The 139354-nt window shown below is 44.4% G+C and overlaps 15 protein-coding genes, 1 long non-coding RNA gene, 1 other non-coding gene and 4 pseudogenes across 24 annotated transcripts in view; 8 read left to right on the forward strand and 13 right to left on the reverse strand.

Annotated features, from left to right (window-relative positions):
* The first annotated feature begins 10478 nt into the window (after positions 1 to 10478).
* LOC100821014 lies at positions 10479 to 18695 on the forward strand (annotated as a pseudogene).
* On the reverse strand, positions 12732 to 14597 carry LOC100821316 (ATP-dependent DNA helicase PIF1-like). The gene has a single exon (XM_010238184.1). It carries the CDS (start codon positions 14595 to 14597, stop codon positions 12732 to 12734), a length of 1866 nt encoding a protein of 621 aa, XP_010236486.1.
* Positions 18696 to 28662: 9967 nt separating the features above from the next.
* On the reverse strand, positions 28663 to 35431 carry LOC100821934. The gene is made up of 6 exons (XM_010238186.2): positions 35401 to 35431; positions 35237 to 35308; positions 34882 to 35093; positions 30980 to 31269; positions 29711 to 29949; positions 28663 to 29220 (listed from the first exon to the last, which is right to left on the reverse strand). The coding sequence occupies exons 4-6, from the start codon at positions 31245 to 31247 to the stop codon at positions 28663 to 28665; spliced, it is 1065 nt and encodes a 354-aa protein (XP_010236488.2). The 5' UTR covers positions 31248 to 31269; positions 34882 to 35093; positions 35237 to 35308; positions 35401 to 35431.
* A 586-nt stretch (positions 35432 to 36017) lies between these two features.
* LOC100823279 (ATPase 2, plasma membrane-type) lies at positions 36018 to 40255 on the reverse strand. Its single transcript, XM_003573544.4, has 8 exons — positions 40089 to 40255; positions 37748 to 39646; positions 37617 to 37649; positions 37437 to 37518; positions 37186 to 37346; positions 36915 to 37088; positions 36647 to 36829; positions 36018 to 36546 (listed from the first exon to the last, which is right to left on the reverse strand). Exons 1-8 carry the CDS (start codon positions 40137 to 40139, stop codon positions 36268 to 36270), a joined length of 2862 nt encoding a protein of 953 aa, XP_003573592.1. The 5' UTR covers positions 40140 to 40255; the 3' UTR covers positions 36018 to 36267.
* A 3383-nt stretch (positions 40256 to 43638) lies between these two features.
* LOC100822241 (WUSCHEL-related homeobox 10) lies at positions 43639 to 45175 on the reverse strand. The gene is made up of 3 exons (XM_003571525.4): positions 44566 to 45175; positions 44287 to 44465; positions 43639 to 44190 (listed from the first exon to the last, which is right to left on the reverse strand). Exons 1-3 carry the CDS (start codon positions 45095 to 45097, stop codon positions 44173 to 44175), a joined length of 729 nt encoding a protein of 242 aa, XP_003571573.1. The 5' UTR covers positions 45098 to 45175; the 3' UTR covers positions 43639 to 44172.
* Positions 45176 to 56374: 11199 nt separating this feature from the next.
* LOC100822552 (B3 domain-containing protein Os06g0112300) lies at positions 56375 to 58916 on the reverse strand. Of its 2 annotated transcripts, none has more exons than XM_010236204.3 (5): positions 58419 to 58916; positions 57973 to 58024; positions 57804 to 57898; positions 57184 to 57408; positions 56375 to 57090 (listed from the first exon to the last, which is right to left on the reverse strand). In XM_010236204.3, exons 1-5 carry the CDS (start codon positions 58752 to 58754, stop codon positions 56788 to 56790), a joined length of 1011 nt encoding a protein of 336 aa, XP_010234506.1. In that variant the 5' UTR covers positions 58755 to 58916; the 3' UTR covers positions 56375 to 56787. The 2 variants fall into 2 exon arrangements, with proteins under 2 accessions (XP_010234506.1, XP_010234507.1); XM_010236205.3 differs by having other exon boundaries at positions 57804 to 57844; positions 58419 to 58914.
* Positions 58917 to 62078: 3162 nt separating this feature from the next.
* Positions 62079 to 65048, forward strand: LOC112271853 (annotated as a pseudogene).
* On the reverse strand, positions 64820 to 69005 carry LOC100823896 (ACT domain-containing protein DS12, chloroplastic). 4 transcript variants are annotated; one of them, XM_010236208.3, is made up of 10 exons: positions 68672 to 69004; positions 67355 to 67409; positions 67161 to 67286; positions 66948 to 67042; positions 66700 to 66784; positions 66542 to 66598; positions 65997 to 66052; positions 65413 to 65518; positions 65272 to 65340; positions 64820 to 65190 (listed from the first exon to the last, which is right to left on the reverse strand). In XM_010236208.3, exons 1-10 carry the CDS (start codon positions 68800 to 68802, stop codon positions 65128 to 65130), a joined length of 843 nt encoding a protein of 280 aa, XP_010234510.1. In that variant the 5' UTR covers positions 68803 to 69004; the 3' UTR covers positions 64820 to 65127. The 4 variants fall into 4 exon arrangements, with proteins under 4 accessions (XP_010234510.1, XP_010234509.1, XP_010234508.1 ...); XM_010236207.3 differs by having other exon boundaries at positions 67161 to 67289; positions 68672 to 69003; XM_010236206.3 differs by having other exon boundaries at positions 64829 to 65190; positions 66539 to 66598; positions 67161 to 67289; positions 68672 to 69005.
* A 217-nt stretch (positions 69006 to 69222) lies between these two features.
* On the forward strand, positions 69223 to 74408 carry LOC112271852. 2 transcript variants are annotated; one of them, XM_024462051.1, is made up of 2 exons: positions 69223 to 69367; positions 70116 to 74408. In XM_024462051.1, the coding sequence occupies exon 2, from the start codon at positions 71777 to 71779 to the stop codon at positions 73343 to 73345; it is 1569 nt and encodes a 522-aa protein (XP_024317819.1). In that variant the 5' UTR covers positions 69223 to 69367; positions 70116 to 71776; the 3' UTR covers positions 73346 to 74408. The 2 variants fall into 2 exon arrangements, with proteins under 2 accessions (XP_024317819.1, XP_024317820.1); XM_024462052.1 differs by having other exon boundaries at positions 70149 to 74408.
* LOC104584074 lies at positions 73532 to 77910 on the forward strand. Its single transcript, XM_010238188.1, has 3 exons — positions 73532 to 73991; positions 74382 to 76918; positions 77623 to 77910. Exons 1-3 carry the CDS (start codon positions 73532 to 73534, stop codon positions 77908 to 77910), a joined length of 3285 nt encoding a protein of 1094 aa, XP_010236490.1.
* A 1050-nt stretch (positions 77911 to 78960) lies between these two features.
* Positions 78961 to 85905, reverse strand: LOC100824205 (afadin- and alpha-actinin-binding protein). 2 transcript variants are annotated; one of them, XM_003573547.4, is made up of 15 exons: positions 85737 to 85905; positions 85569 to 85624; positions 85332 to 85449; positions 84134 to 84231; positions 81805 to 81901; positions 81641 to 81730; positions 81438 to 81500; positions 81265 to 81342; positions 81110 to 81175; positions 80954 to 81031; positions 80399 to 80509; positions 80094 to 80171; positions 79862 to 79981; positions 79651 to 79694; positions 78961 to 79573 (listed from the first exon to the last, which is right to left on the reverse strand). In XM_003573547.4, exons 1-15 carry the CDS (start codon positions 85764 to 85766, stop codon positions 79525 to 79527), a joined length of 1176 nt encoding a protein of 391 aa, XP_003573595.1. In that variant the 5' UTR covers positions 85767 to 85905; the 3' UTR covers positions 78961 to 79524. The 2 variants fall into 2 exon arrangements, with proteins under 2 accessions (XP_003573595.1, XP_010234511.1); XM_010236209.3 differs by having other exon boundaries at positions 78961 to 79576.
* Positions 85906 to 87325: 1420 nt separating this feature from the next.
* LOC100824512 (4'-phosphopantetheinyl transferase HetI) lies at positions 87326 to 92036 on the forward strand. Of its 2 annotated transcripts, XM_003573548.4 has the most exons (9): positions 87326 to 87651; positions 87798 to 88011; positions 89175 to 89350; positions 90170 to 90234; positions 90323 to 90424; positions 90533 to 90688; positions 91041 to 91139; positions 91408 to 91525; positions 91614 to 92036. In XM_003573548.4, the coding sequence occupies exons 2-9, from the start codon at positions 87887 to 87889 to the stop codon at positions 91718 to 91720; spliced, it is 948 nt and encodes a 315-aa protein (XP_003573596.1). In that variant the 5' UTR covers positions 87326 to 87651; positions 87798 to 87886; the 3' UTR covers positions 91721 to 92036. The 2 variants fall into 2 exon arrangements, with proteins under 2 accessions (XP_003573596.1, XP_014755579.1); XM_014900093.2 differs by lacking the exon at positions 87798 to 88011 and having other exon boundaries at positions 87341 to 87651.
* Positions 92037 to 97026: 4990 nt separating this feature from the next.
* On the forward strand, positions 97027 to 102941 carry LOC100824818 (NADPH--cytochrome P450 reductase). The gene is made up of 16 exons (XM_010236211.3): positions 97027 to 97571; positions 98432 to 98491; positions 98601 to 98677; positions 98907 to 99085; positions 99168 to 99237; positions 99340 to 99531; positions 99636 to 99728; positions 100078 to 100306; positions 100390 to 100473; positions 100580 to 100731; positions 100824 to 100920; positions 101681 to 101818; positions 101907 to 101984; positions 102076 to 102198; positions 102299 to 102412; positions 102531 to 102941. The coding sequence occupies exons 1-16, from the start codon at positions 97236 to 97238 to the stop codon at positions 102609 to 102611; spliced, it is 2103 nt and encodes a 700-aa protein (XP_010234513.1). The 5' UTR covers positions 97027 to 97235; the 3' UTR covers positions 102612 to 102941.
* A 1231-nt stretch (positions 102942 to 104172) lies between these two features.
* LOC100823479 lies at positions 104173 to 105262 on the reverse strand (annotated as a pseudogene).
* Positions 105263 to 108853: 3591 nt separating this feature from the next.
* On the reverse strand, positions 108854 to 115161 carry LOC100824091 ((DL)-glycerol-3-phosphatase 1, mitochondrial). Its single transcript, XM_003571529.1, has 6 exons — positions 115083 to 115161; positions 114474 to 114698; positions 109543 to 109603; positions 109234 to 109381; positions 109053 to 109129; positions 108854 to 108980 (listed from the first exon to the last, which is right to left on the reverse strand). Exons 1-6 carry the CDS (start codon positions 115159 to 115161, stop codon positions 108854 to 108856), a joined length of 717 nt encoding a protein of 238 aa, XP_003571577.1.
* Positions 110166 to 110246, forward strand: TRNAL-CAA. Its single transcript has one exon. It is a non-coding gene; the product is annotated as a tRNA-Leu (tRNA).
* Positions 115162 to 116652: 1491 nt separating the features above from the next.
* LOC100825118 ((DL)-glycerol-3-phosphatase 2) lies at positions 116653 to 119188 on the reverse strand. The gene is made up of 6 exons (XM_003573550.4): positions 118957 to 119188; positions 118573 to 118797; positions 117641 to 117701; positions 117373 to 117520; positions 117192 to 117268; positions 116653 to 117105 (listed from the first exon to the last, which is right to left on the reverse strand). Exons 1-6 carry the CDS (start codon positions 119165 to 119167, stop codon positions 116979 to 116981), a joined length of 849 nt encoding a protein of 282 aa, XP_003573598.1. The 5' UTR covers positions 119168 to 119188; the 3' UTR covers positions 116653 to 116978.
* Positions 119189 to 122465: 3277 nt separating this feature from the next.
* LOC104583582 lies at positions 122466 to 123694 on the forward strand. The gene has a single exon (XM_010236212.3). The coding sequence runs from the start codon at positions 122738 to 122740 to the stop codon at positions 123260 to 123262; it is 525 nt and encodes a 174-aa protein (XP_010234514.1). The 5' UTR covers positions 122466 to 122737; the 3' UTR covers positions 123263 to 123694.
* A 1934-nt stretch (positions 123695 to 125628) lies between these two features.
* LOC100824399 lies at positions 125629 to 130422 on the reverse strand (annotated as a pseudogene).
* A 305-nt stretch (positions 130423 to 130727) lies between these two features.
* LOC104583583 lies at positions 130728 to 133842 on the reverse strand. The gene is made up of 2 exons (XR_731415.3): positions 132155 to 133842; positions 130728 to 131605 (listed from the first exon to the last, which is right to left on the reverse strand). It is a non-coding gene; the product is annotated as an uncharacterized LOC104583583 (long non-coding RNA).
* Positions 133843 to 138017: 4175 nt separating this feature from the next.
* Positions 138018 to 139354, reverse strand: part of LOC100825733 — a 2366-nt gene continuing 1029 nt past the window's right edge. Inside the window, exon 1 of the mRNA XM_003573552.4 lies at positions 138018 to 139354. This exon is cut by the window's right edge and continues 1029 nt beyond it. Within this exon, the coding sequence (XP_003573600.1) occupies positions 138311 to 139354 (1044 nt within the window). The 3' untranslated portion in view covers positions 138018 to 138310.

Genomic DNA, 139354 nt, shown 5'->3' on the forward strand with positions numbered 1-139354 from the left:
CAGCAAGGACGGTGCGGATCGTGGCAGATTTGATGACCGGGCTGAAGGTCTCGTCGAAGTCGACGCCCGGCCACTGAGAGAAGCCGCGAAGAACCCATCGCGCTTTGTAGCGGTCGAGGCTGCCATCCGGCCGAAGTTTGTGCCTGAACAGCCACTTGCCAGAAACGATGTTTGCACCTGCCGATCGAGGCACCAAAGTCCAGGTGCGGTTCGCCATTAGCGCGTGGTACTCGTCCTGCATTGCGGTTTGCCAACTGGGATCTTGCAAAGCTGCACGCACAGAGGTTGGGAGGGGGGAGATGGAAGGAGTGGTGGAGGTAGTCAGGCTGTATTTGGGGTTGGGCATGAAAATGCCCGATTGGGCGCGGGTGCGCATTGTGTGCGTGGGGAGCGGGGCTGGTGTGGGTGCGACAGGAGCGGCGGCGAGATCAGGAGAAGCTGGTGCGGCAGGTGAGGCATCAGGGGGTGTGATGGGGAAGTGGTTGGGATTGGCAGGGGCGAGATCAGGGGCGGAGGGCGGGGAAGTGGGTTGTTGGGATCGTTGGGGCGAGTCTTAGCGGCGCGGCAGGAAATGTCTGCCGCGGCAGGGGCACGGCAGGAAATGTCTGCCGCAGCAGGGGCGCGGTAGGACGGGTCTGCTGCGGCAGGAGCGCGGTAGGACGAGGCTGCCGCGGCAGGGGGTTGGAGGCCACGCCTGGGAAGCGGAGATGGGGGTGGGGGGGAGGTGGTGTGGCTTGGGATGCAGCAAAAGGGAAGATCTGCTCATCGAAGTGGACATGGCGGGACACGATGATGCGATGGGTGGAGTTGTCGTAGCACTGGTAACCCTTATGATCGGGTGAATACCCGAGGAAAGTGCACGCAGTGGAGCGCGGGGCAAGTTTGTGCGGCGTAGTGGGGAGAGTGTTAGGATAGCAGAGGCAACCAAACACGCGTAGGGGAGTGTAGTCAGGGGGCACGCCGTAGAAAAGCTTGAACGGTGTGATGAGTTGGCGAGGGCGACAGGGACGATGGTTGAGCAGAAAAGTGGTCATGGCCAGAGCCTCAGCCCAGAACCGCAGAGGCATGGAAGCATGAAAGAGCAAGGTGCGGGTGATGTCATTGAGAGTGCGAAGAGTGCGTTCGGCGCACCCGTTCTGTGGGGACGTGTAGGGGCACAACATGCAAAGTTGGATGCCGTGAGTGGCAAAGAATTCCCGGCTAGAGAGATTGTCGAACTCGCGGCCATTGTCGGACTTTATGGTGAGGAGGGGGAGGTGGAACTGTGTTTGCAGGAAGACGTGGAAACGTTTGATCGCGGGAAAGACATCGGACTTGCGGCGAAGGGGTACAGTCCAAGAGAAGTGGCTATAGTCATCGAGCAGCAACAAGTAATACTGAAAACCAGAAACACTAGATACAGGGGACGTCCAAACATCACAATGAACTAAACTGAAAGGAACAAATGACACATGCAAGTAATGCTGAAAACCAGAAACACTAGATACAGAGGACGTCCAAACATCACAATGGTTTTACAAACTGAAAGGTAAACGAGTGTTTTTGCCTATGCGACATGCGTGACAAGTATGAGAGGTGGTGGCGGGTTGGCGAGGCGCGACATGCCGAAGAACACCAGAGAGTGACTCGCCCCCAGGGTGACCCAAGCGTTGGTGCTAGAAATCGGCGTGCGCCATGGCGGTGTGAAGGCTGAGGTGTGACTTGGGGCGGAGCGGGTACAGATCATCATCGGAATCGTCACATCGGAGCAGAACCTCCTGGGTGTGCCGATCCTTGACAGAAAAACCACAATCATCAAACTCGACGTTCACAGGATTCTGACGAGCGAGACATTTAACAGAGATTAGGTTTTTGATGAGGGAGGGAGAAACAAGAATGTTGTGTAGAGTGAGGGGGGAGGTAGACGTTGGAATGGAGAGGCTACCAGTGTGCGAAACAGTAAGCGAGGAACCGTTGCCAACGACAATGCGAGAACTCGTAGAGGGGCGGAGAGTGGAGAGCATACCAGGATCCAAGGTCATGTGAGCAGTGGCGCCGGTGTCCATGTACCAGTCGCCCGTCGGCGGTGTCGCAGACTGCATCAAGAGGGCGTTGAGGGCCTGGCTAAGACCCTGCTGATCCCAAGCAGGTGCAGAAGGAGCAGGGATAGGAGGCAGGGCAGTAGGGTACGCGGGCGGCGCTGGAACATGTGTCGAGGAGCCAGCGAACGCGGGCGGCGCCAGGGGCCGGGGCCCAAGGATCCTCGATCCAGGAGCATGAGGACGCCGCGGCACGGGCCAGGCGTGCACCAGGCCGGTCCAGGGGTTGGTGTTGGGCATAGGTAGAGGAGGTGCCGACGTGCCCGAGCGGTTGGAGCCTTGTGCCGGCGTGGATCCGCCCTGCGGCTGCTTGCCCTTCCCTTTGCCCTTGTTCTTGCCACCGCGGTTGTTGGAGGTGGAGCCGGAGCCGGTGTTGATGTTGGTGGCCGCCGCGTGGAGGGCGGTGTTGTGGAGACCCGGGCGGTAGACTTGCGAGTCTCCTCCAGGGAGAGAAACGCATGGCACTCGAGGAAGGAGGGGAAGGGTGTCCGGCCGGCGAGGATCGGGATGTAGATGTGGAAGCGCTCGTCGAGGCCGCAGAACATCTGCATCACCAGCTGCCGATCTGTGAGGGGCTCGCCGAGATCGCGAAGTTGGTCGGCATACTCCTTGAGGCAGCCGAAGTACGTGAGCACCGGCGAGTCACCCTGTTCGAGGATGCGGAGGGCGTTGCCGATTTAGATCGCCTGCATCTCCATGTTGTCGAGGAAGAGGCCGCACACGGCTTGCCAGATGGTGGACGTGGTTGGTGCGGGGGTGATGATGAGGCCGAGAATTTCCGGCGACACACGGAAATAGATCCAGGAGACGATGAGGGCGTCGTCCTGGAGCCACACGGGGTCGTGGGGCTGAGCGTTGCCGGTGAGGTGATCGGCGAGCCCGGTCTGCTGCAGGAGCAGTTTGAACATGACGCGCCAGGGGGTGTAGTTGGGCGGCTGGAGTTGAAGAACCAGCGGCACGCGCTCGCCAATTACCACGGCGTCATGGCGGTTGGGAGCAGGCGCACCCAGGGCGCCCGCAGCGGTGGCCGCACCGGCGCTGGTGGAGGAAGAGAGAAGGCCGGCAGCAGGGGAGTGAAGGCCGGGGGAGCTGAGGACGTGGGCGCCGGCGGCGTCGAACGCGACGGCGAGGCCGCGGCCGCGACCGGCAGGGGAGGGAGTCGGAGTCATAGCGAGGTGGAGCAGTGGAAGTGGGATCGTGGACAGTTAGAACCCAACGACTCATACCATGTAGAGAGTTAGAGAGACAGAAGATTAGGAGAATGCACCATGAGGTGCTGCCATAATCAGGTTCTCATATATAGAGTACAAGTTACATCGTACAAGTGGAGCAACATGGGGAGGTGGAGGCAACCGCTAGAGTGACACTACTCAACGCAGCGAAAGAAGCGGCGGATCTCATCGTGCTCCGGGAGCGACTTGCTTGCCCAGTCGTCAGGGAGCCCGTCGTTGCACGGGTGTGCGTTCGAATGGGGGCTTGTCCGCAGGCACAGCCGCCCATCGGCACGGCCCGCCAGCGGGTTCTCGCTAGCCAGATTCGCCCACCTGTGTATGGTCACGGAGGGGCTAACCTCAATTTGCAAGCGCTCACCGTGGCGCTGTACAGGTATAAGGACTCCGACGATACACCGTCGAACTTCTCTTTCAAGTCATATACATCCCACGGCGTGCTGCCATTGCAGCCCTGCGCAGTCGCGGAGTCCGCACGAAGCGGAACTAAAGCAAAGCCTAATACACATATTGTTTTGCTCCAATACCCCATGACAGTCAGGATTTGTTTTGTAACTCCTAGATGAGTACAACATTTCAGAAACATAACTCTTGAGTTACATAATTAAGACTTAGGATAGTACATCAACGACACATAATTTATAATGGTCTCTGCATGTTGTGGGCACACCATCTCATCCAGTTCTTACCTTTAGCCCATGCGTTTTATTTTCATGAGTTTCAATTATTTTTTATCTGTCTGGAATGAGCAAGTAAAACTTGCATGCAAATAAAAAATGTGTCCTCATGCTATTTTGGGAGGCCAGCAAAATAGCATTGCCTGGTGTTAGAATTTGTGAGATATACCTGCGTAGAACTATGGGTTTTGTGCGGAACTCATACATTCTGATCTTTGTGAGATGAATGGTGTGTTGACAAAAGGTGGAAAGAGATATTTCATGACGTTAATCGATGATGCTATTAGATTCTGCTATGTTTATTTGTTGCGAACTAAAGATGATGCTTTAGACTACTTTAAAATCTATAAGGCTGAAGTTGAAAATCAATTGTAGAGAAAGATCAAACGTTTTAGGTCGGATCGTGGTGGCGAGTATTTTTCCAATGTATTTGATGAGTTTTGTGCGAAACATGGTATTATTCATGAGAGGACGTCTTCCTATTCTCCCCAATCAAACGGGGTCGCCGAGACGAAAAACCGCACGCTGACTGACTTGGTGAATTCCATGTTAGCCACTGCCGGTTTGTCTAAGGCATGGTGGGGGGAAGCGCTACTGACTTCATGTCATGTCCTGAATAAAGTTCCAAACAAAAATAAAAAGAAAACTACCTACGAGAAGTGGATTGAAAGAAAGCCATCATTTTCTTACTTGCGCACTTGGGGATGTTTGGCGAAGGTCAACGTTCCAATTCCCAAGAAACGCAAGCTCGGACCGAAGACAGTGGATTGTATCTTTCTAGGCTATGCTCAGCGGAGCGTAGGCTATAAATTCTTAGTAGTTAAATCCGAGGTACCTGATATGCATGTTGATACTATTATGAAACCTCGTGATGCAACATTTTTTGAGAATATTTTTCCTATGAAAGATATGCATAGCATTTTGTAGAATTTCTTCTGAAATATTACCTGAGTCTAGCATACCTGAATCTAATACATCTGATAATGAATCTGAACATCCTGAGAATGATGTTGAGAAGCATGACAATGAAGCTCCGTCAAGGAGCAAGAGACGAAGGATTGCAAAATCCTTCGGTGATGACTTCATTGTGTACCTTGTGGAGGATACTCCCAAAACCATTGCAGAGGCATATGCATCTTTGGATGCAGATGACTGGAAAGAAGCTGTCCATAGTGAGATGAACTCTATTCTTTCTAATGGTATAGATCATTGGCGTGCACTAGAAAGGATGTTGCGCTATCTAAAAGGTACGATAAGTTATGGAATACATTATTCAGGGCATCCAACTGTGCTTGAGGGATATTGTGATTCGAACTGGATTTCTGAAGCAGATGATCTCTACGCCACAATCGGGTATGCCTTCATACTTGGTGGTGGTGTAGTATCATGGAGATCTTGCAAACAGACCATATTGACGAGGTCAACTATGGAAATAGAGCTTGCTGCTTTAGATACAACCACCTTTGAGACAGAGTGGCTAAGAGATCTTTTGATGGACTTGTCGGTGGTTAAAAAACCAGTGCCGGCTATTCTGATGAACTGTGATAATCAAACGGTTATTACTAAAGTAAACAGTTCAAAGGATAACGCGAAGTCATCAAAACACGTGAGGAGACGTGTGCAGTCTGTTAGGAAATTGAAAAATTTCGGAGTGATAACTGTTATATATATTCAAACAGAGAAAAACCTGGCAGATCCCTTTACCAAGGGACTATCATGTAATATGATAGAGAGTGCATCGAGTGAGATGGGGTTGAAACCCATGAATGTTGTGCCATAGTGATAACCCAACCTATGTGATCGGAGATCTCATGAAGTAGGATCTGGGAAAAACGAATCTATCGGTATAACAGAGGAGAGTATGTTATAACCCTCTCTATGAGAAGATGTGTGACTCTCAAATTACTGTAAGGCAGGTTGGCGACATGGCTTAATGTGTTCATTGCGCCTATGAGTAGCGAAAGATGCTGTCCTACAGAGTATTCTTCAAAGAACACGCTTATATGAGTCCAACTGTCTAACGTCGCAGTCTATGAGATTTGGGCAATCTTTAGTAACTCATGAAGAGACCATGGAGTATGACGCATATGTTTCACCCGCGGGGTAGACTACTGATAGGCCAGTATTAGTTGACTTTGAGTGAAATCTATTTCACGCCAGCTTGCAATTCAAAGCTCGGTCCATTGTGAGTGTGGATGGATGTAACTTAAAGTTCTATGCAGAAGTTCAATTTAACAGTCTCTGCTGAAACACTAGTATATAAATAAGTACCGAGAACAGGTAAATCTATAAATGGGTATTTGAGATCTGGTGGGGGATTGTTAGAATTTGTGTTGTGGGCCTGATCAGCCCAAACCCAATTTTAATAAATTTTGAAAAATCTCAAAGGCCCATTCATGAAGTGGGATGAGGGGAGTTGGAAGAGAATAGTCCCACCTTGCTAGTTTAGAGTGAGTGAGACCAACTTATAACGGATGTTGTTTCTCACCTACTGAGCAAGTGAGCAAGGGAAATCCCCACGCGCGCTCCTCCTCCTCCGCTCGCCTCGTCATGACGCGCGCGCGTGCCGTGTTTGGTGGATCGATTTCGAGTTCGAGTTCGAGTCGTGCTGTGCCGTGCCGGGCTATATATACAGCCGCCCGTCCCTCCGATCGGTACGCAACACAACCGCGCTAGGGTTTCGCCTGTCTCTCGCTTTTGCGCCGTCGTCGTAGTCTACTCCATCCCGAGTGCCGGCGTGCACCAGCGATCGGGAGAGCAGGTCTCCGGAACCTTTCGCCTTTGCGATCCTGTACGGGAGAGGGCGAATAAGGTTTTTGGGAAGCGCTCTGCGCGACTGCTCGCTTCCCTGCAACCACGGGTCGTCTGCCTTCTCGATCCGGCGGGTGCGCGCCGCGCCGCCGTCTTGTTCGTCAACAACTTCGTCAAGCGAACGTAACGGCAATGATTTCCTCTCCACCGCAACAGTACGTACATTGTGATTTGATCTGTTGTTTAGTTATGATCTGCGAGTTCATATTGCTGTTCGTTGGGCTGTTTAATACTTCTAGTATTTTCGAGATGCATCTGTTAGTTGCTACTGTCGTCATGATCTATATTTTGGAATTATTCATTGAATTGTTATTCTCGAAATTGCTTAATTTTCCAACACCTAGGACTTCTCCATCCCACATGTTTTATATGTGAATAAGAAGTTCTTCTATGCCAATTTTTTTCACTTCTCAGGATATAACAGATAGAAATTCTACAATGCATTTTAGAGAGGGATCCGAATCAACCTGCACGCAGTAACTACAGGAGAAGAAAGTAACTGGTCGGGTTTCCCTTTTTCCGTGATGTTTACCGCCTCAATAAATTACCACCTGACACCTATAAACTGTACTACTAGTTATGATTCTCACTTCCTTACAAATAAGAAGAAAATGAACCATGTGCAGAGCTACAAAATAAATTTCAGAAAATAGCTTATAAGAACGGTATTTTTTTACTTTTAAACAGTGTTAGACTGACATCCCAAATGATCACTAGCCTAATAGGTCCATCATCAGTTTTGTCAGAACTACCATCCATCAATTCCTTCAAAAGAATTCAAACGCTTCAAATAGTTACACAATCTGAACTCTGTAGAAAGAGCAAAAATACTCATAAGGCCGATCGCAGTTCGGGGAGATAGGAGACCTTTTCGATCGACGGTCCTTCTCATCTGGGCATTTCCTTCAATTTCCATAGACAAAAGCCGGAGGTGTCCAACCGCCCGTCAGGGGCGGCGAGAGCGACGATGCGGAAGGCGGGCGAGGAAGGCGCCGAAGCCCATCTTCTTTTCCCGCGTGCCGTTCCGCAAGAAGCGGCGGAGCGCATCGTTCTGCAGTAGCGGCAGGGCGTTCGAATGGGAGGAAGTACGACGTTGCAGCCGCCCGCCGGTAGCAAGTTTCGCCGGCCCGTTTACGGTCGCGGAGGGGCTAACCTCAAGTTGCTGGCGCCCACGGTGCCACTATACAGGTACAAGGATTTCGACGATATACAGCCGAAGTTCTCTATCAACTAATATGCATCCCACGGCGTGCCGCCATTGCGGCCCTTTTCTGCGCTGTCGCGGAGTCAGCGTAAAGCGGAACTGAAGCAAAGTCTAATGTACATATTGTTTTGCTCCAATACCCCATGACAGTCAGGATTTGTTTCTGTAACTCCAAGATGAGTAGAACATATTTCGGAAGACATGACTCTGAGAGTAACATAATTAGTACTACTAAGATCGTACATGGACACACTATTTATAATGGCCGCTGGCCCGCTGCATACATTTTGGGCACACCATCTCATCCAGTTCTTACCTTGACCTTTAGCTCGTGCGTTTTATTTTCATGAGTTTCTTTTTATCTGTCTGGAATAAGCAAGTAGAACTTGCGTGCAAATCGGAATGTGTCCTCATGCTAATTTTGACAGGCCAGCCAAATAGCGTTGCTACATTACCACGGACTTCTCATCCCACATGTTTTGCATGCATGTGAATAAAAAATTCTTCTCTGCCATAATTTTTCCTTCTCAATATAACAGATAGAAATTCTATACTATGCATTTTAGAGGGATCCGAATCAACATGCATGCAGTAACAACAGGAGAAGCAGTCATCGCCTCGCCTCACTGGTCGGGTTTCCCTTTTCTGTGATGTTTACCGCCTCAAGAAATTACCACCTAGGCACCTATAAACTGCACTTGTTATGATTCTCGCTTCCTTACAAATAAGAAGAAAATGAACTATGTGCAGAACTACAAAATAAATTTGACAAAATAGCTTGTAAGAACAGTTTTTTACTTTTAAACAGAGTGCTGGACTCACATGATCCCAAAAGTTCACTAGCCTAATGGGTCCATCAACAGTTTTGTCAGAACTATCATCCATCAATTCCTTCAAAAGAATTCAAACGCTTCAACTAGTGACACAATCTGAACTCTGTAAAAGAGCAAAAAATACTCATCTCCTGTTGTTATTAGGATAGTCAGAATGTTACAGATTTTATGTTGACTATTTTACATGACAGATAATCAAAAGAATTCAGACGCTTCAATTAGCTGGCCATGGTTATAGCTACGAAGTTCCGCCCACCCGTTTATGGTCTCGGAGGGGCAGACCTTTCAAGTTGCAGGCGCCCATGGTTCCATTGTATGGGTACAAGGACTCCGACGATATACCGCCCAACTTCTCTGATGCAGTCATATGCATCCCACGGTGTGCCGCCATTGCAGCTGTTGTTTGAGCTGTCGCAGAGTCAGCATAAAGTGGAATCAAAGCAGAGTCTATGTGCATATTTTTTTGCTCCAATATCCTGCACTAGTGGAAATGCCCATGCGTTGCCACGGCCCACGCACATTGTCGTCACACTTTGAAAGGTAATCATGTGCATCATGCCGCTGAATTTTGATGATGGTTGAGTAGGGCACTGTAGCCATTGTTGCCTAAAGCGTCAATCAGATGATTTGATTTGAAATTGTATATTTGAAACGCTTATAATTGAAATAAAATTATTTTAGTTAGAAATCGATCGACATATTAGCCATCAGATTTTCATCCAATTGTAGTAAGTGAGAGATGAGAGAATAGGGATGGCCCTCAAATCTTAATTCAACGGTTTTCAAACATCGACTGATATTTAAGACTAATTTCTTAAAAAACAAGTGACTTAAAAATAGCGACATCCATAAATTATTAATTAATTTATGATGTTACATCTACATTTGTAGATTCTTTCTAAAGTACTCTCTCCGATTTTATATTGTTGTCAAAATATTACATGTATCTAAACATTTTTTAAGAATAGATACGTCCATATTTAAACAAATTTGAGTCAAGAATTTTGGATCAGGACGAGTAACAGGGAGTAATATGCATCAGTCACAAATAGCATCACATTACACTCTTGACTTTTCTGATATTCCCAGTGCCTCTTCGTTCTTCTCCGTACTCCGGTTGCTCCTCTGCCCCAGCCCAAGTCCGCCTAGGGCCTGGCCAGTGCTGCCCCATCGCTCCTGGCCGGAGCCGGCCCTCCTGCCCCTGCCCGACGCCGCTGCCCGCTACCCCATCGTCAGCGCCGCCTCCGCGCGTCCCCATACTCCCCCAGGTTCCATCCGCGCCGCCTGCAGCCTGCGCTGTTACCCTGTGCCGCCTGGCACTGCCGTGCCCGCAGCGAATGGTGCTCTGCCGCGGCGTCGCCACGGTGGCTGCTGCTTCACGGCCGCGCGTGCCGCGCCGCGGGCTGCCCTGTGCCCGCTGCTTTGCTCTTCCCCAATTTCTATATCCAGGTATTTTTCTTTCTTTCTTCAAATCTTTAGTTTGCAATTTGGGGATCGGAAAATTGAAGTAGTGAAGTATTCAAGTATGTCTGCCTGAACATATGATGATTGTACTTTCCTTGATGCAACAGATGAAGGCCGTGTAGTGCTGATAGGATTGTCAAAAGCAGAAATGCAAGAAGCACGAATGAGGTTACAGCAGAAATTTTTCAGATTTTGTAACATTTTGTTATGAAGTACTCCTCCGCTCCTAATTTTTTGTCGAAATATTACATGTATTCAGACGTTTTTAAAAATAAATACGTTTTTTTTAAACAAATTTGAGACAAGAATTTAGAAACGGAGGCTAGTAATTTGCTTCAAACTTTATGAAAGAAAATGCTACTGAAAACATCATTGAAAAGGCACCCTATACCAAACTTTCTGGAATCCGGACGTGGCGGCGGCGCCCCGTTCTCCGCTCCGGCGCCCCTCGCACGCCGCCCACCCACCCCGACAGCTCCTCCCATCTCCCGTCCTTCGACTACTCCGCCGCGCTCGAGCACGCCGTGCGGTACTCGCACCCGCTCTCCGCCGTCCAGGGTGAGAAGAAGGAGGCGATCCTCTCGCAGGCCCGGTTCCTCCTCCGCTGCGCCTCCAAGTGGTCGCTCACCACCGGCAGGCACCCGCTCCCGCTTGTCGCCGGCCTGACTGCCCTCGCCGCAGAGGTGAACGTAGTCACCGGTGTGTCCATGGAAGACATTGCCCAGGACATCTTCGCGGTTCAGCACACCAGCCGCCGCCGATACAAGGAGCTCGTTGACGCGCTTGTTCCCCTGGAAGGCATTGTGCAGACCTACTCGTCGGTCGTCAACGACGAGTCCAAGTACCTCCAGATTGTTCCCCTGGATGATTTGGATTTCAACAATTTCGGGCAACAGGGGAAGGAATCAGAAGGTTTGAAGATCTCAGAGGAATGCCTGTCAGATATGTACCAGAATGTCTTAAAGAAGCTGTCTGAGGTAAAGGAACTTGGTAAGCTTGGTAAAGGTGCTAACAAGAGGAAGCGGTGGGGGAGAGGTCTGGAGCTGGATCCATGGATGGATTCGCAGGATGATGGCTGGATCAAGGATGTGCCTCTTGAGGAGGCAGCGGATATTGACATTGGCTATGATGCACCTCCTCCAGCGTTTACTGCTAACATAGAGCTGCAGAAGCGGAGGAGAGGACGGATTGAAGCTGCAAAGTGTCTGAATAGATGCAATAAGGAAGGCTCCTGCTGTCCGTACTGCATATGCAAACGGTTCACCCGCTGTTCTAGTAAATGAAGATGTCTGTCCACCGCAAAAGATTATTAGGAAGAAGAAAGGGCAAAAGAGAATAGATGGCAGGAATCATGAGATTCAGGGCGACCGTCCGGCTGAGACGTCAAATGCTCTGAACTGTCGGAAGAGACAGAAAACAGGCCCCTCTGATGGTATTGACTGGGAAGACTGTGTTATCGAGCTCCTGTTATTACATGGTGCAAATGAGGCAGAGATTGAACAAGGCCAGTACAGAAGATTATTGGAGTTGCATGTCTTCAGTTCAGTAAGTGGAGACAGATGAAAACTTGGCGGCATAGTGTCTTCAGTCTTTAGCGTTTGATCATGGACTTGCTTCGGAACATTGGTTCTCACTATTCTAAATCGTGCACATTTTTGTGATAGAGAAATTTCGTGCTTGTGCGCTCTTTGAAGGTCAGTCAAGCTGATCATGGGAAGAACATATTATGAGAGAAATTATAAGAAGCGGTAGGATTTTTTTTCTCCTGCTAAAAAAGGTTGAAAAATACAACATAGGAAAGATACAGTCCCCAGCAATTCTTACTGCATAGTTGACTGGGGATGTGTCACTTTGTGTACATTGCTATACAGATCGTGAATGACGTACTCTGTTAAACTTGTATTTGTTTTTTCTCCACTACTATGAAGTATGAACGAATCATGATGAACTCACGGGGTGAAAATGTGGCTCTCTAGAAAATGTACTCCTCTTCTGAAATATGTGCTTCAGTGGCATATAATTGGAAAATGGTTTAGGCTATACTTTTCTGTGCTTCTGACTTCAGTCTCATAGGTATTTTGGAATCTTAGATTTCTCATAGTGGTATCATGTCAATTTTCTCTTGTATATTATATTTATAGGAGGACACATTTTTTTTTCAGATCACAACATGAACTTTTTGCATCCAATGTCTGATGGGTGTAGCAGCAACAAGTATACTGTCAGGTAAGAGATGTTGCCCCTTCATGTTTTGGTTATGGCTAAGAAATGATATATGGAAGAATGTCACAAACAAATTTACTTAGAAGAAAAATAAGTATAAATCTTGTTGACTTTAAATCTATTTTAAAACATGAGAAATGTTATCTGGTACATGTCTTAAATACTTTATAACAAACTTACACAACTTAATTGCAAGAGGCTATCAAGGGCCATCATGCATTGAGGACTTCTTTGTACACAATGTTCTTCGTGGTGGACACCAAGGATGTCTTTTGTTTCTTTGTTTTCCTTGGCTTTGACTTTTTTGCATTCTCATCATTCTTCACGGCTAGGATTTTTATGTTCCTTCTCGCTGTTGCCCTCGACAAGGCCACATACAACTGGCCGTGGGAGAACACCAGTTCCGGTAGGTACACGCCGACAATTGGGATCGTTTGGCCTTGTGCCTTGTTGATCGTCATTGCGAAACTCAGCCTAATCGGGAACTGCTTCCTCTTGAAACGGAATGGGAACATGTCATCGTCGGATGGGCATAGCGGAATCCGAGGAAGGAACACCCTCTTCCCAGCTTGCTGTCCAAGCACGATCTCGGCATCAATTGCATTCTTCTGGAATCCACGTACTATGAGCCTCGTGTCGTTAAACAATCCGTTAGCTGGGTCAATATTCCCTAGGAGTATAACGGGGCAGTTGATCTTCAATTTGAGAACGTGCGGAGGCAGCCCGTTCGGGGTAAGCGTGTTCAAGAACTCGGGAGGGTAGTAATCGTGTGGATCATCCTCCACACTGTCGAAGCTATGGTAGATCATTTCCTCTCCATTGAAACGCTCTATCATTCGCATGTTTATATTGTTGACGTTGTCGTTCTTCGTCGTGAGGATAGCTCTAGAAGTAATATAGTTTGGGTCGGCCACGCTGGTGTTCAAAGCTGGGAACACATGGTCGATCAACCTCTCTATGTCACTCTCCTTGTCAGTAGACGGCACACACACGTCTTCTGGAAGCCGTATGTTTCCTTCTTCATCGGCCTCCTCCGTGCCATTGCCAACACACAATAAGAAGTCGGCAAACCACGGGCCGCTATGCGCCCTCATGTTCGTCACGAGCTTGAGATGGCGCATCCTCTCCCATAGGTACGAACTGTGTAGACTCGCGTCGATTATTTGATCCCGTGTTCCCTTCCTCACAACCGGAAGCACCTGCCTGAAGTCTCCGCCGAACACGACAGTCTTCCCCCCGAACGGACGGTCTCGTCGGCCCATTATGTTGCGCATGCTATTGTCTAGTGCCTCGATCGCCTGACGCTTGGTCATTGTGGCCTCATCCCATATTCTAAGCGAAGCCATCCTCAGTAGCTTGGCCGTCCCACTCTGTTTTGTGAAGCTACATGACACGCCATCTACTATGTTAAGGGGTATCTTGAACCTCGAGCGGGCGGTCCTGCCTCTTGGCATGATTGAAGCAGCGATACCCGCTGTTGCCGTAGCCACTGCTATCTTCTCCTCACCTCTGAGCTTAGCGAACAAGGCCCTGTACAGGAATGTCTTCCCGGTGCCTCCTGGCCCGTCGACAAAAAACACTCCTCCGGTACCACTGTCAACAGCCGCAAGTATCTCATCGTATGCAGACCTCTGCTCAGGGTTAAGGGATGACGCCAGAGAAGTGTCCTCAATGTCTACCGCGATACTAGACTCCTCGATGATCTCCCTAGCCTCGCCGCCAGTGTCGTCGTATGTTTCGTCCATTTTCGGAAGAGGGAATGACGTTATTTCTTTGCCCATGGACTGCAACATTCTTCTGATGTCAAGCAACACCTTCTGCTCCACCGTGATTGGGCAAGTGATGGACCGTCTATAGTCGTCTGACATTCCCTCGAGGTGCCTATCCCAGAGACCGCGCGGATCTCCGGGCTCGCAGAATACCAATATTGTTGCAAAGAGCCTTCGAAGCGATGATGGCATCGCGAATTGCTCCGCCTCCGTTAGGCACTCGTCGAGTGCGTTGTCGGCCTCGATAAGACCCCTCTTTTCAGCAGCCTCCCGTAATGTTTCACATAGGACGCTGTCAACCGTTTGCATGTCTTCGAATGAAGTACAGCCTGTAACATGGTTAAGCAACACCCTTAGATAATATCTATCTCCCTCCGCAGGATGGGCTGACACGATTCGGCCTACTTGGGGCTGTTTTGTCCTTTTCTTCCAATACTTATCTCCCGCCTGCCATGTAAACCATTATGAAAAATCCTTGTATAATATGGTTCTTGCACACTCGTGTGTTTTGTTGGCCTCAAAATACTCCGTGAGCATTGATTTTGATGCCTTCTCCCGCGCGGCTACATCTCTAAGGTCCTCCTTCGCGTTGAACGATACCATATGCATACCCGGAAGATGAAGCGGAAGCTGTAGGACTGACGGCGAGTTATCGTAGAGGTTGAAGCCAAAGATCCTCCACAAAGCTTCTGGTGGAGTAACCCACCTCGCGTCAATATATCTCTTGATCTCGTCGATGTTGCCATCGCTGCCAGGCTGTTCAAAATTCATCGATGTTCGATCTCCTCCCTTGTAGATGTACTTGTAAATATACTTGATTGCCTTGATGCTGGAGCACACCTCTACATTAATGTGGCAGTTGAACATATGGAGGAGGTAAGGGTTGTACGGCACGACCCATCTGTTATCAAGCGTCTGACCTCGGACATGAGCGCTGCGACCGTTGTCCCGTCGATGATACACAGGATAAGAGTCCTTCCCCTGAATGGTGGTACTATTGAACGGTCATGCATACGTTGTTTGGCTTAAGAACACCACACGGGCCGTGCATCATGTGCTTGACGACCATGGTGTAAAGTTCCGGGTACTTATGCTTGTCCAGGAGCTCGGCCGAGATTAGGCGGTCATATTGCTCCGGCACCGTGAGCTTGTATTTAGAATCCATGATAAGCAGGAAGTGGGCATGTGGGAGGCCTCTCTTCTGGAACTCGACCACGTAAACATATGCTGTGACAACGTCGAGGATGTGTTGTTTCAAAAGCATGTCTTTCATTGCTTCAAGCTTAGCTCTGAATACCCGTACGATGAGGTCCGGTCGGTCCTAAGGAGTCTGGCCGGGGAACAGTTCGTTGACTATCTCCTCCCAATTGGGGTTGCAGGTCATCGTTAGAAAGATGTCTGGCTTTCCGTACTTCTGCACCAAGGCCATTGCGTCCATGTGCCTCCTCTTCATACATCTGTCCCCTCCTTGGAATGACCATGGGAGCACCGTCCTTTTACCAACCTCACTCGCTCGAGTCTCTCCGGCCGCGATGCTATCAACGACGCCTTTGTATAGGTCAGCTCGTATCTATGGCTGGTGTTCTCGGAACCAGTTCAACCTGGTGCCCTCGATCTTTATATACATGTCGACTACGTACTGCTGGAACAGGCGTGCTCCGTGTAGTATCGGGTTGAATATCGCAGGGCGTGTCTGTAACCTGTAGCAGTAGTAGTCCCTGACAGATACGCACATACGGTTTCCTGTCTCTTCTGAAAAACAATGTGGGAGGAGAGTTAGAAATGTATCATCGTGGTATACAATTGAAATGCTAAATCATGTTATAAAGACCAACCTGAATCGTCGTCGTCTCTTGACCGTTGTGCTAAATTCCAATTCACGCCTCGTTTGGGGATGTTGGGATGCCACCCAAGCTGCCCCTTTGGGAAGAAGAGGGGGTATGAGAGCGGGTTGTAGCAGCCATGTGTAGCTTGTATGCCGTACCTCTCGTCGTTGTCTCCGTATAGAGTGATGCTGCGTTCAAACCTCCTCGCCAGGTCGGTGCCCTCCACCCAGATAGCGGCCACCTCTGATGCAATCAGAGTGTTGTATGTCCGTTGATCCAGCTTCTTGTCGGTGTTCAAATCGATTCGGTACTCCGCGAGGTTGCCCACACGTGCGCCTAGACTCCTAAACGTCGTGGAGTAGGGGTTACCTCTCATGATGTTTGCCACCTTTTTGACGACATCTTGGTCCAGGTTCTTGGTAGCCTCATTGCGATGGCTTAGATTAGGATTGTCGTCATAGAAGTAGAGCTGTAGATGTTCGGGTTTCGAACCAGCCCCGAAAGAATGCACATTATGATACATCGTTCCGTGCGCCCGAAACGTGTACACTCTAGACTTCATGTTTGTGTAGTTGTTGTCAAGGCTGACGCCGAGGGTTGTGAAGGAGAAGTGACCGTTGAAGAACCTAATGCTGTCTCAAAAATGACGTGAGTCCACATTAGCGCTAGACCAGAGCCTCATAAGCTCCGGGATGGGCTCTGGATCTGGGTCTGCCGGCTCTATCTGCCCATTCCGACAGCAGAATCCTTTGCTCTCATACTCAAACTTCTTGGCCCCGCAGTGATCGCAGTTCACAGCGTGCTTCAGGATATGGGTGTTTTCTGGGATATTTGAGTAGACGAAGTCGAATGGGTCGATGGTATCGCCTGCAGGAGCTGCATCCGTTGGTTCGTCAATGTCCATATCCGCGGAACCTGTAGGTATTGAGATAGTTTCTTATAAGAGGACACATTATCTTATAATATAAATCGATGAGATTTGAAGGCTGGGAGCGTACATTTACCAGCAAACATGTAGTACTCATCGTCCATTAAGTCATGGACCGAGCCGTCCTTGTCCATGATATCCGCGAGGAAGGTTTCCTTGTCACCTGCAATTTGACGGAGCTTAACAAAAGGAAAGATCTGGGCATAAGAAGTGGGTCACTAATTTATCATTATCATTACCGTCCGTTCTGATGGTGAATGATGGGCTTGCTGGTGATGAATCACCTGGTCCCTGGCAAGGGATGTTTGTGTGCTTGATACGAGGTTGACTGCAGCTGGATCAGGACAGGGCATTGCGATGGACTGGGTGCATGGGGTCTTCCTTTTGGTTGCAAATTTTTCATTACGTCGTGCTAGCTGTGCCTGTCTCTCCCCGGATGGTATTGCCTGCCTGTGTGCTCTTCGCTGGGAATTTATTCCTTGCCTATCTTGAACTGAAACATTTTGTCTGGTAGCCCTCTGTTGAGCATTCCTCTCTTCAGGCGTCTTATTTTTTCTGGAGTTTGTCTTACGGACATTAATCTCCTCCCTCTGCTCGGGTGTAATGCTGGCATAAGCGGCTCTCTTACGGGCATTAATCTCCTCCCTCTTCTCGGGTGTAAGTCTGGCTCTTTTACAGGCATTTGTTGCCTCCCTCTGCTGCGGTTTAATGCTGGCTCTTCTACGGGCATTAATCTCCTCCCTCTTCTCGGGTTTTATGATATCTCGTCGAGCATTTGTTGCCTCCCTCTCCTGCGGTTTAATGCTGGCTCTTCTACGGGCATTAATCTCCTCCCTCTTCTCGGGTGTAATGCTGGCTTTTTTACGGGCATAAGCGGCTCTCCTACGGGCATTAATCTCCTCCCTCTTCTCGGGTTTTATGATATCTCGTCGAGCTTTATCACGTTCTCGTCTTACTCGATTTTTTCTCTTCTCTCATGTTGTGAGCTATATCATACTGTGAACCATGTGCTGGGCTCGTAACATCAATTTGAACGGGCATGTCCTGATCATCGTCACTTGAGTTTGTGTAGCTGCAGCTCATAGATTTCGTTGGTTCTTGTACACACTGACCTGTTGGGCAACATTGCATCAGCGATATGGAAATTAGATTGCGTTCTAATTTTCTTTTGGCATTGGTTAGTAATTTTCGTATAATGAATTCACTGTCCTAATTATATTATGTTGTAATGCAGAGGTGGTGGTGACTTGCTAAGGCAACTCTACGGTGGGGAACAGAGAAGAGAGAAGCTTGTAGGAGAGGAGATAAATAACATACCTGATGACTTTTCTCTTGCCGATGCTGAAGAATTGTTTGCCGCCATGGATGGTTGTGTATTGGAGTTGAAAGTGTTGGATTGTGGTGTACCTCTACCCTTCACGGTTGGATTTAAAGGCTATTTTGTATTTTGGAATTTAGAAATATTTTGTAGTATTTGGACTCATGTAGGATTCGGACTCCTATTTTGTATTTTGGAATTTAGAAATATTTTGTCTGCATGCTATTTTCAGTTGTCAAGGTCAGTCGTACTATTTTTATTGTGCCTATGTATATCTTTTTTGTCAAAAAAAATTCTTGCAATTTTTTGAATTATAATGTCCGATCAATTGATAATGTCCTCTCCCCTTCCAGCGTTTTATATAGATAAATAAAGCTTGATGCAAGTCAGTTTACACGAGGCATCAGGCCAAGATCTATGACCTGGATGTAATGATTTCATATCATCTTACATCTGATTTTTTTTATGCCCCCTCCCGTGCTATTCTGCCACCAGAAGCTTTGGCATCCAATATCAAATAAAATGCAGTTGTGTTGTGCCTCTTGAAGATGATGCGAATAATCTCTCATATATGTATAACCAACCTTCATTCTGAGCCTGCTGCGAATGGGGCATTTGAAGGTACATGGTATATTACAAGGGCAGAAGCATTTTGCGCTCTATTCATTAGAAAACATGATCTTGCCTTATATGATCATTTGGTAGTGCTTTACAAAGCCTTTTCTTTTACACAAATGATCAAGTGAAAGGGACACAACACCAGAAGGCACACCCCACACGTTTACACAAGATGAAGTGGTATAACATGGAAGCTCATAAAGTGCCACCCAACTTAGAGCACACGATGCAGTAGTCATCCATGACTGATAGTCAGTCCGAGCATAAGGAATCGCCTGCAAATACCTGACTGCATTCCGCACCTGAGTATTTATGAATGGCTTCGCTCATTCAGTTACATGGATCTTGAATAGTCATTGTCTCGGTAAGACTCGGCAGAAATCTTAAGCTTCAAATCAACCATAGAAAGGCTTAAAACAAGCGGCGTCGATTTGGAACAATCTCTGGGCTATTGTTTTTCATCATGGCAACAAACTCTTGGTAGTTTATTTTCCCATCCTAAATTGTAAAACAGGAAATGACATAGTGAGTAATCCAGTTGTGCTTCAAAAAGAAAAATGTTTTCTGGATAGCTAAAGCTTGCAAAAAATGAATAACTTTGTCGGTGAGCATAAACAAGTGACATCTTGATAACAAAGCAAGAAACTGACAGGTTGAAAACCATGACTGAACAAGGCGCGCATAAAAAACATTATACCTCTGCATGCGAAGCATCAAACCGTGCCGCAAGGATGTACATGTACTGTGTCATCAGCGATACCACATCGCTTCAGCCTTCAGGGACTCTGTTATCTGAAACCCAAAATCACATAAACTGTCACCGCAAACAATGCCGTCATGTAATGCAAGACCAAGAACAAGCTAGAGTAATTCCCCAAAAATAACAGCTAGAGGGAGTAACCCACTTGCCTGGAGCCGGAGTAGTTGTAGACAAGCTCCGAGTGCAGGGTCCTCGTGGTCAGCGCCTCCCTCGACTTGGCGAGAACCGGGAACACAACCGGCACCTGATAGATATACACCGGCTAATTTGAAAACACAGAAGCATAAAAAATGTATGATCTTGCACGCGGTACAGTACAGAACCTCAATGGCTTTATCCATCGGCGTTTCTAGCATAGAAGTGCACACCTCCAAAGAAGAGATGCATTGGCTCAGCAGGGAACGAACATCTTCTAACTCCAGTGCCCGCCAACGTTCCTTCGCCTAGCTGATTGCTGGATACTACAGATCAAAAGGCAGAATCAAGAAGCCCAATATGTGTCCATTCTAAAAGTGTTTGCATCCATGACCATAAACCAGAAGGCATGTCCAGGAAAGAAACAGGGAAGGCTCCTGGAAAATTCTGATTACAGAAGGCATAAATATACACATGAACTAACACTACCAGTCAGGTCAGGGTCTTTACAAGAACTCAGTTGACTCAGTTCTCGCTTGAAACATCTTCAGTCAAACAATTATCCAGCAAATTTTCTTGTATCTGCTTGAATGACATGTAACCAACCTAAATATATATGCAGAAAAGGAGACCTAGGACAGTCGTCAGATGCACAACAGTAAAACAAAACTGCCTACCTAATCATTAGACATCACTGAGGTTAAATCATAAATATAGAAAATGGAAATGAGAACGCTTAGACAAAAATTGCGGAGCAGAGAGAAATATGCAACTTTCTTTTGTTCCTAGCAGTACTCATTAGGATTCTCGTGTCATGCCATGCCAGTAAGGTAAGTGTGCAGCGACAGGAAGAAGAAACTGTTATGAACAAAAATATTACAGTCGGCTAAACACATGTGGGTTCTGAAAGCAAAGACAAACTAAACATTGAGATTTAGATCCAGCTTGTTTATTGGTCTTTGTTGCGTTTTGATCCTCAGGTTTTCATATTCATGTGTTGGATTTTCCTGATACAATTGATGAAATCCAGTACACCAGCAGGCATGTTGTCTTCACATTCATTTTCCTTGAATGTTAGCAGCTTTCCCAAAATTTGTTTCCTTAGCTCGTATCCATCCTGTACATCGTATATGAATAAGATCAGCATGTCATTTGTAAAAAGGATAACGATTGAATGCTTATGATATTCACCTTTAAAAATGGCAAATTCATTTTTTCGTCATCCCATGTGGACATGAAGAGGGTAATAAGAAAACCAGACAATTCCCTATAACATAAGATAAAAATTAGTAACCAATGGCAATATATATATTTGTGTGTATCGTACATATTGAGTAAAAATGATACCTGTTCTGAACTGGAATATTATTTATGATCTGTTGATGCCATAGGAAAATATTTTCATTCCATGTAGACCCAGGGCATGCCTGTGACATGGCTTTGGGTAAGTGTTTAGCAATCCATAAAAGCCTGGGCACATATTTTGCGTATGGGTTGCGTTGATAGATGGGGTCAATAGGAGTAGGGTCCAAAATGTAAACAGTTCTAGTATCTTTGGCTAGTACGAATAGAATAAATCCACTGTTAGATTGTATTGGAATATGAATTTGAAATAAGGCTGATATTAGATGTATATTAGAAAAAAAAATTGTGTTGACATGTATATGGGAGTGGCCTTACCGTTTTGCAAGATGAAACATTATATTTGATACCAGGCCAGCTACGAACGGAATATGCTAGTTGTTCCACATCTAACTTTTTCCGGTAGTTTGGATGTCGTCCAAAATCAATAATCATCTAGGATTGAAGCGTTTAGAAAGGTATCAACAAATATTTAGTATGTATATAGACACAAAAAAATACAGTTAATGTAAGAAATTACCCAAAATCTTGTGTCAAGACAATGTTTCGATATCAATCCTTTTCTTTTTTTCACTGTGTGGATATCGTCAAACATGATCTTTCGTACGACCAAATTGAAGCAATCACGCTCCATGGGCAACTTTTCATTTAGCATTCCTTGCAGCCTTTTGAGAGTCAAGCTAATTGGATATGGGTCAGAGCTTTGTAACCAGACTTTCCTGCAAATCATTATCACAAAGAATTTAAGATAATGTATATTATCAATCATATTCAATTACTAAAGTATAATTACATGCAATAAATGGCTTACTCTAAAGTTTCTGCAGAACTGATTGATTTGATGTAGTTACAAAGTCCACCCTCTAACTCATGTATACTCATGTTAGAAACAACAGATATCAGTGATTGGTATCTTTTTTCAATAGATAATAGGTTCAACGGATTTGGGTGATTTTCGTCATCTAGGCCTTCCAACATCATAACATCATATGGATCTCCCTCACTATAATCACTTTCTTCAATCATTGCAGTCGATTGTGCCGTGTTTGTTTTCCAACATAATAGTATGGCAGCTAACTTATATTTAAAGTAAACAATATTTTCCTGTAAAGCATATACATATATTAGCATTTACTCCTATAACAATTAAAATGGCACCCGCATACCCGCATACATATTATGTTTATCAAACAGAAGATATATTTACTTACCTGTGTAATGGGATGTGTTAGTGTAGGTCCGGTCCAATATTCCATGAATTTAAGCATAAATAGACCACAAGATGAACTGCATGTTTTGAACAAAATTGAGTACTCCACATGAATCGCAACATTTCTTATATATGGTTATTTATAAAACAACATGTGCTATATATACCTGTCTTTCTGAATTGGATTATGCAGTTGTTCTTTAATCGTCCATTTAGTAACATCAAGGTCTTTCCAATTATGATTACTCAAGTTTTCTTGAGTTTTAAGAATGTCCAAATGATATTGTAGTCCTTGCAGCTGTAAAATTATTAGGGGTAAAATAACACACGCAAGCGGAAAGATCAAGTTATAACATTTCTTTCCAAAAAATAGTTATAAGCAACTAACCGTATTAGTGAGGTCAACTCGGTTGTGCTCCCAACATAATGAGTCGAGTACTTGTATCTCAGACTTCTCAACATTGACACAAGCTAAATACCAATGCGTGTGCGTGATGTTTATTGGAAGATGAATCTACAATCGATATAATGAGTTAATTTTAGAGATGTAATAATAAGTAAATAATAGAACTTACAATCATTGGTATGGATGTTACCATGTCATGCTTGAGATAGTCTCTGACAATCTTTGTCATAAAGGTTGTTTCATGTATTCCAGTTTCACCATCCCGTTTTAACAGTCCGGTTAAAAAGGTATTTTCAAAATATACTTTATGATCATTCTTATTTTGCTCATGTACTTCCTTTATACAATATATATACGCGCTGATTACCTAAAAATATTTGAAATTATTGATTGTTAATGAATATTAAAATAATCATAAACATTTTTCTTGTTAGTAAAGGTACTTAAATCATCATTTAGCCATTTGGCACTATCTAGCAGGCAAATCAAATCACACTGTTTGACATATACTTGATCTATCTTCACCAATATTTCTTCTTCTGAAGAGTCTTCGATTACTAAATGAGCACACAGATCCAGTTCGGTCAATGCGTAATCTACAAAAAGACGTATGCAACAGATTTGTGTTATATCCTGATTTAGATATAATGAAAAGCTTAAGTACAGAAGATGAGTGAAATTTTTACCTTGCGGGAGATAGTCATATGTCCCGTCATTTGTATGTTAAGGTACGTCTGGTTGCTTATCATCATCTGCTGAAATGGTTTGCTTGTCATCATCCTCTGAAGTTTTTTCTTCATTAATTAAATCAGAAACCGGCGATAACGTCGACTTGGTTTCAGAACATTCAGAAACCAAGGATGATGCTGAGATGGAAGGTGATGGCAGTAAATCATCCAAAACACCTGACCAAGAACATTTTGTTTTTTTCAAAGGTCGGTTATCAAAATCCTCAAAAGTGGCTGTTTCAACATTGTGATCCATGTTCTGCAAGCACAAGAAAAAAATAGCTTGAAGTAAACAACATACAGAATAAATTAGCATCAAGAAATATTCACAAGCAACGGAAATTATATTAATTAACAACATACATTGGCACTTTAAGGTCTTATGACTGTGTGTTGGTTACAGCAGGTTTTTTATCTTCTTTAGGCCAATGCCTGTGACATGGCTTTGGGTAAGTGTTCAGCAATCCATAAAAGCCTGGGCACATATTTTGCGAACCGAGAGGGTTAATCAGATCCTTGAAGACATGTTGAGAGCCTGCGCTCTAGATTATTGATCCAGTTGGGATGACAACCTGCCGTATGCAGAATTTTCTTACAACAACAGCTTCCAAGCCAGCATAGGAATGTCACCGTTTGAAGCTTTGTATGGAAGGAAATGCAGAACACCATTGTTATGGGATGGTGTAGGAGATCGTAGTCTATTCAGCCCGGACATGATAAAGGATGACGAAGAAAAGGTTAGACTCATCCGAGACCGGCTGAAAGTAGCTCAGTCAAGGCAGAAAAGCTACGCGGATGCCAAATGTAGGGAAGTTACCTATGAGGCTGAAGATAGAGCGTATCTCAGAGTTTCGCCGATACGCGGGGTGAAGAGATTTGGTATAAAAGGAAAGTTAGCACCCCGATTTATTGGACCTTTCAAGATCTTGTCACGACAAGGAGAGGTAGCCTACAAGTTGGATTTACCGGAAGCACTGTCCAATGTCCACAATGTCTTCCATGTATCGCAACTGAAGAAGTGTCATCCTGAGATGGACGACACACCCCTGAGGGATACAATTCCACTCGAGGAAGTCCAGCTACAAAGTGACCTCACCTATGAGGAGAAACCGATCAGAATCTTGGATACAGCTGAGAGACAAACCCGATCCAAGACCATCAGGTTTTGCAAAGTTCAGTGGGACCATCACACTAAAGAGGAAGCCACTTGGGAACGCGAAGATGATCTTTGAGAAGACCACCCACACCTCTTTGCTAACCACGACGAATCTCGAGGACGAGATTCATCTTAAGGGGGTTAGGTCTGTAACATCCCAAAAATTTCAACTTTTACATGTGCATTGCATCCATAAGCATCATGCCACAATTGCATATTTGAATTCAAATTTGAATCTCAAAAGGCTTTAAAAGATTTTTATTTCAAATTAAACCCTAGGGTTTACACCCATTTGAGCTTTGGATCTTCAAACCAATAGGATTTATATATAAAAGGGGTTTATTGCATAAAGGAGCTATCCCATAATTTTTGGATAATTTTTGGAGTTGAAAAACAAATTTATTAAAATAGTTATATAGCCCTAAAGGCATTTATAAGGCAAATGTATTTTTATATATTTTATTTTGAAGGAAAATTACTCCCAAAAGTTGTATCATGATAGAACATGATTTTACAAATTTTCTGGAATTTATTTGGACCAATTTGGAGTTCAAAATCAAAAGTTATCAAAGAAATGAGAAAAGGGAAAAAGAAAAGAAAAAAAAGGAAACCGGACCGGTCCGACCGCTTGGGCCGAACCGGCCCAGAACCGACCGCGCCCGAACCAAACCGGCCCGCACGCATGGGACCCCCGCGTCAGGGTCTTCGTCCCCGATGGAAAGCGCCCGAGAACCCCGCCGCCTTCCTTCTTCGCCTCCGCGCGCTCACCGCCGCAAACTCCGCGCTCCGTCCATATTTCGCAGCCCCGCCCGCGTCCTTATAAAGCCCGGAGCTCCCCGCCTCTTTCCCCTCTGCTCGCTCTCTCTCTTACGCGCCCACGCTGCCACGATTGCTCGCCGGAACCCTAGCGCCGCCCGCCGCCGTTTTCCTTCGTCGCCGGTGAACCCTAAGGGTAAGCGCCGCCATCTTCTTCCCCCTCTTCTTCTACTCCTCCATGCACTTCGTTTGACGCACGCCGTCTTCGCTCTCGTGCACTGCAGCTCCCCGACGACCTGAGCCCGAAGCTCGCCGGAGCTCCGCCGCCCGCCGTCATCTTCGCGCCGTCCTAGGCGAGGCCTCCGACCGCCCCGAGCCGCGCCGACCGCGTCCCCGACCTCGCCTCGTCGCGCCGCGCGCACCCGTGCCCTCCCCGACGCCTGAAGGCCACCCGAACGCCACACACCGCCGCGCCCGTGCCCGCGCTGCCGTCTTCCCCGTCTCCGACGACCGCCGGCGCCGCCCGGTAAAAACCCTAGCCCATCTTGGCCGTTGGATCTTGATCCACGGTCAAGATTAGATCTCACCTTTTATTTTTAATCGAACCGGTACCAACCAATCAGGAGCTGACACGTGGCACCTGAATTATAAAATGAAAATCTAATTTTAATCTCCCGGAATAATTAAATGGCACTTTTGCAGAAAAGCCCCTGTAACTTCAAATGATCATATCTTTTAATCTGTTTGGCCAAATTTGATGATCCACACCTTTCTGGAATCCTTAGGAAATGTAGAATCTTTTGGCACTGTCCATTTTCAAATTTGAATTTTTGAATCACATTCAAATTACAGAATAGGGTTTAATACCATTTAAATCATAACTAATTATTTAGAAGTCCTTTTTGAATGAAACCAGTGCTCAGAATTTTGTTTAATTATCCTATGTCCAATAGGACAGAGAAATAAATATTTTTTATTAAGTTATTTGACTGATGCCAACAAAACCTTATTTAAGGTTTTAATAAATTGTTTTTTCCCTTTTATTTAAAACCCTAATGCATTTGTTTTAATTACTTATGCTTAGGATCAGTTGATCATCCAAATAAAATAAACCCAATATGTCACATGTTTTGCACGCATCATAGCATAATTTCTTTTGTCATGATGTGAATTGTGTGTTTATGTGTGTGTATTGTTTGTATTTGAATGGTTTTCTTAGAGAGCGAACCTTGCGATTGTGACGAGTGTTTGAACTCTAACTGCTACCAAGGCAAGTTCACTTTGATCATATCCTATTACTGTCTGTTTTTAAAACACTTATGCATTAGGGTTGTTTGTAGAAATGCATTGATAGAACTATTACTCGTACTTATGCTAGCTATGATTGACCTACTAGCTATAGGGTTACCTTTGCCATGAATCCTCCACCAATAGCCATCGTGATTAGTATTGCTTAGTCCTGCTATGTTAATAAACGTGGGTGGGAATCTCAATTCACTGTGAAATGATGATGTGGAGTGATTTTGGAAACTTGGCAAAAACAACCCTAATGAACCATCCTGGGTGGACTGCTTTGAGATTTTGAGATGTTATGCGACGTCAGGTCCATTTCTATAGGTCCCTCTGAGTCGAGTCTCCGTGGATTCGGAGATGGATCGTCCATGGACGTCTCTTCCGTGGATTCGGGGAGCGCTTGCGTCGCAAATGTGGAATGCCACCTGGGGTATCAGAGACTGGACTAGTTTCCTGTTTAGTAGCTTCCAGTACAACCACAAGCTAAATGGGCTCTGGCTGGATGGAGTAAGAAATATGAACCCAGATCCGAGGGATTGTACTGAGGTAGTTGTGTAGGTGGGAGCGCGGGTCCCTCAGGTGGTCTGGGGGAATATGTTCTGAAAATTCTTGAAGTCGATGCCGTTGTTACTCCACTCGGAGGACAGCAAGGGATTAACACGTCGATTTCTTGTGGGTAATGTGTACAACCTCTCGAGAGTGTCAGACTAAGTACTTAGCCGTGTCCCCGGTTACGGACAATCATGAGCAACCAGATATTGGGGCTGTAAGGAAAGTCTCACTCATTCCAACTTCTTAAATAAAATGAATGGTTTGAACAGGGTAGGGGCACTTGATGTTTCTACTCAATGTGCTTTAGGTTAATAAGAGCATTGGGTGTTTCTACCACGTGTCCATTAGTTAACAATATTGTAACATTCAATTGTAGTAAGATAAACTATGTTTTGCTACCACGCCATAAAGCCTGAACCCCACTATACCTCAATTGCATATACTTGGTAGGATCTGTTATAACTTCCAGGTGAGTTTGCCAGTACATTCAATGTATTGACCACGTAGTGGCTGTAATTAATAATGCAGGTGAATCTAACGAAGAGTGATGTTCGTTGATGTTTCTGGGTCATGTGCTTACATTCCAACATACTCTCTCCTCTGGGAGTATATGAGACCCATTTGCTCTACCTTTCCGCTTCAGTTTTATGATACAATGTTATCATAATTTTGAAACAATATTTGTTTATGCTGGCCTAAGAGGTCATGCAAGTTTGTAAGTACAATTAAGTTCTGGATGATACGATGTAATAAAGTACTTTTGACATTTGTATCTTGGTATTACATCTTGAACTGTGTGTGCTAGTGAGTCGATTCAGGGACTAGCACAAATAAGCACAGAGATCGAACCCTAGTAAAGGGCAGTCGCTTCATATGATTTTACAAATTTTGTTGCAATTTATTTGAAGTGATTGAAGTTTCGAATCAATAATTAGGTTCGAAAACAAAAAAAGAAAAAAAAAGAAAAACCGAGCCGGCCCGGCCGAACCGGATGTTATTTTCGCCACTAAGAATGGGTTTGTCTGCGTAGGTTCAAATTGACATCCTTCATCAGATGCATATATTTCCAAAGAATGCCGGTCGATACCATCTTGTAAGGATTGCGATTACTTTAGCTTGATGGCTGCTCATATGCTGTGAAGAGAAGGTTTTTGTTTTTGTCGGTGATAATCTATAATCTAGAATGACATAATCGACGATTGCTAGGGACCATCTGGAGCTGCTCTTGATCTTTGCATCAAAATGAGTCTGACGGTGCGCAGTCAGTAAATTAAAGAATAGGTAAGATTAACGCAATAGCCACACAACTATTTAAAAACGTTTGCATCATTCCAGCAAAGCCGACCAAGTCACCGTAACTGAGATCAATGCAATATCAGTCTTTATCTGCTGAGTAGATACCCCATGATTGCTCGCCTCGAAGGAACATACTTCAACAGAAATGGAGGACTCTGAACCAAACTTGAACTTCAAATCCATCCCAGAATCAATGTTGACAGCAACCACAGAGCTCCGTAAAACACTTGATTCACCACCAATGTTGCCATCGAAGAGACAAATTTCTTCATTCAATCTACTGAGGATACAACCAAGAGACAATTTGAAACTGCATTTCACTTCTGATATGGAAACTTCTACAGTTCCTTGAACAGCCCTTTCAAGACGCAAAAAAGTTAAGTCGACAGCGCCAGAATCTCCATTAATGCGTCTTGTTATCGTGTGACGATTCCATGTACCCGTGTCGTCTATGAATGATAGACCATCAATCAACTGTAGATCATCTTTTTCTTGTTGACCTGTCTTGATCTTCATGTCATACTCAATGAAAACAGTGTCATACATATGTATCGCTCGCTTAGGGCCATTCATGTTGATGAGAGCACCCTGCAGAATTAGTTATTTAATAGCTTCTAATAAATAAATAAGAAACATATAAAACAAATACTCTCGCCTTGACCTACTTTGTTAAGAATATACTCCCTCCGTTTCTAAATTCATATCGTTGTTTAGTTCAAATTTGTACTTAACAATGACAAGATCCTAAATTTTTGTCGTTGTTTTAGTACAAATTTGAACTAAACAATATGAATTTAGGAATGGAGGGAGTATAACTTAATTTCATAGTTTACAACTGGTTTCCTAGTGAATCACACTTTACAGTACAAACTTAGCATAGCAATGGTTCTACACAAAATGGAAGTATTATTTTGCTACTTTTGGACAAATCAATCACTAGGAAAAATCATAATAATGATGTAAAAAGATTTAAGTGGTTGTAGGCTGCCATATAGAGTATGTATAACTGAATCTCATCCACCCTATGCATGTAATAAGTTTGACCGTGAAACAAGTGCAGTTAAGTATGGATGTGCACCTGCTCCACGATGATGGGATCATCTCTGCTAAAGTTGACGACATAATTAAGCAATCGATCCAAACCATCCCGTACTGCTATGTATCCATACAACTCCACAGAGCCACTATCCACAGGAATATTTGCCAACTTTAATGAGAAAACCTGCAGCATGTTACTAGGTGCATGGAATATACAAACTCCATCGCGCAACAAGCAACGACTTGTGGGTTCTGAATGCATCTTTGCCTCCAACCGAGCTTCATATAAGATTAGAAAGTTATACTGTTATTTCAAATTAATACATTAAACTATACTTGTTCTACGAAAAGTAAACATGCTGCTTGAGGACACCATGGCCCTATTGGAATATTTCACTTTTATCTAAGCGTACACTACTACCCATGTTCTTTTAACTAGGAATTTGCAATCTCGAATTGGTTTCTGTTTTAGGAAAGACAAACAAAGGTAAAGTAGTATTAATACTATCTCAGAAAGGAAAAAGTCCATTCGTGCTCCCAAACTATTTCATAACCCATTGTATACTTCCTGGTTCACTTTACCCCCAAGCAGTGGCGGACTCGAGTTTTCAAAATTGGGTGAAAAATAGTGTATTTTCAACATTGGATGGACAAATACACTACAATTTATTAAAGGATTTTCAAATTTATTGGGTGGGGCGGACCCCACCCAATCACCCGGCTGGGTCCGCCCCTGCCCCAAGAATTACTAATACAGGTCATTGCACCCATTGATGGAATATTTCTTTTCTTTCACTTTCTAAAATCCTTTTTCATGACTGTTTCCATGGTTGGGAGCACCTAAACATTTTTACCATTTTGGATACCAAAATACTTGCCAAAAAAACGAAAAGTTTTGAACATATTCCTAGAGAATGACACCATCTATCACCTGACCAAACAGCAATGTAAAACTTATAAAGAACAAAATCATAATATCATCCTGGTGTGAATTAAATCGTTTTTTTTTTGTAACTGGCTGAGATATAATAATGCCCAATGAATCACAACCTAAACTATGATTAAGGCCAATGGCTCAAGCTGCAATTTCATCAAGGCAACCATTAGCTGCCTCTCTACTTTTGCAAATAACCCACAGCAACCCCTGAGTAACATTTGACAGGTTATCATTTTATCGATGGCAAGGCAGCAGCATTGAAGTAGTAACAGTAAATGAAATAAAGCAAAATTAACCTCAGGATTTGAACAGAGAATACGTCAAATTGACTAAAAACAAATAAAAAGTAGAAAACAGATGCTGATCACTTACTCTCACTTCGGTCTGAGGCATCAGCTTGTTTATTCCATATACTCCTGTATATAGAACCATCACGGTGGCCGCTATTTGATAATATATCGAGAGGATATACACGTTTGATGGGGTAACAGTTCATTTGTTCGTCATCACTGGGCATGATTACATGCTTGTTTACGCCCCACCTTTGTATGTTCTTCGTGCCTTGGGTGACGGCAGAGTGATCATTGGCAGAAGAGATGAGCAGAGATAGGTCATCTTTTACTTCTTTGGTGCTCACCATGTTACGAGATCCATGAGGAATTCTGTCAACAAAGAGCATTGAAAAGCTATTCTCAGCATCCGACGCAAATAAGACATACCATCATTCAGGATAGAAATCGTAATGGGCCTGAAATCGATTTCAATTTTCTTTGAGCATTTTTTTCCCTCTGTTTTGGGAATCATATCGGGATTTACTACTAAGAATATTAGACGTAAAATTTAGCATCGGAACAAGAAAACACACCCGAAAACACGACGAACATGCGCGCTGGCGGGTGGGAATCCTCGTGGTGCAAGCGCTGGTGGAGGCGGAGCACGGGCCATGAGAGATAGGCGAGGTCGCAACGGAGAGGAGAAGCAGCGCATTGGGACAGTAGATCGATATGAAGGCGCTGGTGGCGGCCGCATCAGGACGACTAGGGTTCGGTCAGAAATAACGGTGCGGGTTGAAAATTTATAGGTGGCAAAAGGGCAGGCCCAGGCCCCGGCTCGTGTCCAGTTCTTTTCGGTTTTCTGGACCGGCTTTTCCAAAAAGCTACCCGGCTCCTCCGTCGAGCTCCGTCTTGCCATCGTCCTCCTGCTTCGAGCTCCACGTGCTACCGCGGCCATGGCGGTAGGGGACGGAAGTGGCGGCACCGAGAGGAGCATGGGAATTGGCGGCCATGGCAGTTGGAGCTGGCCCTGGCCTCCTCGATCGATGGGGGTTGGGCCTTGGGGGATGACGCTGGACTCAGATCGGGGTCAGGGTGGAGTCCTCGATGCAGATCGGGAACAGCGTAGGCCTTCGGGAGGAGAGAAGGGCAGGCCAGCAAGGGCTGGGCCAGAAAGGCGATAGTTGGGCTGGCACGCTGGGCCAGAAAGAGAAGAAAGGATGAGATGTGTTGCTTGATTTTTTTAATAGAAAACTTAAAGGCCATGCCCTGGTGGCCTTCGGGCTCAAGGCTGAGCCCCAGGCACTATGCTGTTTGTATTGGTCCCACCGGTTTGTAGCTTGCCCACGTCCCCTCAGCTCCCACCTCCTTCTCTTTGCATGCGCCATGCAAGGACGGTGTGCGAACAGAGAACAAAGGACTGCTTTCTCATTGGCTAGCTCGGTAGCACACGGATTAGTGGCGTGGCACATTGTTTGCCCAAGGGAAATTTTGGAGGGAACAGCTAAGCTGATTAGCCGTCAACAAATATTGAGAAATTTGAAACTGGTCGTGTCCTATTAATAGCATCTCTTTCATCAAGTGAATGTAACATCCCAATTTTCAAAACTACTCATATGCATTGCATATCATGAGCATCATGTCACCTTCGCATTTAATCACTTTCAAAACCCTAAAATTTGCCCAGAAAACCCTTTTGTAAAAGTACCTTTATTTGATTTTGGGCTTTCTTTCTTGCTTTTGAGTATTTGTATTTTAACCCATGAGGGTATTGGTATAAAAAGGGATTTAATGCTTATATAAAGCTATCCCATAAATTGGCTTTTGAAATTATTTTGAAAACTAATTTATTTCGTTAGCCTAAGGGCCCTAAAAGCCATTTTATAAGCAAATGTATTTTAAAATATTTTAGTTTGAGGAAATTCTTGTTCCAAAAGTTAGATCATATGAAAATATGATGTAACATCCCAAAAATTTCAAAATTTTACATGTGCATTGCATCCATAAGCATCATGCCATAATTGCATATTTGAATTCAAATTTGAATCTCAAAAGGCTTTAAAAGATTTTTATTTCAAATTAAACCCTAGGGTTTAAACCCATTTGAGCTTTGGATCTTCAAACCAATAGGGTTTATATATAAAAGGGGTTTATTGCATAAATGAGCTATCCCATAATTTTTGGATTATTTTTGGAGTTGAAAAACTATTTTATTTAAATAGTTATATAGCCCTAAAGGCATTTATAGGGCAAATGTATTTTTATATATTTTATTTTGAAGGAAAATTACTCCCAAAAGTTGTATCATGATAGAACATAATTTTACAAAAAATTTGGATTTTATTTGGACCAATTTGGAGTTCAAAATCAAAAGTTATCAAAGAAATGAGAAAAGGGAAAAAAAAGAAAAAAAAGGAAACCGGACCGGTCCGACCGCTTGGGCCGAACCGGACCGGCCCCCGCACGCGCGCCCGCTGCCACTGACGCGTGGGACCCACGCGTCAGGGTCTTCGTCCCCGATGGAAAGCGCCCGAGAACGCCGCCGCCTTCCTTCTTCGCCGCCGCGCGCTCACCGCCGCAATCTCCACGCTCCGTCCATATTTCGCAGCCCCGCCCGCGTCCTTATAAAGCCCGGAGCTCCCCGCCTCTTTCCCCTCTACTCGCTCTCTCTCTTACGCGCCCATGCCGCCGCGATTGCTCGCCGAAACCCTAGCGCCGCCCGCCGCCGTTTTCCTTTGTCGCCAGTGAACCCTAAGGGTAAGCGCCGCCATCTTCTTCCCCCTCTTCTTCTACTCCATGCGCTTCGTTTGACGCGCGTCGTCTTCGCTCTCGTGCACTGCAGCTCCCCGACGACCCGAGCCCGAAGCTCGCCGGAGCTCCGCCGCCCGCCGTCATCTTCGCGCCGTCCTAGGCGAGGCCTTCGACCGCCCCGAGCCGCGCCGACCACGTCCCCGACCTCGCCTCGTCGCGCCGCGCACACCCGTGCCCTCCCCGACGTCCGAAGGCCACCCGAACGTCGCCCGTGCCCGCGCCGCCGTCTTTCCCGTCTCCGACGACCGCTGGCGCCGCCCGGTAAAACCCTAGCCCATCTCAGGCGTTGGATCTTGATCAACGGTCAAGATTAGATCTCACCTTTTATTTTTAATCGAACCGGTACCAACCAATCAGGAGCTGACACGTGGCACCCGAATTATAAAATGAAAATCTAATTTTAATCCCCTGGAATAATTAAATGGCACTTTTGAGAAAAACCCCTGTAACTTCAAATGATCATATTTTTTAATCTGTTTGGCCAAATTTGACGTGACAAGATTTTGAAAGGTCCAATGAAACGGGGTGCTAACTTTCCTTTTATACCAAATCTCTTAACCCCGCGTATCGGTGAAACTCTGAGATACGTTCTTCCTTCAATCTCGTAGGTAACGTTTGGTATCTGCGTAGCTTTTCTGCCTTGACTGGGCTACTTTCAGCCGGTCTCGGATGAGTCTAACTTTTTCCTTGGCATCCTTTATCATATCCGGGCCGAATAGGGTACGGTCTCTTACACCATCCCATAACAATGGTGTTCTACACTTCATTCCATACAAAGCTTCAAACGGTGACATTCCTATGCTGGCTTGGAAGCTGTTGTTGTATGAGAACTCTGCATACGGCAGATTGTCATCCCAACTGGATCCATAATCTAGAGCGCAGGCTCTCAACATATTCTCGAGGATCTGATTTACTCGCTCGGTCTGTCCATCCGTCTGTGGATGAAAAACTGTGCTGAACTCTAGTCTCGTTCCTAAAAACTCATGTAGTTGTTCCCAAAATCTTGAGGTAAATTGGGTACCTCTGACTGAAATTATTTCCTTGGGTATTCCGTGTAAACATACTATTCTGAAAATGTAGCGTTTTGCTAACTGTGCGCTGGTATAAGTGGTCTTCACTGGTATAAAGTGGACAACCTTGATCAAACGATCAACCACTACCCAAATGGAATCAGGAGATTCAAGAGGATACCTTGTGCTCCTGAAAATCCCCGCTGGGGGTGCTCTTGCAACCTCTGCATCTGGTAGACGATGTCGGTGATGAAGATCTCCGGCAACATCCAGCTGTCCAGGTGTTCGATGGCTTCACTCTATCCTTGGAGATCGTCATGACTCGATTGTTCCACGATTTCTCCAATGTACATATTGTTTTGCTCCAATACCCCATGACAGTCAGGATTTGTTCTATAACTCCGAGATGAGTGAAGCATTTCAGAAGAAAAAAATGACTTTGAGAGTTCTACATAATTAGTACTACTTCAGTGCCTGGATACACTATTTATAATGGCCGCTGTGTGCATTTCGGCACCACTTCATGCAGTTCTTACCTTTAGCTCATGCCTTTTATTTCCAAGATGTTCTCTTTAATTTTTTACCTGTTTAGCATAAGCAAGTAGAACCTGCATGCAAATTGAAAATGTGTTCTCAACTTCTGATGCTATATTATCAGGGACTTCTCCATCCCATATGTTTTATATGTGAATAGCATTACCAATGCCCATCTAAATAGCATTACGTACACCACTCAAAATCATATATGCATTTCAGAGGGATCCGATTCAACCTGCAGTAACAACAGCAGAAGCAGTCACTGATCGGGATTTCCTTTTTCTGTGATGTTTACTTCCTGAAGAGATTACCACCTATAATGCATTTGTTATGACTCTGACTTCCTTACAAGTTACAAATAAGAAGAAAGTGAACCATGTGCAGAAGAACTACAAAATAATTTCAGAAAATAGCTTAGGACCGCAGTTTTTACTCTTAAATTAAACAATATGCTGGACTCACATCCCAAAAGCTCCTACTAGCTTACTAGACATAAACAGTTTTGTCAGAACTACCATCCATCAAATACTTCAAAAGAATTCGAACACTTCAAATAGTGACACCATTTGAACTCTGAAGAAATAGTAAAGAAACTCAAACTCCTCTCCTGTTGTTACTGGGATTATCAAAATGTTAACAAAATTATGTTGACTATTTTACATGTCGATGTATCTTTTTCCACGTGTTGAAACCTGAACCTATGAACCAAAATGAACTCAAAGGGGCCGATCGAACATCCAGCCAGCTAAATGGATGTGGTCGAACAGAGTCAAACATATCTTTATGTGTCCAATAAAACATTTTATCGATTAGTAAATAGAAAACTGCTTAATGTGTCCAATATTAACAATATCAATGACAAAATAAAGATAAAATGACCGAATAGCACAAGTCATCCGACTAGTAATATTATTAGTAGCTATGTATAGAGATTGTAATAAAATTTACAAAGGCAGCGTCTCTCGGTACCACTGCTGAAAATGCGCAGGCAGTACCGTGAAGATGTTCGCTGTCGACTTTGCACAACCGATCAAACGGTGTAGTGGTGGTTGTCGGTCTCGACGTCGAGGCCCTTGAGCCTCACCGCCGACTCCACCTTCCCCTTCAGGGTGCTGAGCTCCCGCAGCCTCGCCATCTCAGCCCTGCGCTTGGCGTGCTCGGCGATCTCCGAGAGCTCTCCGTAGCTGCCCCACTCCTGCTGCAAGTTGTCAGCCTCCGTTGTCGGGAGCCCGTGCAGCGTCCGCTGCGCCGTCGCCCACTTGGCCTCTCTCTCGTCCTTGCCGTAGTCCTTCTTGCTGGTGAAGGCGATCTGCGGCGCACATATGCATGGACCGGGAACGTGTCAACAATCATGTAAAACATTTTCTAGCCACACCAAAAACAGACCATGCCAATATGGTGTTGTGTACCTTGTTCTCGAAGAGGGTGTCCCATGCCTTGCCGCTGAGCGCGTAGCGGATGCCGAACTTGAACAAGTCGAGGGGGACGAAGGTGACGAGGCTGTAGAGCCAGATCACGCCGGCCCATCCCCAACCGATGCCCCTGATGTGCGCGAACGCCAGGTTCGCGTACACGGCAATGACGGTGGCAATCTGCAAAACACAATGCAAAACTCCATCATAAGCTGTCACAGACGACTCGCAGTTTTAGGGGAAAGAGGCCGGAAGATGGGCTTACGATCTGCGCGACAACGAAGGCGAAGCAGAGCAAGAAGCCAGGGCGTTCCATGAAGCACCATCTGCGTGACCGGGTGACGAAGATGAGGGCCTGGCTGATGATGCTCACCTGCAGGTACAGGGCAGACATCATGGCGTCCTTGTTGCCCCTCAGTGACCTCACATGGAAAGTCTCCTGTGATTGGAAACCAAATTAAGGTTCAGGATTCTTGCCAGAAGCTACTACATATTTGCTGGCTGCCATGGATGGAGAGGGCAGAGATATGCTATACGCTGAAAAAGTCGGTGCTGGTCATGGCGTAGAAAAACACCACCGTCATCACGGCCAAGTAAGTCCCGTAGACAATGCCGGTGATGAAGATCTCCGGCAGCTTCCAGCTGTCCGGGTGCGGCGAGGGCTTCACTCTATCCTTGGAGATCGTCATGATTGTGCCTGATGATTCAGTCAAACAACACAAATAAGTTATAAATTACTATATATTGGACAAGTTTTGGCATGTGCAAGTTGGTTGTCCGAACGCACCATCGTTCAGAATGGCGATCACCAGGATCATGAAAGGCGAGAAATCAAATTTCCAGATGAGCGCAATAAGCATGAAACCCAGCTGCAGTTGGACAACAGGAATGAATTAAAGCAAGTCCAATGTATATAAACAAAAAACAGTGTTTGATTCTTTTCTTCTTGACGAGTCTTTGAACTTACCACGATACGGATGGTGATGGACACGGCATATATCTAGCAATAAATTAACAAGGGAACATTGATCAGAATCATATGTAACTGAGGAACAAAAACTAGAATGGTGTTCACACAAAGATGAATGAATCACGTACCGTGTAGTTCTTCATCCTCTGGAATATGGCCCGGCTGGTGAGCACGGCGCTGATGATGACGCTGAGCCCTGGCTCGGTGAGCACGATGTCGGAGGCGCTCCGTGCCGCGTCGGTGGCGTCGGCGACGGCGATGCCGATGTCGGCCTTCTTGAGCGCGGGCGCGTCGTTGACGCCGTCCCCAGTCATCCCACAAATGTGCTTCATCTGCTGCAGCTTCCTGACGATCTCGTACTTGTGCTCGGGGAACACGCCCGCGAAGCCGTCGGCCTTCTCGATGAGCTCGTCCACGGGGAGCGACGCGATGGACTCGTCGACGGACTGGCCCAGCAGCGCCGAGGACGGGTACATGTTGGTGCCCATGCCAAGCCTCCTGCCGGTCTCCTTGGCGATGGCAAGCTGGTCGCCCGTGATCATCTTCACGTTGACGCCCAGGTTGAGCGCCTGCTTGATGGTCTCGGCGCTGTCGTGCCTCGGCGGGTCCAGCAGCGGCAGCAGGCCCACGAACTCCCATGCCGATCCTGAGCTCTCCTTTGTTCCCTCTGGCACGTCCTGCCTGGCCACGGCCAGGGACCGGAGCCCGCGGTCGGCGTACTTGTCGATGATGGCGTGCGCCCTGTTCTTGACGTCCTCCTTGCACTCGCAGAGCTCCAGGATCTGCTCCGGCGCGCCCTTAGTGACGCGGTGCCAGGTGCCGGTGGAGATGTCCTCGTAGGTGAGCGCCGTGCGCTTGTCGACGGGGTTGAAGGGGAGGAAGTGGATCTCCCGGATGCCGGCCCTGGCCTCCTTGGGGTCGGCGAGCATGCCGACCATGGCCGTGTCAATCGCGTCCTGGTTCTCCACCCTGGACGCCATGGCCGCCAACAGCAGCACCTGGTCCTTGGCCACACCCTTGGCGAACACCTCGATGAGGTTCCTGTCGACGCTGAGCTTGTTGAGCGTGAGCGTGCCGGTCTTGTCGCTGCAGAGCACGTCCATGCCGGCCATCTCCTCGATGGCCGTCATGCGCTTGGTGATCGCTCCCTGCTGCGACAGCCGGTGCGAGCCGATGGCCATGGTCACCGACAGCACCGTCGGCATGGCAATCGGGATCCCTCCAATGAGCAACACAAGCAAATTATCAATCCCCTCACGATACCGTCTATGCTGGATGCAGTACATGACGATGATCTCGACGGCCATGCCGATGGCGATGGCGAGTATGCAGAAGTTCCCAATGGCACGGAGCACCTTCTGGAAGTGGCCGACATTGCTCGTGCTGTCGACAAGGTGCGCCGCCTTGCCGAAGAAGGTGTGAACCCCGGTGGCGATCACCACGGCCTCGATCTCCCCCTGCTTGCACGTGGAGCCCGAGTACACGCAGTCCCCAGGGTTCTTGGTGACCGGCAAGGACTCGCCCGTGAGCGCCGACTGGTCGATCTTGAGCGCGTCGCCGTCCAGGAGCCTGGCATCGGCGGGCACGATGTCGCCGAGCTTGATGCTGACGATGTCGCCGGGGACGAGCACGGCCGCGTCCTGCTCGCTCCAGCGCCCGTCCCGGAGCACCTTGGTCTTGGGCGCCAGGTTCGCCATGAGCGCCTGCGCCGAGTTCCCGGCGTTGTTCTCCTCGAGGTAGGAGATGGTGGAGTTGAGGAAGAGCAGGAAGATGATGCCCACGAAGTCCTGCCAGTCCGGCGGCCGCCCGTCGCCGTTGGCCAGCGCGATGGCCATGATCGCGGCGAGCTCCATGACCCAGGAGAGCGGGTTCCACATGAAGCCCATGAACTTGAGGAACTTGTTCTCCTTTTTCTCTTCGAGCTTGTTGGGGCCGAAGATGGCCGTCCGGTCCTCGCCGTCCTTGGTGGTCAGGCCTTGCCTGCTGCATTGCAGGTTCTCGAACACCTCCTCCACCGGGATGTGCTCCTGCCATTGCAATTTGCAAAACAAAACACAGATCATTAATTTGAAGAACAGGATTAGTAAGAAACAGAGACGTCTAATCATTGGCATTGATGAGGTAATTAGCTGGGAAAGAAAAAAGGAAAAAGCTAGCGCGGTGGCTGTACATCACAAAAAGTGCAAAAAAGAGATACTAGAACAAGACGATCCGTGTGCCTTGGAACTCCCGTGAATCGAGTAACAAAAAGGCCAGATGCAATCTCTAGTTACGCATATGATCGTCCGTGAAGTGATCACGGTCTGCAACAAAAGCTAAGATTCGATCTACGTTTACACTAGAAATAATACGTTGTTTTCCTTCTCACGATGATCTTGATGAACAAATGTATGAAACAAGAAGGATAACAATTAAACCGACAAGAACAAACTCGATCTTAAGGAGAGGCAGGGGAAGACTCGTTCTTACCAAGTCGACGGACTCGTTCTTGATCCGCTCGAGACCTTCGGCCGCCGCCATCTCGCACAGAGCTCACGTCGCCGACGAACGAGCGCACGTACTGTATTGTTCAGCCGAGGGTGGCTTTGGCGGAAGCAGCCGGCCTCTGTTTTTATAGCAGCACGGGCACGTTTGAGCGGTCGGATGGGGGTGGCCCCCGTCATCTTCAAACCGGTTTTCTATCTATAAATAACAGTTTGAAACGAATTTTTTATCCACTACTACTCGTAGTAGAGCGGGATGCAGTAATTTTATTAGAACTGTGTACATAATCTCTGTTGGGACGTGCTGGCCGGTTTTTTGGCTGTTGGTCGGACGGGGAGCGCTAGGTAGATCGACCACCTCCCCTGCGGCGTGATCTCACTTGACCCCTAAGTTTGGAGTGTCCACTTGTTACAACATTGAAATCTTGCATATTTTTGAGTGCGTTACGTGCCTACGCAACAGTTCGCATGTTGTTTTGAAAGTTCATGGCGTTTTCAAACATGCCGATGCAACGGACAAAATTTTATGTACACAACAAATGCCAAATCATTGCAACCAATCATTCAAAAAATGGGCCCACGTGTATACAACGAAAAAAAACCAACATAGATGGAAAAAGTAGCACGAACAACAAGGCAAACATTACAAGCAGCAATTGCAACACTCTTCAAGAGTCGTTGCAACATAACATTCGTGAGCATGCAACATACAACATACGCGCTCAAAACATGTCAAAATAAACTAGGCAACATCAACAGTCCACTTAAATAAGATAGCTTTCCTAAACCGTGCAAATATAAACTTGAACTGCGTGCAGATTTTGAGAGTAAGTCCTGCATTTAACATTACAAATTTAAAGCCTTATTTGGGGGTAGATGATGAGCTTCTGTCCAGTACGACGTCTATACTCATGAAGGGGGGGGGGGTGTTATGAGGACATCCCTGCTACACTTACACTCAAATCATAACCCTAATTGCTACACCACGTCCAACATGATATTCAACATGACTCCACCAAAAACTTGTTGAAAAAACTTTATTATGATAATCCATATCAATGCTAACGGCAATGTATAGCAAGCTGACAAAATCACCATGTTTGCAAAGGAAGCTAAAGCAAATGTTATCAAACTAGCTAAATGCAAACACGCCATCAAATTAACTGTATATATTAACATCTATTAGCCACCAGGGCTGCTAAAGTACACAATATATATTTCAAATGGATTAGTGAAAGTGAAAAGCCGGGGTATATATGCTGCACACATCTACACATTGGCACTGAACCATCTTTGCGTGCATGTGTGGACATTCTCTTTTGCATAGAGATAAATCAAGGTATGATTCCCAGTCTCCACGCGACAAAAAAAGGCCAGACCAAAGCAGCTAGCTAGCTGGACGAGACGTACGTATATATCTAGGCCTGAGAGCTGAGAATAAAGGGGTGTACGAGAAAACGAGCAAAGTATGTACGTACATCCGTAAGAGCATGTAAATGGTCCAACAGAGTATATCCTTTTCTTTTGCCTCTGGTATGTATGCAGGGCTCCAATCAGCAAACTACCATGAGCCAGATGTACTAGGAACTAAAGACATGCTGTTATGTTAAAGTTACTTTTTGGTGCACATTTTGAGTATCATTCGGTGAAATTACAATTTTGTTTAAACCTCTCGGTCGTTACTCTTGACCGAAGATTAGAGTTTTTAATTCGAGGTCATGGTCGTGACATACTTTAGTTTCTCCCTTTCTTTCTTTTTCTACGTATTTTTGTTGTATATAAAAAAAAGAGATACTTGAAGCTCGTGTACGATGCACAGAGATACCTTGTGTGCATAAGCATCTACGATAATGTGACATAGAGCCGGACACCGGAGACAATCAGACAGTCCAATGTCACATAGGAGTACGAGCACGGTCTCGTTTTTTTTTTTTTTTTGAGAACACGTTTTTTCTTTTTCTGAGAAATCAGTTCCGTGTCCACGTGTAGCCGTGTACCGACGATTCGGGCGCATGTGGGTCGCGGCCCACATACCGTGATGGTCGATGTACGGGGCAGGCAGTCCGGCTACCGACGGCCCATCGGTAAGTTCACGGAACGAACGAAGTATATTTTGGCCTCATCTCAGCTCAGCTAAGCACTACTCCAGACAGCTAGTTCATCTAAATGGGCCAAGCCCAACACTTGTTTGGGACCACGTTTACAATCCAAAAACAATTTTCTCCATACATTTTCCTTTTTTTTGGATTTCAGCTTTTTTATGTTTTTTCAATTCCGGTCCAATATCAATTTGGCCGAGGCCTTTTCACAGCCCATGTGTAAATTGGTCTAGTCAATTCTTTTTGATATTGGCCTTATTAAAATTACTGTTTCTTCCCACAAAAACACCAGCCCAGCCCAATACTGTTTGGCCCTCCGTGTTTTTAGCCCAATACATGCATTCAACCAACATATACATTCAGTCCCCTCAAAAAAAAAAACATATACATTCAGTCCAACAATGCAATACAGTACACAGAGACAGCGTACAATATAAAATTAGTGAATCTTGATAGGCGACTTGGCATTGTAGTACATTCCTCATGCATCATGGTGGCATTAGCGTCAGCTGTGCATCTGCATAAGCTCAGGTGGACTATTGCTAGTATGCAACCAAAACTGGTTAAGCAAGTCCAATCGGCTGAATCCAGTAGCCAAAGAATCCCGCACCACCGCTGCTTTCTCAAGTGGACGCCAAGTATGGATCAAAATGTATAGTGAGATAAATGCAAACAAAAGTGGAAACTGCTTGCCTCACCCAATATATAGGATGTACTAATATTAAATGGTTTTTCCTAGGACAGATAAGCATTCTTATTTATAAAATGACTAATCAAGCTTTCAGAGTCTAAGTATACATATATTTCAAAAAACTTGTGGCGTTCATGTAAAAATATAAAGGAACTTAGGGAGTACAAAACTAGTTATCAAAGTTGCAACTTAAAGACCGTGCCGCTGTCCAGTGTGCCACTTATTCATGAACTGGATGGAACATCATCTGCATAAGGAAATAAAATGAAGTATTTGCTTTTTCCACACTTATAACTACGTACCAAATATTTTCCCTTCCAACTCTTCATAAAATAGTTCAAAATATAGAAGTTCAAAAGTCAAATAACTGCATGAATGTTGGAATCCAAAAAATCAAGAACTAAAATTCAGACACTAGAATTTTGGAACTCAAAATATAATTTTTAGAAAATCATTAAAAAAATTAGGATTGAAAATACAGAAGACCAATATTTTAAATAAAAAGTATAAGTATTTAATTTCTGGAATTCAAAAATAGGAAATTTCAATGCACAAAGTGTCAAACAATAAATTTATGGAATTCGAAATAGATTTCGTCGAGAACCAACTTTATTAATTTTCATTCAATTTGAAATATAGTTAGACATTATTGTGTCCTTCACTTTCTGTTGTCTAGACATGCATGGATCATGCAGAAGACATGTATTCGACGCTGAACTAGGAGAACCAGAAGAGTTCAACGAGCAAGAGAATAACTTGATCATATACATTCAACAACTCATTTTGAAATGTTATGCATGTTGTTCCATTCAAATAACTACACTGCCATATTCTGTCATAAATTGTACAATCCTTTTTTTTTCGAAAAGGAGGGCACCACCCCGGCCTGAGATCGATGCATTGCTATACTCCTGCATATAAATTCAGTTACTGCACTGTAACTTACAAAGGAATATATATGTGTATACAATAGTAGTGCATGGTGGTTAAGGCAGTAACAAAAAAAAAATGGACTCAAGCTGTGAATGATTTAGAAAACTCTGATCATTTCTTCAGTAATGAAGCTACAACATCTCCAGCGTTGAAAAGAACTCTCAAGGGGACGATGCATCCAGAGATAATAATATACATCGATAGGGATCAACAACAAAATTAACATTAGTACACACATGCGCTCATATATCTGGAACAACATATATATATATATATGCATGCTTCCTATAGCATGCATGTACACATATACCCAGTGCTTAATCATCGATTCATCTAGATCCAGCTGATCATATCGATCTTGAAACCTACAAACACATCAAGAAACAGGAGTAACTAAACGGAATTTCCCTAAGAACACATATAGAAGATTAATTAGTAGTAAAACAAATAAAATCAGTTACCATGTAGTAGCACTCCCCCATCTGCAGGTTCTTCATGAGGACGCCGTGCTCGTTGACGGGGAGGATCTCTCCGGAAGAGTGCACCAGCATGACGTCGTGCCCAAACGTGCCTGCCAGGTCCAGCGGTCCCGCGCTCGGCACGTCGTAGGCTGCGCCATTGATGAACACTTGGATTGTCCCTGCAGTTAAAATGTATCCATAGAGTCTACAAACATATGATCATCAAGTAGGATAGTATAGGACAGAGAAATGTTTATGAGCTGCATGTTGTACACTAACCAGGTTGTTGGTAGGTTAGCTGCGAGGTTTCTGTGTACCGGTGGTCCATGAGGCCCATCTGCCGAGGGATGGCGAAAAGGTCATCGTCTCCGGCGCCGACGACATCCGCCAGCAAGTGCGGGCCCGCGGTGGGCGCCGGCGCCGATGCGACGGGCGCGGCAGCCGGCGACATGACGCCGCCGCCGCCACAGGAGAGCTGGCCGTAGTGCATGATGCCGTGGGGGGCGGAGGGGAGCTGGTGGAGCTGGGCCTGGTGCTGGAGCTGGCGTGCGCGGCGGCGGGAGCGGGAGCGGCGGTTCTGGAACCAGTAGAAGACGTTGGCGTCGCGGACGGCGCCGAAGCGCTCCAGGAGGCGGCGGATGCGGGCCGTCTCGTCCTTGGCCGGGTTCACCATGCCGCTGTTGAAGATGGACTCCAGGATCAGGATCTGCTCCGGCTTCGGAGCCCACCGAGACCTCGCGGCCGGCTCCGCCCCCTCGCCGCACCCTGCTCGCTGGGTGGGAGCTTGGGAGTGGTGCTGCTGGTGATCCATGGAGCTAGGCTTGGAGAGATGCTCAAAGGCTTTCCTAACCAGGGACAGTTTTGTGGAAAGGGACAAAGGAGGATTGATGGCAAGGGGGGAGGGTCATAATGGAGAGTCGTGTGTACTTATAGAAGACATTCTCTTTCGTTGGTTCTTGTCTTTTTCGTTGGCTAATGTGATGGTTGGGTGTCACTATGTAAAGCAGAGGGTGAAGGGAGTGATCAGTTTGCTAGAGATAAATTAGGTGGATGACGCCGTTTGTTTGTGTGCATAATTTTAGGAATGTTCACAATTTCAGGAACGAAAGATGGAAGACCTCGGTTCTTCTCTCTCTTTTTTTTAAAGATGGGACACCCCCGGCCGTATCGGTCGATGCACACAGCCCAACAAATTAACATATGTTCTGTTCATCTAATATCATTCTTCCCGTAGTCCATGATAGATGTAAATAATATTCATCTCCCTTTCTACACTATGTTGATATTGGCTCTTTGTATCTTCTTTGGATCGATGATATTCTAAATAACCACTCACTATGTTTATACCCTAATCCACAATTCCGTCGTGCTTTCTCTACACCGACGCATCAATTTTTCTCCACACTACACCGCAACCTAACCTTCACAGCTCGTCGGTCATATGTGGACAAACCTTCTTACGTTTTTCCTTCCATCCCGCCCAAATTTGGTAACACTATTTCAACGTATGTCCATGGAGGAGACACAACGCCATTGCAGCTCCATATGCTCCTAAAGAACGGTTGGGCCATCGAACCGGGATCTAGCCATGCTCGATCGACAATGCGTACAAATTGGTGATACGACCAATATATATGCCTATGCGCTTCGGTACAACCTCTTGGATGTCCCCTGCCACAGCTTGAAGTAGGAGGTTCAATTAAAAGATCTCCAGGATCTCGCCCATTTGATATGCTGAAGTTGTGTACTATAAGTTAAACAAGGAAATCTGTTCAAACCTGTTGTTCCATGAGTTAATAGAATTGTTTTTTGTTGATTTGAGACCGAATTTGGTCATGTACTGGTTCAAAGTATAAATTATTGTTCGTGGAAAGTGCGTAATCTGCAAGTTTTTTTTACCGGAAACGTAATCTGCAAGTTGATATTATTCTTTAGTAGAAACCCCTCTTTCAATCAGTTGAAAGTTAGATTTAATATATTTTTCAGTATTTTCTTGTGTGTTTGTGTGATTTGAAATTTTTGAAGAATAAATCATATTTTTCTTTAACCTCACCGCCTCCTCTCTCCTATGATGGACGCGCACTCCAATGTCAGACTAGAAGGTTGGAACCGGAAAATGCATACTGTCGTGGGAAAAAATGGTGTAGACAAACCTTGTATGTGTTAGTATCACAAATTAAACAGATGTTCTATCAAATTAATAAAAATATTTTTTCATATACACATGCCTAATTTTCAGTGTGTGTGAGCACTAAATTGAGGAGAGTAAAGGAGGAGCACTTGTGGGACCGAAATTCGGCATGATATATCAACTGCCCACGCTTTGGGGAGCTGGTGGGTACCCCTAGTAGATTTTCTGTTTTGTTGGGACAGGTGGCTGGGGGCTGTTCGTGTGGAAGTGCAGGACAAAGGTGTTTTCTCCTAGAATATTTTGGACTAAAATAATGATTGCATGTGCGGGTTTGGCGGTATGTATAGAGAGGATGCTTCCTACGTACCCTTCTAAAAAGTCTAATGTTTCATATACCAGCGGGCAGCCGGTCCACAAAAAAATTCAATATGTTAGGTTCTATACTAACCGGTGATGACTCACGGGATATTTATGTTCATCGCCGCAGTTTAATCCACTTGTCGGTGTGTCGTTTTGTTGCATAGATATGCCCTCCCTCCCTGATGCATGAACCTAGCTTCCTAAGTGATAGTCATAGACGCCAATAAACAGAAGTATGTAGTTTATCATTAGCCATGACCATGATTCGATGAACGAAGGAATTGATCTTGATTACGGAGGCACATATATATATGTTACTCTCGATCAGATTCCGTTTCTAGTTTACAAAATGCCGGTTATGTACATATGCAACATAATACAAAAAGGAACTCATGATGCCATTAAGAGAACTTAGGAAAATTATAAAAGTACTTTTCTTGTGGGAAAATATAGAAACATTTTCTTGTTCATTTTACAAACTCCAAGAACTTCTTTTCGGAGAATTACATCAAAGACTTCAGAGTTATAAGAATTTATTAGGACTTGGCATGCAGTCCCTTTGGTAAGTAGTGTATCCTTACATAATTCGTAGCTTCATTTCGAATCCTTTATAATTAATCCAAATTCAAATACAAGATCGACCACCCATGTGCATGCCCTATCCCCTATAGCAGTGGCCGGAGGGTGTATATGTGGGGCAGCTGCGCGCATGCAGCACAAAGAAATCCCCTCTTTGAATTCATGGTTCTCTCCTTCTTTCCAAAGACCGATCAGCAGCATGTAACAGTACTGTTTGGTATGTTTGGAAGCATTCTGTTTTCTGGACATTTCCCTGCCACCTTTGCAACACTGTTTGCACACATGCATGCCATGCACGCACTATATCAACCTCGCAGATAGGGTTTTTCCATCACATGTACAGTACTACTGCTGGGCGCTCTAGTACTGCAGGCCACAGCCTAGCTAGCTAGCAAAGCCATGTCCAGGATTATATGATACTTTTATCGTGGCACATACTGAAAAGCATTCGAACACCAAGCAGCAACTGGTTGGCCCAAAGATCGGCCAAGTTTGTGCCCTTCCCCCTATGCACACATGCATACGTTGTTTGCATACGATGACGCAGATATTCCTTTTTCTGACACGCCTGCGTGCATTTCATATGATCATTGCATGCATGATCGGCACGTACAGTGGAAACGACGTGACTTACGGCTCGCAGTGATCCATGCATATATGTGCAGGGCATGAATGTATGATACTATAAGTGTGCTGTGTCTATCATCTTGCAGACATGCAGTCTGCTTCTTGATTTACTTGCATGCATGCCTGTGTCCACATGCATAAATATGCCGCTAGTTAGTGAGATTCCTCCCGGCCCAATCAGCATGCACATCCAAGTGTAGGGAAAAAAGAGAGGACATCTTGACCGTAAGCACTAACAATCGTAGTCATCTAATGAATATTTTTTTATTCATCAGATCTACGTAATCTTACACGAATCTTAATATTTGAAACAAGAAATAGTTATCATCGATTAAGAAACAACTTTTTCTTAGTCGTCTAAGAAATAGCAACCGTATGATCATAGTTTTGCATACAAAACGTAAGCTTGTGCATATGGCTTGCGATCGAGCAGTGTACGTTCCGGCCGGCCGGTCATCGTCGTAACTAATTAATCAAGATCAAGATCTTGACAGGAATGAATCGCCGACCAGGGGCCGGCCGGCCGGGCAGGGACACGACACACTCGTTTGCATGCGTGCACATGCGTGTTTCCCGGTCTGGCCTCAAACGGTAGAACAAGTCGCCCGAAAGCAAAACATTAATTCCCGGCCTTTCCGTAGACCAAGTGTGCTGACTTACTGTGTGGTAGTGAGTGTGTGGCAAGTGCGCATGCATATTCACCGCATCGCAATTCGTGCTACGTACTCACGTACATACTGTACTGTTAATTTTGCATAGAAATTCTCTCTTTCCACTTACTATGCTGGTATGCAGCAAGGCTTTGATAGTGTGGATCGATCGAACAAGAGGCGCGTAAAATGCGTCCATTCATCTTGACCAACTTTTGCATGCATGCATGCATCCATGCATGGACACCTGACCCAGCGCATGCATGCACATACTATGTTCAATTTCATGCATGTTTGATCTTACCATAGCTCTTGTACTCTTCTATAATTTTTATTAGATTTAGTTTTGTGTTTTACCACATACAAGAAGGAGCCAGCCAAGTAGTAACAGTATCTGTGAGACTATAAGGGCTTCCACGGTGTGGGCCAAATATGGCATCGTTTTTCAACACTGTGAGTCCGGTGCCAAATCAGGAAATTTTGGAACCGGTGCTTCTGCTTGCTCCGGTCCTAAATTGAAAGAGCTAATAAAATAATCAATGGAGCAAAGAAGGTGGCCTGGGTGTGGTCGGGAGAGCAGGCGCATGCAGATATTTGGGTTTTGTTTATTACTACGTGCCTTAACTACGCTGGAGAGAAGAGATGGGAATTTAACACCGGTGCCACATTGCAGTTTTTGGATGAATTTAGTTTTGGCACATTATGGATGCTCTGAGATTATCTTTCTCCATCAGACTGAGCTTTTGGATGAGTTGGTTCGGTGCATGAAACTTTTCATGTTATCAAAACCAACTGGTCTTGAGTTAAGACTTGGCTGACGCAACTAAATTGCTGCTCACTTTTGGTCCATGCTTAGCCTTAAGGGAGTCACACGTGAGAGAGAGTGTTCAAGTACAAGTGGATTGTCTTTCTCCCATCAACTTGAGCTTTTTGATAAATTGGTTCGGTGCATGAATCGTTGGTTTTTATGTATATACCTTTCCAAATCTCAGAGTATCCATATATACAAGCTACGTAGTGGAGTAAGTATAAGTCGGATTGAAGAAGAAATTGGAAATAATATAGGTGCATGGGCCAGCCGTGTACCATGCATGCCTGCAGCCGCGCGTGCCACTTCAGTCCCCAACCGCACGCCCTCCTAGCTAATCAGCAATGATTGAGTCCAATGGAGCCTGGCCTGATTAGTTGGAGCCAATTAGCCAGTCTGGAGAGAGAGATCACACGCAAGAAGACAAAGCCGGATCAAACAAAGATGCCATCCAACCACGGATCCTTAAAACACATTGCACTGGACCTGCACGGCGCTTAAATATATCAATATAGCTTGGCGCGCCGAATTAGCTGGGTGCTAAGTGTTAATTAATTGGGATCCGACCGGACTGCGCGGCCATGATCGAGTGACAGACATTTGTGGAGGGACAAGCCGTCGAAAGAGAGGACGGACACGATCATCACGAACCTACCTAATTGTTTCCATTAGTACATGTGTGTAGAGATATCGATCGAGGGTAACGTACACCGAAACCCTTCTTTTGAGAGGCCAATTACCTCTGTCTGTAAATTCAATTAGAATGGATTCACAATTATTCTAAAAAATTTATTAATTTTTTATTTCATAATCCTTCCTAATTTGATTTAAAAAAGAATAAAGAACCTACGTTATACTATGGATTATGTGATTAATCGTTTACTATGTTAGTATCTATACGTACTTATTAGATGTAAAAATCCCTTCTTTAATTTAAAAGGATTTCCACTACCAAAACAACCTAATTAACTTAACTCGATTCGTTAGAACAGCTTCCATTGAGTCTCTGCACCTATCCTTTTCCTTTGGATTCTAGTTTGAGAACCCCTTGTTTTCTCAAAACACGGATTTGACTCAGGATTGCCCTTTTTTAATTCCAGGGTCTCTCTGAATTTGGAAGTTAACACTTAGCAGGTTTCCATACTAAGGCTCAATAATATAATGTGTTATAACTTTCTCTAAAAAAGGTACTCCCTCCGACCCATATTATTTGTTTCAAATTTGTTCAAATATGAATGTGTCTATATTTAAAAAATGTCTAGATACATGTAATATTTTGACAAATAATATGGGTCGAAGGAAGTAGTAATATCTATGATATCAAATAAGTATATGCAGATGTTGGTAAAAAAATATTGTAAACTTTGTCAAATTTTAACAAAAAAGGGACAGAGACCTCGAGTGGAATGGGTACTCCGTCTATGCCAACAGCTAGGGGTGTTCCTACAATAGGGCTTTTGATTTGTAGTAGTATTGACTCTATCAAAGTGCCTGAGAAGATGAGTATATTTTGTAATGAATAGTAAATTGTAGATCTTTTATTTTTTATCTCGAAATGAACAATCTTTTTTAATGAAATTTACAGACGACACGTGACATATGCTCATACGTGCATGTATATTTTTTTTCATGATTTTTAAACCTGAAAATGTAATTTTCAGAAAAGTTTTCAACCGGGCTCCTCGGATCCAGGGAGCCAAAACAAACACACCGAGTATATTGCATTGTTTATCTTTTGATCTTTCCTCACTTACACATTATTTGGTTGAACTGACAGGTGTGCCAAGCATGGTACACTCACTAATCGTGTAACTGTACCTAATTCGTTTGTGTGATGATTAGCATAATAGTCTTTTCTATGTTTGGTGCTTGTCGTGTACTGGAGGAGCATGTATGACCTCCCTTTAGAGTGACACGGAGCCGTCGTGATCTCTTTTTAGTCGTCTTATTTGAAGAATCTAACCACGTTGTTGCTTCCAAAGACTAGCTTGTCGGACGCGCGGAAGAACATGCACGAGTGGGTACCTATATGAAAATTGAGTATTCGGACAAGTGGAATCTTTTCCCAAAAGAAAAGTGTAACTTAGTGGGGAACTATATTTTTTTCTCCAAAAAGACTATGTGTGGAAAACTAATTTGGTTGTAGCTAGCTAGCTACATGCATGCATGCGAGCTCATGTTATTTTTTTGGTCAGCTTTGCACCTTGTCTTTTCTCCCTGTTTTAGGACACCTGGTTTATAGGGCTTTGCTGTGCGTGCGTGTGCATATTACTATCGAGCTTTGAAGAAAGGTGACATGTCACAGATCGAGCGCCATAATAATGCAATGTTGGAAACTGTCAAATTATCAAGAGAGTGCAATCTTGGGACAAGAATATAACTAATACTTGAAATTTGGTCAAACTTTTTTTCTTGGAATAAAGATAGAACATCTTATAAAAAAACAGAAAGAACAGGTCGTATAATATTATGCAAAGGACTCATTATCTGCGCCAACTATTCCACTGAGAAATACTCAATCGATTAACGCCAACTATCTGCGCATGCTTATGTGTAAATACATATTAGGCTCAGTTTGGCATTGCTGAATTGTGCTGTGCTGAACTTATTTTATAATCTGTTGTCGAAAAATACACATGAAAATAGAAAAAAGTTGGATAGCCAAACATGAAAATAGTGAAAAACGGGTGAAAAAACGGGATTATGATAATCCACCGCAATGTCAAACGGAGCTTAGACCCTGTTTGTTTGGGCTTTTGCTTCAGCTTTTGGTGCTTCTAGCAATCTCAAAAGCACTCCTCCCGTTTACACATGAAAGTGAGAAGCACCTCTGGACGTGCTTCTCAGCTAGAAGCACCAAAAGCACGTCCGGAGGTGCTTCTCATCTTCATGTGTAAACAGAAAAAGTGTGAAGCGACCGCCCCCGTACACGGGTTCGATCTCTGTGCTTTAGTGCTACTCCCTGAATCGACTCACTAGCACACACTGTTTCAAGATGTAATATCATAGAACAAAGGTCTCAGTATTACAACGAATCATCCAGAATTTAAAAGGTACTTACAACTCGCATAACCTCACGGGTTAGCTGGAAATAATACAACTGTTTACCAGCGGAAAGCGAAAGATACAAGAGCACATCAACACCACGGTGAGAGCGTGTTGGAATGTAAGCCCGTAACCCGAACAAGCAGAACGTACATCTTACTCATCGTCGGAGCTTCCTGCATCATTAAACGATGCAGCCACTAGGGTCAATACATTGAATGTATTGGCAAGATTCACTAGGAGTTATATCAGAGCCTACCAAGTATATGCATAATGTGGTAAAGTGGGGTTCAAGGCTATTTGCATAAAAGCTTAGTTATTGAATCCTAACTTTTAATCAAATAGAAATTTATCACTATTGGACACGGGGTAGACACACCCATGCTCCTATTATCTTAGAGCACATTGAAGTGGATTCATCAAGTGCTCCTACCCTGTTCAACCATTCATTTTATTTAAGAAATTTGAATGAGTGAGACTTTCCTTACAGCTCCACATCTAGTTGCTCAAATTGTCCGTTGCCGGGGACACGGCTAAGTACTTAGTTTTGACGCTCTCAAGAGTTTGTACCCATTCCCCACAAGAAACCGACGTGTTAATCCCTTGCTGTCCTCAGGGTAGAGTAGCAACGGCATCGATTACGAGATTTTCAGAGGTAATTCCCTAAACCACGAGAGAATCACGCTCCCCCTACACGGCTACCTCAGTACAATTCCTCGGATCTAGGTTCATACAACTTACTCTTGTCTCGTCAGAGCCCATATAGCATTGTGGTTGTACTAGAAGCTTCTAAATAAGAAACTAGTCCAGTCTCGGTTACCCTAGGTGGCATTCCACATTTGCAACGTAGGCGCTCCCCGAATTCACGGGAGAGATGTCCATGGACGATCCATTCCTGAATCCACAGGAACTCGACTCAGAGGGACCCATAGAAATGGACCTGACGCTGCTAATCCTCAAAATCTTCAAAGCAACCCACCCAGGACGGTTCATTGGATTAATTGTTTTGCCTTACATCTAACAAAACATTTCATATCGCCAAAAGCATAACACTATCATAATGTAGTTATCTCCCCCACGATACTACCATAGCCTAGCATTCAACTACAATCGATGGCAATTTTGGTAGCAAGGTAATGGCGAGGGTAAACTAAACTACCTGGGATTTATAGCTAGCATAAAAGTACGAGTAATATTCCTGATGCATCTAATAAAACATCTAGTGCATAGTAAAAATATTTAGGAGAATGATCAAAGTGAACTTGCCTTTCCAAGGTTGTGATACTTCTCGCACTCTTCGCAACAACAAGGATTACACTCCACACAATCTAAAATAAAAGGAACACACACAATAAACACAACATTCAATACAAAATCATGCCATGATGCATATGCTATGATGATGCACACAAAGGTTACTTCTAAAGTAAAAAGTTTTTGTTTCTGTTTTGAAAAGTTTTTCAAATGATTTGGACGGATTATACAACAACAAAGTGGTAATTAATATGCATGAAACATGGATAGGGTTTAAATTAAAAGATCGTGTACCTTTTGCAACATAGAGCAAGATTTAAACCCGTATGCCATGATTATTCACAAAATAATTTCTTTTCTGGTCCTAATGGATAGAGAACAAGTTTAAATAGTTTTACAGCAAGATAACATGCACAAAACTATTTTGAAACAAAACATTTAAAATTTAAACCATATCCAACCATTCTGTAAATAGCTTCTGACTAAGTTGTTCAAAACTGATATTAAATAGTGCCAAAATATTCTACACGTTGTGACGGTTCCAGAAAGGTGCGGATCACAATTTTTGGACAAACGGTTGGAAAGATATGATGCTTTGAAGTTATAGGAGCTTTTCTGCAAAATTTGCATTATCTACTTCGGCCGAAATAAAATAAAATAAAAAAATAAAAAGGCCTCGCCACGTGGCAGCAACTGATTGGCCCAGGGCTAGGGTTTCGGCCAGCGGGGCTAGCTCGCTGGACGGCGGCGGCGGGCGGCGCGGGCCGGCGGCCGGAGGCGAGGAAGAAGACGGACGGCGGCGCGGCGGAGCTCCAATTTGAGGATGTCTCGCGTCACTACATGCGCAACGAAGAGAGGAAGAGGATTAGGGGGTCGGCGCGGGGAGAACCTCACCGGAACGGCGGCGAATCGCGAAGAACGGTGATGACAGTAACGAACTCCGGCGAGCAATTAATCTCTAACCGATGCGAAATTGAACGTGGGGTTTGGGGGAAGTGGAAGAGGAGTCTGGGGGCTTCGATATGACGCACAGGGATTTGGAGATGACGGCCCGTGCGCGGAGAAATCGGAGTGGGCGTCGTGGGCAGTTCGCGGGGCGTGCTCTGCGTGGACTCCGGAGGAGGCAGTTGGAGAAGATGACGCGCGGGGTCCACCGGTCAGTGAGAGGGACCGGGCGGTTCGGGTGCGGCTGAGCCGGTCGGTCCGGTTTTCTTCGGTTTTTCTTTTTCTTTTATCTATTTTTAGTTTTTGAACCTCAAAATTGATTCGAAGCTCCAAATCACTCCAAATAAAATGCAAAAAAATTTGTAAAATCATATTTTCATATGATCTAACTTTTGGAACAAGAATTGCTCAAAATAAAATATTTAAAAATACATTTTCTTATAAAATGGTTTTTAGGGCCATTAGGCTATCGAAAGAAATTATTTTTCAAAATACTTTCGAAAGCCAATTTATGGGATAGCTCTGTATATGCATTAAATCCCTTTTTAAACCAATAACCTCATGGGTTAAAATGCAAATACTGAAAAGCAAGATCAAAGCCCAAAATCAATTAAAGGCATTTTTGCAAAAGAGTTTTCTGAGCAAATCTTTGGGTTTTCAAATGTGGTTAAATGTAGAGTGACATGATGCTTATGATATGCAATGCATATGAAGAGTTTTAAAAATTGGGATGTTACAAAGTGCTTTTGAAATTGCTAAAAGCACCAAAAGCTGAAACAAAAGTACAAACAAACATGGCCTTCCGTGTGGTCTACCGAGCTTTTGGTGGGCCGGGTTTCTTGGTAATATTTGTTGACAGCCCTTTCTCCAGCCATGCAACAAAACATCCATGTGGCCCATGTGGGCTGAAGAAAGACTTTCTTTGGGCCTCGCTGTAAGTAGTTCTCGCTGTTGGATATGTTTGATCAAAGTATATATTTTCTCTTTTGTCGTGCTTTGAATGGTAATATAACACTAAACTGGTATGCATATGTCTATAGTCATACATTCATAATTCTCAAATACATTTCCTTTTGTACTCTTCATATGTACCACTGTTAAAAGCACGACGTGGCAAATCCAAAAGATATCATCCATCCAACTGACTAAATTCAACATGCTATGTTGCTTCAACAGCGGATGATGTACAATATGTTTCAATTATCGACCAATAATTAGTATACCGAGCCATTCTGACCCATCAGTTACGAAAACCCAACTAATTACAAATCAATCTCGAATTTGAAAAGTTTTCAATCAATTATGAAAACCTATAATTAACTAAAGTCTACAAGGCAATCTCGCTTAGTTAAGTTATTCGAGTAGTTTGGACAATTTTTTGTCAACAATAATAATGTTTCATGTATTAGTTGCAGTTACTAGCTGCTAGTTCCGAGTTGAGAGGAAGAGTCAAGCACTCCACTTAATAAGACAAAGCTTGAAAATAATACAGCGTGATTGTGCGCATATTCTCTTATTTTACTCGATCTCAGGGAGAAAGGTACAGTACTAGCTAATAAGTTGGAATTTCAACATTTATTAGAAAGAAGCCCAAACTAATCCTCTCAACAAAGAAAAGAAAACGAAAGAAGCAATGCTGATTCATCCTTGAGCAGTAGAGATCTTCCAAACAAGAGTCACCATCATAAGAATCCATGTCAAGTTGCTTTCAAGTCGAAACACAAGACCACAGAAAAATAGAGCTGAATTATTCTCGAGACAATATGACATTATGGCTGCTTTCAAGTCGAAACGCAAGAACACAACAAAATAGAGCTGAATTATTCTCGAGACTAAGGATTTTTCAACAAAAGAATTTTTAAGGCTACAAGTTACAATTTCATTAGTGAAATTGGGATTGCAAGGTCAAACTTAGGGTCCAACATGTTTGAGCCAGGCACCACCATCCAAAATTGCCTGAAGCACACAGCTTACCAAACCGTTTTATCAGTAAACTAACCCACAACAAGGTGACCATGAGAAGAATTTGGATATTTCACAGCATTCAAAAGCTCCTGATCTACTGAGCTTCATAAAAAAAGAAGCCTTTCCTGACCTGGTCTCTAGTTTATGATCATGGGCTCGTCGGCGGTGGCACCCTTGGATACGACCTCCTTCGGCAGGCCACCGCGGAGTATCTGCACCTGGAACACCAGCTCCTCCTCTCCGGCGCCATTCACCAACTCAAAGATACAAGCATCGTTGACCTGCAGCCGGTTGTCAACAGCAAAGTCCTTCCACGCTACATCAAGCTTCTTCATCTTCAGGTCACCACGGTAGCTCATGGGCCATGACTTCCCACGACAGATGAGGGTGGTGGCCTTGCACGCTTCCGGGAGGTGGTAACGGAATCGACTTGGAATGCCCTGGACACAGAAGAACAGGAGAATAATATATAATAGCTGCAAGCCATCCTAGCTAGTTATGAGTATTTCAGTATTTGGATTACAGCCTCGTACCAGCTGAAACGGCTTCTGAACATGAGACCTTGACATAAGCATGGTGAAGAAGGGGTGGTTGCCGGAGAGTGGGGTGGTCTCCCAATCCTCGGTGGCATCTGGAGCCGGATACAATGCTGGTGCTGGTGCTGGTGCTGGCTCCGGTGAGTCCTCACATGGCTCTAGGATTGTTTTGATAACATGAACATCAGGCAGCTGCTTTGACGGACATGCAGGGGTCTCCATCTGGCAAGTTCAATGCAAACAACTTGCCACAGTAAGTATCAAGTCTGTACAGATTTTTTAATACAACTCTTTCTCCCATTTATAATACTCCGTAGAAGAAAAAAATTCTGTTCATATGTACTAGCGGAACGGCTTTGGACCTTATCAAAATCTGCAAGCCACCCATCCTTATCTCGGCTAGCACAGAAGTGAAAAGGAAAGAGCGTCACTTGTTTAACTTCACATAATTTTACCCCACACCCTCCTTTCTATAATTCTCTACCAAAGTTTGCGGAATCTCCTTGATTTCTAGAGCACAGAGAAAAAAAAAAGGCACAGCAGCTGGTGGAAAAAAGAGATCGCTACGGGAAAGATTCAGTGAAGAGGAATAGTTCAGAGAGGTATATCACCAGCACCTGAGCAGAATGAACAGGCAAGGAAGGTGGCACATGTATTTCTGCCAATGGAAAGTTGGAACGAGTCAATCTCTCGTAGATATAGCTAGTAAAATCTGTAAGTCATAAGGAAATGTAAAATCTGAATAGGAAATTTATTACTATTGGAGAACATATAATAATCCCTTACCGGGCGATTCTGCACACCTTGGCTGCACTATCTGTTCACATCGGTCAACATCCTGCAAGAGACCATTCCTCAATTCGTACCGTTTACTGAGGATATACACAGGTATATATTCAAACATTTCATCTGGTGATCATGTTAGTTTCTAACATAGTTCTTCGTTGCTACAAATGCGCCTTCTAATCAGACACAACAATTAGTTTCAGTATTCTCACTAGGAAAAACTTTGAAACCATTATTTTACAGTGTCTGTAGTGTAGAGGTGAAAGAGTAGTGCTGATAGTGGGTCTGATTTGGATTTCAGATTATTATTTTTCAGGTGCATATGAATATGGCTTGCAGGCATTCCGTCGAACGGAAGACTGAAACCTCCAAAGCAGAGCCAGACAGACAGACAGACCAGGCCCGATGAACACTAACGAAGCAGGAATAATTAATTAATTTCTCACCGTCGGCAGCTCGCCTTGGGGGCCGTGCGGGGTCGGTGGCGCGGGCGCGTGCTCGGGCGACGGCGGCGGCGGCGGAGCCGAGCAGGAGGCAGCAGCGGCCTGCTGCCGGCGGCGATCGAGCTCGTGGCGGACGGCGTGGAGCGTGTGGTGATACGTCTTGCCGCCGTCGGGGAGGCGGGCGGCGAAGCCTACGTCGACGAGGCCCTGCATGCGCTGCAGCCTCTCCTGCAGCACCTGGTCCGGGAGCTGCCGCAGCTCTCTGCTCAGCGGCCCCTCCTCCGCGTCCGTGGCCGCATCGCCGCCTCCGTGGAGCGTCTCCGTCGAAGCCGCGGTCATCGCGCGCGTTTACCGAGGTGTGGTGAGACGAGAGAGAGAGAGGAAGGCGGAGAGACGGAAGGAAGAAGACGAAGAGACAGAGTGATGGGGCCCACCGGCAGAGGTTTGATTTGATAGGGACGGTGTATGACAAGTGAGGCCGGGTCGTGCTTCGATGCAATTTGGATTTTTTTTCAGGCTATCGAACGCAGACGCTGGTACACCCATCCCAATGACACTCTACCTTTATATAAGTATTTCCGAGAGACAAGTCGACGGTTTTAAGGAGATTGAAGAAGTCATCGCAGACAACTTGTTGTTAATGGATACGTCACCTGTACTGAAAGCGTAGCGCCGGTTAAATTCTGAAATTCAATTTGAAGCAAAATAGAAGTTGAAGCGTCCAGTACATTTTCTAATCCGAGTGTGTTTTGTAATCTTTGTTTTCAATCCAATTCCCACGGTATAGTGGAAACTTTTTTCCCCACATATTGTGAAGGTAAATGCAGTATATGCAACCAACATCGCTACACGTTCCATCAGATCTGTACACACAAAGAACGGACAAACATTTACTCCCTCCGTCTAACAAAAGATGTCTCAAATTTACCAAAATTTGGATGTATCTAGACATGACCTAGTGTATAGATGTATTCAAATTTAGTCAAAACTAAAACATCTTTTACAGAGAGACTCATCTGGTTTTGCCGGCCACGGTGGATCAGATCTTGATTCCCAGCTGATTCACCTTGGTCATGACAAAATCGTACCAAATATATAGTACGTGAGGTACTAGCGATTAACAACATAGCGAGAGCTCGGCGCTGAACAGACCGAGCGTTTTCATCATGTCCTCCTAGGTGTTTTCTTCCCGATATCTCTTATTCTTAGGCATTTTCCTTGTTTTGCTAATTTTTGTTGGTGCACAAGATGCAGGTGTCGAACCTCCTGAAATATGGAGAGAACACATTTGGATTGTTGTGATATATATACATTGTAAATTGCCTCTGTTGACAAACGGTGTAGGAGAGCAAGACAAACTGATGGAATGAGCATGGAGAGCAAACACTCTGATGGCTAGTGATAGAGTAAAATACACCCGTGGTCCTAATATTATTGACGAAGTGTTAAGTTAGTCCTAAAATTACTAAACTACATATTTAGATCCTATTTTTTGGAAAGTGTGTCATGACAGGTCTTAAGCTCGTCCAAGAACGTTTGATCAGCCTACATGGGGGCTGACCAAATACACATCAGTTAAAGAGCTCGCTGGACATGACTGAAGCTATAAAATTAGATTAAATGCACCCTCGGTCCTAATATTATTGACAGAGTGACAAGTTAGTCCTAAAATTACTAAAACTTCATATTTAAGTCCTACTTTTTTGGTAAGTGGGTCAGGACAGGTCCTAACCTCGTTCTCCATGACACCATGACCAACCCCACGGCTCCCCACAGTTTCTAAGCTACGTTGCCTTGACCGTTTTTCTCCGCCAAAGCTAGAGCCACAAGTCAGTCTCATTGCCAGCACTCCTCCAGTTCGCCGCCAAGCACCCCAACAACTCAATAGCTGTCCCAAAAACCCAGCAAGCCGCCCCAATTCTCTACTGTCCCTAGCCGCAACTACGGTGACTCACCTACAAGAACCGCGGTGATGGTGAGACAACACACTATTTCATAGCGCCAATTATGACAACATGCCCCTTAGCCGACGTGTATTCGGTCATGTCGGACGGTCAAACGCTCCTAACAGAGCTTAGTACCTCTTCTAACCCACTTAACAAAAACTTAGGACCTAAATATGCAGTTTAATAATTTTAGGACTAACTTTGCACATCATCAATAATATTAGGACCGCGGACGCATTTTTCCTCAAGTCAGTTATGTTCAGCGGGCTCTTTGACTGGCGTGTACTCGGTCAACACGTCACGTAGGCCGGTCAAACGCTCATGAACGAGCGTAGGACCTATTGTGACACACTCAGCAAAAAATTAGGACCTAAATATGCAGTTTAGTAATTTTAGGACTAATTTGACACCTCGTCAATAATATTAGGACTGCGAGTGTATTTTCATTCATAATGACCAATGATGGCTACCTCCGCAACTGTTGGATGAAATGAGTTGAGAGGGAGGGAGAAAGACATAGTGTGTGTTGAAAGATCTAAGGGAGAGAGATGTGTACGTGCTTCAGTGCTTGGATGGTCAGGATGTAGTTCTACCTTCCATCCACGAACAACCAAACTGTGTCGAATATCCTTTATATAAATGCAGATAGTGGTTGTAATTTTGGTTTTCATCCAATTTCCACTACCTATGGTTTTTTTTTTCAAAATGCTAAAGGATAAGATTTGCACGACCCTTTTACAAACTAACCGATCTAGACTCCACCCGAAACCTGTCCTCCTGCATATATAAAATACCAGAAGAGGGAACCAAGGAGTACAACTCTCTCCTCCGAGACAGATTCTCTCTCCCCCAAGATAGGTCCAATCTCTCATAGAGGCTCAGTCTCATACACCTCACGCCAGATCTAATCTGAGCGTCATAGTATTCATGGCAACATTGTAATCTGTTCATCAATACCAGATCAGACAACTAGAACATAGGGTATTACCTTTCGAGGACCCTGAACCTAGGTAACTCTTGCCTCCCCTTATTTGTTAGCTGACGGGATCGCCAACACACACGCATGTCGCTCTCCCTCAATATGGGCATTGTCGAAGTCACCCCTTCGTCACTACCTTCCATCCACCAAAAGTCAACTCAATCGACTATTCTTTATCTATACCAATATATACCAATATATTAAATTGGAGTTGGTGATGATGGTACGGTCGCAGCCGGAGGTTAACTTCGTTAAAATTACAATAAATATGCTATTGTCCGTTATTTTCTTTTCCTCTAGTTTTTTTCACGATTTTTCCTCCGTGTTACAACCGCCGCCACCACAACCGCATGCCGATCTCGACAACGCCATGAGTTGCCTACACAAAAAATAAAAATAAATAGTTTGTGATTTTGTTGACCGGTAGCAACGCGCGGGCACACCCTGCTAGTATTATATATATATATATATATATATATATATATATATATATATATATATATATATATATATAATTAGGAGAATCCCACTACTTAATTTCTCTCAACATGCAAGCATACCACATCATCATATCATTAATTTGTTCACACCTATTTAGTGGAAAACTCTTTTTGTTTTCACACGCATGCATGCTACTTTATACAAAGGTATCCTCACTAAGTGAAGAATCTATATGCTACTCTACTTCACTTAGGTATGTTAACCAGAAATTTCCGCAACAACACGCGGGACATCATCTAGTTAATTTAAATAGTGAGAGGTGCAATATTAAATCATAACGAGCTCTTTATCATTAATTTTGTTGATCTCTTATCTCAAGCCACGTGCCTCTGAGTCCTTTGTTTTTTAGAAGGTGACTCCGAGTTCTGGTCTTGAACCTCCATCATCCGGGGATAGAGAGAACATGCTTTTTCTTACGCTATTTCTGCTGACAGTTGGGATGGAAGGGAAGGAGAAAGGCGATGAAATGACTCATGAAGAATGGAGAAGACGCACTGCATCGGTGCTGGTGTATATTGGTGGTTGGTGCAAGGTGCGGTTGCTGAAAACATTTAAAACATTTATCTCAGATCAATCTCATGAGATATTTTGCACAGAAAGGTCTTTATTAATATGCTGTACTTCAAAGGTCTCTGATCTTACAACTCACATACTGTGGTACTTCTTCAAACTACTGAATTAAGCCATCCCGAACAAGATGCAGAGGATTGATTCGGACGATTCTTGAGAAGCAAAGGCTCATCCCCAACATGATCATCACTCTCCATCTCTGATTAGGCGTAGCAGGCCACTACAACCGTTGAGAAGGCAACGTTGTGCAATAGATTTATGGACCAATTTGAACCCCGTTCCTTAATTCCGGTACTTCCCCCTCTAGGCCGTCTTGTTGGTGTATATATTGCACAAGAATGTAGGTTTCCCCATGCTAGTAGAGGATGGTTGCTTGGCTGATCTAGATGTGATGGACCGTACTTTCCATCCACCAACAATCTAAAACTCTGTACTTTGCTAAAATGGAATATTCATTTAGTGGTGTCCAATTTGGTTGATATATAATTACAAGATATTCAGGTTGATTTTTCAATTTCCGAGCTCAAGCCATGTGTCTCCGGTTTCAGTCTAGACCAAACGACTGATGTGCGACCAAATTATATAGATGACAGTATGATTTATTTACAGATTCCTTTGGCACAGATACAGAAATAGCGAAGTGCAAGTTTTATGTCAATAGCATATGGAGTGTGGACAAGATGCTCCACTCGGACTTGGTTGCTTCTCTCCACCAAAAATACATCGACCCATCCATCACACAATTAATCGCCGCAATACGTACGCGAGACTAAATTATCGAAGAGCAAACATGAAATGGGGTGCAGCATTCTCACCAAGGCCACCATCTCGCTCACCAGCCGCCGTCGTTAGCTTCGACGCCACCAGCGGCCAGAAGCACTTACCGCTCCCTCTGCGGATATCTACGAGGACCGGAAAGCGTCGCGTTCGACGGACAGGCCCACGGCCTGTATAGCGGCGTCTCCGACGGTCAGGTTCTCAAGTGAAACAGCGACAAGATCGGTTGGTCCACCTACGCCTACGGCACCGACTACAGCAGCGACACGTGCACTGCGTCCAAGCTCCGTCCCGAGACTATCACCGAGAACCGTTGTGGCCGCCCACTCGGCCCACAGTTTCACCAAAAGGCAGGATACCTATACATAGGTAACACTTACAAGGGGATCATGCGGGTTGGCCTTGCGGTGGGGGAGGCAGCGGTGTTGGTAAACGTGGTGGATGGCACGCCTCTCCGATTCGCCAATGGGGTTGATGTCGACTAGATTAACGGCCAAGTCTACTTCATTGATAGTTTCATGAACTACCGGAGGTCAAAGCACGAAATGGTTATTCGAACAGGGGACTCGACGGATCGTCTTATGAGGTACGACCCACGGACGAATGATGTTATCACGTTGCAGTACCTAAACGTGGTTGCGTCTACCGGCCCATGCAAACTCCTAAGGTACTTGATCAAAGAGTCTAACGCTGGCAATACCGAACCATTTGGCAACATTCCAGGCTATCCGGACAACGTGAGGCAAGGCAAGAGAAGTGATTACTGGATGGTGCTGCACCACCAGAAGAATGAGCTTTCCTTTGGTTTCGATAGCTATTTGCTTGCCGCGAGGGTCGGACCCAACGGGGATATACTTGAACAGATGAGAGGGCACAACAGCGTGAGACCCATCAAAATAATGGAGAGAGGCAAAGACAAATATTATATGGGCTCCGTTGAGTTACCCTATGTCAGCGTAGTCACCCAAATAGGAATCTATTTAGTATATATGTCTGTTTTTTCTTATTATTATTTTGTCCGTAATTGTGCTTTTATGTTTTGATACACACTGGTCTCGAGAAAACATATACTACCTCCGTCCGAAAATAAGCGACGTGGTTTTGTATAAGAATCTATACAAATCCACATCACTTGTTTCGGGACGGAGAAAGTATTATTTTCTCAGTTTTGACATTCAGCCGTGTTAATTTTTATTTACATGTTTGTTAGACGTCGATGTCTTCTCCTTCCGCAAAACAAATCTTTCCTGGGTATCACTGTCTGATTGTCGTGAGGGTTGAAATGGTTTCTCAAGCACAAATCAATCGTTTCATTCAATTTTGTATGTGTATATGGTTCGAGTGAAGGAGAGCAAATAATTGTTTTCTGCTGCCGTTTCTGTAGCTTAAGAGAGTACAAATTACTAGCCAACTAACAAAAAATACAAAATAGAAAAATAATCGGTTTTAACAAAACACACCAAGTACAAAGTTGCAGCAAACCAAATGGATGCCAAATATGTTCATGGCAAGATCAAGCATTTTCATCTCTGTTATCTGAAAGTGTTCATGTCACATGTATTAGCAGTTCATAACCTTTATTATTAATCTGACAATGAAATGAACAACACAAGCATATTATTCACCAAAGCAACAGACGATTGGCCGCACAAGTTGCCATCTTATTTTATCATCAAACATGCATCCCATTCCCAGGTAGCAAAATAATCGTGCGTTACATGCTTAAGAATTGTGCCGGCATAAGGCTACCGCAGTTCATACAGCAACAAGATCAATCTACCTTCAAATGAAAATAGCTCAGATCTGTATGTGCGGTAAGATCGTGTATATCACCTTTTGGGAATTATGCATATTTCAAGAATAACTTGGATGATAGTGCCAAAATTCATGCAAATATCATCTCATGAATTATCTCGACGTGCGATTTGTAACCATCCATCTAGAAACTGGCATCCTCTGTTGTCGGCCTCCTCAAGAAATAGCGCAAGCTATTAGCGAGGACCTGCAGAAATAAACTACATCAGAAAAAAAAAACTCTGGCCTGCTATTTACATTTTTCCTTGGGAAAGTATGATAAGTTCACCTGTTGCAAAGCCTTGATCAGTGGCTTGCCCCGGTAACTGACATGGAATTTTGCTTTAGCCAGTAGCCCCTATGAGATAGAAAATGTCAGCAGAAGAACGACCTTTTAACTAAATAGAAAGCTCCAAATGACTGGTGTCACCTCAGTATCAAACTCTCCAGATTGGACAGTGATATTGATATCAGCGATGATCTTAACAAGATCAACCAGCAACCCTGGACGGTCAGCTGATTCCACAACAAGTAAGCTGAAATGGAACATTGCAGGAGTTCAAATCAATGTGATCTTAAGTGCGGCGAATAACAAACACAACAACCTTACTGCAGTCAAAGAAGTAAAGTGTAGATAACTCTAATGGATTGATTATAGCCAATAGGCAACACATTTTCTTATTCAAAATCCTCCAAACAAAATTTGGTCAATAGTTGTTGCAGATATCAAGTACGCCAATGACAGCTAAATCTCGAGTCAGATATCTTCTTTAGGACACAAGCTTATGTCAATAGAAGAACTTGTCCTTATAAATATGTACTTAGGATGAAGACTAGAGTATTCCTCTATCCAACAAAGGATGTCTCAACTTTGACTAAATTTGAATGCATCTATACACTAAGTCATGTCCAGATACATCCAAATTTTGACAAACTTGAGACATCTTTTGTTGGACGGAGGGAGTATATGAATTCTCCTTGCGCTACGAAGAATAAAGCAACACGAAAGAATACCTTCTTTCAGGACCATCATCATAGATGTCTATGTGAGTTGCTATGTCCACATCAACCTGCCAATTTATGAGCAAAATATATTTACATTCAGGAAAGACAACTAGTCTCAAGCACTTCAATAAAGAAATACATGATTATGATCACATCAGAGTATCAGACTGCATTTTCATGTCCGTAGTAGCACGTGAAATTCATGCAAGTTGCTCTACTCAAAGTATATGAATCTATCTTGCAACAAGGTTGTTGTCAAAACCTTATTTACCATAAGAACATTTTATGCTGTCAGGTTTAGCAATCAAGCATATATATATATATATGTATGTATACACACACACACACACACACACACACACAGCCAAGACACTCCTGGCATTGAAGTTGACTAGAACATGTGATGTTTCCTTCTCCTAAGACACGTAGATAAGTAGGAGTAATATTGTTTTGGGTATATCCCATAGAGAGATTGAGATGTTTTAGGTATTCAACATTGATGAGATAGAATATGTGAACTCTTTGATTTATAAATGGATTTAAGAAAGTACCACCTCTGTCGGGGGCTCTATCCCAAAAGTTGCACCCATAGCTAATTGACTGCTAGTTTCCTGGTGTCAGATAAATTAAAAGATGAAGCCTTAGTTTACAAAATTCAAGTTAAGACAGCTTAGAAAAGCAAAATAAAAAAAATACAGGTGAAGGAAATTACAGGATGATACTCAAGCATGTTGTTAATAATTGTCAGTCGTACTGCTTCTAACAACTCTGGATCATCAATTTTGCGGCCAGTCGACCTGTAGAGTATTCCTGTCACTCATTCTAGACAAGAACTGATAGATACAGAAAAGTACAATGAAGAAAGATGTCACGTTCTGCTATGAGTGGAAGATCAAACTTATTTAGAGATTCATCATACAAGCTTTACACATCTGAATAATAATAAGAAGATCCACTTACGATTTTGTTATAGCAAACTTGTTATGTTTGCCAGAAGAATCAAGACAAACACTAGCTTTCACAACATTTAGCCCTAAATTCCTCAGGGCACTCATCTGCACAGTAAACAAGGCACAAAATAATAAGCACGTGATGAATCTAGGATGGTAGAAATAATAATCAAACTGTGCTGAATTGTGAAAGCATACTGAAATATGAAGATAAACAACATACGGTATCAAGAAGATCCCCAAGACGGTCACCCAAGGTTACTTCCACAATAGTTGCATCCGGATCCGAGTCTTGATCTATTATAACTTTCGGGGTAGGAACTGTATCAGTGTTGCTAGAGCTCCCATCCTGCTAACAAAGTATATGCAGTTGAACATGGAGGTTCATCCAATGTTTTAGTAAGCTATGCTATCTACCTCAACAGCTGCAGGGGAAGCTGCTCTAGGAACCCTCAAAGCTGGAGAGGACAATCTAAACAAGAAAAAAAACAATATTAAATAATACACAGGGGAAACATATATCCATGATTGAAAATAAAAAGATTATGATGTAATAAGAAAACATAAGTAATGACTTATGAAGACAAATTCCGTAAAACTAACATCAATACTCACTTGAACATTAGATGGAATTTATAGCAGTTTAACATCCGAAATTAAATCCACGGCCGTTTTAACATGTTTAATCAGTTGATAGAAACAAACTGAATGCAGATAGCAAGTAAGGAAACATTTTAGCATCTATGTAAGTGTTTATTGCAGAATATAATACAATAAAGGAAAAGGCTTTTAACCTATAGTTTGTTTCAGCAGAAAATAGCAAATTTTGCCAAGAACACAAAGCAAAGATATAATATCAAGCTTCATCACAGAAGTGAGCACAAGAAACTAATATTACACTTCACAAGAAAAAACATTTGCAGCGTAAGTGACAGTATCTGCAAATGTAAGCAACCCCTTAGCACAAAAAAACTTCCATTGGCTGTACTAACCACTGTTTTAGCTAAACTAGCTGTAACAAAAACAATGAACTGACTAGTTGTAAACAAAATTGCAAGTCGACAAAACCCACTACCCCCGTTTAGCCAGGAAAGAGTCACATGACTCAGCTGATGTTATTTCTTCACTTCACCTGAAAAATTGTCCAAACTATCATTTATGCACGTCCCTGACTACACCATGTCTATAGAACTTATTATCTCCTTTCAACAGAGGAATTGGATCTGAAACCTGTCAATCCATATATCAACAAACCATAGGCAATAACAAGTATCAGCATTCTGAGTTCTGCCACAGCCAGCCACTTTAACCATAAAATCACCCAGAGCAACCAGAATTTCACAAAAGCCTCAAACTTTTTAACCAGAGTTAAGTAGACCAATTCTTAGTATCAGGTATATTCTCCAACTGAAAATAAAAAAAAATGGATCTAAGCATCAAGTTCTAATGCTCTATCATAGTGATGTAAATTAGCACCCACTTTAGCTGATGAAAACTAAGAATTCTACACATCCGACTGAGCGAAACCATGTTCTACAGTAGCAGCAGTACTCATTCCAAAAGGCACTCGGTTCTAAATTCCAGAAAAGCCCAAACCTTTGATGCCAAAGCTACGAATCTTCAAATCCAAGCACAGCATCTTACCATCCAAACACAATGAAACGGTCAAGAAAGCTAAGAATCTAATGCGCCAGAAAGAAAAGAAAATCTGGGCGACTGGGCCAGTCTCCTCACCTCAGCTTAGCGGGCGCCGCCGGCGCAAGTGGCCGCCACCCGGCAAGCCGCCGGTTGCCGGACGCCGCCGGCGAGACGCCTGAGCAGGGCCTGTGGGTCCCGGCGGCGACGGTCACGGCCATTTCTACCATCTCCCCTCTTGGCGAAAAGAAATCCAAGAAACGTGCTAGGATGGGATCAAATCTGGTCCAAGAAACTGGAGATGAGGTGGTGCTACAAAGGCGAAGGCGCTGCTGGGATCATGACGAGGATATCTATGGCTGTCGCGGCGGCTCTATCCATAGGATAGAGGGGGGTGGAAACGGGAGGTGGTCTTCTGCTCTCCCTCTCAACCTCGCGGCCTCACCTCAACCCTCCCTCTCCGGATATATATCTCACTCACACACACTCTTCTGTAAAGCTCTCTTCTCTCTCAGTGATGTCCCTTTCTGAGGGAGAGCAATCTGGAGTTTCTGCAGCTAGGAAAAATGGAGGGTGAGGACAGAGGACAAGTGCAGATAAGTTGGTTGGGGGTGGTTCGGTCCTTGATGAGGTTGGGAGAATAATCAGGACCATAGGGGCTGCAAGAATTCTATGTAGTTCTGCGGTATAATTACGGCGCTTTGTTCTGGTCTCGTGGATCCAGAGAGGAATAGCCCGTAGAATTGGTCTCGGTTTGGCACAAGCTTCATGAGATGTGCTATATTCCACGTTGAGGTATGAAAAAAGCACATTTTGAACAAGTCCGAACGTATTACTTTCTCCGTCCCATATCAACTGACTCAAATTTAACCAAGTATGGAGGTATCTATGTCTAAAAAGCGTTTAGATACATGTAATAGAAAGTCACTTAATATAGGACGGAGAAAATATGTTTTACAAACCTCCTAGAGTAGGTAGGAGCCTCCGCAATTTCATATATACCACTCCGTAAAAGTAATTTATATTGTTTATGAAGAAATCGAACTGAAATTACGTGGATGCCTAATAAATTATTGAAACATAAAAAATAAAAAAAAGCTCAAACATGCCTAGGAAAGAAACATGAACACAACCCCAAAACAGCAACTATAAATCAGCACAACATCGACGCTCCGGTAGAGGCTAGCGTCTTTATTGCGACAAAGAAAACGGGTATCCTCGCTCGGATCTGATGTGTCCCACACGATAAGGCACATCATTCATGACAAGCTCCTAAGAGAAACGGAAGATGCCGTGTTGAAAGTGCAGAGCCTAAGGGTGCGTTTGGTTAGGGTGCTTTTCTGCTTTTGCTTCCGAAAAATAGAAAAAGCTAACCAAAGGGTTATTTTCCATAGCAAAAAGCAAAAAAGCAATCTGCTTTTCGTAGTACAATTCTCAAAGTAGGTTTAGAGGTACTTTTGGTTGCTTTTCCTTGCCAACTTGGAGTTATTTACCCACCTTTGCCACCCATAAGTAAAAAACGATTCATTTTCTAACATGTCAGTGTCTCCCATCGAGCTCTTCCTCTGACCGACAGGGAGGAACCCTAGCTCCGGCGGCCTCTCCACTGGTGGCGGTCTCCTCCGGCGGCGTCGCGCACCGCCCGACCCCGGCCTGTCCATCCCTGGCCGCCCCGGCCCACCCGTTCCCGACTTGCAGACGCCGCCACCGCCCCTCCGATCCTCATGTACGTCTCATCCCGTCTGATCCCTCTCTGTGTCCCTTCTTCCTTTCTAATTTCTAGCAATTAAAGGTGTGCAATTATGGGATTGTGCTAGTATAGATTGTTGCATTGTCACTGAAGTAATGTTTGTCCCAAACTTTTTTATTAAAGTATGGGTGAGAAGGCAGTTTGGGATGAGGCAAATGTCAAACATTTTGTTGATATTTGCAAGGAGGAGGTATTTGCTGGAAATAGGCCTAGTACCTATTTGAACAACAAAGGTTGGAAGAATCTTGAGGATAAATTTGCTGTAAAAACGGGAAAGAAACTAACCAAGACACAATTTAAGAACAAATGGGACAACATGAAACAGTCCTATACATGGTTTATAGAGCTGAAAAGATCATAAATTTACGATCAATTCACATATAAACAGTTTTCAGATAATTACAAAAGCAAAATCAGTTGTCTTAACCAAACACACTTCCTGCTTTTTCACAGCAGGAAAAGCAAAGCAGCTTTTCCACAGCATAAAAAGCAAAGCAGTTTTCTCCAAAAGCAAAGCAGAACCAAACGTACCCTGAACCACCTCCAAGAAGCCGCTCCAGTACCTTTGTTGCTATTGTCATTGTGCGAAGAGATAGATGGTGTGTTTGCTATTGGAGAAGCCGGCTTAAAAAGTGGCGAGTATGACAACAAGTTACCGACTAGACCCATCCCTAATGCCCGACACTCGATCAACCAATAGTGGCAACATAAATGTGCTTGTCGTCTCATGTAACTCGAGATACCATCCGCACCACGTCATAGCTTCGTGACCAACCTCTTTGACACCGAAGTCTCGATGTAATTTTAATTATATTTGAGTGCCTAGGTGTGGAAGTTACCGAGAATCATCCGGTCCTTCCACATGATAACTACCTTTAGAAGACGTTTTGGCAGGCTAAATTGACTTGTCAAAATGTCTTATAAAAGGAAATGGACTTTATTTGCGGTTTAACACTACATTTGTTGGGGACGATGTTGCTCACTGCCCAGCCAGCCGCAGAGAGCAGGACTACCTAGGCAGCTGCGTCGCTGGTCATAGACAGTAGACACTTGAGCAAAAAAAGGAAACTACGATCAGTAGATTAGAGTCGAAGTGTAGTATGAAATGCGGGTGCAAGGGTGAAAACAGAAGATACAGCTCTTGCCCTTAGGGCACTGAGGAACCAAGCTGAGCTGAGGTAGCGAGAGCACTCCCTCCCGTGCCATTGGCCACTCCGGCCGTGGCGGCCACCCCATACCGCCGGTTCTCCGCCACCATGGCGCGCCCCCACTCCAGATCCGTTGGTTCCTCTTGCTCCTCCCCCAGATCCGCTGGGTCTGGCGCTTCCTCTCCTCGGCACGATGGTCGCAATGCGGCGCGCGTCGCTGGATCCGCCGGTCCATCACCGCCCTCGCCTCCACAGCCCCTCCGCTGACTTCGCTCGCCTGCTCCGGACCTCGCCCCTGTTCTCCGCATGCGCATCCGTGCGTGCCTTCGGTGCCCGCTTCGGACCAGCAGGTGGTGCAGTGCCCCCGCCTTCAATCGGTCGTGGTCGGCTCCATACCGCCCTCGTCTTTTGCGCCTCCAGCCGAGAATGGAATGCCCTGGTCCTTGGTGGTCTCGAGGGGCAGCCGGAGAAGCCGCACCCCCCCCCCTTTCGGAGTCGCAGCCTCGCCTGCCCATGCCGCCCGCTGGAAACTTGCGCCGCGCGCCCAGGCCCTTTGTCGACCACGAGGCCTTTTTAAGACGCTTCCGCGGCCGCTGCTTCCGCTGCCTCAGCACTGACCACCGCCGCGCTGACTGCCGCGACCCGCCTCGCTGCATCGACTGCTGGCAGTGGGGACACCTGGCTTCTTCTGGCCGCTGCAAGGCCGGCGAGCCTGCTACTCACCGCCTCCCTGTCCACCGGCGCTTGCGTTTCCCAGCCCCGCCCCCGACTGCCGCCATGATCAGCCGCGCCCTCACCAAGCCTGCACCGAGCCGCTCGGGCTTCAGCCACTCCATCGTCATGGCCTCACGCAACATCGAGCAGCAGGTGTTCTCCCTGTGTAGCCGCGGCGTCCTCGTGACGGCTGTCCCCCCACTGCACTCCGCCACTCCCATCCTCGTCGACAGGGAGATCGAGAAGGCCCTGAACATCCCTTCGCACACGCTCCGTGTCACCAAGCACCTACCGAAGGACTTCTACATCCCCTTCGACGCACCTGCACACTGCAACCGCGCCGTCGCCCTCGGCCGCATCGACATTGATGGTACTCCTTTCCTCCTGCGGCCCTGGCGGGAGTCTGAGCACGGCATTCTCCAGACATACCCTCTCCACGTGCGGGTCGTCATCGAGAAGATGCCCCTCCACCTGTGGTCCGTCGAGGGGGCCGAGTCCGTCCTCAACAAGAACATGATCGTCGACCGGCTTGATAGCCGCACTTTCGCCAAGGAGGACACCAAGCTTTTCAGCTGTTGGGTCTGGTGCTGGAGTCCGGACCACATTCCGTGCGCGCACACCTTCACCGTGTTCCCCGCCGGTGCCGGTCGTGCCGAGGAGATGCACGGCCACTCCCCGCCTCGTCGCCCAGTTGCTCCTCCGCCCGAAGGTTTGCATTTCAACGCTCTGATTCACATTGAAATGGTTGAGGACTGGACTGTTGTTGTGCCCCGCTCGCCACCGAGTCGTCAGAGCGGCCTGCCGTCCTCGAGCTCGGGGGAGTCTCCACCATACCCGGCCATCCAGCGCTACACGTGGTACCTGGGCGTGCCTGATGGAGAGGAGCCCAGCCTGAGCGACCGCCGCCGCCTCCACGACGCCTGCCGGGCTCCCCTGCTCGACGCCCGCCGTGACGACGCGGGCGACGAGGGAGACTGCGACCGACGACGGCGACGCGCCACACCCCCACGTAACGACGCCGCCCGGGCGGCCGCGCCGACTTCCTCCGGAGTTGGGCGTTCCTGCCGCCGCAGCCAGAATCCTACCAGCCACCGGCGCCGTGGCTGGGCCGCCTCCCCGCGTGAGGAGCTGCCGCCCCCGCCGCCCCTCCCCAAGCATTGACCTCTTCCTCAACGCCTGGCCGTGTCCTCGGTCATCACCGCCCCCGCCGTCCCTCCCCGAGCACGGACCTCTTCATCAACGCCTGGCCCTGTCCTCGGTCATCACCGCGCCCACGCCACCGCCCTGGCTCCTGCCTCGCCGGTCAGCTCTGCCTCCGCGTCCGACGAAGACCCTCTAGCTGAGCTGATGGTCGCTGAGAAGCTCGACGGCCTCTGCTGGCCCCTGCGTGGCGTTGACCCCATGACACTCGAGCTCGACGCGTTCTGCACCAAGGCACTCGCATCTCCGCTCTCCTTCCCTCTGGGCCCCGGCAAGACCAGCGGCTGCTTCAGCCCCTCCCAGCGGGGTACTGCCTCGCCACCACCGAACACCATCGACCCCGGCAACGTTGATGTGCACCCCTCTGCCAGCCGCTCAATCTTCGCGGTGCCCAATGCCATGGACTCGACGATGGGCGCGACACGTGACGCGCCCACAACGGCCACCGAGGATGCCGGCGACGTGCTCTCTACCCTGTTCTGCGTCGGTGCTGGGTGCTACTCCACCGCCACGCCCTCGCACCGCCAAGGCTCCATCGACTACCCCGCGATGCAGCGCTCGACAAGCCAGCATGCACTCCTCCACCTCGGTGGCGCAGCGTGCCACGGTCCGCCTCGCCAAGGAGTTGGCGATTGTCGATGACTCTGAGCAGCGCGTCGACGCTGGTGCTGCCGCGCTGGTGCAGCACTTCCAGGAGCCTCTCGCGGACACCGACATCGACGGCTTGGCAATCCTGACAAGGGTCGACCGAGATGCCATCCACCGCGCCGCTGCCCAGGCTGCTGCATCCAGAGCCGCCGCTACGGCGCACTAGTTTATCGATGATTAGTCGACTTAGGATCCTTCGACGACTGCCGGCCTCCTGCCGAAGCAAGTTAGTTTTCAGTTCATGTTTGGGTTCGTGGTTTGTGTTTACGGAGACGACCATCTTGCGGCGCTTGTGCTGGGTCCGTCTCCTCCCGATGTATGTGTGGATGGTGTACTGTGCTTCTTTTAGTTCATGTCTCGTCGTCGAATCTTCAAAGTTTGCTTCGTTTACCTATGATTGATGGTCTCTGCCCCATCTTGTGCTGGAACGTGCGCGGCTTGAACACCCCTGCCCGTCATGAGGCCGTTTGCGAGTTGGCTTCGGCGGCCAGGGCAGGAATTCTTTGTCTGCAGGAGACGAAGCTCCACCACATTGACGTTGCGCTGGCCTGCGACATTGCCGGCCCTCTACGGTCAGCCTACGCCTTTCTTCCGGCAGATGGCACCCGCGCCGGCATCGCCATCTTCTGGAATCCCGACACCGTCGACGTCAACAACTTCTCCTACCAACGTTTCTCGATTTCGGTCACCGTCTCCATTCGCGCTTCTGGCCTCGCCTTCACCCTCTCCTCGGTCTACGGTCCGGCAGACAACGCCCTTAAGCCCGACTTTCTGCAAGAGATGAAGGAGCTCACTCCCACGATCGGGGAGCCCTGGCTCATCGTCGGAGATTTCAATCTCATTTACGAAGCCCACGACAAGAACAACACCAACCTCTGCCGACGCCTCATGGGGCAGTTCCGACCCGCGATCGACCACGCTGAGCTTTTTGAGCTCCGCTGCTCCAATAGAAAGTTCTCCTGGAGCAATGAAAGAGAGAATCCTACCCTCCTCAAGCTCGACAGAATATTCTGCAACACCGCCCGGGATGCGCTCTTCTCCCCCTGCGCCGTGCAGGCTCTGTCTACCGCTCACTCGGACCACTGCCCTCTCCTCCTCGCTCCTTTCTCGCTGCCGCCGCGTAAAGCTCGCTTTCGTTTTGAGAACTTCTGGCCCAGGCATCAGGGTTTCCTCGAGGCCGTGTCAACTGCTTGGAACGTGCCGGCCCTGTCCCGCAACCCCCTTGTCCGTCTTCGCATCAAGCTTGGCCAGACTGCACGCAGCCTGCGCGCTTGGAGCAAGGGCCTCTTCGGCGACGCCCGACAGCAGCTCCACCTCGCCGTCGAGATCGTTCTTCGCCTCGATGAAGCTCAGGATCATCGGCCTCTCTCCCCCTTGGAGTTCCACGTCCGCAAGGCCCTCAAGATCCGCGTCCTCGGCCTTGCGGCGGTGGAACGTGCTCGCCGGCGACAAGCTTCCCGGCACGTCTGGCTCAAAGAAGGAGATGCCAACACCCGTTTTTTTAACGTCATGATCGGCACTCCTTCCGGCATCCACGTCTCCCACGAGGACAAAGCGTCCGCTCTCTTTCAGCACTTCGACGAGTCTCGCGGTAGGACAGCTCCCCGCACGCGTACGCTTGCCTGGCAAGAACTCCATCTCCCTCGTCTTCCCCTCGCCAGCATCGACAACCCGTTCTCGCTGTGCGAGATTTGGGAGGCCGTCAAAGCCTCGCCAACGGAAAAAGCGCTGGGCCCGGACGGCTTCATCGGCACTTTCTATCGGCGCTGCTGGTCTGTGATCAAATTCGATGTCCTCGCGGCCTTTCACCACCTCCACCGTCTAGCCGGTGACAACCTCGACGCTCTAAACACGGCCCTCATCTGCCTCATCTGTCACCAAAGCCCGATTAGCCTCATCCACTCCTTCGCCAAGCTGTTCGCCAAAGTGCTCGCCCGCCGTCTGACTCCCCTCATCGGCGATCTCATATCACATGCGCAGAGTGCCTTCCTCAAGACCAGGTGCATCCACGACAATTTTCTCTTCGTCCGCAACACCGCCCGCGCCCTTCACCGCGCTAAGAAGCCCACGCTCCTCGTCAAGCTCGACTTCGCAAAAGCTTTCGACTCCGTCTCCTGGGAATATTTGTTGGAGCTTATGCTCCACTTAGGTTTTCCGTCGCGATGGCGTGACTGGATTGTGATGCTCTTCTTTTCGGCGTCCTCCTCCGTCATCCTCAACGGCACCACTGGCAATCTTTTCTACCACCGTCGAGGCCTTCGACAGGGCGACCCCCTATCACCGCCTCTTTTCATTCTCGCCATTGACCCCTTGCAGCGCATCCTGCTCCGCGCCACCGAGTTGGGCGCCCTCTCCCCGCTCCCCCTGCAGTGTGTCTCTCTTCGAGCAAGCCTCTACGCCGACGACGCAATCGTCTTCATCAACCCCTCGCGCCCCGATCTTCAAACGCTTCTCTCCATTCTGGACACATTCGGCACAGCGACCGGCCTCGGCATCAACATGGCCAAGTGCTCTGTTGCTCCGATTCGCTGCACCAACATCGACCTCGACGACGTCCTTCAGCCCTTCCTCGGCGAGCGCGTCGACTTCCCTTTCCGCTACCTCGGCCTCCCCCTCTCCCTCGGCCGGCTGCGACTGGCCCATCTGCAGCCCATCCTCGACAGGGCTCGCACCAAGCTGGCCGGTTGGCACGGCAAGTGGATCAACGCCGGCGGCAGACGGGCGTTGGTGTCGTCGGTCCTCAGCTCTCTTCCTATATACACCATGACCGCCCTCCGGCTGCCAAGATGCTTCATCTCCGCTCTGGACAAGGCGCGCCGCAGGTTCATCTGGGGAATTGAAGAGGAGGAAGCCGCCAGGGGCAAATGCAAGGTCAGCTGGGACAAGGTGTGCTCTCCCTTGGAAAATGGAGGCCTCGGTCTGCTCAATCTTGATATTTTTGGCCGCGCCCTTCGTCTTGGCTTTGGTTCGAGTGGACGGCTCCCACCCGACCTTGGGTCGGCATGCCCACCCCCTGCGACGACCAGGAAAGAGACCTTTTTGCTACGATTACTGTGGTTTCCATCAGTGACGGGCTCACGGCGAGTTTCTAGGACTCCAATTGGATTGGAGGCGCTCCTCTCCGCATCTCTTTCCCGCTCCTCTTCGCCCGTTCGCGCCGCAAGGGCCGCCGGGTCGCACATGCGATCGCTGGCCACCAATGGATCGCCGACCTACGCCGCGGCAACACCACGAAGTTCATGTCCCAATTCCTCGCTGCCTGGCGCTTCCTTGTGCAGGCCCCTCCACTGCTCACGAACGCTCCGGACTCGATTCGTTGGACCCCCTCCCCCAACGGCGTCTACTCCACCAAATCCGCCTACCTACTCCACTTCATCGGCTGCTCGAGTTCCAATCTTCCCGGCTTCGTTTGGCGGCAGTGGGCACCTCTCAAGCAAAAATTCTTCGCGTGGCTTCTACTGCAAGACCGGCTGTGGTGTGCGGATCGCCTTCAGCGTCGCGGCTGGCCAAATTGCTATTTCTACCCCCTCTACCGACGGAATCTCGAAACATCGCTTCACCTCTTCTTTGAGTGCCCATTCTCCCGACAGGTTTGGTGTGGATTGGCCGCCTGGCAAAACTGCAATGGCATCGCGGGTGCCCTCAGGGCCGATCACCGGGCACTCACCGACTTCCTCGATTGCATTCTCGATCTATCCGCCGACGGCCACAAGAAAGGAGTCAACTCGCTCATCATCCTCACCTGTTGGACCATTTGGCAGGAACGGAATACTGAAATCTCTGGCAGGCAGCTTCTCGTGTTCATCAAAGACGCGGCCCAAGACTGGGCCTTTGCCGGCGCCAAAGCCCTGAGGAAACTTCTTTGGGAGTCTCCTTGAGTCTCCTCATTTCCCTTTCTTTTCTTGTCTTCTTCTTTTTTTTCCTTGGACGATCCTGTACAATTTTCTACCTGCTTAATATATGAAAGCCAGCATTTTAAGCTGGATCTTTCGGAAAAAAACACTGCATTTGTTGATATGATGACATGCTTTGCATTCCGGTCTCATCCACTTTAATTACGCGTACGGTTGTTCGATTGTATTCAACCCGAGGCTGATTGGTCACTCCTTTCTCATGCCCTTCCTTTTCTGTCTAAATTTGTGGTTTTAGTTGCACGGATTAAAGGGGAGGAAGTTGAAAGATTCTCTGATAGATTGTGCACGGATCACAGACGTGATCCGACGATCGAGACTGCCATAATCGCACCCTGCTTCTGTCGGATCAGACAGGCATAAACGGACCAAATTTTATCCACCGTTAATTAGTTGTCAATGTTTAGAATTTAAGAGCGTCTCTGGTGCTTAATTCGCCGTCGCCGTCGGAGTTGTTCTAGCCGACAAACCATCCACGTTGGACAGATCACAGATGAATACCACGTCCAGAGGCAAAGAGGAACGGATGATCTCGTCTTCTAACTTGATACAGTATTTTATACTAGCATTAGTGAAGGACAGATGAAGGGATCATTATCGCTTTGTTTATTATGGTGAAACGGGTCAGCTTCTGGCTTCTGCATCAGATCGGATGAAACAAATCATGGATCGACCATATCGTACCCAAAACCATGTAATCCATATTCTAGAACCAATTCCACTTCACGTCCCAAATTATAGCGCATATATATATGGCCAGATGGCCAAAACCAAACCATTGCTATGCTAAAGCATATTTTTACTGAGGATTTAGCTTAAAAAGCTCTTTTAGTGATGGATTTCAAAGAGAAATAATCCTCTATCATTATCAGAACCATTACAAGGTACTGCCTCCTTCCATGGTTGATCAGCGTAGGCAGGGGGGGAAGCCAGAGGCAAAGAAAATAGGAGTGGGCGATAAATGGAGTTCATAAATGGTTTCCCATCAAATTCGTAGTCTAACTAAATTTCACAAACTTCCATGCAAAGCCTGGGATGCATTAGGAGATGTATAAAGATACAGACATCTGCTACATCAGTAGCTATTAGTTCCGTCTCGAGTCTCCAGCATGAGACTCAAGATATGGCTATGTCCTTACACAGGCCCATTTTTTACATACCCTTAATCTGTGATCATGCGCACTTCGAGTACCAATTGCCCTTGCAGTGTGCAACAACAGCAGTTGACCAAACTGAAAATAGCAGGGGTATACAGCCAGGTGCAATTTACATTTCTAAGACAACTGAGTGCATATTTGGAAGTGCCAAGAAATAATTCTCTGCAAGACTAGTAGGTTCATTCCATAAGAGATAAGTAGCAGTAGCTAGGCTGTCATTCCTAAGGGATTACCAGTTAGCGACGGTGGATGAGATGCTCCTGCACATCATACTACAAAGGCTGCGGCAGGACTCATGCTACCATGGCAAGAACAGGTTTATCCTTGGCTATACTGCGGCAGTTACAAACACAAGAGACCAACATCACAGGTCGACATTGACGTGCATTGCAGCCTCAAGATTGAAATCACCAGGAACATATGTTTACGCATCTGTTGTCGCCTCACGCTCACCATCCAGGCCGCTTAACCTCCTGCTGTTGTGCATATGTGTAAATCATAGGAGTTCTGGAGTGAACAAAAGAAAACTAGAGAGATGTATCAAAACCACCTTGGTTTATCAGACTTGGAGAAATGCTTAGACATGATTGACGCCTGTAAATTCAGTTCCCAAATGTAGGTCAGTCAGGAGTTGACATGAGGGACAAGAAATGCACAAACTACAAATCAAACCCCATATGTGCAGTTACAATGTCAGAGATAAATTTGTGATAGACATGTTTAGACACATATTTGCGATTAAAATCAGAGATCGTTGTTACCTGCTCTTGGATGATGCTTCTGGCTTCAACTAGCTGAGCTTCAAGCTCAAGTTCCCGCTCAGTGACTTCTGAGGTCACTTCAGCACCTTTTTGAGCATCTTGAAGTTGTGTCATTCGTGCCTGTGCAGCAATTTGTTTTACGAAGTTCAGGAGCGTAGTGAAAAGGAGAACAGTTTGCATGCTGAAGTATCAACCATAATGAAAAAGTCAGTATCAATACAGTGATCCCTACCTTTACTGAAGCCATTTTTGTGCGCAAACTCTCCTCTATCTGGTCTCTGGCCATGTGAAAGGGCAAGTCAAAGACGTCCTGGCAGGAGGAAACACAACGAAATTGAGGAGGGTCTTGTGGCTCCAACATGAGCAAGTCATGTGACAGAAGAGAAGGGGTGGCACGAAAACTAAATATCCATTTCCCCCTTTTTCACCATTTATGATTCTATTCTGATATTATATCACATGGCAGAAACCGTGTGGATTTTTAAGTGAAAAAAGGAAACCAACAACAAACTCTGTAAAGAAGGTTGGCATCCATACCGTCTTGCCCCCAAGTGGGGACTGGGGAGATCCAGCGTCCTGCTTTCCATTACCAACAACAGCAGGCTGTGACGATCCATTTGGAGCATTAAGAAACTCACGCATATCCATCTGACATAGAACATTATTACTCATATAAGCACAGTTACCAATGTTTCGTACACAGAGATATAATGTGGTGATGACAAATATTAGTAATTTTTTCACCCATCTATTCATGGTATCCCCTCCGATCCATAATAAGTGTCTCAGAGTTAGTACAACTTTGTACTGAGTTAGTACAAAATTTGAGACACTTATTATGGATCAGAGGGAGTACTTCAGAATTCATATAAAACTGAAAACTATGGCAATCAATTGTCATTTTTTGCAGACCACTGAAAGGAGCATAACAAATATGGGATACAAGGAATACCTACAAAAAATGTGTACAATGCTAATGAAATTTTTTTATCATAGAAGGGATCATACAATATGAATCCTATTAGAAATTCAGCATATTAAACATCCAGATTAATAAACAAAAGCAAGGAACGAAATCTGTAACCCGGTTACCTGCATTGAGCGTAGCAGAGCCCGCAAATCAGCATTCTCCTGAACCAGTTCTTGCTTCTTCACTTCATATGCATCAACCTGAATATATGCTCAAGGTACTTTAGAACATATTCAACCAGCTATGTATCAGTATTACATAAGTGGCGCAATGCTTACAATCATTTTGTAATAATCATTGTCATTCTTTTTTGCAGTCCATGTTCCTCGTTGTCGTCCCTCTTTCTGTTAAATTAAATAACAGAATGTCAAACAAAAGCCTCTCTTAGAAAATAAAATACCACTACCAATATTATATTGAGAATATTCAGCACCTGTAACAAGTTCATTATTTCTATTCCTGAACGTGATGATTCCTTTTTCTTCTCCATGAGTACCTGGTTTAGCTTCTCCTGCAAATAGAAATAGATACATCCAATAGCATCAATTCAGATTAAACTTCCATGCTATGTTTGTTATGTATAATATGAAAAATGCAATAACTTGCCTGCAATTTGATGTATTCCTTTTCCTTCTTCTTTGTTTCATGAATTTGTTGGGTGCGTACTTGCTTAAATAAGACAGGTAACAAATTAGGACTCACGACCTCATCATCTTCCCATCAACAATAATGGTTGTAATTCTCCAGAAACAAGGAAAACAAACAACATGAACAAAATAATTTTTTAAGGAGTAGGAAAACCATTTCACCTGATTTCCAATAACCATTTTCTGAAATTCATCGCGTTCCTGTTGCAGCTTTTCAATCTGAGCTTTCAAAGCTGCAGAGTTCTTGGCCTCCTGGTGATTAAGGTGGGGCAGTTAGATTCCAGAACTGGTTAAGGACCCAAACAAGAATCAATGCACGGACAAACCGTTCGGGTCAAAGTGGCTAGCTCTCGATCTTTCGCTGCTAATTGGGCATCCATTCTTTCGATCTTGGCTTCCAGCCTTGAAATATCAGACTGCATACTGCATGTTGAATAACATAAGTCGCCATTAGACATATGTCACATAGCAAATTAGCAATATTCAGCAAAACCGGCCAAAGACTGCAATCAATTGCATTATTCTTGTCACCCAACAGAATGAACTGGTGCTCAGAATATACTGCCTCCATTCCAAAATATAAGGCGCATAAGTATATATGCAGTTAACGTTTTAAAAAATTTGACCACTTATATATGCAGATGCATATGGATTGGGCATGTAAGAATAAAAGCATTGTATTTGTCTTGCGATATACTTTTATGTCATATGTCCTTTTACTAATTTTGTAGAAATATTATAAGTGAAAGTCGTAGCCAAAATCATGCATCGGAGACTGAAAAGGCAAGCAGAGGGAATATACTGGAAAGAGCACACAAATCAACAAGTGTTTACCATATACTGACAACAGTTGTGTAGGACCATTCCAAATGTTGCAAACTTCCAATCAACTACATTAACCTAGACACAACTAACATGCAGGTATAGGATGAGCAGAAAATAGACTCATATTTGTGTACACATAAAACGAACAAAGATAGCAAGCAAATGATGCACAGATGGAATCAATGTATAGACCCTGCACTAATGGAACTGTGCAGGAGCAATTAATGATGACAAATAGGTCATTAAGTTGTTAGGTGCAGCTGATTACACGGTAATACATATTTCCTCATTGTCAGTAGGTTATATACTTATACTAAACAAATAGAAAATGCTTCCAGTTAAATTACAGTATGTATATAATGGAGAAAAACATTGTTGGAAGATGAAAACTAAAAAGGAAGAGTAAGGCAGACAAGAGGAAAAGGGTACACTTTAGGTGGTGACAGACTGACAGGGTTTGTTCATGCCAGACTGGGAAAGAATTCTACGGTTGGGCTGATGTCAAAGGCAATAGTGTTACAGAATTGCCAGATCTAGTTTTGATTCAATGGAAAAATAATGCCAGCTTGTCAGCAATTCGGCATAATGAAAACTCAACAGACAAGCAAAATCAAGATTAAAAGACATAGTTATAGCCAAACAGCAAGTACAAAACTGATGTTAGCTTAAGTCAAACTCATTGTGACAAAACCTCTTTTCTTCTATACGCCTTAGCCTGAGATATATGCATTTGTTTGGCTCGCAAGGCAAACAAAGGAACTCATATCAAATACAAGCACTAGAGAAGGAATTGTACTACCAATACTTGGAAAAGGAGTTCTTGGAGCCACTAACAACATTCAGAAAAGAAGTCCATTTTACCCCCCCTCACCTGTTGGGAAGTCCAAATTTGACCCTAACTCTAAAACTACTGGCCAGAAGCTGGAAGAAATCTCAGACTACTGGCAGCAGCACGGAGATTGAAAGGACGGGAAGGCACAGAAGAATGGGGGAGGGTACTGACCTAGCCGCAATGTCCTTCGCCTTCAACCTCCAGCAGCAGCCCCTTCCCAGCCGCCGCCGCCAGGGTCAGGAGGTCTAGGGTTCAGTGGGGAAAGAACTGAGAGAGACAGAGATAGATAGAGAGAGAGAGAAAGGGGCGCGGGAGAGAGATAGAAGAGCGCAGGGTGCGGTCCACCATTTTGCCAGCGGGGCGGTCAGAGGCGGATCAAAGCGCCAGCGCGACCACCAAAACCAGCCAAGACGTAGGGGAAACAGCCAGGTGGGTCCTCGTGGACGGTTTCAGGAGTTCAGGGGGGTAACTTGCCCAGTTTTGGAGTTTAGGGTCAAATTTGGACTTTCCCAACAGTTGAGGGGGGTAAAATGGACTTGCTTCTTCAGAAAATGCCAGTGCATAACAGGGGAGGAGGCACTATCGGAGCACACAGAAACACAACAAGGTTGCGCTAAAATTTTGTAGGACTCAATTTCACAGATCTATATCCTATACAACTAAACTTTAGCAGGAATTGAGAAAGAACGGGATACACTGTTCTCAGATCACACAGTTTCAAGTTGCATAATACTGGCCTAAATTCCTGATGTACAACCTCAATGATAAGTAACGCAAGAGAGCCATAGCATCATGCATATTGTCATGTCAAAGGTTAACAAAGTGAACGAATAGTGACAACGATATTATCGAAACTGGGAGACATCACCGACAACTATCAGTCTATCACTACTGTGCCGTGCCCTGAAGATCTGGTGGGCATTGCATAACTAATGGATAAACACTTCCATATCATAGCATCAAACACAAATGAAAGAATGGCAAGGGAAAAGGCTGACCGCTGCCGCAGATCATTGGTTGATTCCCGGAATTCAATGTCTCTCTGGCGCTGCTGCAGCAGTGCATACATGCAGTTGCACGTTCTTGCAATTGATACCTGCGCCACAGAGACAGAACAGCAAGGAGAATTTAGAACAAGCGCATGAAACTGAAAGACAACGACGAGCACACTGGTCACCACCGAAACAAAGTTGTCCTACTTCAAAGAAAAGAAATAAAATGCAATTTTAACACCAGAAGCACAACATCTAAAAGCCATAATTTAACTGGAAAACGAGCAGAAGGAGCTCCTGGAAAATCCCTGAACTAGCCACCGAAAATGCTGCAGAGAGCTAAAAAATATTAATGCATCAGCACTTGTCCCAAAAAAACACTCAAGAGGAAAAATAACATAAAATCAAGATAGTATATTCCAAAAGAAGACAATGGCCTAAAAATGGCAGCGAGACCAAACTTATTAATTCCGTTCCATTCCGGCTGGAACCCTGGATCGTTCCATTTATGTGACCAAAACGGAACGTAGAAGATTGTATTCCATAACGGTCAAATTTCCGTTCATCCCGGCCAAAATATACCATTTTGTCCGGAAATTCCATTCTAGTGACGCCGGTACCAGTTGTAGCCAGCAGTACTATTGACTCTATCCTGAACTCTAGTTCTCGTATAAAGGCATCAATCCCATGACAACCAACACTGATTGGTGATGTGGTACTAACGTACCAGCACCGGAACTCAACAATAACCAACAGGCCTGGAATACTGGCCTGTTCGTTCTTTGCAAACATTGGGCCGACATGAATATGCCTCTTTCAGTCATTCTCTTGCAAAAATTCAAGAATGGGTCTGCAATTCTGCATACACTAGTATGGATTCGGCAATGCTAGGCCAGACCAGCACTAATCTATTCCATCTCCCTTAATTTTCTAAATTTCCTTCTGATGCGCCTCATACAAAATCAAACGCATACAAATTACGAAAGTGTGGAACAGAACGTCGCAATGCTCGGGTACCGGAATGTTCCATTTCAAGCAGTAAACCAGAATGGAATTAATAAGTATGAGTGAGACCCCACACAAAATTGACAACAATACTTTAAAAAAAGGAACCAAGATCTCTTTAATCAGGGGGAACAGAGCACTGCCGATAATGAGACACAAGCGAGTGACAAATGGAGAGCAGGGGGCGTGGGTGACGTACGGGGTCAGTGGCGAAGAGGTCGAGGGAGGCCGGGAAGCCGAAGGTGACGAGCGTCTGGTTGAGGTACTTGGCGCAGTGCTCGAGGTTCCCCGCGTCCGCGAACGTCCCGCCGTCGCCGCTGCAACGACAACAAACAAACAAACAAACCGAGCAACCAACCAAACCCTCGCAGCCATCAGAATCTACCGCATCCATGACGGAAGGACAAAACCCTAGGAGATCGGTCGAGGCGCTGACCCCATTCCGACGGGCGTCGGCGGCTGCTGCTGCTGCTGGTGAAGGTACGAGGAGGTCTGCATTGGAAGGGGGGGAGAAGGTTAGGGCCTTAGGGCGCGTCGGCGGCGAAGGAGGTGGAGATGGGACGGAACGGGGCGACGGATCTGCGGAGTAGGGTTAGAGTTTTACCCGGAGCTCGAAGCGCGAAGACACCGACATGGCGCGGAGGAGGGGAAGAGAGGGAGATCTGGCCCTGGCGAGTGGGATGTGTGATGGGAAGGAGGGAGGAGCAGTGTGTGAGAGAGAGGCGATGGGGATGGATGGGACGACGACGGCTGCCTGTCTGTTTTGTATATTGGCGAGTAATTCGAAATGGTCGCGAGGGGAAGAAAGAGGCCAGGCCGGCCAACGGTATGGTGGGGCCGGCTGTCGGTGACTCACCCGGAGCTGTTGGAGATCTGGATGGACGGCCCGGTGCGGGGTCCACCGTTCAGTGGCAGAACGAGGACGGAGCACGTGACGTCCCGGGCCATGATTCGGTTAGTTGTCTGTATGTACGATGCCACGTGTAGGACGGCGGTCGAGCTCGAGTGGAGGTTTGTGCTTTACGGCTACGCATTACGCATGCTGTGTCGACAAATATTTTCTGCTGTTAAAATTCTCTGATTGCTTTCTTGTCGGCCCAAAATGCTAAAGGCATGTATACGTCATCTTTTTTTTTTAAGACTGGCACGTAGGATAATTGATGACGTGGAAAAAATAAAAGTCAAGAAAAGACACGAGCCTTTTATTAGCTAAGAGATGATCTCTTCACAAGAAGTATAAGGCAAAAAAAATATAATTACCCATTGTAATATATTCATTTTTTCTTAACATTTATTTGATTAATTTTATTCACCTAGACATTGATCGTGAGATATAGCAATAAGATATGACGTATTGGATAACTTGTTTTGTTGTCTTATCTAAATGACGTGGAACACATAAGAGAAGGCAGTCTTGTCAACCATTGTACATGGCCTAATCGACGAAATGGGATCGGTCTGACCAGGCTGTAGAGGGGGCAGAGTCGACGAGAATTCGTCTAAAAATACGTAAGGTTTTCTTCGTCGTATTCTTCTTTTTCGTCAAGGGCACGGCTTGCCTGCTCCCTTCCTTTACTTCCATTAGTGCTTCTTTCTCTCCTAACGGTTCGGAATTCTTTTAGGTTGAACCTACCAGCTCCGTCTTCTTGTCTCATTAGTGCTCCCTTCGTTCTTGACGGTTCGGAATTATTTTTGGGTTGGTTGAGCCTAATGCTCTGATCCATCTTCTTGTCTAACTTCCTCCACGTGCGACAGAACTGCAGATCGACCGGCGGCGGCTCCTCAGAGAACAGCCGCACCAGTGTCCAATTGTGCAGATCTTGGCACCACACACCGCCAAACCAGAAGGATGCAGGTGATCTCAAATCTATGTATTTGGATCTTGGAGTGTTCTTGGCAGAAGAGGGAAGCCTGTTGAACGAGAATAATCGTGAGCACATACATACTTCTGTCATCGACATTCATAAGTATACCTACTAGTAGCTTTCACGCATTTACCTACGCCAAGTTTGCAATAGCATCCACATCTTTTGGATAACATGAGCCGCGGCTCTTCTTCTAATTATATGTGGCGGAAGGGCAATTTCTAAATGTTGTTTGTTCACATTATGTTGCATATACGCAATTTATACTTTAGTAGATTTTTTTGTTAAAATGCTTAGGCGTGTTGCGCTGAATCTGTTGCGAAAAATACACGCGAACCTCAATGCCAGATTCACATTAATCTAATTAAACTGGATTATTATCCTAACCAAAATCACCCCTTGCGTAATTACTTTGCTACCCCTGTTATGTACTGCTAGCCAGAGGACCCTAGACCGGAGGCAAGTGCCGCTCACCACGCTGCGCCGCCGTCTAGCCCCCTGCGGACTGCCTCTGGAGCTGCGCCGCCGATCACGCGTCCCTGCCTAGACTCTGCACCGCCGAGAGCCCCACCCCTCCCCCCTCCCCGACGCGCCCCTGCCTCTGAAGCTGCGGTTGCAACGCCGCCGAGCTCCCCACCCCCGGCGCGGCGACAGGTAAGGCTCATCTGTTTTTGCATTTTTGGTTCCTATGTTCCAGTGCATGATTTGGGAAAGGTTCTTGGTAGCCAAAGGGGTTCTTGTTGGGATGTGAAACCACTAGAAATTTGACCTGTCGCTGTTTCTTGTTGCTCCGCCCACAGTCTCTCGTTGGATTCAAGAAACCAGCAGCCCCTTGGTGCCACCGGCTGCCCTCGCTATATACCAAACCGGGCGGGCAGATCCCAGCCGCATGCACCACCGCCTCCTCCGCTGCCGCGCGATGCCTCTCCCGCCGCCGCCGCCGAGGATGCCAGGGGTTTCCGGCGGGCGCCTCTTCGCGTCCCTCCCGCCCCCGCCACCTCTCCAGTCCCGGAGGTACGCCCTTCCTGCCTTCGTATCTTGCACGTATGATTTCTGGGGAGCCTGCTAGGACGATGGTAGATCTGGCCGCCATCTGGGGGAAGGTAGAGATTATCTTGCCAGATACGTGATACCAGTATGGCGATATGACATTTTCCAGTATTATTCATTTAGATACAGGAAGTACATTATAGTACTTGACAATATTAAAGAAATGTGAAGATTGCTGCTACTTCTGATTGCCATTCATAAACCTGTGAATGATGAATCCCTCGACCCTACTACGAAATTAAACAAATCAGTAATGTTGAATAACCAACTAACAGAGGATGAGCTGATTGTTTGCTTTTGATTTTCAATGGAAACTAGATTGTGCACTAAGATTGTAGTTTGTGGATTTCATTCGAGCTTGTGATGGGCATTCGCTCAAGGAGTTTTGGCCCAGATTTTTTTTTCTTTTTTGAAAATCCTAATTGCCCTATACTCCCTTACATGTGTATCCCCACGTATCAGCATATGGATGCATGTACGACATCTCCCGTAATAACGGAGTAAATGGAAGGTTGCTGTAAAAAAAGGAGCAAGGTTTTCATCGGTTCTTGGAGGTTTAGATTTAATCATGTTGATTTGGTGGGCGTGTTTTATCCATGAGTGGTATTCCTTTGCACTCCTGAAACTGTCCTGGAGTTCATTTTCCCATTTGGTCTAAATGGAAATTGTGCGACTGCAATGCCCTTTGCAATTTGAAATTGTACGACTGCACGGCCCTTTGCAACTTAAAATTGTACGACTGCAAGGCCCTTGTTTTGGTGCCAAAGATCAATGGCTAGTGAACCAACTCCTTGAGACGGATCGATAATACTCTCTCCATCCAATCCGTAATTGTGTATCTCAGATGATGCATCTTTTGGGGTAAATTTGGATGCTTAAAAGTCATATACATCAACTAAACTATATCTCTTCCTTCTGAGGACAAAATGAATCAAAACTATTATGTAGAACCAACAACTAAATCACTCGGTGATGTAGCCTTTCGTCGTTAGGTTTTCTCTTGGGTGGTGCAACCCTGTACTGAGTGTAATTCTGTCTTTTACACTTGTAAATGGTTTATGTTTCTTGTAACAGTGGTTTGGTGCATAATAATAGTTTGATGACATTTATATTTATTACTTTTGCAGAGAGGTGCATGTTTGGTATCTTTGCCCTGATGAGTTGAATGATCACTCCCAACTAAAGATGTATGCAGAAATCCTTTCTCCAGCTGAAAGAAAGTATGCTTTGTCAATGAGCGGGACAACGTTGCAGAAAGATGCTATGTTGTCCCGTGCGTTGTTGCGCACCACCCTCTCAAGATGTATGTAACCACCAACTGATCTAATTGTTGATCACATTTAGTTTAATTTTTATGCTTGTTACTATTGTCCAATGAATCTTGTTGCCTGTAATCTTGTTATAGGGGTTATTGAATCGAGAAATTAGCTGCAGATGTTAGATTTACTAGTGTACATTGGTTATGATTGATAGCACATAGAATCCTTTCCATGGTGGTGGTAACCCTATGATCAATTTTTATTAGACTGTATGCCTTGTAGTTTTTGTAATTAAGGAGAAAGCTTGGTATAATATAACTTAAGATATCTGGAGAGATTCAGCTTGTTTATGCAATTTATGGATTTTGGATGCAAGGAGTTGTTCCATTTAAATATACCTGACATAGTTGCATGGTTTCCATTTGTGCATTTGTCTGTTTTATATATATGTGAAAAATATATCATTCAAGATTAATGATGTAACTTTCAGCCCCTTGCATCGAAAGGGGTTTTCTTCTTATGTACTCCCTCCGATCCATAACAAGTGTCTGCTAGGTGCACTGTGTACTCAAGTAATCATGATTTGGTGATCTTGAAGTGCGATCGCTTTCTAATGTATATGTAGTTCTAGCATATATAAATGTCATAAACATGGACAATGAAATTATCAGCCATTTGACCTAACATGGAAGTTTGGGCATACTGCTCTGTATTTGGGTTCATCAGCATTTTATCTTGTCAATAATTATAAATAATATTCTTTTCTTGTTACTGATTCTATTTTATGCAGCATCAAACATGTCATGGGATAGCACTACAGGATTACTGATATGCTTATTGCTAATTTGTTTGAACTAGACTAGATACAGATTGTAAAATTGATCCGAGGGCATTTGAGTTTAAGAAAAACAAATTTGGCAAACCTGAGGTAAGAGGATGTTCTTCATTGTTTCTCTGTTATGTAATTTAAAGCCTTGTAACTAACCTACCTTTGATTGCTTTCCATGTTTGATCAGATAGTGTGGCCACCTGATGATAGCATTGTGGAACGGCCTTTGCATTTCAACATTTCGCACACATCTTCTTTGATTGCCTGTGGCATTGCCATGCATGCACATGTATGTTCCTTTTCCCCATGACCTCCAGAAGTGAGAGAAAGAAATTTCTATATTTCTGTTGCTGTGGAAGTTCTTCAGTTGATATTGCTGTTTAATGTGCTGTCTCAGATTGGCATTGATATTGAGGAGAAGAAGCGGAAGACAGCCAAGAGTATTTTAGCTCTTGCTCGCCGTTATTTCACTGCTTCTGAAGTTGATTATCTGGCTGAGATTTCTGATTTGGATGCTCAGCGGAAGGAATTCATAAAACTATGGACTCTTAAAGTTAGTGAGGCTCTCTTTGGTCCTCTACTTTATAGCCCTTAGCCCTTTCCTATGCAATTTCAATCACTACATTGTGCCGATTTACATTCTTTAGAACATTGTGACGGCATTTTTCGAGTACAGGTTAGAGTCAATCAACTGACTCGTCACATAATCTAATACATGACAATATATTAACTGAATCAATCTGAATGACACAAAGGACGGGCTTCTGCCTTATGATTAGTTTCTCACGGAAAAAGGAGATGGCAGTAAAGTTGGGTTTGCACAAACCCTAACAATACTAATTACTGTTATGATGGTGCAAAGTAAATTTCCTACAGGGAACTATAATTGATGTCTAAATTTATAGGAAGCATATGTAAAGGCTCTTGGAAGGGGTTTCTCAGGTGCTCCATTCAATAGGTTTTCAATCATGTTGGAAACAAGTCAGAGAATTCAGGTTTCCAAGGTATGTAGCTTTGAATTTTCCACTTTGTTGGTGTCTTTAACATACGCTATGTGTGAAAGGGAGTTCAAGAACTATGTATTTGAACAAAGTTCACACGATATGTTGTGACCTAACATTTGGATCTCCTGGATCCCCAACGTTTGTTTTGGCCAAACTGTCAGTTATCATGTTCAGCAAATTTCATAAAGAGCTGCCTTCTTATTTCATTGTTGCAATTTAACAGTAATCCAGTTTATCGACCTGCTTTGATTCTTATTGGATTTGCCAGGCATCAAATGCATGCAATGATTCTGATCATCTATCTGAAAATTGGCAATTTGCACTTGCCGAGCTAAATAGTTCTCATTACATGGCAGTTTGTATAGAGGACGACCCAAGAAATCAAGGTTTGTATTCCAACTTTCCAGCTTGGGGACAACAGTTTGGTTATCTTGTTTTTTCAGTCGCTCTATTATTATCGGTATTATACTGCAGGTTCTGAAAATGGTGCGGTACCAGTAGGATTAAAAGTATGGAAGACCATACCATTTGTAGAAGATACACTTGTCACTGGAACAGAAGCTGTAAAACTTATTGCTTGACTATGTCGGATCATGTGCTGCCAGCTTGTTAATTTCCACCTTAAGGTGGTTTCCGCCGGATAGTTCACTAGACGATAGGAATGATGCAAGATTTGGTTTAGCACCAAGTGGAGGCCAAACTGTGAGCATTCTTGAAGCATGGATAATTGCTGCTTGCTTCTACCAAAGACTGAAGTTCCCATCCTCGAAAGTGCACTCTGTGCCTAAGATGTTGTATTATCGTTAACAGAACACCGGATATACGAGTGGGATTGAATACTGAATCTGTATGCTTTACACATTGGAGTAAAATGAAATGTGCTTCTTGAATAAATTATCAGCCTGGTCTACGGAAGTGGTTACAGCTGATGCGATTATTTAATCACTGCACAAGTTATTTCTTTATTTCGTCGAATGTTTGGATTGTTGTGTTTTTGTGAAGCAGCAACTTGCCGTGTACCTTTTCTTCCATGCGGTTGGATGTTGCAGGGCTGTCAGGCAGCCGTGCGCCGCCCCATCCTTAGCTGTTGGTACTTGGCTGCATCATGAATCGACATCCAGTTAGTTACAAGTGGTTGATCGCTGAGCAGCATATCTTCCCTTCCCGTAGTTGTTGGTCGAAGATAAAGCTGCTGCGTTTTTGGTTGAGACTTTAGACACGCATCAATGGCCGTATCAACTTGTAGCAACTGTCCATTCCACAAGTGGCTTAACTCTGTCTCTGACCCGTCAGACGGTTTAAGGCATGTCAGCGATAAACCATTATGCAGTACTAGTGCCGTGCAGCATGCTGCCACGTTATTGCGCCATGTTGGCAGAATACGATGGTGTTGTACTTCGGACGTCCGTGTGCCATGTTTTCAAGTTGTTGAACCACTAGATATGTCTTTCAAACAGCGTGCACAGAGCAGGGCCTGGCCCCCATGGTTTTGGCACACAAAACCGTGGGCTGGACTGGAATCGAAGGCTTGGTTGGTGGCTGGGCAAAACGGTCCAGGGCCGGCAGCAAAAAACCTTCGGGGAAACAAACATGTGTACGTGATGCATTCACAAACTAAATGAGCAAACCAGAAACATGTTACACTTTTGTACTACTAGTTAGAAACGTCGTAATATTTTATCGGTATATCGTTCATAAATGACAGCTTATCTTTCCTCCGTTAATCGGTGAGGGTCAAAATGTCAACGATACTCAAAAAAGAAAAGGAAAATTAATCTTCATCGCCCAGGATCGATGGTGATGACGTGGCCGGTGACCTCTCTCTCAGCAGCTACAGGCCAAGGGTCCTGTCCAGTAGAATCTGTGGAGCGCATCTCCTTGGCCACATCTGTTTCGCTGTGCTACGAGCCTGTGACGTCATTGCTCGCCTACTTTGAACGCCAAAACAAATGGAGGGAAAAAAGGGCTTTGGCTCCACGTAATAAGGAGACGAGAAGGTTCTGCCTGCGGGATGTTGTTCTAGAAGATCGGCGCCTGTCAGGCAACATACACAGTGCGAACGACGGCGATGTGGTCATCTAATGCGTGATGCTGAGACTCCCGCTACTCCGTGCCACAAATATGTGAATAGTAGAACTCATTTGTACCTGAATGCGATTGATTTTTTCCGACCCAGAGAATTCTGGCTTCACGTTATGAACCAATCAAAAACGAGCTACTAACGCGCCACATGTGCGAGTAGGACTGTAGGAGTAGTATTTTTGCTTCGGTCTTGACGATGCTTACGTGCGCTGAAAGCTGCACGGAGGGGGCAGGAGGCTGTAGTGCTGTACTACCTGTACGTGTGGAAAGGGAGGCGATCAGGACATTCAGGATCGGGTTGGTCGAGGTAGCGGCAGGGGTTAAGGCTCTTCGTTTGGCACGCCAATCACCGCAGAAATGAAATATCCTTCCGGCCGGAATTATATTTTGTACCGAATCAATGACTAATAACCCCAGGGAGAAGGAGCATATGTATGGAACAAACTCATGACCAATGAAGATTTCTTATTGGTTACTTCTGCAAAATCGTCTTTGCACGGCAGATAGATTCGCGGGCTCGCGGCGCGTGGCTGGCCTCACAATGCTGCTGCTCTTTTTGCGACCAAGTCCAAAAAGGAGTTGCGCATCTATTTCTGGGACGTTCTTTCGGTGGCATGCCAGCGGTACTCGATTGCGCCGGCTTGCCGCTGTTGCAGGATCTAGCTTCACTGTAAGATTTTGGTGGCGGCACATCATCTCGGCCCAAAGCCGGAGACCAAGAAAAAGAAAACTGCGATGGCTGCGATAATTGTGTGGCATTTGTGGAAGGAAAAGAACAACAGAGTGTTCCAACAAAAGGAGTGCAACACCATTTCTCTGTATAGATTTGTCCGCAAAACCACACGTCTTGTTTACAATGCCATTGGTAGAAAAAAGGCAAATGGTCCAATGAAAAAAGCGTTGTCAGACGACATGCAGGACCCACATGTAATAAATACCGTCAACTCTACTTAAACCGTTGTTTTTGTTGAAATGAGACAATTGGAAATATTTGATGACGGATAGTGTGATCTTGATTTGACATTGTAAATGTTGATACTTCTTCCGTGAACTTGGTCAAAATTTAGAGGTCTGACTTCTGTCAAAGAACCACAAGTTCAGTTTCAGAAAACAATTTAGTCAAAGCAAAATAATTTTTTCTATGACAAAAATATAATGTTTGTAGAATAAATTTATATCAAAAAATACATTCAATCCAACCAGCATCCTAGTGGAGAAATGCTCTGGTAGAGAAATGCCTGCCAAGCCTGATGAGCATGAATCTCAGACCGTCGCTGGGAGCATCTCTAAGAGTCCATGTTAACTACTAGTTGGTTCTTTTCAAAATTGTCGAAGCCTAATCCTTGTGAAATACATTATCTTAACAAAAACAATTTCTGGTTGGGGTGTGTCCCGCCGGCAATTGCCAATATTGTTGCTGTTGATTCTGTAAAGATTGCAATTCCTAATGATTGAAAAGCTCCTCCTTCTAGCAAAAAAAAAACAAGTGAATTAATGAGCTACTCCCTTAGCTAAAGCTCTTTGATCTCTGTCATCTTCCCTTTGACTAACAATCTAATAATGCTCCGATCGTGACAAAATTCTGGCTTGTATAAATCCTGAAGCGCATCGAAGAAGTATTAGTACTACCGTTCCGACAAATTTCATTATCTCAGATGCTCTATTGATTAATTTGCTGTATTGCTCGTCGATCGTTCTAGCTAGCTGTGTGCATCCATTATTCCAGTCCCGTTGATGATGGTCCTTCACAGCCTGCCCTTGTGTGCGGACCAGGTCCTGGTCCATGCCTGAGGTAGGTTTGTGAATTGTTGACGACAGTACGACGTACGTGTGTGTGCTCGCCAACAACCCACCAACAAGGTACAAAAAGACTAAAAGAGCAACTGCAAAAAGGAGAATACGCAAAGTAGAAGCCATTGCCGTATATCTAAATAGCCAAAAGCCCAAAATTATGTACCGTATTCAAATATTTTAGGCCACTCCCTGTACACCATCTTTTACTGTTACTGCACAGAGTGCAAGTGTGTAATCCCAAAGTACACTTTGTACATGCTCCCTCCGTCCCATATTATCTCATATTAAGTAACTCAAATTTATCTAAATATGAACGTATTATATATACAATACGTTTAGATACATGGAGTAAACCTCGTGGATCCACTGGCAAGAGATCACCAACGCCTGACACACTGACACCCTGGCCTGCCTGTCTCTCCAGTTCATGTCGTCCCCACTTCTCCAGTTTATGTATAGGTAATTCGGTGCGTTTATTTTGAAGGTACTCCTGAAGTTTTGTCAGCCTTAAAAGTTTCATCAACAGTGCAACAGAAGGATGCATCTGTATTTAATTGTATAGCTGTTTCCCGGTGGCCGCGGACGCTCGTATGGACCCAGCGTATTAAGTTGACCATTACTACATACGTATGGTCACATGCGTCTGAGTTCTGACTCCCTCACATATCGATCGAACGACCAGGTCAGCATGGACCGCCATTCCAAGCTGGAACAAGGAATACCTTCTCTTCCAAGTACCTGATCGGAATTCAATTCCCCAGTGGCTAGCATGCCATTGCCATCTTCTCTTGTCCCCCAAGATCAACTCAACCATCCTTAGTTTGCAACCGGATCTAGCTACCCACACAGATCTATAGCAAGACGGGTCCGATGCTCATTGGACTTTGTTTTTATTTGCACATATAGTGAACCCGGCGCGTTGTGTAAGAAAGAAACTACAACTAAACCCAAGCAATTCTCGAATCCTACTCGCCCGAAAAAAGAGGTACTTATGTATGGCGGAACGAGCCAATCTGGTCTTTCATAATAAAGAAATAGACGGAGCTGGTATGCAACGACTTATTAGTAGATTAATAGATCTTTTTTCGGAATGGGATATACATCCCATATATTGGATCAACTAAAAATTCTGGTCTTCCATCAAGGGGGAATTCGTACCTACTCGGCATTTCACAAGTCATGAAAATGCAAGAAAGGATGATAAATCAATTCGTTGACTGAATTCAGAACAGAAAGATTCAAAAATGAAAAAAAAGATGCAAAGTAAAGGTAGGCGGGGAATAATCTTATTTATGACAAGTTTCAAATTAACAAAGTACGGTTTACCGTCGACGCTCTTACACCTAAGCCTCTCCATCACCACCAGGGGAGGGAAGAGGGTGCTTAACTGCTTGACCTTGATGTCGTCACTCCCTCTCTGTTGCCAACCCCCATTGCAACACTGATCGGCCGGAATCTAGTCGGCTCGGATCAGTCCGGTGTGTGCGGTCATTTTGACCTTGCCGGGACCAGACATATGTACGCTGACATCACCCCCTATGCCATGTCAACCCTAACATGCAGGCCCGACCCCTTAGTTCGGTTGTCAAAAGCTCTGAAACGTCGACGGCGATCAATAAAATTTGTCATATATCTTTCCTCACACATGGTTGTTGTTGTTTTTGAAAAATTTCTGAGAACTGATCATTCAAAGACTAACTCCACTACTGTACACAGATTTTCAGCACGCGGCACAATATTTACACGAGTTTGACTCCCCTTTGGTTTCTCACCCACGCGAAAACACGACCACGCCCTCCCTCCTCACGCAGACATGCGGGCCCGGCCCAAGGGATTCGCCAAGGACCGGAGCCACGCAGACACAGACCTACCACCGGTACACCGGGTCCACGCATCCCGCTGCCCTTCCTGCTCCCTTCACCCTTCCGGCCGTGGTAGGTGAGTTGACCACGGCGTTGGGTGAGCCAATCCCAGGAGCCCCCTATATAGACCCCTCGCCACCCACCTCCGGGCAATAGCAGTTGCCTTTGCCGCGTCGCGCATTTACTGCCGCCCTCCACCACAAATCCACCGCTTCCCACCTACCGACGGAAGAACGAAGCACGCAGCCTCCGGCCGTCACGCGAGCCACGTTTCCCCCTTCTTCTTCTTCTTCTTCTTCTTCTTCTGCTCTGCCTCTGCTGCGGCGGCGCCGGCGCGTGGTGATTAGTTGAGTTCGAGATGGATTCGGCGGCGGGGCCGATGGAGCTGGTGGCGGCGCTGCTGCGCGGGGTGACGCCGGCGGAGCTGGCGGGCGGCGTGGCGGCGGGGGAGAGGGCCGAGGTCAGGGCGCTCCTCGCCACGCTGGCGGCCGCCGTGCTCGGGTGCGCGCTGCTCGTGCTGTGGCGGAGGACGGCGGCGGGCAAGAAGCGGAGGGAGGCGGACAAGGTGGCCGCCGCGGCGCCCGGGATGCAGGGGAAGGCCAAGGGCGGCAAGGAGGAGCCCAAGGATGATGGGAGGAAGAGGGTCGCTGTCTTCTTCGGCACGCAGACCGGCACCGCCGAGGGGTTCGCTAAGGTTGTACTGCCAGCCGGTCTCCATCTCTCTCCTTTACTTCTCTCTAAATTTTCCTCTTTTTTCAAGTTTGTTGCGCTGTTCATGAGCTCTAGCTGTCTAGCATCGTTGTGGTAGCTGAATTGCTTCTGCTGTTCATGTCATGTGGGCAAAAAAAACAATTCCAGCTTCCATCCAATGGGGCAGGGGAGACTTTTACGAAGAAAACATTTGTTTATTTTAGATGGAAATAATAAGGGATGCTTAGTTCTCGATATCATTGATGAATGATGATGGAGACGGGCAGGACTTCTAAATCTTTCACATCATTTTCATGCCGGCCTTGGCATCCAGCTTCATGGGAGCGAGAATTCCCCGGCTGCAAGAGTCCAGGAAAATGACTGCAATATTTGAGGAACTCAGCAATGAGAATACCATTAGATTGGGGTTGTTTAATCCAGATATGTCATTTGCTTACCCGAGCATAGAAGAGTATAACTTGTTCTATGTGCTAGCAGCCAGAACGTGTGACAGCGAAATCTTAACCAAATATAAAATACACGGGCATCCCAGTTGAGAGAATTTTTTTGGGTGTCCAGTACTCCAGTGTCAACTGTCAAGGAGTTGGTGGGCTAAACAACCTTTTAACCTTCTTTATGTGTCCCACTAGTCAGATCATTTTCTTTGATTTGTGTATCACCAGAAGCTCATGCCATAAGAACAAGGATTGAGGGGCGAAACAATATAAATTGTTTGGTATATCTGTAGATGGGAGGGAAAAAAGCAACTGTCTTTTGTATTGTGATGCCTTGTTACAAATCATAATGTGAGAGTCTCTTGAATGTTATTATCTTCTAATTATTATTGTTCACCCTAACTTACAGGCACTCGCTGAGGAGGCAAAAGCAAGATATGACAAAGCAACTTTTAAAGTTGTCGACTTGGTAAGGAACATTTAATGTCACAAAACCGTACAAGACTATCACTGGTATGATCAATCAAAGAGAAGTATCATCTCAGATGATCTTATGCACAAATGATGATCCTGTGTAGGATGATTATGCGGCAGAGGATGAGGAATATGAAGAGAAAATAAAGAAGGAGAAACTAGCATTGTTCTTTGTTGCGACGTAAGATGCTCATTCTTCTTATTGCATACTTTGCATTTTATACTTGACTCCAGAAAATGTCATAGGCAGATTTGGTTGGTCTTCAGAACATGCATTATTCGTGTAGAGCTTGTTGCCATCGATCGAAGCTTTCATACAGCTGACCAAAAAACAAAAGCAAAAGGCATATTATCTATTTTTACTATATTTTATTATTTTTATAAACAATATTAGTTTGGTTAACATTCAGGTATGGAGATGGTGAGCCCACTGACAATGCTGCTAGGTTCTACAAATGGTTCACCGAGGGAAATGATAGAGGTGTCTGGTTGAATGACCTCCAGTATGGTGTGTTTGGTCTTGGCAATCGACAGTATGAGCATTTCAATAAGGTTGCAAAAGTGGTTGATGAGCTCCTAACCGAGCAAGGTATGTCAAGTGGCTATCTTATCTTGCGTATTTTCTATAGCCAGTGTGTTCAGTTGGTCTAAAGTGTTTCTTGTCTGTTTAGGTGGAAACCGCCTTGTTCCTGTTGGTCTCGGAGATGATGATCAATGCATCGAGGATGACTTCAATGCATGGTATACATTATCTATTTATTTTCAGGGTTTTATTTCTTGTTTTTGCGTTTTTCCTTCATCAGTATCATTTACATTGCTTCTTGAATTCTGTTGTGCCCTCAGGAAAGAGGCTCTCTGGCCAGAGTTAGATCGGTTACTTCGGGATGAAAATGATGTTCCCACAGGCACTACATACACAGCTGCCGTTCCTGAATACCGGGTTGAATTTGTTAAGCCTGAGGAGGCATCTCGCTTGGACAGAAACTTTAGTCTTGCAAATGGTCATTCTGTGTATGATGCTCAGCATCCTTGCCGGTAAGAACACCACTATGAAGTCCTTATGTTTGCACTATGGCCCCATGGCTTTTGTGTTATGTTGGAGCTGGACTTAATAAGTTGCAAAATACTGTGATGTTTAGGGCTAATGTGGCAGTGTGTCGGGAACTCCACTCTCCTGCTTCTGATCGTTCATGCACTCACTTGGAATTTGACATTGCTGGCACCGGTCTTACGTAAGTCATCTGATGTTATTTATTTATTATCTTTGTTACAAATAGCTGAATAGGCTGTGGAATGAAGAATGAGTAGAAATACTGTTTATGAATTTCTAGTGTTAAATTTCTTGAGACTTGGAGGGTGTATAACACTAGAACATATTGAGTACTTGAATTGGATACATGATTTTCTCTGCTACTGAATGGAACTTAATATTGCACGAATACAGCTGGTATTGACTGCTTTGTTCAGACATCTCAATTGCTTCTTGAAACTTCAATGGGAGTTATCATAGTCTGAATTCTCTTAGAATTTTGGTTCTTCATGTTTTCTTCACTGTTCTTAACATATTTCACCTTGTTTCAGGTATGAAACTGGTGACCATGTTGGTGTATACACAGAAAACTGCCCTGAGGTTGTAGAGGAGGCAGAGAGATTGTTAGGCTACTCCCCAGACACATATTTCACCATCCATGCAGACAAAGAGGATGGTAAACCACTAGATGGTGGTTCTCTTCCTCCTCCTTTCCCTTCCCCAATCACTGTGAGGAATGCATTGGCTCGATATGCTGATCTTCTGAATTCACCAAAGAAGGTGATTATTTTAGTAATTCAGGGTATCACATGAGTTTTGAAGAGTTAAGTATTTCTGACTGAAGTGTTGCGTATGATTTGCAGAGTGCTTTGGTTGCATTAGCTACTTATGCTTCAGATCCTGCTGACGCTGACCGTCTAAAGTTCTTGGCATCTCCTGCTGGGAAGGTTAGTTTTTTTTAAAAAAAAATATCCTGTGGAGGTATATGCAAGCTTTCTTTGTTCTGTTAAATCCATGAACTCAATCCTTAACATGTATATCTTCACGATGCAGGATGAGTATGCTCAGTGGGTTGTTGCGAGTCAGAGGAGCCTATTGGAAGTCATGGCAGAGTTCCCTTCTGCGAAGCCTCCACTAGGAGTTTTCTTTGCAGCAGTTGCTCCTCGTCTTCAACCAAGATACTACTCAATTTCTTCTTCACCTAGGTAAATGATCCTGTACATATAATTTCCCACTCTTTTCAAATAGTTGTTTCGATTCTTGGTTTACATTTTTCTTCTTCTTCTTTGTCCACCAGCATGGCACCGACCAGGATCCATGTAACATCCGCGCTTGTGCATGAAACAACTCCTGCTGGAAGAGTACATAAGGGAGTCTGCTCAACTTGGATCAAGGTAACTTTCCAAGGATATTAAAGCCTTTACATGTTTTTTACCTGGATTTCATATGTATGAAGCACAGTAGAAAAGGGACCGACACCAAAGGTCAAAATGTAAAATGACCATAGGGGAGGGCGCTTGCTGGGGATATAAAGGAAATAAACTAGGGGCGATGACTTGATTCGCTTATTACTTACTCCCAATGATTATACGCCAAATTGTACATGGAAAACACTTAACAATCGAACTATTGTTTCTAGCAATGTGCGCCAGTAATATGTACCAACAAGTTGCTTGTGTTTTCTTTATATAAGTTTCTCATTTTTCCTTTATTTCGTATAGATTGTTTGAAGTATATCACTTTCAAAATCATTAAGTTCCTGTTCTCTCACAAAAGAAATCAGCTGCTTGCAATTTAGCTGTAAATTATGCTTGTGCTTTTTTAAAACATAAGGAGATTAACTCCCTGGCTCCTTTTCACTGAAACAAAACTTGGGTAAAAGAGGTTCAGAACATGGCGATTAGAGTTCATACTCACCCTCACAGGCCTCACAGTTTTGAGTTTTGAAATTAAACATCCAGCACTTAACACATGACTCAGTCTGCAGAAAGTAAACCTCATTACAGAAGCTTATCTGTACCTAAAAATTGCTTGCTAAGGCTTGACTTTGGCGATCATACGCAAGTAAAGTTCAAACAAATGAGTTGGAAATAATCCCTTGAATTGTAAGCATATTTATCTGAGACTGCTCTACTATTGCAATCAAATTTGCAGAACGCTAATCCAGCGGAAGAGAGTTGGGCTCCAGTTTTTGTGAGGCAATCAAACTTCAAACTTCCTGCTGATCCATCAGTGCCAATTATCATGATTGGCCCAGGAACAGGTCTTGCACCTTTCCGTGGCTTCTTGCAGGTCTGTTGGTGTTCGGTGATAATTTTACAACTCTACTGTTCATTGTTTGGTCAAATTACTAACGTATTAATTACATTTGTGATATCAGGAGAGGTTGGCTCAAAAAGAATCTGGAGCTGAGCTTGGTCGGTCAGTCTTCTTCTTTGGATGCAGAAACAGCAAAATGGTACACACTGAATGGAAACTGCACTTGACAACAGTGATTTTTGAACACCAGATAGTTCTTCATTTTAGCTGACACAATTGTGATCTTGTAGGACTTCATCTATGAAGATGAGCTAAACAACTTCCTTGAGCAAGGAGCATTGTCTGAGTTGGTGCTCGCCTTCTCTCGTGAGGGCTCCACTAAGGAATATGTGCAGCACAAAATGGCACAGAAAGTAATGGAACAACTAGTCACCTCCATACACCTCAATCCAATCACCCAACTTAATTGTTTGTTCAGTGGTTCTCATATTTCTTGCCTTTGTCTATGTACAGGCATCCGACATCTGGGACGTTATCTTCCAGGGTGGTTACATTTACGTTTGCGGTGATGCCAAAGGCATGGCCAGAGATGTACATAGAGTTCTCCACACCATTGTTCAGGAACAGGTATTTCTCACACGCTTGATATTCTTGGGGTTAAAAGTACTCCTTTACCTGTATTAATACCTCATTTGGTGTGCATCTGTCATTTCTCACACAAATTTCAAACATTTTCCCATTACAGGGATCGCTTGACAGTTCGAAGGCTGAGAGCTTTGTGAAGAACCTCCAGACGGAAGGTAGATATCTGAGGGATGTATGGTAAGAAGCGATCCCCGGGACACAAAAAATGCCCCATATTCATGGGCGACAAACATTCATTCATCAAATTACCGAAGATTCAAGAAACAAGTATTACTGGACGATGACTAACACGGGACTAAGATTAAATGTTTTAAGAGGCTTCATGTTCTCCTTTTCTCTTCTTTCTTTTTTTTGTTTGTAAGATTACTAGAGAGGTCTTTGTGCCTGTGTATTATATATTCTTTTGGGTCATTTTTATGTATAAGATGAGGACAATTTTGGCAATAAGCCTATGACAATGTCATGATACTGATTCTAGTTGGTGTGTCAAATATGGTGTTGAGGCCCAGCAGTTGAGCTTGACTGCTTGAGTGATGAAAAGCTTCCAGAGAATTGTTCAGAGAGCTCAAAGCACGTATTTTTAACCTAACTGAAACGTGCTTCATCAAAAGAGAAGGCAAGTTTATGTATAAGAGCCATCCTTGTTTATTAACAGGGCAAGGCTTGAAACCCCCCTGAAAAAGGACATGATCTACAGAAGTGCAGCAACAGTTTCGGGCTCAGAATTGCAGAGTACGCAAGATTCTCCATGGGGCCATCATATATAGCTTCCAAGTGTTCTGAATCTTTTGATGAAGCACTGTCTAAGCACAAAAAAAAAAAAAAAAAAAAAAAAAAAAAACTCGGCTCGGCAAAGGCACTCCAAATGTTTTGAGCATAGAAACGAGCATGAGAGCCTGAAAACTAAATGTGATAAGCACAACCACCACTGTGGGCTCAGCGAACTGACGGAGTTTGATTTGCAGGGATCCTTCTGTCAATTTTCCACCTCCTTCTGAATTGAACTGCTCTTTCAACGGCCCTCTTTCATGCCAATTATCAAGCGCGGCTAGAACTGCCGTGGTATTGACCTTCAGGATTCCAAATAAAAGTATAAAACCTCTTCTGATTTTGTCAGTACGTTTCAGCACCCATTTAGGCATATTAAAAACGGATTAGTAGAATAAGATAGCTTTCCAGATGGCAGCAAAAGAAACTCAGATCATGTTGAATCAAACCCGTGAATAGTCGTAAAAACGAGAGCTTCGCTAACAAGCCTTTCAGCATGTGGAGTGAAAGCACCTTGACACGCTGCCTACTCAGTAAATGAAGCTCTTAACCTGTTCGCCTTGGCAAACCGAGATGGATTGTGATTTTACCATGTTGTTGTTCAGTAGCTAAAGCCTGAGAAGGGCATCGCAGAACCTTCACTTTAACTCCCTCACTAACAGTATGCAAATACTAAATACAAGTGTTTTTCAAGTACCTAGGGTAAATTCCTGCTATTGTAATTATACAATGAAACCTTCACATTTGTAAATACAAACATGAAAATTAGTTTAAGCACACAAGTAACTGATGGGAGATTATTTATTGAAGTATGTAGTAGTTTGCTGTCACCAAATCAGACACAGCCAAGAATGGGCAAAGTGTAACCACTAACTCTAATGACAATGGCGGCATTGCAGCTAAGTAAATCACCCTGATTTTTGTTTTCATTTTATTTATTACTCACTAGAACCTCCCAGTCTTTAAAATAAATTTCATTCCTCTTTAAAAGGTGGCAAGCCCCATTCGGCCGGTATGAAATCCAACAGGGAACTGAGAACTTGGTCGGCTTCTTTGTGATAGGAAACATCCAGCCTCGGATTTGGGACCATCACCGCGTACCTGCAAAAGAAGAAATAGTTGCTGGGCAAATGCACAGTTGTTTGCGCAGATGAAACTGCAATAGCCACTCACATTCCAGCATTCTTAGCTGCTCCTACACCTGATGGTGCATCTTCAAAAACCAAACACTTGCTCGGATCTACATTGCCCTGAAAAGGAACATGCAAGTCAATTGCATCAGGGCAAAAGAGGAGTTCACACATTTTTACAAATGAAAGTGTTCCGAAATGATTCTAGTACCTCAAACCTCCTCATGGCAGCAAGAAAAATATAAGGAGATGGCTTGCCAGTCTTCACCTCTTGATCATCCCCCATGACTATGTGATGCATGAGGGCAAACATTTCCTGGTGGTTCTGTGTCTTCAGTGCAAAATGACGTTTATGGGATCTGAAAAACACCATAAAGAACAAATTAATACAATACTAACATGATTCTAACTTAGTACTCCCTCCGATCCATAATAAGTGTCGGGGTTTTAGTACAAAGTTAGTACTAGAAGAAACACGTGGTGCACACAATCAGAGCCAGATGATAATTTAGAGAAATTACCCTGTGGCAACACAGATAGGTATTCCATTTGCATGAAGATGATGAATCAAGCGCAGCACCCCTGACAGACAAACGATTCATATCATACGAAAAATTATGTATAAACGTTCAAAAATAAAATAAAAGAGAATCGCACGACACTTTTAATTTAGCATCAAGTAAGCAAATCAATGGTGTTTGAATATATTGTTTTCCTTCAATATGTTCAGTCAGTTGTACTCGTTGTATGGGCAAACCGTTGCATCTCAGCTTCTTTTTGAATGGATGACACACTTTTGAATTTTGATGATGGTGTATTTCAGCAAAAAAAAAAAATTAAAAATATGTTTCGTCAGCGAACACGTAAGATTATATGAACTTGGTCTTCTCTTCTGATTATATTAATTAAAGATAGATCTCAAAGCTACCAACATTGTTATGAAATACATTAATTACCTTCAATTCGACTTCCCTTCAACCCGAGCCTCTAACAAATAAGGTTCAGATGAAGGGTGAAATCTCTAATCACTTAAAATCGTTTCATAAAAACCGCCGCACGTGATTTGAAGTTAAGGTTTTTTCATAAATACTATACGTTTAAGTGATTAGATGGTCCACCTTTCATCTGATCCATTTTTTTAGGATCTAATGGTTATGATTAAAAGCTTTTCAAATTTTTACTGAAAGAGGTTTTCATCTAATACTTTCCCTTCTGAGATAGCACGATGCCCTAAGCAAATTACAATTGTTAGATTAACTGAGCTTCCTTTTCAGATCAAACCCTTTTCCTTGAAGCAAATTAAAATTAGTTTAACCACACAAGTAACTGATGGTAGATTATTTCTTGAAGTATGTAGTAGTTTGATGTCACCAAATCAGACACAGCCAAGGGTGGGCAAAGTGTTTTCACGAAGGATAATAACCTGGACCCGAATCCTGTCGTCGATGTCCTTGACGAAAAGATAACAGCAGCGATGAATGAGAACCTCTGCAGAGAATTCTGTAGAGAAGAAATTTCAGATGCATTATTCCAGATTGGGCCGCTCAAGGCGCCGGGCCCGGATGGATTTCCGGCTCGGTTCTACCAAGGAAACTGGGCTGTAATCAAGGAGGATGTTATCAAGGCTGTTCAGGGATTCTTCCAGACGGGCCAGATGCCAGAGGGAGTAAATAACACGTCCATCATGCTGATTCCTAAGGTGAGCCAGCCCAAGACTCTGAAAGATTTTAGACCCATCTCGCTTTGTTCAGTCCTGTACAAAATAGTGGCGAAATGCATGGTCAACAGGTTAAGGCCACTTTTGGATGAAATCATCTCGGAGAACCAAAGTGCCTTCGTCCCTGGTCACCTTATTACTGACAATGCTCTTGTGGCCTTTGAGTGTTTCCACTTCATCGAGCACAATGATAATCCGAACGGACAGTTTTGTGCATACAAGCTAGATCTATCTAAGGCCTATGACAGGGTGGACTGGGATTTTTTACGTCTATCCATGGTAAAATTGGGGTTTGCTAAAAAGTGGGTGGACTGGATCATGGCTTGTGTCGCTACAGTCAAATACTCAGTCAAGTTCAATGGTACATTACTGGAATCTTTTGCACCCACCAGAGGCTTGAGGCAGGGGATCCCCTCTCCCCTTTCTTGATCTTGTTTGTGGCGGACGGACTTTCAGGCCTGCTCAAGAAAGAAACTGAGACGAACTCCATCACCCCTCTAAAAATCTGTAGGCGGGCACCAGGGGTGTCGCATCTCTTGTTCGCAGATGACATGCTACTTTTCTTCAAGGCGGAGGCTGATGAGGCAAGGAAAGTGCAACAAGTACTAAACAGCTATGCTTGTAGCACTGGTCAGCTAATCAATCCCTCTAAATGTTCCTTGCTTTTCGGCAAAGCCTGTGAAGAAACTACCATCCAGGATATCAAACTGATTCTGCAAGTTGAGCATGATGGTTTCGAAGCCAAATACCTAGGGCTCCCTACTCCTGAGGGGAGAATGAATAAGGGTAAATTCCAGAGCCTACAGGAGAAAATGAGTAAAAGAGTGTTGCAGTGGGGTGAGAATAGACTTTCACAAGGTGGCAAGGAGGTTATGATTAAAGCGGTGGCCCAAGCAGTTCCAATTTATGTTATGGGTGTTTTCAATCTCCCTGCCGGCCTCTGCGAGGACCTCACAAAGATTATCAGAGATTTTTGGTGGGGTTCTGTACAAGGGAAAAGAAAATCTCATTGGGTGCCCTGGGATGTAATACTCCGACCCAAGAACATGGGAGGGCTGGGGTTTCGCGACATGCAGACTTTCAACTAGGCCCTCCTCGCTCACCAAGCCTGGCACCTCATTGATAAGCCTACGTCCCTTTGCGCCCGACTACTGAAAGCGAAATACTATCCCAATGGTTCAATTGAGGATACTGTTTTCACTGGCAACGGTTCCTTTTCCTGGCAGGCTATCGAGTTCGGGCTGGAACTTGTTAGAAAGGAATTATTTGGAGGATTGGGGACGGCCGCAATGTTCGCATTTGGAGAGATCCATGGATACCTAGAGATTTTAGTAGAAGGCCAATTTCAGCGAAGAGGAACTGCAGACTGAAGTGGGTCTCCGATCTGATAACACCTAAAGGCGAATGGAACCTGCACCTGCTCAGGCAATATTTTCTTCCGGTTGACATTGACTACATTGTCAAGATCAAGATTTCGAGAGCTGCTGAGTCTGACTTTCTGGCTTGGCACCCGGATAAACGTGGCAACTTCTCAGTCCGCTCTGCGTACCACCTTGGCCGCGAATTGTCGCCAAATATGCAGCTGCGGGGAGCCACTAGTAACTGTCCTGATGGCACTAGTTTAAAATGGAAGAAGCTTTGGAAGGAAATTGTCCCCAAAAAGGTAAATATCTTCGCCTGGAAGTTGAGCAGAGAGGGTCTCGCTACCCAAGTGAATATGTGCAAGAGAAATTTGGAGAAGATCCCAATTTGTAAAATCTGTGGGGCTGAGGAGGAGGACAGCTTTCACGCCATGACGCGCTGCCCTCATGCACGTGCATTGTGGGAAGCCATGAGCGAGAGCTGGGATCTACCGGATGTTAGTAGATTAAACACACCGGGCCGGGATGGATCTTCCAAGCCATCTCTGACCTTAACGACATCCAGACTGCAATGTTGTTCATGCTGCTTTGGAGAATCTGACATGTCCACAATGATATCACGCATGACAAGATGTCGGCGCCTTTGGAGGTATCCAAAAGATTCCTCACAAGTTACCTTGACTCTCTGCTCCTTGTTAAGCAACATTCCGTGGTCGATGTGGTGAAAGGAAAACAGAGCTGCTCCTATGTGGGAAGAGCTGTGAAGCATCATCGCCTGTCCGAAGATGATAGAAAGGAGGAAGTTTGCTGGAAACCTCCTGACCAGAACTCTGTCAAGGTGAATGTTGATGGGTCCTTCAATTCGGTAGATGGGAAAGCTGGTGTGGGAGTCATCGTCCGGGACCATGAGGGTAAGGTTATCGTCTCTGCCTGCCGGTCTCTCGCAGCCTGTGTTGATGCCCTGGACTCTGAACTTATGGCGTGTGAAGAAGGCATTTCAGTCGCCGTTGCCTACTCGGACAAGAATATCGTTCTCGAGTCTGACTGTGCTGAAGCGGTGTCACTCCTGAATGCCAAAGAGACAGACAGATCCTTGCATGCTGTGAACGTCCGAGAAATTAGAAGGCAGCTAGCTAGATACCGAGTGAAATTAAGTAAGATTAGTAGGAATCAGAATTCTGCTAGTCATGCCCTGGCAAACTTAGGCCAAACTTGGGGTAGAGATGCTCGCTGGGTCGGTTGTGGACCTCAGGAGATTGCTGAGATTGTAAAGCTTGATTTTAACCTCTTTGTTGGTTAATGAAATTTCCATTTAAAAAAAAAGGGTGGGCAAAGTGTAACCACTAACTCTAACCACAATGGCGGCATTGCAGCCAAGTAAATCACCCTGATTTCTGTTTCAAAATTTTGATTACTTACTAGAACCTCCTAGCCTTTAAAATAAATTTCACTCCTCTTTAAAAGGTGGCAAGCCCCATTCGGCCAGTTTGAAATCCAACAGGGACCTGAGAACTTGGTCGGCTTCTTTGTGATAGGAAACATCCAGCCTCGGATTTGGGACCATCACCGCGTACCTGCAAAAGAAGAAATAGTTGCTGGGCAAATGCACAGTTGTTTGCGCAGATGAAACTGCAATAGCCACTCACATTCCAGCATTCTTAGCTGCTCCTACACCTGATGGTGCATCCTCAAAAGCCAGACACTTGCTGGGATCTACATTGCCCTGAAAAGGAACATGCAAGTCAATTGCATCAGGGCAAAAGAGGAGTTCACACGTTTTTAGAAATGAAAGTGGTAGTTACAAGTGTTCCGAAATGATTCCAGTACCTCAAACCTCCTCATGGCAGCAAGAAAAATATCAGGAGATGGCTTGGCAGCCTTCACCTCTGGATCATCCCCCATGACTATGTGATGCATGAGGGCAAACATTTCCTGGTGGTTCCGTGTCTTCAGTGCAAAATGACGTTTATGGGATCTGAAATACACCATAAAGAACAAATCAATACAGTACTAACATGATTCTAACTTAGTACTGCTCAGATCTATAATAAGTGTCGGAAATTTAGTACAAAGTTAGTATAAGAAGAAACGCGTAGTGCACACAATCAGGGCCAGATGATAATTTAGTGAAATTACCCTGTCGCAACACAGATAGGTATTCCATTTGCATGAAGATGATGAATCAAGCGTAGCACCCCTGACAGACAAACGATTCATATCATACGAAAGAGAATAAAAGAATTAGTAGATCTGTTCCGCCAAAAATGGGAATGGGCGCTAGGGTTATGAACTTATAATCATGGAATCGACTCGATCATCAGATTATAAGTTCATTCCATACCGGACTAGACCGTGCACATTCTTATTATGAGAAGGGGTCATTCGAGCCTATGGAAATAGGATACTCTGTTTACATAGAAATCCCTACGTCCTTACATTCTATTTAGGATTAGGAATAGGTGTAAGCAGACCTGCTTTTGACATATCTATCCTATTTTTATTTGGGTACCATATGCACCTCTTTGGGCTTCTATTGAATCGAGAAATTGGATTGTACATCTTTCATCTTTTTGATTTTGATATCGATTTTGATACATATAAGGTGTCCTACGGATAATGCAAATCGAAGCTATTTGATGTCTGACTCAGGCCTATATGGCCGATCGATCGAAATACTCCAAGACTCCACCTTTGTCATATATTCCATATATCGCATTAGATAGATATCATATTCATGGAATACGATTCACTTTCAAGATGCCTTGATGGTGAAATGGTAGACACGCGAGACTCAAAATCTCGTGCTGAAGAGCGTGGAGGTTCGAGTCCTCTTCAAGGCATAATATGGAGAATGCTCATTCAATGAGCATTCCCCGTAGAAGTATTCCGCAAATCTGCGCCTGGCGCTCTCCTCTATCTTCTGAGGTCCTTAACCATCTCTCTGAAAAAAGTAGACAATAAAAGCCAAAATAGACTAAATATAGCCTGAACGATCCTAAAAATCCCTCGAAGGAGATAATAAAGAACCCAAAGCGGATGGTATCCTACTGCAAGGGTGGTCTTAAGAATCCAAAAGAGGTTGCTCAGAAGAGATAGATGTATCCCAACCTCTATTGCTCTCGCGTAAAGACTTTTTTTTACGCGACAGGAAAAAGTGACTACGAATTCCCCTTTTTGTTTGCGAATCCCTGTTTGTATCCTTTGAGCGCACGCCCATAAGTAGCGATCAAATCAAGGAAATCGAGCAAACGATCCCAATACCGTGAAAGAAAACTTCCCAGATCCAGGGAAGCTTTTCATAAAGGGCTTCGACAAGGGGTTTTATTCGTTCTTTGAGCAAAAAGATAAAGATCGGATAGATTCGAACCGCAATTGCAAAGGTAATAACTACTATGCCAGCCCAAATCATGATCTTCACCAACTTGGATTTGGTTCTCTCGCTAAAATCGCGAGTTGCAGAGATGAGAATCATGAAAAGCAAGATCCTGAATAAGAAAACAGAAACCGAGGAAACCACAAGAGTGAAGACTAGTAGAGTCTCGTCTTTTGTCATTCTTTGCTCCTTTTTCACTCAATGATTCTTTCTAATTTCCAGACCAAAAATTCTATATGTCTATTCTATGATATTTCTATATATAGAGAATATGATATCTAATATGACACCCGATTTGTCAAAGGGGTTGGATTGGTGACTTACCCATTCAGTGACTTTGGCACCGGACGTTCCAAAAACGGGTACTATCGGCTCGGGTGAATTAGAGAATAGATAGAGGTCCGTTGGCATTTCAGCCTTTCTTCTCCTTTCAGGGCCTATCCGAAAGAGAATCCAGTACCTCTTGGTCCTGAATATCAGAATAGGACGAACGAACTGGCCTCCGCGGATATCTTTGCTTCGGAACAAAACCCTGCAATCAAATGGATTGTCCCAAGGGCGCCATATTCTAGGAGCCCAAGTTATGCTATTGAAAATTCGTTCCTCTAGCAGTTCCGGTTTGACCATTCCGTTCCCTTTTTCAAACTCCACTTCTTTTCATATAGCAATCCCTGATCAAAGAGAGAACAATATCCATTTCAAAACATTTCTAACGGATTCCTTGGTTCGGACCGACGAAGTAATGGCACTCAATTATTATCAACCTGACTGCAATCTTTTTCTGTCGGTAAGGATTGCACCAGAGCACCTTCTACTTCTAATAGGCCATGAACTATAGATAGAGAAGAATCATTCTGAGCGAGTCCATAAGAAGCGATCCACTTTTTTTCATCGGTTCCAGGGGAAGACCAAAGATCTTGCGCGACAGGTCCGCCATAAAAACACAAAAGAGAAAGAAGTCTCGTTAATCTCTTCATGCTCGTTCCAAGTTCGAAGTACCTTTTGGCCAAAGAAAAACCCGCTTCCTGACACGATTGCCTCTTTATATAGATAGATTGATTCTATGGGGTTATTACTTATAAGTCTATTTTGTACAAGAGCCCCTCCTATCTGATAGAAAAAGGTCCCATGATCCCGAGCCGATCTTACCTTGGCTCGCAAACCACAAGTTTGTCTATGAAGAGTTAATCTAAGTGTATTTTTTTCTATAATGGATTTCTTATGTGGAATACTAATGGATAGGGCCTCGTTGCTAAGTGCCACAAGATCTAGTGCACTGGAACTCGTGGTTATGCACCCGAATCTTTTAGTATGGAACATTGTCTTTTCTAAGTAAAAACCCCTAGTATATGAAAGAATGAAAAGGTGCTTTCGTTCTTGTGGAATAAGAAGCCCTCGTACCTTAATGAAAGGAAAATCGTAATTTTTCGTTAGGTATTTGACCAAATAGGATCGTCCAGTTCTTATAGAACCTATCACTAAAATACCCGATAGGGCTAAGCGGAACGAAAAGGGTTTTCCATGAGATGGTAAATGAAAACGATTAGCCCCACACGAGGTTTGGGAATAAGTGATTGTCTGATAATGAGCAAGGAATATACGTCTTTCTGCTAAAGAGGATCTATTAAACTCATAATTCATTAGATCCTTGTTATCAATGCCAACTAGGTATCATAAGTAAATGGATCCCGGTTGTTCAATCCTTTGACAACCAAGGTCATTCTTTGCTAAAGAGAAATGGTCACTATGAGTCAGACTCAATAGAATTGGATCCATTCCAAATAGAGAGAATTAGGATTCTTGATCCCTCTCAATCTCTCTTTCAATTCGAGGATCCAGAGAGGTGTTTTCATAGTCATCTCCGAATATTTGCCATCTCCGAATATTTTCGATTTCATTTTTCTATGATATGTCTTTCTATATGAAAATTGGTTATTTACGATGTAGGATGATCCCTGTTAAGCATCCATGGCTGAATGGTTAAAGCGCCCAACTCATAATTGGTAAATTTGCGGGTTCAATTCCTGCTGGATGCACGCGAACGGGAACGTTTCATAAGTCTATTGGAACTGGCTCTCTATCCATGGAATCTCATCCATCATCCATACATAACGAATTGGTATGGTATATTCATACCATAACATAAGAACAATAAGAACTCGAATTCTTATCGATACTGGAACTCAGAGCATAGGAGGGAAAGTTGATTTATGGATGGAATCAAATACGCAGTATTTACAGAAAAAAGTCTTCGTTTATTGGGAAAGAATCAATATACTTTTAATGTCGAATCAGGATTCACTAAGACAGAAATAAAGCATTGGGTCGAACTCTTCTTTGGTGTTAAGGTAGTAGCTGTGAATAGCCATCGACTACCCGGAAAGGGTAGAAGAATAGGACCTATTCTGGGACATACAATGCATTACAGACGTATGATCATTACCCTTCAACCGGGTTATTCTATTCCACTTCTAGATAGAGAAAAAAACTAAAGGAGAATACTTAATAATACAGCGAAACATTTATACAAAACACTTATCTCGAGTACACGCAAGGGAACCGTAGACAGGCAAGTGAAATCCAATCCACGAAATAATTTGATCCATGGACGGCACCGTTGTGGTAAAGGTCGTAATTCCAGAGGAATCATTACCGCAAGGCATAGAGGGGGAGGTCATAAACGCCTATACCGTAAAATCGATTTTCGACGGAATCAAAAAGACATATCTGGTAGAATCGTAACCATAGAATACGACCCTAATCGAAATGCATACATTTGTCTCATACACTATGGGGATGGTGAGAAGAGATATATTTTATATCCCAGAGGGGCTATAATTGGAGATACTATTGTTTCTGGTACAAAAGTATGCATAAACGTTCAAAATAAAATAAAAGAGAATCGCATGACTTTTAATTTAGCAGCAAGTAAGCAAATCAATGGTGTTTGAATATACTGTTTTCCTTCAATATGTTCAGTCAGTTGTACTCGCCCTAAGGGCAAACTGTTGCATCTCAGCTTCTTCTTGAATGGACGATACACTTTTGAATTTTGATGGTGTATTCTGGCAAAAAAAAATTAAAAATATGTTTCGTCAGCGAACACGTAAGATATATGAACTTGGTCTTCTCTTCTGATTATATTAATTAAAGATAGATCTCAAAGTTACAAACATTGTTATGAAATAAATTAATTACCTTAAATTCGACTTCCCTTCAACCCGAGCCTCTAACAAATAAGGTTCAGATGAAAGGTGAAATCTCTAATCACTTAAATTCGTTTCATAAAATCCGCCGCACGTGATTTGAGGTTAAGTTTTTTTTCATAATATAAGTTTACGTGATTAGATGGTCTACCTTTCATTTGATCCATTTTTTAGATCTAATGGCTACGATTAAAATCTTTTCAACTTTACTTTCCCTTCTGAGATAGCACGATGCCCTAAGCAAATTACAATTGTTAGATTAACTGAGCTTCCTTTTCAGATCAAGCCCTTTTCCTTTTCAGTTCTTTTCGTCAAGCAACCTCTGTCGACCCAATGAATGAAGTATCAAAGGCATAATGCTCCTACTATCAGTCAAGTCATGTCAAATTGGCAATTTAGTTGACAAGTGACGAAGTTTGATCTAAGTACAGGGCTGGGGGATTATACTAGTTCCAAGGAAGGAGAGAAGCAAACAAGGCGTTGCTCACCAGGCAAGACAGTGCAGGAGGGTAATAGCTCCTGCAGCATGCTCTCGCGCTCCTCAAGGAACTGCTCCGGGGTGAGCAGGCCGGTGAGGACGTACCCGTCGATAAAGAGGCACGCCGACTCCATGGCCCTCTTGCCCAGCATCTTGGCCTTGACAGACCAGTCCAACACCTTGCCGTACCTCGCCAGGATCTTCTCCTGCGCCTTCGAGTAGAACCCCTCCGTGTCTGCACCCCGTGCACTCCAAACGGGAAACCATCACTACTAAAACCAGCATGAAATTCCGCAATGAAATTAGATTGTACTCCTTCCGATCCATAAAAAGCGTCGTCCTAACTTAGTATAAAATGGTGCGACACTTTTTATGTATCGGAAAGAGTAAGTCTCCTTCCATCAGTTTAGACTTTTGTGGTTGAAATGGCTAGAACGCATTCAATTCAACATGGTATAAAAACTCTCGAGTTCAAATCCTGACCAGCGCAATATTTTTTTTTAAAAAGTGCGGCTCCACAAAACAAACGTTACAGTAGCAGACGTAGGATGATGAGATAAAGACATTGTTCAGTCTCTTTTCACCAGTATGCCAACTGCTTGGAAGCAGCAGATACTACCGAGGAGGAGGCCGTCCATGTCGAAGATGACGTGCGAGATGGTGGCCCTTGGGCTTGGAGCTGCCTCCACTGATGCCATTGGCACGCGGAGAGAAATCATTGGGAGTTCCTTTGTGGGAATGGTGTGTGTCCACTGTCCTCCAGCCGACGAGTACTGCTCAGCTCAACCATGAGTCCATGATAAATTGGTAAGGTTGGAGCAATGCGGGCCGAGCAAGGCCGGGCTGGGCTGAGCCCAAATTATGAATCTCACCCAAAACCTTAGCTCCTGGTCTAGTTCTTTTTTTTTTCATTACGGCTCTGAGCTATATACCTGGGCATTTCTCGGGCCGGGCTTGTAAAAGCCTGACTACCAATTCAAAAGCCCGAGCCCGGCCTGAAGCCCGTATTTTCCCCAAAAACGCAAGCCTGAAAGCCCGGCCCAAAAATTGACACGGACTAAAAACCAGGCCTGAATCCGGCCCGGATTTTTCGGACCGAGCTCGGGCTGGGATGCCCATGCCCAGGTATACTCTGAGCTGGTCCAACCGGAAAACCAAGCGTGATACATCAAGTGGCAAGCCAACGGGCCGGCCAGAAAAGAAAGCGGATGCATCTTGTGAAAAAAAAACGTAGCTAGGGTTTAGGGTTTGAGACGAGGACGACAACGATGTAGCCACCGCGGGAATCCCGGTTTCGTCACCCCAGTCGTCATATTTGTGCTGCAATGAATCTTCCAAGACATTTAAAGAAGTTTATAGTAAATTAGTAATTTGAATTATGTGCTTCTCGTAATGCTACGGTGTAGGATGCGGCATCAGTGTGAACAAAAGTATTATGATTAGTCCTCTTCTTGGAAGTGGCTTAACTGACGTGGCAGGGAGCGAGAGAGTTTTTCCGTCCTCAAATTCAATGTGTCTAATATTGTGAAATTTGGGTTCATCTCCTCGCAAAGCCGATACCGATTTGTTGAGTTCTTTTAGTGTGTCTCATTGATTTTATTTGGCTTGATCTTTATGGCTTTTGAGTCCTTTTCTAGTGTTCGGACGAAGATCTTGTTGTTCAACGAATCAACGGTCTATACCTTCAAGGGATCTCATTCATTTTATTTGGCTTGATCTTCTATGGCTTTGGATTCCTTTTCTAGTGTTCGGATGAAGATCTTGTTCTTCAACGAATCAACGGTCTACAGATTCAAGGGATCATTTCCGGTACATGTACGTTCAACACTCGTGACTTCTCGTCTTTTTGGATGGCGACTCTGAAACCTTCAAATGCAGTAAAGTTCATGCATGTGTTCGAGTGGCGGTGTTTCTGCTCTTGTTTGATTGCAATATCTTTGCTAAAGTATTGACGGTACTTCATGTTGTGAAGATTAATACCACAGAAAAGATTTCTTTTAAACACTTCAATGCATATGAGATTGAGATTTACTGTTATCAAATGCATATGAACCAACTGCATACTTAAATGACAACCACTCTACAATATTATTCGTGTACCTGCTTGGTTGAGCCGATATATCGAGCATATGCAAGGTTGAATCAAAAATCAAAGTATGGAAAAATAGTTTAAGCACACAACTAGCATGTTGAATCAAACCCATGAATTCATTGAATTGACGTAAAAACTAGAGCTTCGCTGACATGGAAGTTCCAGCAAAGAGTATTGGCATGTGGAGTGAAGCACCTTGACACGCTGCCTACTCGGTAACTGATGGGAAAAACAAGGTACGGAAAAATAGTTTAAGCACACAACTAACTGATGGGAGATTATTTATTGAAGTATGCAGTAGTTGCACCAAATCAGAAATAGCCAAGAATGCACATAGTGCAACCACTAACCCAAACCATATTGCAGCATTGCAGTTAAGTAAATCACCCTGCAAAAATTTCAATTATTTTATAACTCTAAATTTCACTCCTCTTTAAAAGGTGGCAAGCCCCATTCCGCCGGTTTGAAATCCAACAGGGAACTGAGAACTTGGTTGGCTTCTTTCTGATATGAAACATCCAGCCTCGGATCTGGGACCATCACCGCATACCTGCAAAAGAAGAAATAGTTGGTACTTTGCAACTCGTAGCCAAATGCACAGTTGTTTGTGCAGATGTAGCTGCAATGCCCACTCACATTCCAGCATTCTTAGCTGCTCCGACACCTGATGGTGCATCCTCAAAAACTAAACACTTACTGGGCTCTACATTGCCCTGAAAATGAACATGCAAGTCAATTGGATCAGGGGAAAAGAAGAGTTCACACGTTTTTCCAAATGAACATGGTAGTTACAAGTGTCCTGAAATGATTCTAATACCTCGAACCTCCTCATGGCAGCAAGAAAAATATCAGGAGATGGCTTGCCAGCCTTCACCTCTGGATCATCCCCCATGACTATGTGATGCATGAGGGCAAACATTTCCTGGTGGTTCTGTGTCTTCAGTGCAAAATGACGTTTATGGGACCTGAAAGACACCACAAAGAACAAATCAATACTGTACTAATATGATTGTAACTTAGTACAGAGCAATGAAGAAACACGTAGTGCACACAATCAGGGCCAGATGATAATTTAGAGAAATTACCCTGTTGCAACACAGATTGGTATCCCATTTGCATGAAGATGATGAATCAAGCGTAGTACTCCTGACAGACAAACGATTCATATACATCATAAGCAAAATTATGCATATATATATTTAGCAGCCAGAGGTAAATAAGAGTTCAAAAATAATAAAAGAGAATCACATGACACTTGTAATTTAGCAGCAAGTAAGCAAATCAATGGTGTTTGAATATATTATTTTCCTTCAATGGAGAGATTCGTTCAATATGTTCAGTGAGAGAACACATCAGATTATATGAACTTGAACTTCTTCTCATTATATTAATTAAAGATAGATCTTAAAGCTACCAACATTGTTACGAAATATATTTACTAAATTAATTCCCTTAAATACGACTTCCCTTCAACCCAAGCCTCCAACAAATAAGGGTAATATCAATTTGCTTCAATAGTGTAGGTGTAGTGGAGTACTGTAGCATTACTAGGTTGGTTTGAGAATGCCACATGACTACAGATGACAATAGAACCGATAGCCTAAGTCAGGCCAATGAAGCATATTATCTTTGCAGGATATGAGTTGCCAACACATTCCTAGTATTTAGATGGTTTAATACTTTCAGTTACTTATTTTGCTTGCCAGTGACAGTGAACAAGTTTCTTAGATAGCACAAAGCCCTAAGCAAATTACGATTATTACATTAACTGAGCTTCCTTTTCAGATCAAACCCTTTTTCTTCTCAGTCTTTTCGTCAAGCAACCTGTGGACCTAATGAATAAACTATCAAAGACTAGTATCAATCAAGTCATGTCAAATTGGCAATTTAGTTGTCCCAACCCCAACTGACAAGTGACAAAGTTTGATCTATCGCGTTACAAAGTACAAGTACAGGACTGGGAGCCTGGGAGATTATAGTTCCAAGGAAGGAGAGAAGCAAACAATCCTTTTCTCACCAGGCAAGACAGTGCAGGAGGGGAAGAGCTCCTGCAGCATGCTCTCGCGCTCCTCGAGGAACTGCTCCGGAGTGAGGAGGCCGGTGAGGCCGCACTCGTCGACGAAGATGCGCGCCGACTCCGTGGCCTTCTTGCCCATCATCTTGGCCTTGAGGGACCAGTCGAACACCTTGCCGTACCTCGCCAGGATCTTCTCCTGCACCTTCGTGTAGAACCCCTCCGTGTCTGCACACCAAACGGGGAAACCGTCAGCACTAAACCACCATGAAATCGGGCAAAGGACACGCAACAACGCAAGAAGCACCTGCCAACTGCCTGGAAGGCAGGAAGCAAGGGGAGCAAACAAGGAACGGGGGAAGAGGAGGAAGGGAAAGCAGATGGTACCGAGGAGGAGGCCGTCCATGTCGAAGATGACGTGCGAGATGGTAGCTCTTGGAGCCCGGGCCGTCGCCGCCGCTTCCACGGACGATGCCATTGGCGGGCGAGAGAGAGAGATCTGGGGAGAGTTTCTTCGTGGGAATGTCGGGCGACTGGTGTGTGGCGTTCCCGTCCAGCCGACCGGTGCTCCGCTCAACCATGGCAGAGCTTGGAACATCGCGGGATGGGCCAGGCCGGGATGGGCGACCTGACTATTGACCTAGATTATAGCTGGCCATCGGGCTTGGGCCCGTATAAAGCCCGGAGGACGGGCGGGCCAGGCCCAGGTGCGGCACGGCCTTTACCGCGCCTGTGCTTCATCCTCAGGCCGGGCTGGATTTCTTCTAATTCTGGCCCAACCCGACACGATTTTTTCTTCTGGCCCATCATCTCACGTTCTTCTAGCCCAGCCCATCTCTGTTTATTTACTTTTACACAATCAAGCCCATGTGCTGAAGCGGGCTGCATTGGCCCGTCGGACTTAACGGGCGCAGGCCAGCCCAGATGGGCTCAGGTGAGCCGGGCCGGCCCGGTGTCCAGCTATAACCTACAGTAGGTACTGCGAAATTATGGTTCGTCCCGGGCCGGAAACTATAATTGATGCCGTTTCGTCAGTTGCCAAACCGACGGGCCGTTCAGAAGAGAGCAGCAAATTCATCTTTGTTTTTTTGAAAGAGAAATCAAATGCATTTATGCACAGTGATAGGACTAGGACCACCTTCGCTCATTCGGCAGAGAAGATTCTTTTGAGGCCTGCAGGCGCTTGCAATGATTGTCAAGTTTGGAATCAGGTTCTCCCTCTCGATCTCGTCGAGTATTAGGCGGCGGGGCACACCCTTTGTGCAGAAAGGGCATCATTGTAAACATTGCGCTCTAGGCCTCTACTACTTACGCCGCTTGACTTAAGAGTTTCTACATGTTCGTTTATCCATTCCACTCATCCATTGCAAAAAAAAATAGTCCACTTTATTTGTTAATCGTAATCAAGCACTTAAGCCGAAGAAAGCAAAGCCAATCATGAATAAGTGCGGCACCACTCATCATCTTTGCATTGCATGTACGGAAGCAGTAGTAACTGGTTTCAGGCTTGACGGACACTCGATTTGGACGTTCTAATTAGCGTTACTCATGACCATTCTTACGCATGCAACACATGCAAAAAGAGAGAGCTGTATTAATTAATGGGGAAAGAGAGACCTAAATTAAAGCCAGGTGTTAGCTAGTAGTACCAAAATGTAGTCTGCAGGACGGTTTGGCTATCATGCCAACTGTTAGAGTGATTGCTTATCTTCGATCGCCACACTTGACTCGGAGCCTCTCTCAGTTTGCTTCGCATGGTCTCTAATACAATGCAGAAATAGAAGGGTAAACAAGACATGATTGCTGCCGGCGTGTGTCCTATACTCCTATTAAATATAGATGGGAAAACAAAACAGTAGTTTCTTCAGTCGTGGGCGTATAGTGATTCTCTCTCTTTTTTCTACAGAAGTAAAGCTCTGAATTATCCTTCAGATCGTCATGTTGATCCCCTTTTCAAATCTTAATTAATTCGACATCTCAGGTAATCCTCACGGTGTGACTTTGAGGATACTTTATAGACCAGTCTATCCTTCTAGAGGAATTTCTTCGTCCAGACGGTTTCCCTCTAGAAGAGGATGAAGGTTTTAAGTCCAAGACGGTAAACTAAGACAAGTCAGAGTTATTAGTAGTGTGGATTGATGGCGATCATGGGCATGCTTGCTGGATGCAGGATAGTTAACATATATTTTACTCACACTAAAAAGACGTAATAGGATAAAAGAAAGATAACAGTATACTAGTATTCTTTAAGCAAGGAGTAGGTTACAAATGGGGTTGTGTGCATTATTTTAAACTATCACAAAATTTCCAAATCAAAATTGGAGCTTAATTTTCCGTGTGCCATTGAGAAGTGGAGTACTTCCTCCGTCCAACAAAAAATGTTTCAAGTTTGTCAAAATTTGGATGTATCTAGACATGACTTAGTGTACAGATGCATTCAAATTTAGTCAAAATTGAGACATTCTTTGTTGGACGGAGGGAGTATTTCGTTTTCGCTGCTGGTTATTTCACTAGTTTGGATGTATTCTATGTAAAGCTAATTGAAACTACTGAGTGTGTACTGTGACATCTAGCAACGTGGAACAAAGTTGAAGGAGACTTTCAAAGGCCTTCATGAAATGGAAATGGAAATGGACCGAATTGTACTGTCCTTGCCTCTCCGGCCACCTTTCTCCTTTGTCTTGCCTTTTTTCAGCATGGTCACTGTCCAGACTTATCAAAGCATCTAGAAGCATTTGGAGTTAAATTAATAGTGGTTTGTTTCATGTGCACGTATGCCTTAAAATTAAGACCACTAATCCCTTGGTATGCAAAAATTGGCTATGTTCGTTCTTGTTCAAAATGTAGAGTTCTCTTGTATGAAGCTAAGCGTTTTTAAGTATAAACCATTTCTTGCCAAATAATCACCGAATCACACAACACTCTGAAGGAGTATGTATCACGAAACACATTTCTTATAGAGTAGAAAAAGAAAGAAAAATAAAATCCGCCGTTCATTCTTGGTTGAGTTTAGTTTTGGTTTCTAAATCAGACATGTCTAGATTTGGTCATAATGTAGTTTCAACACATGTCGACTTACGAAAAATTGAAAAATCTGTTATATTCCCTCAATTTCAAAACATAAGGCACATTATTATGTGTGCAGTCAATCTTTGAAATCGTTACCCATGTAGAAGACTCAGTTGGTGACGACAGTATGTTGCCTCCGTACTATGTCACTTGTTGATTTCACATTAAGATGAGAATGAATATGGATTACATGACCTAAACTAATACCCAAAATAATATATGGTAATACGAGATTCTCTTTGAACATGTAAATGTATTTATTTTTTCACTCGGTAGCAATGCAAGACATTGCGCTAGTAATAGTATGTATAGAAGTACATGGATTGAGTATATAATAATAATTTTATAGTATCTATCTTTTAAAATATATACTTTTATACCGTATATTTGGTACTCCCTCTGGCCGGAACTACTCATCGCAGATTTTAGGCATGCTAGAAGTAGAAAAGACCTAAGCTTGGGGACACGAAGTGTGTACATGGATCTCCCACATCCTGCCACGGTTCACGCGCCCGACACACGTCCCACCGTTCTATAGAATAGGTGATGCGGCGACGAGATAAGTTAGATGAAGCACTATATTTTGTAGATAAAGGATAAGTGAATTTCGCTCCGTCTCTACATCAATCGACATAATATATGTTATACTAATAGTATCATCAGCATATAATTTCCTATAGTTAATACATATGCACAACAGCATATTGTGCCACATGAACCCCTGTTCCAACAAAGTTTTGTACCGATTTTGATAGGCATTTTGCACATAGTTTCTTTTTAGAGGATTTTGCACACATTTAAGATCTCGAGATGTGGGAAGAATAATCAAGCCATGTGAATAAGGCATTGGGGGTGCTTTTTTTGCCTACGTAATATCAAAGCATATGGCGTGACGATTTATCAGCAAATAAAGCCCCGAGGAAAAAGGCAAAAACGGACGCCACGTACGGCATCTCGCGCACACTCTCTTGTCCCCAGAGCACCCCCTTCGATATCACACACCAACTGTTATATACACACAGACCAGCAAAACGCACACACACGCCTCTCTCTCTCTCGGTCTCTGGATAGAAAGAAAGAAAGGAAGAAGCAGAGAGAAATGGGGATCGGCTCGCGGCGCCGCTCAGCAGCTTCTCGCTCCGTCGCCGACCTCTCCACCGCCGCTCACGAGCACAGATACCCTGCCGACGAGGACGATTTCGAGTTCGAGTTCACGCCCCTTCTCCCCCATGGCCGGCGCGACCACGGCAGCGACACCAGAGCCACCCCGTCAAGAACAGCCAGCCACGGCAGCGGCACCAGAGCCAGCACCCTTCAGGCGCCGCGGGCCGAGCGCGCGCCGGCATCGGCATCGGCAAGGCGGCAGGAGAGCGGCAAGGCGCGGGGGCGGCGTCCGGTGCGGTGGCACGAGCTGGCGTTCGGGTCGGCGCGCGTGCCCGCGGCCATGGACATGGCCGAGATCAGGAGGCGGCTGCGGCGGAGGGACGGCGACATCGAGCTGGCCGCCGCCGAGGCCGAGGCGTGGGCGCCGTGGAGGCTGATCCGGTCGCTGAGCTGCAGGGGCGTCGAGGCCGTCGCCGCGTCGGCGGCCGCGTCGGCGTCGGCGCCGGTCAGGCTTGCCTAGATATAGTAGGTGCACCTGTACTGTACAGCAAGTAGGCGGCGCCGGCCGGCTGGTGAACACCGTGCCGTGCTGTGCTGTGCGTGGCGTCACGGGAGTGGCTACCAGGTTGGTGGAGGTTCAAGAGCACGAGACTGATCAGCGGTGCCCATAAATGTGTTTCTTTTTTCAGCTTCTTATTTCTATATATAGAGAAAAACAAATGGTTATCTCTGATTAAAAAGGATATATACTACTCGTATATATGTATGTATATTATACTAGTTGTCGTCGTATATGGATAAATAACTTGGACGAAATACAAATCCGTACTGTTATTGATCCCTTGCTTTGAGTTCACTCCTTCCCATTTGAAACGAGTGGCATGCATGCATGCATTGTTCAGAAAAGATCGAGAGATAGCTCGATGTATGCTATGCAGTGCAAAGTTTCGTACGAAGAACAAAATAAGAAGAATTGGTTTTCTGTTACCACTCCTCTATTTCAAAATACATCTCATATAAATCTATGCATTTAGACCAAGACAGTTCTCGTTTTTAGTGCTTGATGACTCATATTGAGTTAATAATAATTGGATGCGAGTAGTTATTGGCCGGATGCGATGCGAACACCAATAGAAGAAAGCATTTCTAGTACTACTAGGCTTGTTAATCATGAGATCGAGGAAATTAAAGGCAAAAGATGTGCGTGCCGCGCGCGTCCGTGCGTCTCGAGGAAAAGACGAAGCCTCGCACCGCCCAAACCACCAGTCTATTTAGCAACACCCGATCTTTAACTAATCTTGGAACCTTCTGCTCTTCTATGCAAGTTTTCTCCTGTCTACTAGAACAAAAAATCAATGACGTCTTTGCAACCGTAGTCTAGTCAACAAGGAAAATTCAATCAAGAGTTGCCTTGTCAGGGCAACCTGGAGTCATTGAAATGCAGTACCGAATTCAAGTCGTGCATAACATTTTCTGGTTGGATTTTACAACAGCATGGATGCAGGCTGCTATGGCCTATGGGCGCTGGAAGAAAGCCACGTGTCCCAGCGCATCATGCAGTGGCAAAATTTAAGCCCATTTTTTCTCCGGTCTTAATAGTTCTTCTAGACCTTTCCGAAGCACATCCTTCGTCCCGTCAGAGGAGATTTATGCCTACGTTTGAGAGGAGACAATTAGAAAGACAAGACGTAGCTAGCCGTGTCTTGCCGGATCGACAAGCACACAGCACAGCCCAGGCACGCGACTTGACATAGACATGCACTCACAAAAGACAATACATACGAACTCCGTTTTATAATTCTCGTCGAAATATTACATTATCTAGACACTATTTAAGAATAGATACATTCATTTTTAAACAAATTTGAGACAAGAATCGTGTAACGGTGGAAGTACTTATTTTACGGGAAGAGCAAAATTCTCCCTGTCTTGTCCAAATACATCCAAATACGGACGTCACTTGGAGATCAAAACCGACCAATTAGCGCTCACCGCAAGAACGCATTAGCAGCAACAGTGCATCCGGCGAGATTCGACATCGATGGATTGGATCGTCCGTTCATTCTTCCGGCCGTGGCTAGCTTTTGTGAAAGGAAAAGAGAAAGCGTTGTTACTGCCACATCTCTCTAAAAAAAAAGGTGAAAGCGAAGGAACAAAGGGAACCACCTTGCCGTATCATCACCCCTTGCTTCTGTAAAAACCTTCTCTTTTTTTTTCCGTTTACAGTAAAAGTGAAAACAGCAGTGCTGGAAACTTACTGCCACAGCCACTGCTGCTTCGGCCATGGATGGATCTCCCTACTCTGCAAGAAACGTTTCTTGCTCCTACTCGATGCCGACCTTGGCTCGCAAGCAAGGCAAGATGGCCTCCTTGTACCAAATACTGCAAGATATCGAGTGCGGCAGAAATATGTGTTTCAATTAGTGTGTCAAGTGACATCCCACCAATATCTCACTTCTAGTTTATTCTTTTAATTTTAGCTTAAATTTTGAGTCAAAAATTTCAAGTACTCTCTCCGTCCAACAAAAGATGTCTCAACTTTGACTAAATTTGAATGCATCTATACACTAAGTCACATCTAGATACAACCAAATTTTGACAAACTTAAAACATCTTTTGTTGGATGGAGGGAGTAGCAAATTCCAAATGAACTAGAAGTTGGACTTGACTGCGATCCCACTTGCATCCTAGGTTTCGATACTCAAACTAATGCAAATCAAAGGAAAAAACTGCAAACTGTTTGAACCAAACGCCAAAGAAAGAACAGATAGATAAACTTTGATGTAACTGATTGGACCAAATGCCATCAGAAATAGCAATAAGAACGCCAGCAAACACATAAAGTGAAAATGTTCATTACATGGAAATAAACCTGCTGGGGTTACCAGCATAACCAATTAACCATTATGGAGTTTTACAGCACCAAGCAAAATAACATGTCATGTTTGGAACCTGGGGTTCACTCCAGATCTCATATGTCAAATTAACCCACCCTAGGGTTAAGGTTAATTCGACATATGTCACTACAATCTTGACGAGTTTGAAAAATGCCTCTGCATAAGGCAAGCATCATCAGCAACAATAACAAAATTCCTTGACGGAATATGCGCCCAGATGATACAACAGGATCATTATGTCTCTGACCGAGGCAATTAATGACATCGTCCAATGAACAGAAGATAGAAAATTTGCAGAAATTCAGGCCCCTTCCACCACGATGGAGCCACCATAACACCCTATCGGGAGAAAACAGTTGCCAGTTAACGAAGAGATGAGCATAGGCTTCATGATGTACGAAAAAAATTATATTAGAGGAACGTACACATACTTGAGAGTGATGGTCAGCTCGGAAGACTAGACAGGAAGACAGCTGACCAGCTTATTACCAACAAAGAGAATCCTGGATTAGACACCCAACCTTGCAAAACAACACGGAGAGGTAGGTGGGAGCATTCACCTTCTGAACAGAGCCTTGATATCCCGACGAATGGCTTCACTCACCAACAGTTCATCTCCAGACTCACGGGTATAAACTTGATTCAGTTTGAAGTGTTCACGGGTGCAATTCCCATTCCATTCAAACCAAAGCTTTGGTATGACTTCTTTCTTTAGTACGGTTGCATGTGTTTTCTCCTCCAGAGAATCGGCAGCTACAAGCCTGTAGACAAACACTTTCTTTCGCTGCCCAGGTCTGAATGCACGCCCGATCGCCTGACGGGTGACTGAAGGGTTCAGGTGAACATCTAGAACAACAACTCTCGACGCGCCGACAAGAGAGATGCCTTCCGCGCACGCCCTGATCGAACCAAACAAAACCTTTGCATCGTTAGAGCTGTTAAATTTATCCATTCTTGTCTAGTGGTGCCAGATATCGTAAATATCTCCTTCCCCACATGCCATCCCTTCATTTGAACCAACAACCTCTCCAAAAATCTCATGGGAAGCAATAACCGGCTAAAAGCAAGTAGTTTCTCTCCTGCAGAGTCAGCAAGCGACAGGATGTTGAGGAAAAACCGGGCCTTCACACCATCTCTAATGTTGATAGACTCGATTAAACTATCGATCTCAGCATCCGTCCAGTTCTTCTCGTTAGAATCAGCTTCTGAAATATCTTTTAGGCAAGGATGGATGTACACTGCAGTCTCTACTGCAGCTCTTTTCAAGCTCCCATAGGCCTCTAAAGTGTCCAAAATGTCCTTCTGCTTTTGAGTGAGCTTCAAGAACACACTGAAGTCAACTAACCCGAGTAGTTTATCTAAGACATCGCCCTTATAATAGTGAAGCACATCTTCCGTCAGTTCTCTAAGACCACTAATGACATGAGATTTTCTCTCAAAGTTGTCATCAGCCAGCAAGGTAGCTTCTACTGACTCAGCGAATACCTCATCAGCCTTTTTGCTGCTGCTGCAACCCGCTACTATTGCCTGACTCATTATCCGTCGAACAATGCGACGGGATGAGCGCATCTTGAGAAACTTGGGGCGAACAAGATTCAAGATGTTAAACACTTCTTTGACGTGATTCTGGAAAAGTGTACCTGACAGGACCACCTTGCGTGGTGTTCGAACATCACGTAGTGATTGCAGAACATTAGTCCCCTCATTTCTTGACGTATGACCCTCATCCATTATCAGCAAGTTGGGGATTACAAGCAGCTTGTCCTTGTGTAGCAGCCACTGCACAACTTTCATCAGCATAGATAATTTGGGAGAACCGTTGGTATCCAAGAAATAGTATACTCTTATGGGATGCCCAAGAATTGAGGACTTTTAAGTGCCCTGTTCTTGTGTTGGCCTTAGCAGAATAAAAATCATACATAGGTATGTCCTCCACTTGCCATCGCTGGAATTCCCTCTTCCATGTGCCTACTATCCCTTTGGGAAGCACAACAAGTACCCTTGCAGAGGAATGCTTTGCAAGGAAGCTCTGAATAAAACTAATAACCATGAATGTTTTCCCTGAACCGGGGGCATGGGCAATAATGCAACCTCCAGGATCGCTTGTACTCATCAGATTCTTAACCAGGAATTTAAATCCTTCAAACTGATGCAGTCTTATTTCCTTAGCATGCATGGGATGAATGGCTGCATCTTCAAAAATGAAATCTTCATAGGCACTAGCAGTAGCACTACCAAAGTCTTCTATCTGATCAGCATTCTTTGACCCTGCTTCATGGGTCCCTGATCTCTTCCTTGAAAGCTAGTAAGAGATAAAACATCAAGTCACTTGCTTTCCCAAATATATTATTCCCTCTAATAAAAGCATCACAAATCTGTAACAAATTACAAACCTGTTTCCACCAACAATAATCAAATATTTTATCAGCACTTCTCACAATCATACCGCAGACACGGCATACCTCGCCTAGATCTTCATGAAGACAGATGTCATGATTGCAGCCAATGTCAACATTAATTTTTCTCTTTACATGTTTATCATTGGCTACCTCTTCATACTCATCAAGATGGACAAGTAATATAATTAAGTTATTTAGCAACTCACAAAGCCACACGGATTGGATAACACCAACTGAACTGAAAAGGAAGTGTCCAAATTTGTCCCGATAGAATTGAACTTTCCAATTACAAATGTAGTATATTTACTCAAGTTTTGGATAACGCCAATATATTTTTGGGAAGGAGCAAAACAAATGAGATAAATCTACCAGTCAACAGAAAAACATATACTTCAAATTGCTAACGCAACAAAACTCATGTACCTTTTTGCTTGCCATAGCAAGGTCAAAATGATTCCACAAATCATCCACTAAACAATCACTTTCTTTTTTTGGCTCATCACTGGCTACCTCTTCGAACTTGTCAAGCTGGACAAGAAATGTAGCAACTCAGAAAACCACATAAATTGGATAGCAATAATTGAACTGGAAAGTAAGTGTGCAAATTTGTCATGATATATATTTACCTTTCCTATGACAAATGTAGCATTTTTACTCAATTTTGGATAATGCCATATATTTCTAGGACGAAGGAAACAAATAAAATACAGCTACCGGTCAAAGAATAATTTCAAATACTAAAGCAATAAAACTAGCGTACATTTTTGCTTGCAATAGCAAGTTCGAAATGATTCCACCTATCACGCACCAAATATTCATTTTCTTTTTTTTGCTCATCATGAGTGACCTCTTCGGACTCCTCAAGCTGGAAAAGAAATATAATTAAATTAAATTATTTTGCAACTCGCAAAACCACACAAATTGGATAACAATTGAACTAAAAATGAAGTATGCACATTTGTCATGATAGAAATTGACCTTCCAATGAAAGATGTAGTAGCATTTTTACTCAATTTTGGATATATTTTTAGGACGAAGCAAAACAAATGAAATAAAGTTACCAGTCAAGAGACAAAAATATATATTTCAAAATGCTAAAGCAAGAAAACTCGCGTACATTTTCGCTTGCAATAGCAAGTTCGAAATGATTCCACATATCATCCACTAAATATTCACTTTCTTTTTGTGGCTCATCATTGGCTACCTCATCATTAGCGACCACTTCGGACTCCTTAAGCTGGAAAAGAAATATAATTAAATTATTAACTGACTCGCAAAGCCACACATATTACATAACAAAGACTGAACTGAAAAGGAAGTATACAAATTTGTCATGACAGATATTGAACTTTCCAATGACAAATGTAGCATTTTTACTCAAGTTTTCTAGGAAGCAGTAAACAAATGAAATAAAGATACCACTCAACAGGCAAAAAATATATTTCATCAAAATGCTAAAGCAACAAAACTCGCGTACATTTTTGCTTGCAATAGCATGGTCGAAATGATTCCACGTATCATGCACTAAACATTCACTTTCTTTTTGTGGCTCATCATGGGCTACCTCATCATTAGCGACCTTTTTAGAATCCTTACGGTGGAAAAAATATAAATAAAATTATTAAGCGACTCGCAAAGCCACACATATTAGATAACAAAGACTGAACTGAAAAGGAAGTACGCAAATCTGTCATGATAGATATTGAACTTTCCAATGACAAACATAGCATTTTTACTCAAATTTAAACAACGCCATACATTTCTAGGAATAAGCAAAACAATTGAAATAAAGCTACCAGTCAATAGAAAAATAAAATTCAAAATGGTGAAGCAACAGAACTCGCGTACATTTTTGCTTGCAATAGCAAGGTCGAAATGATTGCAGAGAGCATCCACAAAAAGTTCACTTTCGTTTTGTGCCTCATCATTAGCGACCTCTTCAGACCCCTTAAGATGGAAAATAAAATATAATTAAATTATTAAGCGACTCTCAAGGCCAGACAGATTGGATAACAACAATTGAACTGAAAAAGAAGTATGCAAATCTGTCTTGATAGATATTGAATTTTTCAATGACCAATGTATCATTTTTACTCAAGTTTGGACAATGCCATATATTTCTAGGAAGAAGCCAAACAATTGAAATAAAGTTACCAGTCAACAGAAAAAATAATTCAAAATGGTAAAGCGTCAAAACTCGCATACCTTTTTGCTTGCAATAGCAAGGTCGAAATGATCACACATAGCATCCATAAAACATTCACTTTCGTTTTGTGTCTCATCATTGAATACCTCATCATTAGCGACCTCTTCAGACTGCTTAGGCTGGATAATTAATTTATTAAGCGACTCGGAAGGCCACAGATTGGATAACAACAACTGAAATGAAAAGGAAGTATGCAAATTTGTCATGATAAATATTGAACTTTCCCATGATAAATGTAGCATTTTTACTCAAGTTTAGAATACTGCCATATATTTCTGGGAAGAAACAAAACAAATGAAAAAAAACTACCAGTCAATAGACAAAAAATATATTTCAAAATGCTAAAGCAATAGAACGTGTGTACCTTTTTGCTTGGAACGGCAAGGTTAAAATGACAATCACTTTCTTTTCTTGGATTCTTCTTTTTCTCCATGGGCTCATCAAAACCAAAATATGTTGGCTCGTTCTTTAGTTTTTTTTGTCTTGGATCATTTGAGGCATCTCTATTAACCTGGGAACTGACCTCTGATATCTTACGTTTTCTCTGGCAAGGAGGATTTCGATCCTCATCATATGAATCAAGAATTATTAACTCCTTCGTAGGATAAGGGGGAAGTAGTGTTTTTCTATCATTCGAGTCAAGAATTATCAACTCCTTCGTAGGATAAGAAGGAACTTGTGTTTTTCCAGAGTTTCCATCCTCATCATCCGAGTCAAGAATTATCAACTCCTTTGGAGGAGAATCAAGAATTAATAATACATTATACTTCTTTTTTTCTGTTTGCTCCATGAAACAGTTGGTCATGTTAGCATTGGGCATTTCACCACCCATTGCAGAACCTCTAGTGGGATGATGCAGAGTGGAGAAGGAACTAACTGGAGCTCGAGAAAATAGAAATTCACCTATCGCAGAGCCTCTAGTAGGATGATGCAGAATGGAATGGGATCCAACTAAGTCACCTAGAGGAGAACCTCAAGTGGGATCATGCATAACGGAATGTCCAGTCAAGTCACCTACAGCAGAACCTCCAGGGGGATTATGTAGAATGGAGCAGGGTCTAATTAAGTCACCTACTGCAGAACCACCAGTAGGATGATGCATATTGGGATAGGGACCAATTGGACCCCGAGGAAATGGAGAGTCACCTATCACAGAATCTCTAGTGCGATAATGCATGGAGAATTGACCAATTGGACCTTGAAGAAATGAAAAGTTTTCCATCCCTAGCTAACAATGTTGTATCCTACCAAAAATCCTATCTGCAACAGGAAGTGGAAGGCAGCTGGAACAAGTTGCAATTCCAGGTGTGCGTACACTATGCTGGATTCAGAAGCTTTCTCTTGCCTGTTGTAATACATGCCTACATAGAAAAGATTAATTGCATGTCATAGGAGAGACCAAGTAAATTTGCATCAACAATAGAAGCATAAATTATGTTCTCTTCTATAATTTGCATGAAAAACAAAACCTTTCTATAAAATTCTAATTTTCATTTAAAAGAATGGCACAAGTTAACTGAAAAAGCATAAATTTCCATATCGCTGGCTTTGCTGCGCTGGTGAACAAGGAAATTGATGGCATGTGTAGAAAGGCAACTATTTTTATATCGAACCCATGTAGAAGGCAATTATAGGTAGAGTGTAAACGGTTTGATGCAGAAAGGGGGATTACAAATTTCACAAGATAACCTAAATACAATGGACAAAAATAATATTTTACATTATAAAGATGCTCCTACAAACTAAACCACAAGAAAAGTAGCTCGGCATATTGCTATCCAAAGAACCATGAATCCTCCTAAGGTTGATCCCCTATTTCTCCCATGCACAAAAGATAAAACTAATAGTCAGATTTAGAAAACTTAATAGCCGATTTATGAAACTATAGTAGTCAGATCTAAAGAACTTACACGGAAATATGAGGAACTTACACCCTTTTCTTCATCAAGGTATACCGATTTCCATCAACTCTCCTCGGTTAGCTTTGAATAGTAACTTGGTATCAACTATCAACCCGATGGATCAGCGAAGAGTATCAAGAGAAAAGAGGGCGGAAGGAGGAGGGTGCTGCGCACTATCGGCGAGAAAGGAATATGGCTTAGGGTAAGCGCTATACCAGTTCCCTTTTATAGTGGTTGATGCATTAATCACATGTATCTGAGCCATTGAAAATAGTATCAGTGGCTGATGTTGTTCAAGCTAACCTACCAAACAAGGAATGAATTAGGATTACTAATGGGCTGGGCTTAAGGTTTAATGGGTCCAATTTTCCTGGTACAAAATGGCCTAATGAAATGGTTGGGTTGGGTTATGTACAATATAGAATTATGGAAGTTGAAATAGTAGCAATTGGAACTAACTCGAAGGAATAGCTATTCCAGTTGTCGACTTCTCATGGTAATTCGTATTCTTGGTTGCTTTTGCATCACCAGCAGCTTCATATGTTACTGACATTATGTTTCGAGAACAATTCCTCTTTTGGCAGTGGCAAGCAAAGATCATTTATACCTCAAGACCAAAGCTTTCATAGCACTCACACTGCAATGTGCTTCACTTGAGCAAATATTTGGCATACTCCCAACAAAAAAGCCAAATGAAGTTTGGAAAAGAAAGGTAACCCTTGATACACTTCTATGGGATGATGACTGGCGACATGAGCATCCAAGTGTCTTATTTACACGCCTCTAGTTTGCACTAGTGGATGAAATTTTTCTCAAATATTTGATACCAAATATTACACCAATGATACATCACAACAACATGTTTTAGTGATTAGAGCATCTTCAGCAAGTTCCCTAAAATCCATCTTTTCCTAAAAAACTGTCAACATTTCCTAAAGGTTGAAAGAAACAGCTCCAACAGATTCTCTGAATGGTTCCCAATCCCTATAATTTTTAGAAAATTTCCTATTTTCTCTCTCTTCCCCGAATGTACGGAATGGACGAGCCATTCCATAAACGAGGAAAAGCTCGTGCAGGAAATAAACCGCCCGATTGCAGGACGTTTCCGGCCCGACCCGCCTGGCCTGACTTGGCTGCGCCCGCCATCCTCCACCGGCGGCCATGCCCAGAGTCTCCGCGACCACCCCGCGCGTACGTTGACTCCCACGAACCCATCCTAGGCCGAATCGTGATCGACGATGCCTCCCACACACCCAAAACGCCGCCGGCTGCCGCCACGAATTCGGTCCGCGCCTCCATCGATTCTGCGGGTGCCACCCCGACCTCCTAGGCGCTCCCCTGGCCTCGCTGCCTTCCTCAGTCTCCCTGCGGCCTTCCCCGCAGCGCCTCTGAACCCGCCGGCCGCCGGTGGTGCTTCTCCTCCGACGAGAGTGCTGCTGGTGCGGCCGGCCGTGTTGCCGACGAGGACGAGATCCAGTCCTTCGGAGCAGGTCGAGGAGATCCAGTACGGTGTGCCGCCGGCAGTGGAAAGATGGAGAGAGAGAGAGAAGATAAGGATGCAGCGATGCAATGGAGAAGAGAAATAGACAATGACATATGGGGCCCACGTGTCAGTGGGATCTACAAAAATTATAGGGAATCAGTTTTAGTTAACCTGCTGGAGGAGAGTCAAAAGTTTTTCTCTCACCTATCCATAAAACTGGTAAACTGGTTTCAGGAACCTGTTTGAGATGCTCTTGCACTTCACACACGGTGACCAATTTTTTTACAAACTTTGCGAACAGCATTACAAAATGAAAACTAAAGGCTCTATGGTACTCTAATACCCCATATGCAAAATAGCATATGTATGTGATCTGATATCTCAAGATGTAGCACAAGCAGAAACAGTATTCACAACAAATTAAATGAACCTCATGGAGATAACTGAAATAGAATTGATGGAAAAAATCACAACATAAGAGAAAGATTTGACAAACCAACCACAAATTTCGTACGCAAAACCCTCTAAACAATATAATGTTATTTCCCCACATAGCTATGTCTAACCTTTCAAGATCCTCGGGTTCTTGCTCTACACAGTAATCTATTACGTAGTAGAAAATAATAGCCTAATTTTTGATCCTGTAATACGCCTCCGACGATTCTACCTTGTTTTAGACGAGATCATGACACTACAGTTGGTGTGCGAGCTTGTGCATATTGGTTGCTGAAATGAGACAGTGTTACCACTGTGTCCGGCAGGACAACACATGGAACCACATATACAGAAGAAAAACATGAGCAGGTTTTCATCAGGTTATGACTATACCTGAAATAGTATTTTCCTTCCCTTGTCTGTTTTAAGTTTCAACAAAGATTCTGCTTGTTAACATGATAACAAATCCATTTCTTCATGAGTATAAAGATGCAGATTGTCTGTTTCTGAGTTGTACAATGGCAGGAGCATTCAATAAATTTCTCTTAAGTAAAAGTTCAAAATTAATTATCAAATGAGCTCCTAGACTTTACTTGATGGAATTGGTTGAAACATAGCGGATCATCATGATGTCTGGAACAATACAAATTTGTGGTCTTGACGTCTTGTACTGAAATAGTTTAAATAGCACCTCCAATTTTAGGAGGTAAAAGGGAGGTGTAAAACTTGCTTGACCTTTAAAATAAACGGAGCCCAGTGCCATGCCAAATGCAAACGCTTAATTTCAGGTTCTATGCATGTTCGCGTCTATGGTGAAAGGTGAGCACAATTTAGTTCCAAGAGCGTCTAGTGATATCTAACCTCCCATGTCCCATCGCTGTTGCAAAATTTGAACTCATACTGTTCTAATGGCTAGGGTGTTTTTGTGTATATCTACATGTGATGTGGGGGCGCACATATAGGCACCGGCCACCTAGGGCAGAGAAGGACCCAATATCTGGGTCAGCTTAGTTAATTTGAGTAATTAAGAGTCCAGATTGGAGATAAAAAGGTTTCGTCCCGTAGAAGGTTTTTCCTACAATTTTCAATCTGATTAGGAGTCCTATTCCAATTCTGTAAGAGTCTAGCTTGTTCTCCAAGTTTGTAAGGACTATTTATAATTTTCTCTAGTCAATCAATAAAGCAAGCAATCAAAACCTAAACCATATTTTCCCTGCGCCCAGGGCGCCCCCAATTCCCTGCCACGGGGCGACGAGGTTACTCCTCGTCCTCCCATAGAGCAACCCTACTTCCTGCGATCTTCCTCTAGTTCCCAAATTCCCCAAGCACGTGACACCACAGTTCTGTAGTGTCTCTCTGAGACAAATCAATCAACATTATAGAGTGTATTTCGTCCAATTAGAATGTCCAGAGCATAATTTGGCAAACAAGAATAATAACAACAGTAGTGATCAACATTGTCATAAGTGTATGAGATGTATTTCGCTATACTTTGAGAGTTAGTTACAATATAATCTTGGGGAAATTGGCCAGAGGACACCGTTATTTCGTGGCCTTTGCCCAAACACACCGCCCGATCGTGGATTTGCTAGGTACCATTACAATTCTCTGGCCATTTGCTGAAACACACCGCCGGTCCAAAAACGGAAAGTCCCATGAAATTATTGTCTTGCCCCCGTTCTTTTCTTTCTCCAACCCGAATTTTGCCAACATCATATGAAAGTTAGTAGTGACATGAATTAGAGACTCTACTATCGCTAATTGAGAACTGAACTAGGGGAGAAAGGAGGACTTACCTGTCAGGCACCCAGGAAAGAGCAATGTCCATGGCTCCTGCCGTCGAGCTCGAGGGCGCTGGTGAAGAACCCGGAATCCACCTGGGGCAGAGCACCTTGCCACGCTGGTCTCCATTGGGGCAGGCAGCGGCAGGAAGGGCAGGGGCAAGCGACGACAAGAAGCTCAGGTGCCAACGATGGCGGGAGGGCCAGCAGGGGCAGGTGACGGCTGGAGGGAGGGCAGGCAGCGCTAGTGACGGCGGGAGGGGAGGCAGCGGAGGGGCGACGACTCGACGGCGGCAGCCCTGCGCCCGAGCTAGGGATTTGCTCAGGCTCAAGCTTTGGGGAATTCACAACGCTAGGGGAGAGGTAATTAGAGAACAGGGGCAAGACTGTAATTTCACGGAACTTTCCGTTTTTTGACTGGCGGCGTGTTTCAACAAATGGCGAGAGAATTGTAATGGTACCCAACAAATCCACGATCGGGCAATGTGTTTGGACAAAGACCACCAAATAACGCCCTGACCAATTTCGCCTATAATCTTTGTCATAAGAACACCCAGTTATTCACAGAAGCTTACAAAATAAGAGCTCGGCAAACCCCACATTGGCCCTAAAAAGAGCAGCAGGTTTTATAATATAAGGCAGATTTTCGCAATCCGTGTCAATGTGCACCCAATATTCTCTTTCCTCTTACTACAAAACTGGACAACTTAACAAGTTCAAGTTACGAAAATGTTTCAACCCCAGTAGATAGCATCATTGAGAAGTTACATGCTTCAAAGTCCTATGATCCTACAGTAGCTGTGTTTTCCCTAGTCAAAAAAATTTAAATGCTTGACTATGAAACCTCATTGACAATTTTCTATTGCCCACAATTAATTACTGATCCAAAGTTTCAGACAGCCATCTTTAAATCGCAAGAAGAGATCCCAAAGACAATACTTCCTCCATTTCATAAAGGTTGGAATATTTTGTTTCGTTAAGAGAAGGCTTTGACCAATGAAAACTCTATTGATTTGTATTTTTTCATACATGAAATTTATATCAACGGATTCGTCTTTATAACTTATTGCTAATGATCATGGTTTTGTATCATATAACTTACATATTAATAGAGTAATTCTTACTCAAAGACTTATCTTAACGAAACGAAATTCGCCAACCTTTGTGAAATGGAGGGAGTACTGCATAATCATTACACTCATAATTTTGAACTGAAATATGCAATAAGCAACTAACTTAGTTTGGAATTCCTATGAACAGATGAGGATACCTTACTTTGCAGCAATAAGGATGTGGCATAAGAACGTTCCGTAATGTCCAACAATATTCATCTAGTCAGCCAACAGTCCATTGTAAATCGACAATCAGTAACATGTCAACACCACAGCATTCCAAGAAATTCCGTTAATATTCAGATTAAACATACTGAATCACTGGTAACATGCCTCTCTCAAGCGTGAACAACCGAGGCGACAGAAAACCTGGGTGCACTGGAAGTACCAACAAAGAGGAAATCAACAAATACGTTACATGTTAAGCAATACAACATGTTTAGAGTTACATCTTAACAACATTATCATTAACAATCCAGCTTGCCTACAGTATTACTATAAGCAACATTCAGTACTCAGAAGGACTATGACCATGACTATTACCTCTAAATCAGTAAATCCTAGTGGTGCTTGCATACAATGATACAAATGAATTAGTAGGTACAATGACATTAATATAGGCAACATGAGGTCGTGCTAATTATTAGGGCTGAAGAATAGTAAACAAAAATGAAGCACTGTCATATTTTTAGTAAATGGGCAACAAGCTTGGGTACCAATATATATCCAGACTATCTTTCTCATCGAGTAGATAACTCGACATAGAACTAATAATAATATAATGTATGTTTGAGACCAATTCCAGAATATCAATCTTTTAGTGGAATAGTGGATATAAGTAAAAAAAGATTTGTTAGGACGATCAGACATATAGATATGTTGGTATACCTCTAGTTTATGACTAAAGCCATTTTTACCTTTCTGGATAATTTTCACCAGCAAACTTCTCACATAAGTAAAACTTCCAGTGGCATTTTGCTAAATAATTGGAGATGTCTTTCAATAGTGACTTGTAACCATGGTTCTCATAAGTCACGACTTCAGCAAGGGATTGTATAGACTAATAAAAAGGTAATGATTTCTTTCAACATTACATGACGAATTACTGTAGCTAAGTACATTTATCTTTGCATCCATGATGTGCAAAAGTATATTTTCCTCTTTGCATCCAATAATGAAATGAAACTAAATCACAGTTACTATCTCCAGATAATAATAGACAACCCGAAAACATGTTTTAAGTTCCAGCCTCACAAAACAAATAAGCTTCACTAGATACAATATCACCCTGCTGTAGAAGTAAACTGAAAAAAAAGGGGCAAAGTAACAGCTACGATACAAAGAAAGTACCAACTCAGATGCAACGATAACTCCCACTGGAAAATGTGTGACCAACTTGGTTAAATTGGGCTGTGCTGTTGATGGCTGGACAAAGTTTGATGCCAGATAATGTGAATGGTCCTTGGTAAGTAAACTTCACCATTCCAACAACCTCTAATTCACCATCCTTGGAATCCTGATCTACAGGCATCCGTGCTCTCAGCCGTCCAGCAGGACCTTTCAGGGGAATGTCTGCGATGTGCCACCTGAGCTCCCTCTCTGCGCGGTTCAAGACAGCCTTGGGCGACACATTAAGCAGAGTTGGATCCACGGGGAGCTTAACAATGAATGTAACATTGCTCAGTGGCTGCGGCAGTATTGGGTTCGACGCATAGTGTATCATCACTGAGAGTAATGTTCCACTATGGCGCTTTACAAGGCGCATCCTCAAAGGTAGAGGTGAGTGCTTGGGAAGGAAGCTGTATTTCATGATGGGGATGGGTTCCTCCTTCGATGGTGTCTTCACATGGAACAGGCCATTCTCGAGGTTACTCAACACGGTACTCTGCAAGGCAGCCCTCTTCATTCCAGAAGTACCCTCAAGCCGGAATGAGAACTCTGTGTCCCTCCCTGCTGCCTTCTTTGGTGGTAAAGTCCGCAGAAAGATTGTGCCTTTCAAACCAACCCGTGCAAGAATAGACTCCTTGAATTCTGCGTTGATCTCCTCCACAATGTACAACTCAGGAACAGTCATCTCTGCGCTCTTGGTCACCAATAAGTTCTCCAGAGGTGAACCAGCAGCTGCATTCAGTGCCTGCCCACCACCCATGGCTAGCAGCTCAAGACCAGTGATGCTCTTGTCCTTATGATCCTTCTTTGTTGTGGTGACAAACTCCGAAGCATCTAGCCCACCCCCAAATGGCGCATTGAACCCTTCAAATGCCTCAGCCAGTGAAGCTTCCTCATTACCGAACTCAATTCCACCGTAGTCGCCCTCAAATCCCTCAACCCCAATAAATGTGGGCTTAGTTGCCTCAGCTGGTGGCAAAGTCGTGACCTCCAACCCAGCAAGAGCAGC

The sequence above is a fragment of the Brachypodium distachyon genome, chromosome 3 (assembly GCF_000005505.3).
Source record: "Brachypodium distachyon strain Bd21 chromosome 3, Brachypodium_distachyon_v3.0, whole genome shotgun sequence".
NCBI lineage: Eukaryota > Viridiplantae > Streptophyta > Magnoliopsida > Poales > Poaceae > Brachypodium > Brachypodium distachyon.

Bases quoted from the DNA above. Each gene is read 5' to 3' on its own strand.
- LOC100822241 (XM_003571525.4), bottom strand. From the start codon at position 45,097: ATGGATCACCAGCAGCACCACTCCCAAGCTCCCACCCAGCGAGCAGGG. The intron at 44,466-44,565 runs GTTAGTGTACAA...TTTTAACTGCAG, and splicing joins GCTAACCTACCAACAACCTG to GGACAATCCAAGTGTTCATC.
- LOC104583582 (XM_010236212.3), top strand. From the start codon at position 122,738: ATGGGGATCGGCTCGCGGCGCCGCTCAGCAGCTTCTCGCTCCGTCGCC.
- LOC100821934 (XM_010238186.2), bottom strand. From the start codon at position 31,247: ATGGTGAGCACCAAAGAAGTAAAAGATGACCTATCTCTGCTCATCTCT. The intron at 29,950-30,979 runs GTAAGTGATCAG...TCTTATATGAAG, and splicing joins TGCCTCAGACCGAAGTGAGA to CTCGGTTGGAGGCAAAGATG. The intron at 29,221-29,710 runs GTGCACATCCAT...CTAATTCTGCAG, and splicing joins ATCCCATCATCGTGGAGCAG to GGTGCTCTCATCAACATGAA.
- LOC104584074 (XM_010238188.1), top strand. From the start codon at position 73,532: ATGGTCGCTGAGAAGCTCGACGGCCTCTGCTGGCCCCTGCGTGGCGTT. The intron at 73,992-74,381 runs GTCCGCCTCGCC...TGCTTCTTTTAG, and splicing joins CGGTGGCGCAGCGTGCCACG to TTCATGTCTCGTCGTCGAAT. The intron at 76,919-77,622 runs GTGTGCTCTCCC...TTCTCCCGACAG, and splicing joins GCAAGGTCAGCTGGGACAAG to GTTTGGTGTGGATTGGCCGC.
- LOC100823896 (XM_010236206.3), bottom strand. From the start codon at position 68,802: ATGGTAGAAATGGCCGTGACCGTCGCCGCCGGGACCCACAGGCCCTGC. The intron at 67,290-67,354 runs GTAGATAGCATA...ATACTTTGTTAG, and splicing joins CTTCCCCTGCAGCTGTTGAG to CAGGATGGGAGCTCTAGCAA. The intron at 66,053-66,538 runs GTACTTTCTTAA...ATAAATTGGCAG, and splicing joins TAGAGCCCCCGACAGAGGTG to GTTGATGTGGACATAGCAAC.
- LOC100823279 (XM_003573544.4), bottom strand. From the start codon at position 40,139: ATGGCGGCGGCCGAAGGTCTCGAGCGGATCAAGAACGAGTCCGTCGAC. The intron at 37,519-37,616 runs GTAAGTTCAAAG...GTCCAACTGCAG, and splicing joins CCATCACCATCCGTATCGTG to CTGGGTTTCATGCTTATTGC. The intron at 36,547-36,646 runs GTACACAACACC...TGTGCGCCGCAG, and splicing joins ACACCCTCTTCGAGAACAAG to ATCGCCTTCACCAGCAAGAA.
- LOC100824205 (XM_010236209.3), bottom strand. From the start codon at position 85,766: ATGTCGGTGTCTTCGCGCTTCGAGCTCCGG. The intron at 81,501-81,640 runs GTGAAATGGTTT...GTCTTATTTAAG, and splicing joins AAATGGTTATTGGAAATCAG to CAAGTACGCACCCAACAAAT. The intron at 79,577-79,650 runs GTGGTTTTGATA...TATGCACAACAG, and splicing joins TCCAAGTCTGATAAACCAAG to CAGGAGGTTAAGCGGCCTGG.
- LOC100824091 (XM_003571529.1), bottom strand. From the start codon at position 115,161: ATGGCATCAGTGGAGGCAGCTCCAAGCCCAAGGGCCACCATCTCGCAC. The intron at 109,382-109,542 runs GTAATTTCACTA...GGTGTATTTCAG, and splicing joins CCTATCTGTGTTGCGACAGG to ATCCCATAAACGTCATTTTG. The intron at 108,981-109,052 runs GTGAGTGGCTAT...CTTCTTTTGCAG, and splicing joins GCAGCTAAGAATGCTGGAAT to GTACGCGGTGATGGTCCCAA.
- LOC100824512 (XM_003573548.4), top strand. From the start codon at position 87,887: ATGCACCACCGCCTCCTCCGCTGCCGCGCGATGCCTCTCCCGCCGCCG. The intron at 89,351-90,169 runs GTATGTAACCAC...GAACTAGACTAG, and splicing joins GCGCACCACCCTCTCAAGAT to ATACAGATTGTAAAATTGAT. The intron at 91,140-91,407 runs GTATGTAGCTTT...TGGATTTGCCAG, and splicing joins AGAGAATTCAGGTTTCCAAG to GCATCAAATGCATGCAATGA.
- LOC100822552 (XM_010236204.3), bottom strand. From the start codon at position 58,754: ATGACCGCGGCTTCGACGGAGACGCTCCACGGAGGCGGCGATGCGGCC. The intron at 58,025-58,418 runs GTGAGAAATTAA...GGTCTCTTGCAG, and splicing joins CCCAAGGCGAGCTGCCGACG to GATGTTGACCGATGTGAACA. The intron at 57,899-57,972 runs GTAAGGGATTAT...TATGACTTACAG, and splicing joins AAGGTGTGCAGAATCGCCCG to ATTTTACTAGCTATATCTAC.
- LOC100825118 (XM_003573550.4), bottom strand. From the start codon at position 119,167: ATGTTCCAAGCTCTGCCATGGTTGAGCGGAGCACCGGTCGGCTGGACG. The intron at 117,702-118,572 runs GTGAGAAAAGGA...TTTGTCTGTCAG, and splicing joins CTCCTGCACTGTCTTGCCTG to GAGTACTACGCTTGATTCAT. The intron at 117,269-117,372 runs GTATTAGAATCA...GTTCATTTTCAG, and splicing joins CTGCCATGAGGAGGTTCGAG to GGCAATGTAGAGCCCAGTAA.
- LOC100824818 (XM_010236211.3), top strand. From the start codon at position 97,236: ATGGATTCGGCGGCGGGGCCGATGGAGCTGGTGGCGGCGCTGCTGCGC. The intron at 100,732-100,823 runs GTAAATGATCCT...TTTGTCCACCAG, and splicing joins TCAATTTCTTCTTCACCTAG to CATGGCACCGACCAGGATCC. The intron at 101,985-102,075 runs GTACACACTGAA...GTGATCTTGTAG, and splicing joins GATGCAGAAACAGCAAAATG to GACTTCATCTATGAAGATGA.
- LOC100821316 (XM_010238184.1), bottom strand. From the start codon at position 14,597: ATGCAAACGGTTGACAGCGTCCTATGTGAAACATTACGGGAGGCTGCT.
- LOC112271852 (XM_024462051.1), top strand. From the start codon at position 71,777: ATGCGCATCCGTGCGTGCCTTCGGTGCCCGCTTCGGACCAGCAGGTGG.